Source organism: Orcinus orca, chromosome 6, assembly GCF_937001465.1.
Source record: "Orcinus orca chromosome 6, mOrcOrc1.1, whole genome shotgun sequence".
Lineage (NCBI taxonomy): Eukaryota > Metazoa > Chordata > Mammalia > Artiodactyla > Delphinidae > Orcinus > Orcinus orca.
Genome location: NC_064564.1, coordinates 105,115,235 through 105,259,413, shown reverse-complemented (window position 1 = coordinate 105,259,413; position 144,179 = coordinate 105,115,235).

Genomic DNA, 144,179 nt, shown 5'->3' with positions numbered 1-144,179 from the left:
TATAAAGTTGGCATTGATGGTTTTCTGGCACAGGAGGGAAATGTCATCATTTCTTTTCATCAGGGCACAGTTCCACCTCTAACCTTAAAAATTTGCATAGTGTGGTGTTCAAAGGCATTGGTTCTGATGTTCAGTGGTCTGCTTTGAGGCTCATGCTACTGTAGAAACTCAAGCAAGTTTTTTCACCTCTTTCTACTTCCGTTTCTTCATCTGTAAAATGAGACTATTATGATCTCTAACTCATAGTAGTAGTACATAATGATTAAATGAGATAATACATTGCATCATTTAGAACAGAGCCTGGCATCATCATCACCTAGTACCAAGGTCAATCAGTTACTCAGTAATGCTCAATAAATGCTATAGTTATTACTGAATAAATAATCAACCTATGTGGTTGGTGATGATGGTTTATCAGTCTTTCTCCTACAGCTGATACCCTACATCCAATTTCCTCTTTGACTGTGGGTATGGCTATGCCATGAATCTATGTCTAAACCATCATGGTATAAAATATAATGGCTTTGGCAGGACTGCAATGGAGATACCACAACAGGAATGACAGAATAGCTGGGCATCATGAGGAAGATCGTGCTGAGAAATCAGGTCCAGGGTGGTCAGAGACAGGTATCAGAACTCAGAGAAGCACCCGCCTTCCAAGAAAATCACTGGTTGTTTTCCTGGAGAAGGAGCATTCCATTTGACATTTGGTTCAGTTTGCTGTGAATGTCCCTGCTGTTTTGTTCTAATTGTGTCTAAGTCATTGGACTTTGTAATCTTGCAATTTTTATCCCCAAGCTACTGGTGCCCTACTGATTCTCTGTCACTTTCCACCAAACCAGCCTCCTATGTATAAAACCCTGAAGTCTACCTATAGAATGAACTTCATACTTTCCAAAGTTTCACGGACTACACTGATTGGAGCTTTATAACGACTGTTGGAGTCTAGGAAGAATATATATGGTCTTCCTTATAAGGAAGTAAACAACAGAAAGAGAAAATGGCTTGCTCCACTACGCAGTGAGTAGGAAGCACTGGCCACGCAATCCACGCTGCTCTGCCTGGCTGTGTGGGATTCTACCCCTGGCACTGTACTGCCCCTCTATCTGCCTAGAGATGGCAAATTCCAATAAACACGGGCCAACAAGACATACAAGAATATTACTCTCAAATCCAAAGCCTACCACTTGCATGGTGCTTCTTCTCAAAATGTTTAAATGGCTTTTCATTACACCTCATATAACACAGCACAATAATAGACTGTTAGTCTTACTTCAAAAGTTAGGCAACTATGGGAGAGAAGGAGGGTTTGGGAAATAGGGCCTACAGGATAGCTTAGAAAGATTGGGACTGTTTAGCTGGGAGAAGGGAAGGTGGATGAGTAACTTAATAATCTGCAAGGATTAAAGACCAGCTGTTATCCATTTCCACCCAGGATAGTAGGGAGGAAAATGCAGTAGTGAGAATTTAGTTACAGCATTATGAAGAACTTATTTTTTTTTCCTTTAGCTATAAGGTCTACTAGACACCAAAACATGATACTAAGCAAAATTATAGACTTTTCCCCTGGAAATATTCCAGAATAGGGTATCTATGCTTGCCAGTAGTTCCTAAGCACTACTTCTTAGACCATTAAGATCAACTTGCTTGGAGTATCTCTTACAAATACGGATTCCTGGGACACACCTCAGACCTCCAGAGTCACAGTCTCTGGGTAGAGGAACAGGATTTACATACTTTAACAAGGCCCCAGGTGAGTGTTGTGCACAGCCATATTTGAAAAACCCTTGTGTATGCAGAATCAGTAGAATTTAATACGGCAAGAAGGTACTGAGTGCCCACTTGGTGATCCTACCACTGCTGTTAGTCTCAGGGAGTAAAGATAATAAAAGAATGTAGTATAATTTTAGCCCTTGTGGAACTTTCAGTAAAATAATTAAAGACTAATGATGAATTAGGGCAACTGTTTTGTCTTTAATGTACTGTGATTTGGGGAAAGTTTCTTAACTCCTTTGGCCTGAGGTCCTAAACGGTTAAATCGAGGAGTTGAATAAAATGCTGTATAAGTTCCTGTGAATCTTTAAAATAATACAATGCAGAAGAAAACCTATTTTTCAAAAATAACTAAATGCTAATTAAAAAGAATGAGAAGGAACATCAAGAGGGAGACTAATTTCTGTGGGCAGTACTTACTAGAGAAGGCCTCAGGGAGAACAGGAGACAAACTTGCCACTGAAGGATGGGTGTGATAGAAATATAAGTTCATATGCATATGTGGAGAGGAGGCTCCATGTTTTCCAATACTACATGTACCAGGTACACACGTTACACCATTTAGTATCTATAAAGGCTTGTGTTTTGTTTTTAATTAATTAATTTATTTTTGACTGCGTTGGGTCTTCGTTGCTGCGCGTGGGCTTTCTCTAGTTGTGGTGAGCAGGGGCTACTCTTCGTTGCGGTGCGCAGGCCTCTCATTGCGGTGGCTTCTCCTGTTGCGGAGCACGGGCTCTAGGTGCACGGGCTTCAGTAGTTGTGGCACATGGGCTCAGTAGTTGTGGCTCACGGGCTGTAGAGCACAGCCTCAGTAGCTGTGGCACAGAGGCTTTGTTGCTCCGTGGCATGTGGGATCTTCTCAGACCAGGGACCAAATCTGTGTCCCCTGCATTGGCAGGCGGATTCTTAACCACTGCGCCACCAGGGAATTCCCTAAAGGCTTGTGTTTTGAAAGTAGGGACAATATTTAGAGATTTTTGCCATCACCTAAGTAGGTACTTTATAAATATTATTGAATAATCACTATTAACATTATTTTCCAAGTGGAATAAAAGAGCTTTCTCTGTCTTTCTCCAAAAAAAATTCTTATGTTTGCATGGCATGGGGATGGAAAAAAAGAAAGGAAGAAAAAGGGGAGGGCAGGAAAGGAAGGATGGAGGGAGAGAGGAAAGGAGGGAGGAAGGAGGAAGGAAGAGAAAGCAAGCTGTGAAGGTGGAAATTAGATGGAGAGTACAGGATACTGAAAACCTGAGTCTCGTTTGAGTAAGAGGATGAATGCTCAGTTGTTTTTCATGGTTGTTGTTAATATAATCGGGTTTACTGATTGATTGGGGAGCGACAAGGAGGTGGTGCACGCGGATTTCAATGATGCACTTTTTTAAAGGACATCTAAATTTAAAAATTGGAACATGTTACATATAAATATAGTAGCTTTAGATTTCCTAATCTGTTGAACATTTCCTTATTAAGTAGGGCTAAGAGCTCCTTAAACAAGATGGCTCTTGTTTGTTTTTGTTGTTTGTTTTCTGTTCATAGGAAGAGAGAGCTTTCTCAGCTTCTAAAGGGCTTGCGTCTCATGGATTTCTGTCTCAGATCCTCACAGCAAAACTTGATGAAGTGTCCACGTATTTATCTGTGCATGGATGACACAAATTCACAAGGCTCCCGATAGTTAAGAACTTGGATTTAAGTTCTAGTTAAACATAAATTCAAATCATTTCTCTGCCTAAAGAGCTGTGCGATTCTGAATAAAAGCTATTTGCCTTTCTGAGAGTTGTTTGCCTCATCTAGAAAATTGGGATGTCTCTGTGCAGACTCAGTGACACGATGTATATTTTACATTTCATTGATCAAGTATGTCTTGTGAGATGTGACTGTAAAGCAACTTACAATCCATTCTAGTACATAAGGTGCTTCTGTGCTCTCAGACAGGCACCTCATCTACTCTGGTCACCACAGAAAAAGTTTTAAGGTAACTAAATTATAAAACTCTGTCTCAGTTTAATAATTAGTATGCCCTGTCCCATACAATCCTCACAACCTGGAACTTGATATAAAACTAAAGCTTCTCCCCCACCCTTTCCTTCTAGGCATGCTTCAGTCTCACACCCTGTAGAGGCAAAAGGGTATGTCGACAGCATCTGCTTCATTCATTCCAAAGACCCTGGGATCTATGATCAGAGTAAGGGTTGGAGGGGAGGAAAGGGAGTCAGTAGGAAAGTTCCTCCTTGACTGACACTGGCTGGGGACGTAGCTTCAGTGCTCTTTGTGCCTGAAAGATGTTTCATGCTATCCATGTCCATCGAGGGTCCTTCTGGCACTACCACCCCCAACTCTTGAGTATCTATCACCTGAATTTTTGTGATGCGTCTCTATGCCAACCCACCTCTTGCTATTCAGCCCACTGTCTTCAGCCATATCGTGGTCCTCATGCCCATCCATGCAAACCTCTTAGACAATTCTAGATAACTCTAAACCAGTGTTCTTTATTGCATGGCTCATATCTGGTTTAGGGTAAAGGCCATACATACTTTGCTCTATCAAACAGGAAGGATAGTTATTTCTAAAACCACAATTGTCCCTGATCACTTTATCCAGGCTTTCGACTTTTATATTTCTCAGTCATAACTCAGACAGTAGGATGCAAGAGGAATATTCAATAAGCTCTTCAAATGGTTTCCCTAAAGTCCATGTCTTGATGTGATGTGAACAGGGACACCCTCCCCAATTGTACCCTTAAAGCATATGCAGTGCTCTTTCCAGAATTCCTTCTTCACTCTCCAATTGATTACTGTCTTGTACCCCTAATGAGAGATAAGGGTTGAAAAGGTGTCAGGTTATTATCCACTATTCTGACATGTTTGCTTCTTGGTCTAGAATCTCATTTTAGAATATGCCTCAGTCCAAATTTCCATTCTAACATTCTGTTACATATAGAAAGCTGCTAATATAGTACTTGGTCATGTTGTTCGGAAGGGCAGCATTCACTGTAGTGTTAGGAAGGGCAGCATTCACTGTAGTGTAGTTATAATAGCATCATATTATTCTTAGAGAAACACACACATATATGTGCAGTTTATGATGCCACATTTTAAGAGTGCCATTGGCAAACAAGTATTTCCAAGACAAAGTTCAGCAAGAGCAAAGTTCATAGTGATGTCAAGTGTATTTATTTTTTGACATGTCCTGGCAGTTATCTGCCAGACACCAGGGCATCAAGGGGGGAAAAATTCCTTTGAGATGAGGTCACACATTATGAAACAAACACAATGGCAGCCAAAGTTTACTATAAACAGTAATAATGGTTCATTTAAGACCCCTATGTTCAGCATGAGACTATTGACTGATTCATCCCTACTTTTTCTCTGTCAAAAACTATTCACGCTGTCTGTTTCATGCAGAAATTGTAGTAAAATTAAACTTGAATAGGAGAGCTTTCCTTCTTCCCCCCTTCCCTTCCTCCTTCCCTTCATTGCCTTCTTTCCTTCCTTCTATTTTCCTTCATCCACTCCCTCCTAAATCACTTAATGCAAAAGCCGTTAGGTGAGCTGTATCAAGGTTTGCATCCCTCAGAGAAGGTCAATGCCTAAGAGGCTCCTACTGGAGCCTGAATGGGTGAGGCTGTCCACTGAGAGGACCTGGGAACAGTGACACCTCACAACAATGAACATATCTGACACCCAGATCTTTGTCCACAAAATATTCTCCACTAAAAGGAACCAGGAATCCTGAGAGAAATTGCTGATTTCAGGGTTGTGGGGACTAAAGTTCAAGATACAGCTTGGTGCACCGGAAAGACGGTGAATACGAAGCATAATGTGGATGGGTAAAAAAGGCACAGAAACCAGCCGGAAGGACCTCCCACTGGAATGAGCTAGGCTTCCAATTCAGTTAGAAGTTGTGATGTATTATAACCCATTGAATAAAGTAGGGACCCATGAGTCCATTCTAATATACAGAAATAAACAAATGGGGAGAATAAAACACTTTTCCTTGTACTAGAATGCCACCTAATAAATGGAGAAGGAACAATGGTGAGAGAAAATCACCATTGGGTAACCATAGTAATTAATTTCTCCAATCAACATTAATGGTGCTGAAACTAGTGGGTGGGAGTTTGATAAGGGATAGAATATTCACCTAGTTTCAAAATAACTCCTCACATAATACTTATTAATTACAGAACTAACTGTACAGTGGAGAAACCTTGTAGACACAACCCTAATCAGGTGATCAAAGTTTACATCACCTGTAGGGGGACAAACTGAAACTGTGTACCACTTGATAGGATACAATGCAAAAAACACTGTCTCCAATTTTATGTTTTTGCCAGAAAATCTATAATCTAAACCTGACCATGAAGAAATGCCAAACATTCACATTGAATGACAGTCCACAAATTAACTGGCCTGTGATATTAGAAAGTGTCCAAGTCATTGAAGACTAGGACGGCTGAGGAACCGGTCCTGATTAAAGGATACAAAAAATGTATGACAATTAAATGTGACATGTGATTCTGGAATGGACCTTTTTGCTATAAAGGACATTTACGGAAATTAGAGATACTTGGAAAGGGTTTTTTAAATTAGGTGTTAGTAATACACCAGTATTAATTTCTTCATTTTGGAGGTTGTATTGCAGTGACGCTGGATAAAGTTCATGTTCATAGGACTTACTCACTGATGTTTTCAGGGTGATGGGACACTATGTTCACAATTCCCTCTCAAGTGCTGCAGGGAGCTAAAAAATAATCTTTCTACTATTGTTGCAAATTTCTGTAAGTTTGAAACTACTTCTTAAAAATGTTCTTAAATAGAGGGCAAGTTACACAGATACTTTCTCTAGTAATCTCAATTACAGATTGTCCCAAGTCAACTAGAGCATGGCTTGATAGCATCTAGTTACAGAATGGGGGCAGTTGAGAGCTGACTAGCTCTCCCAGACTGTGCATGTACACAAGCCCATTCTCATGTACAAGATACTTTGGTAATTTGCTTGATTTTATATGAATAAATATTAGTGAGCCATACCACACTGTATTGAGTGTACTGAGCATTTAATAAAGAGGAAAAAATCATTAAAGTTGCCTAATATGCATTGAAAATGAGGTTATGGTTACATCTCTAAATATTTTAAGTACTTTTTAATGGAAGAGTGGTTGCATTTATTTCTGCAGGCACAGAAGAGAAACCAACTGTTGGAAGATTAAGGTTCCAATTTTGATTTGAGAAGGAATAACCTTATGATGAATGCTGCTGAAGAAAGGCACTGCCTTGTGAGGTAGTGAGTTCCCCAAAGCTAGATCTGATCAAGCCAAGTCTGTGTGATGACCTGTTAAGGATGTGGCAGAGGAGGTAAATGATGTAGGGGGAAGGGTAAGTTGCCCGATATCTAAAATCTCAAACTGAAATACTTAACATCTATAATCCCTTGAGCAATGAAAGGTGGAATTAATTAGGTCAATCAGTAGCTCCTTGAGATTCTACTCAAGAAGGTGGAGTCTTAAATATGGATTTTTTTATTCTTACTCATGAATATATCAAAGATGTTCCTATTCTAAGGATAAGTAAGACTTTAAAATGTCCTTTTATCCCTCTGTTGGTTCAATAACCATCTCATGTTGATGGTCCTGGCTTCAAGTGGAAGAAAAAAAAAAAAACCTTCTATACTGCCAACAAAACAAAAATAATGAGATAATGGAAGAACACTGACTGATCGTCACTTCATAATTGAAAGATGGGCCTATTAAAGGGACACAGCAGGCCTGAAGGGATTGCGTGCTCATTTGCACAAATGCTAATTTTGATGTGTGGGTCTTCATATCCATAAGCATAATGTGGCTGGGCCAGCAGGATGAACGACGCATTCTTCCCTCAGGAGGCCTATGCCTCAGTCAATCAATGCCAGAAGGGCCATTTGCTGGGGCTGGGTGATGGGGTACTTATTCTCCCTTCTTGTTGTGCTCGGGGACAGAGCCAATCTGAATTGCTAGGATGCTGTGTATATAGGGCAACTATCTTCTCCATATTTCTCTAGATTTTGTACAGTGGTAGCTATGAAGCCTAGAGCAAATGACCTCTCTTCTCTAGCCTTAGTTTCCTCAGTTATAATATAAGGGATTTGGAACAGATAGACGAATGTCTCTGAGGCAACTCTGCGTGACAGGTAGTATGATATGAGAGACGGAACTTGGCCTTTTAAATCGGAGAGACCTGGATTCAAATTCTACCACAGCCGCTTGTGAGACCTTGAGCAAGTTTACTGAGCTCTCTTAGAACTACTTCCCTCAGCTGAAGATGATACGTCCTCTTCAGGGTATTGGGTATGTTAGCTGGCAACAGCCCTTGATGAATACTTGCTGCATGGCTGAATTTTATATATGTTAATTTACTATACACCAATATGTGCATAATCAAATAATCAAATATTTACATCTATGCACATAACCCCCCATGAAATCCAGAGAAGATAAAAAACATGGTCAAGTAATAAGGATGTGCTATGGATTTAGCTGAGTGAGAATCCTTTGCCCCAAGCTCACTCAGCCCCATTAACAGAAGGCTGGCACTCAGTAAGTGTTTGTCACATGAATAAATGAACAAAAAGAGCCCATGGCAACCCCCATCCTCCTAAGTGGAAATCCATAATTTTAATGCAAATTCTAGGAAAATAGAGTTTTCAACAAGGATACTAACCTGCCATCTGCTTTTTCTTCTTTTCCTTTTTCTTAGCTATATCAGGTTTGTTATGATAACTTAGTGGAAGGAATATTTCTCAAGGAATACTCTGAGTTCAGTTCCATCTAATCCCATACGGAAAGACCTGTGGGTCTCTGTGCAACCCTAAAATCGGTTTCTTATAAATCCACTAAAATAAATAACTCAGGGCCTGTCCTGAGTTATTGAGAATGAAAATGTAGTGGTAGAACACGAAAAAATATATATTTTATATTACTTCTCTCAAATTCTTTTGGAAAAGATAATGAACTATAATGGCAAGGAATATTCTAATTTTCTCAAGCAGGAAAAAAGAGAGTTGGATGAGTTGGAAAAAAATGGACTTAAAAAACAGTACCATACTTGATGTTTAAAAAAATCAAACAAAAGGCCACAAATTGAATGAAATAGCTTTTGTTAATGCTCAAACTTACAGGGCCAGTTAGAGCTCATTAAGAGGTGAGAGGAACTATGCAGATGAGATCAAGTTTGGTAATTGGCTGGTTCTGAATCCATTAGAAAGGTTATAGGGTTGTATGGGTGGGTTATGTTTTATAAAGGAATGATTAGAAGGATTTAATGGGCCAATGAGTTATGAGGCTGGGATTGGTTTGGTGATATAATGTCTAGTTTAGCATTAGTCTGCGGACAAGGTTATGTGGATAGGATTAAATTTGGAGAAGAGGTCAGCTATGATCATAATAGGTGGGTTATAGGGTTATAAAAAGTGTCCTGTGTTTGATGGCAATGAGAAAACGAGAATCTAATTAGACTTCACTTGCATCCTTAGCACTTCTAATACTCTAAGGCTTTTTTTTAAATTTAATTTTATTTATTTTTTTATACAGCAGGTCCTTATTAGTCATCCATTTTATAGACATCAGTGTATACATGTCAGTCCAAATCGCCCAATTCATCACACCACCATACCCACCCCCCACCCCTTTCCCCCCTTGGTGTCCATATGTTTGTTCTCTACATCTGTGTCTCAATTTCTGCCTTGCAAACCAGTTCATCTGTACCATTTTTCTAGGTTCCACATATAGGCATTAATATACAAGATTTGTTTTTCTCTTTCTGACTTACTTTCACTCTGTATGACAGTCTCTAGATCCATCCGCATCTCAACAAATGACCCAGCTTCGTTCCTGTTTATGGCTGAGTAATATTCCATCGTATACATGTACCACATCGTCTTTATCCATTCGTCTGCCTATGGACACTTAGGTTGCTTCCATGACCTGGCTATTGTAAATAGTGCTGCAATGAATATTAGGGTGCATGTGTCTTTTTGAATTATGGTTTTCTCTGGGTATATGCCCAGTAGTGGGATTGCTGGATCATATAGTAATTCTATTTGTAGTTTTTTAAGGAACTTCCATACTGTTCTCCATAGTGGCTGTATCAATTTACATTCCCAACAGTGCAAGAGGGTTCCCTTTTCTCCACACCCTCTCCAGCATTTGTTGTTTGTAGATTTTCTGATGATGCCCATTCTAACTGGTGTGAGGTGATACCTCATTGTACTTCTGATTTGCATTTCTCTAATAATTAGTGATGCTGAGCAGCTTTTCATGTGCTTCTTGGCCATCTGTATGTCTTCTTTGGAGAAACGTCTATTTAGGTCTTCTGCCCATTTTTGGATTGGGTGTTTTTTTAATATTGAGCTGCATGAGCTGTTTATATATTTTGGAGATTAATCCTTTGTCCGCTGATTCATTTGCAAATACTTTCTCCCATTCTGAGGGTTGTCTTTTCGTCTTGTTTATGGTTTCCTTTGCTGTGCAAAAGCTTTGAAGTTTCATTAGGTTCCATTTGTTTATTTTTGTTTTTATTTCCATTACACTAGGAGGTGGATCAGAAAAGATCTTGCTGTGATTTATGTCAAAGAGTGTTCTTCCTATGTTTTCCTGTAAGAGTTTTATACTGTCCAGTCTTACATTTAGGTCTCTAATCCATTTGAAGTTTATTTTTGTGTATGGTGTTAGGGAGTGTTCTAATTTCATTCTTTTACATGTAGCTGTCCAGTTTTCCCAGCACCACTTATTGAAGAGACTGTCTTTTCTCCATTGTATATCCTTTCCTCCTTTGTCATAGATTAGTTGACCATAGGTGTGTGGGTTTATCTCTGGGCTTTCTATCGTGTTCCATTGATCTATGTTTCTGTTTTTGTGCCAGTACCATATTGTCTTGATTACTGTAGCTTTGTAGTATAGTCTGAAGTCAAGGAGTCTGATTCCTCCAGCTCTGCTTTTTTCCCTCAACACTGCTTTGGCTATTCAGGGTCTTTTGTGTCTCCATACAAATTTTAAGATTTTTTGTTCTAGTTCCATAAAAAATGCCACTGGTAACTTCATAGGGATTGCATTGAATGTGTAGATTGCTTTGGGTAGTATAGTCATTTTCACGATATTGATTCTTCCAACCCAAGAACATGGTATATCTCTCCACCTGTTGGTATCACCTTTAATTTCCTTCATCAATGTCTTATAGTTTTCTGCATAGATGTCTTTTGTCTCCCTAGGTAGGTTTATTCCTAGGTATTTTATTCTTTTTGTTGCAATGGTAAATGGGAGTGTTTCCTTAATTTCTCTTTCAGATTTTTCATCATTAGTGTATAGGAATGCAAGAGATTTCTGTGCATTAATTTTGTATCCTGTAACTTTACCAAATTCATTGATTAGCTCTAGTAGTTTTCTGGTGGCATCTTTAGGATTCTCTATATATAGTATCGTGGCATCTGCAAACAGTGACAGTTTTACTTCTTCTTTTCCAATTTGTATTCCTTTTATTTCTTTTTCTTCTCTGATTGCTGTGGCTAGGACTTCCAAAACTATGTTGAATAATAGTGGTGAGAGTGGACATCCTTGTCTTGTTTCTGATCTTAGAGGAAATGCTTTCAGTTTTTCATCATTGAGAATGATGTTTGCTGTGGGTTTGTCATATATGGCCTTTATTATGTTGAGGTAAGTTCCCTCTATGCCCACTTTCTGGCGAGTTTTTTTTTATCATAAATGGGTGTTGAATTTTGTCAAAAGCTTTTTCTGCATCTATTGAGATGATCATATGGTTTTTATTCTTCAATTTGTTAATATGGTGTATCACATTGATTGATTTGCATATATTGAAGAATCCTTGCATCCCTGGGGTAAATCCCACTTGATCATGGTGTATGATCCTTTTAGTGTGTTGTTGGATTCTGTTTGCTAGTATTTTGTTGAGGATGTTTGCATCTATATTCATGATTGATATTGGTCTGTAATTTTCCTTTTTTGTAGTATCTTTGTCTGCTTTTGGTATCGGGGTGATGGTGGCCTCATAAAATGAGTTTGGGAATGTTCCTTACTCTGCAATTTTTTGGAAAAGTTTGAAAAGGATGGGTGGTAGCTCTTCTCTAAATGTTTGATAGAATTCACCTGTGAAGCCATCTGGTTCTGGACTTTTGTTTGTTGGAGATTTTTAATCACAGTTTCAATTTCATTACTTGTGATTGGTCTGTTCATATCTTCTATTTCTTCCTGGTTCAGTCTTGGAAGGTTATACCTTTCTAAGAATTTGTCCATTTCTTCCAGGTTGTCCATTTTATTGGCATAGAGTTGCTTGTAGTAGTCTCTTAGGATGCTTTGTATTTCTGTGGTGTCTGTTGTAACTTTTCCTTTTTCATTTCTAATTTTATTGATTTGAGTCCTCTCTCTCTTTTTCTTGATGAGTCTGGCTAATGGTTTATCAATTTTGTTTATCTTCTCAAAGGACCAGCTTTTAGTTTTATTGATCTTTGCTATTGTTTTCTTTGTTTCTATTTCATTTATTTCTGCTCTGATCTTTATGATTTCTTTCCTTCTGCTATCTTTGGGTTTTGTTTGTTCTTCTTCCTCTAGTTCCTTTAGGTGTAAGGTTAGATTGAGATTTTTCTTGTTTCTTGAGGTAGGCTTGTATAGCTATAAACTTTCCTCTTAGAACTGCTTTTGTTGCATCCCATAGGTTTTGGCTCGTCGTGTTTTCATTGTCATTTGTCTCTAGGTATTTTTTGATTTCCTCTTTGATTTCTTCAGTAATCTGTTTATTTAGTAACATATAGGTTAGCCTCCATGTGTTTGTGTTTTTTACGTTTTTTTCCCCTGTAATTCATTTCTAATCTCATAGCATTGTGGTCAGAAAAGATGCATGATATGATTTCAATTTTCTTAAATTTACTGAGGCTTGATTTGTGACCCAAGATGTGATCTATCCTAGAGAATGTTCCATGCACACTTGAGAAGAAAGTGTAATCTGCTATTTTTGGATGGAATGTCCTATAAATATCAATTAAATCTACCTGGTGTATTGTGTCACTGAATGCTTCTGTTTCCTTATTTATTTTCATTTTAGATGATCTGTCCATTGGTGTAAGTGAGGTGTTAAAGTCCCCCATTATTATTGTGTTACTGTTGATTTTCTCTTTTATAGCTGTTAGCAGTTGCCTTATGTACTGAGGTGCTCCTATGTTGGGTGCATGTATATTTATAATTGTTATACCTTCTTCTTCGATTGATCCCTTGATCATTATGTAGTGTCCTTCCTTGTCTCTTGTAACATTCTTTGTTTTGAAGTCTATTTTATGTGATATGAGTATTGCTACTCCAGCTTTCTTTTGATTTCCATTTGCATGGAATATCTTTTTCCATCCCCTCACTTTCTCTCTATATGTGTCCCTAGGTCTGAAGTGGGTCTCTTGTAGACAGCATAGAGATGGGTCTTCTTTTTGTATCCATTTAACAAGCCTGTGTCTTTTGGTTGGAGCATTTAATCCATTCACGTTTAAGGTAATTATCGATATGTATGTTCCTATGACCATTTTCTTAATTGTTTTGCATTTGTTTTTGTAGGTCCTTTTCTTCTCTTGTGTTTCCCACTTAGAGAAGTTCCTTTAGCATTTCTTGGAGAGCTGGTTTGGTGGTCCTGAGTTCTCCTAGCATTTGCTTGTCTGTAAAGCTTTTGATTTCTCCATCGAATCTGAATGAGATCCTTGCCAGGTAGAGTAATCTTGGTTGTAGGTTCATTCCTTTCATCACTTTAAGTATATCATACCACTCCCTTCTGGCTTGTAGAGTTTCTGCTGAGAAATCAGCTGTTAACCTTATGGGAGTTCCCTTGTATATTGTTTTTTGTTTTTCCCTTGCTGCTTTCAATAATTTTTCTTTGTCTTTAATTTTTGCCAGTTTGATTGCTATGTGTCTCAGCATGTTTCTCCTTGGGTTTATCCTGTATGGGACTCTCTGCGCTTTCTGGACTTGGGTGTCTATTTCCTTTCCCATGTTAGGGAATTTTTCAACTATTATCTCTTCAAATATTTTCTCAGTTCCTTTTTCTCTCTCCTCCTTCTGGGACCCCTACAATGTGAATGTTGTTGCATTTAATGTTGTCCCAGAAGTCTCTTAGGCTGTCTTCATTTCTTTTCATTCTTTTTTCTTTATTCTGTTCCACAGCAGTGAATTCCACCATTCTGTCTTCCAGGTCACTTAACCATTCTTCTGCCTGAGTTATTCTGCTATTGATTCCTTCTAGTGTAGTTTTCATTTCAGTTATTGTATTGTTCATCTCTGTTTGTTTTTTCTTTAATTCTTCTAGGTCTTTGTTAAACATTTCTTGCATCCTCTCGACCTTTGCCTCCATTCTTTTTCTGAGGTCCTGTATCATCTTCATTATCATTATTCTGAATTCTTTTTTCTGGAAGGTTGTCCATCTGCACTTCATTTAGTTGTTGCTCTGTGGGTTTATCTTGTTCCTTCACCAGTACATAGCTTTCTCCCTTTTCATCTTGTCTGTCTTTCTGTGAATGTGGTTTTTGTTCCACAGGCTGCAGGATTTTAGTCTCTAATGCTTTTATATGCAGAAACTGCTTTCCACAATGTATGTGAGATCTGGACCAGTAGCCCCCAATAGGTCAGCTATTAATCCAAGCCCTTAATTCCCAGCAGAGTTAAGGTCTTCATTGGTGTGTTACTGAGATATAAAGAAATGCACACTGGGGAAAGGGAAGGGCTGAGATAGTGTTATAAACTTTTCTCAAAACTGGGTTCAAGAGGAGGTGGCATTTGAGTAGAGACATGGATAGCTGAATCCACACTTGTTACAGAGACGGTAATGGAAGTTTTAAAAGGCAGTCTAGGAAGAAGTTGCATTCTGTGAAAACACTTGGGCATGATAAAGAGTCCAGTGTTTTCAAGGAACTCAGAGGTCCTGTGTGGTTTGTGTTGGGGAGAGTTGGGAATAAAAGAAGGAGGGCTATGTCAAGGTGTATTTGTGTGTGCCAAGGGAAGGTCTGGGGAAGAGAGGTGGGCAAGGGCTGGAGTTTGAAGGAAAAGTAGTGATAGACTGGGTTAATAAATGTGGACTCTATCCTTTGTGCCAGTTTGTCCCTAAATGCATTCCACAGCAAATAAATGTCATAAGTACACGAAATGATTTCTAAAAATGATTCTGTGGACTCAAATATGTTTGCTAATGTTACATTTTACATTCTCAGCCTCTATCTCTTCTATAGATGTTCTGTTCACTTTAGAATTTTAAATGTTCTGAGGAATCCTTCAGTTACAAAAATGTGATTCCTTACTCTACCATGTTTTAAGCTTTTTTGATCACAGATACCTTTTCACCTACTCCAACTTCAAATGGAATGGTTATTAATATCCTTTTGAACAAATGTTCTAAGGAAAACACTTTGGGAAATCACTGCTCTAGGAAAAGAGAAGCCCTTATAACAAAGACTAAGAAATAAGACACAAGCATACTCGCTTTTCTCATTTTACAAAGTAAATATAATGATACTGGAAGAATAAGTTACAGCAAAGAAAATGAAAAAAAATACTGATGTTGAAGTTTAACAGTCAGTTTGAATTATCTACCGCTAAGTAGGCATATGACCTTCAGAAAATTTATTATTCTCTGTGCATCTCAGTTTTCTTAAGTATATGATTAGGATAAAAAAAGGAATTTAAGACTATTGAATAAGATAATGCTTGTAATGATGAACACAGTGCCTTGCACATAATAAGAGCTTGATTGATGGTAATAGTTGCAATAATTCTAACTTTCCCCACTGTCTCAGGTACTCTGGCATTCTCAGTTCAGCCTCCTGTCTCTAAGTTCAAGTGAGGGAGCTCTTCCCCACATGATGTCCAAGGTTTCCCTTTAATCTGTTGTCATCTTTAGGGGTATTATAAGGAGACCTCTTTACAAGATAGACCAAGGCTACCAGAGTAAAGCTCATGGACTGGGTATCATTTTCCTTCTTGGCTTTTGGATAGTAAAGGTGACTGATGTTAATTGAAAAAGGTGTTCATATGGGAAGTCTAAATATCTAACTAGAAAAAGAAGCAGGTTTCTGAGTTGCAAACATCCTAGTTTCATAAGAGGGGAGCCACCAGCTGTCAAGGATGTGGAGCCAACAAAGATGTTAAGCACAAATCACAGACTTTCCAGACATTCCTGTGCCCACTTCTATGCTCATTTCTTTGTGGACAGCCATCCCAGCTGGGGGCTATTTTCTTAGTTCTGAACACCTCCCTGATATTCAGACTTTTAAAATATCCCTCTCTAGCCTCACCAGGCTTCTTGGCTATAACACTCTTAATTTAAAAAAACCTTATTTTTTCTTCTCAAAATTGCTCTTGGTGGAATATGAGAATGATGCTGGATATAAACTAAGTTCAAATAATTAGTAACAACTAAAGTGGTTTCCCTCTTCTTCCAGGGGTTGGCTGGGTTACACTAAAGGAAAAAAAAAAGAAGTCTGATCTGTGCTTCTTGGGGAGAGGGAAGGAGGGAGACCTGAATTCTGTCCTGGGTAAGTTCCCTGCTCATTTCCAATCCCCCATGACTTCTATGAAATAGTTAAGTTTCTTCATCAAAACAGGTTGAAAATTCAAATTCTTCCTCACTATTACTACTTTGGGTTCAATACTATAGAAACAGAAATGGATTACTCTCACTTTCCCTTTCTTCTTTCTTTTCTTCCTTCAAATCTTTGTTTTGTGTTTTTTTTTTTTTTTTTTACTTTTTCCTTTCTTGGATGCCCATTACTTTTCTCTCTGACACTCTCACAATACTTTATACACATCTCTGTATTTGGGTTTGGTGTGTTTGTTTGGGGTTTTTACCGTGGTTGTAATGATTCAATTTGTATTCTTCAAAATTTTAAGTTACTTCAAGGCATACTCTTTTTTTCTGCCTGCTCCTTTCCTGGCCCAATTCCCAAAGCTAAACAACTGTCCCAAAAAATGCCTGTTGGATGGATGTAAACATCAATGAAAGCATTTTCTAAAATCTCAGTAGTGAGCCTCAGTGTACCCATCTTTTAACAAGAGGGCTGAAGCACGTGATTGTTAGTGTCCATTCCAATAAAGACACTATGTGGTCTGTGCTTAAAAACAAACAAAAGCATTATAAATAATCTGTAGCTGAGCTAATTCAGTCACCTGTCCTTATTTCCTTGTGAATGAGAATCTAATCAATTTTTTTAAATGTTTGAAAACAAGACTTGGTTTGTATGCTGTGTATGAAGCTGGAGTGAATTTTGTTCATTGTGTTAGAAATCTGTGAAAACAAGGGGTTTGAATGAGGACAATGGACAGACCCTTAACTATGAAATCACAAATGGGTGGCGCCGTAATAATCAGGTGTATTTATAAATCAGAAACAACTTCCCCAGCAAGACTGTCTTCCCTCCCCTCCCACTGCATTATTCCTCCCTTCTGAAGCTGTCAGCTTGCGCCCGCATTGCTAATTAACTGCACCACTCAAAGCAGGTGAACGGCCCGAGGAAACAAGGAAACAACCCACAATTTTCCTTGTGATCATTTGTACTTCAGGTGTCTGGACCCTGGGACTCAGTCTGCTTGACGTGCCCCACCCACTTTCCACACTGAGCACATACCCACATGCTCACACCTCAGGCAGAAGGAGTGGCCTCTCCAGAGGGGAGAAAGAGTGGGAACCATCTGTGATGTTTGCAAGAGAGAAACCTTTAGACTGACGCAGGAGCTGGACTGAGTGGGAAAGAAGTAGATAGATATGCTGCAAAGCCTCCTAAGGAAACATCACCTTGGTATTCCCAACACAGAACACCTTCCCGTTAGAGGATATTTCCCCTTGGGAAGCATATGAATCCACCCCTCTTCTTCATCCTTACGAGCAAGGTGATTTTATCAGCCATCCACATTTCTCAGTGTCCAACACGATTCCTCCAGATTAAATCAGCATCATCTCTCACCCTAATTCCAGTAATAGCCTCCTTCTCCATTATGCAATCACAAATTTTGGTTTGGAGAAATCCAGTTCTAGTTTGGATTCCCCTATTTCACCACTGCTGCTTAGAACTTTAGCTTTTTTCCGTTAATCTTAATGATAGAATCCTAAATTCCTAATGGTTCCCAGTACTCTGCACAACCTTGCCTCTGCCCACCTTCCCAGCTCCCTCACATTACACTGTGCACCTCAGTCAGCGTGCACCAGTTCTCCACATAACCCAAGCTTTGTCATGCTTCAGGAAGGACCTCCACTCATGCTATTCCTTCTGCCTGAAACCTTCTTCTTCCAACTCTTTACCTGTCATCCTACTCATCCCACAGGCCCAAGCCTAAACATCACTTTATCATCAGTAACACTGACTCCACTGACAACCTGCACTCACCAATTTAAATGTCTCCCCAGTTATATTCCAACATGTCAGTCTTTATTTTTTTACTTTTTTCCATAGCATTGATTACAATTTGTAGTTACACACATATCAGCCTACATAACAACGTATGTCTCTTTTACTAGACCAATGGTTATCAACCAGAGGTGATTTTGCCCTCCAAGTGTCATTTGGTAATGTCTGAAGATACTGTTGGTTGTGAAACCTGGGAGGGGTGGAGGCATACTACAGGCATGTAGTGGGTAGAGGCCAGGGATGCTGCCAAACAACCTGCAATGCACAAGACAGCTCTCCGCAACAAAGGATTACCCAGTTCCAAATGGCAGGAGTTGAGACACCCTGCCATAGACTATAAGCTTCATGGCACAGGTAGAAACTATGCCTGTCTTAAACATTTCTGTTTCTCCAGGATCTAAAGTTTGTTTAACATAGATTGTGTTTAACGGATATTGATTAAATGAGTAGTTGGATGATGACATACACCATACTCCAAACACAGGCCATTCACTTGCTGATTAGTCACTTACTAAGCATCATGATATATGAGACCATGTGTTCCTCACTGGTAATATAATGGTAAATCTGAACAGCCTATGCTATCAGGAGCCTTAGAATCTAGAAGAGGAATAAGAAAGTAAATTGTAAGTTAAAACTGAGGGAAATTTTAATGCATCACACATTATAAGAAATTATTTTGTCAGTTGAATGGCATAAAGGATGTTTTTTTAAAAAAGGCACATGAGACTTTCGTTTACTCAATAAGTATTCATTGAAGACAGGATGGTAGGGATGTAGCAGTGAGTAAGACAGACAAGACTCCTGCCTTAATGGAATTTATATTCTAGATGGGAAGGCATACATTAAAAGGTATACAAAAAAAACAAGATCATTACAACTGAGCTATGTGTTATGAAAACAGCAAGTAAGAGGATGAGATAAAGCATAATGTGGAGTGTCCACTCTAGATAGAATGATCAGACAAATCCTCTCTGAGGTGGCATTTTATATGAAATTAGGGTATAATTGTGAGCTTCCGTAATTATGAGCTATTACGAAAAGTGGGCAGATACATAAAAAACTGTATAAAATCACTTTCCAAACAAATGAAACACAATATGCAATGTCTCAGATGTAGGAGAGACCTTGCATGTTAGAGGGACAGAGAAGAGGTCAGTGAGTCTAGAATCCAGTGAGATTCAGGAAAAATGGTAACCAAACAAAGCTGGAGAAACATAGAAGCAAATTATGAACATTCTCTAAGCCATGGTAAAATGTATGGATTTTTATTCTAAAAACAGTGGATGAATTTTCTAAATTTAAATTTATATTTTAAATCATCGCTCTGGCTGTTTCATGAAGAGAAATGGAAAAGAGTGGAACAGAAGCCTGTTAGTAAGCTGGGGCAGTGGTCCATGTGAGAGGTGAAGATGATGTCCATATGGTGGTAGAAGTCGAAAACAAGAGAAGTAAATGGACTTGAGAGGTTTTTCTGAGTTGTGATAGACAGGAGTTTGTGATAAGTTAAATTTGCAAGGTGAGGGAAAATGAAAACTCAAGATAATATCCAAGTTTGGCCAGAGGAATTGAGTGTAGGAAGTACTGTATTGTTTAAATAGGGAAGATTGAGGGAAAAAAAGATGCTTGTGTGTGTTGTTGGTGATGGCTAAGGACTGCAGGCTGGACACAGTACAACTGCAACGTTAAGCATGACAACAGCAATAGCTTACATAGCACTCAGTATACATCACACATCCTTGATGCATTTTACAGCCTTTGGGTGTTGTAATCTTCAGGACAATCCTGGGGGAGGGATGTGGCCCCTCTCCTCATTTGACAGAGGAGGAGATCAAAGTAAAGAGAGTCAACCTATCTCAGGTACAACAGCCAAGTACCATGGGAGTGGGTGTACAAACACGGCAGGCATATAGATGAATCTGTAATTCAGAGCAAAGCTCTAGCCTGAAGATGTCAAACTGTAAGCCACCACAGTTTAGATGGCCAGGAGATCTCATATCTCTGTACAAAGAGAACCTAAGCAGGGAAAAGAAAAGCCCTTCTGCTTTGGCAATTTGATTAAACAATGTAAAGAAAGATAGAAACAAATGAATAAGTCAGTCTTATTTCAATGGTAAATTTATATTCTGTACTAGTGAAACAAAATGGAAAATGTCTGAATTCTTAAGATTTTCAGGGCTTTAAACAGCAGGCTAAGAAACTCTGTTTTCTGTAGGTATTCTGGGCTATGTGAGAGGCTTTGTGGGGAAGAGAAGGCACCAGCATAAAGTGGTGCTTAGAGATAGCAAATCAGGCAGTAGAAAGCAGAACCGTTAAGAGTTAAGTAGCAAATAGAAGTTCTGAAATCATTTAAAAGGCAAGTGCAATACCAAATTTCCTCCCAGGGACAAGGAGTAAAAGAACAGAGTAAACAATACATGGTGTTAGCAAAGGGGGGGGCATCACGAGGGACCAATAAATTCATTTTAGCTGAACAGCCCAATTTCCCTGGGGATTCTGTCTCTCAAAATGATATTTCTCCTTCATGCCTCCAATGTGTCCCTTCTCTTTTACTTTCCTTGAAGATACGTGATTTAAGAGCTGTTGGGATCTTGTCAAAGGAAACATTCTCTGGGTTTCAGGTTCTCAACAAATGGAGCTTGGATGAGAAATTTCCATCTGGCATAGATACGATGTAGTGTGTATAAATCTCTGCACGTAGATTTGAAGATCTAAATTATGCACATCTAAAATCTTCAAACACTTAAAATCTATTCTTCAGTGTCTAAATAGTTGCTGCTAGCTCCTTTTTGTCCTGAATAACCCTTATGTGAAGCTACTCTGAAGAATGTGGAAAGAAAGGTAGCTAATATTTATGATTGCCTTCTATATTTCAGGCTTTGTGTTATAACTACAGCTACCTCCAATGGCAATTAAGTTGTTTATTTATCTAACACAATTGACTTCTCTACTTATGTGAATTTCTCATTAGACCACAAAGCTTGCACAATAGTCATATAGTTGAGAACATGAGCCCTATGGCCACATTTTTCTGGGTTTAAGTCCCAGCTTCCATCCTATATATAGGTGTAAAAATTTGCACAGGTAATTTAACCAATCTTGGCTTCCTTTCTTCATTAAAAAAATGGAAATATTAATAGAGCTCATGATGAGGATTAAGAGTTGATAGATGTAAGCTGCTCAGTAAATTGTCTATCATATTACATCAATAAATTATTTTATTGTATCTCTCATATATAATTGGAGATCAAAAATATTTGATGTTGGTATTGTTGGAAAATGGTACGCTCTAATGTGAGTTCCTTAAAAAAGTGACTTTGAAGGTTGTTTGATTTAAAGAGATTGAGAAATGTTGAGTGCAGTATGGCTGTATTGATGATCTAGCTCAGTACTGAAGGAGAAAAGTAGAGTTCAGAGGAAGACAAGAACCCAGGTCCCAAATGGTGTTTTGCAATGAAGCAATGTTCAATATATGACATTAATGAGTAGTAAGGGGTGCTTAGAAACCAGGAGTCTGGTCAAAGGGTCCATGCAGATACTGTGAGACTTCCACATTTATAACTAGGAACTTAAATATTGTTTTAAAAACATTTGAGCATTTTGGGGAGGAACGGGTCACTTATATAAGATACTAAAAGGAGTCCATAAATCAATAAAATGTACAGTTGGAGACTGTGAGACACAAAGGAGTGCTTTTTATAAGAGAGCATAAGAAAGATTTGTAATAGAAGCAAAAACAAGCTACAGAGTGGTGACATCACCTCAGAGACCATAAGGTGAGAAATAATAAACCAGCTTCAGAGAAGAAGTGTTGTCAGGGGAGAGTTGGTTTCAGAAACAAAAGAAGGTGAGGGAACATTCTCTGAGAATGTTTTCTGACATAAAGGAGACATTTATAATGGAGCTGAGGTTATAACTGGCACAGAAGTAAGAGTCAAGAGATATCAATATTTCAGAAAGCAGGAGGCACAGATTATTATAAACAAAAGTACATGGTAAGATATGTAACTGTATGTGTGTGGCAGGGGAAGAGTGGGTGAAAGGGCTTGAATTTTGATGGCAGGCAAGGATGTCCATGCTGAGAGCAAAACTGTGATGATTATCCTTTAGATTTCAGAACAAATGAATGGATATTCCAAGTGCTTTTGGAAGTAAAGAAGTGGCTTTCCAAGTCTCTAAAGAAATGAGAAGTGGATGTAACAAAAAAAAATGATTATACAAAATGATAAAGTGATGGTTCAAAGTCCCCTACATTAAAAGGGATATTCAGGATGGATGTAAGCACTTAATAGTTAGTTAAGAAATACAGTTTAAGGGATTAAAGTACCATTTCCAAAAGGATTAGGATGTTAGTTAAAGAGTGTGGACTTGGAAGTCAGCCTGCCTGGGTTCCAATCTTGATTTCATCACTTTGTAAGGTGTAGTCTTAGGTACGTTAACGTTGCCTCATGAAACTTCCATTTCCACATCTATAAAGTGGATATAGTAATAATACTAACAAAATAATTTTATTCTTGTAATTTGTTGAAAACAATCCTTGGCAAATAGTAAATGTAACAAAAGTATCTGTTAAAGTACACAAAAACACACACACGAAACAACTGCTTGACTTTGGACAAGTTATATTACCTTTCCAAGTCTCAGTTGTCAGATCTATGACATATAGAAAAAAATGTATATATATATATATATATATATATACCTCACCAAGTGTGATGATTAAATAAAAATTGAATGAGATAAACCAAGGAAAGCACATAGTACTATATCTTATACATAGTGGTCAGTGTTTTCTATTATTTGTTATTATAACTACTATCAATAGTGGTAATATAAATCTTTATAAAATCACAATATTTCTTTGAATTTAAGGTTTTTGGGCATCATGAAAAGCATAAGCTATCTAGAAGAAATCACTGAACAAAAACACATTTTTAATTTGTAGTATTTCATGTTTTTAATTTATTTTTAACTCTCTATTACTTGAATTGGTTTATAACATTAGGTAAGTTTCATGTATACAACATATGGTGACTTCTGTATACACTACAGCATGCTCACCACCAAAGGTTTAGTCTTCATGAGTAACCATACTGTTGACCCTCTTTACCTGTTTTGTCCTTCCCCCCAACCCCCTAGCAATGACTACTTTGTTTTCTGTATCTATGTGTTTGTTTTTTTAAGTTTGTTTTTTTGTTTGTTTTTAATATGCCATGTATGAGTGAAATCTATGATATTTGTCTTTCTGTGTCTGACTTATCTCACTTAGCATAATGTCTTCAAGGTCTATCCATGTTGTCACAAATAGCAAGATTCCATGTTTTTGTTTTTTTTGTGGCTGAGAAGTATTCCAGTGTGTGTGTGTGTGTGTGTGTGTGTGTGTGTGTGTGTGCGCGTGTATCACACCTTCTAGGAGCTGAATGAACATTTTTCCTAAGAAGGCATACAGAAGGCCAACAGACACATAAAAATATGTTCAACGTCACTAATTAGTAGGAAAATGCAAATCAAAACTGCAATGATATATCAACTCATGCCAATCAGAATGGCTATTATCAAAAAAACAAGGACTAACAAGTATTGGGAAAGATGTGGAGAAAAGGGAACCCTCATACATTGCTGATGGGACTGTAAGTTGGTGCAGCCACTATGCAAAATAGTATGGAGATTCCTCAAAAATTTAAGAATAGAACTACCATATGATCCAGCTATATTACTCACAATAGCCAAGATATAGAAACAACCTAAGTAGCCATAAAAACAGATGAACAGAGTATTTCATATTTTAATAAAATGAGCTGCTGCCTCAACTGATATTTTTCATAATAATCCACTGTCATTAACATCATAACTAAAATAAACACAGATAAACATATTAAACACGAAATAGATGATCATACACATATATTCTTTTTATCTGAAAGCTGGACTCTAAGAGAAAGAAATTCTATTTTCATTGGAGCAGGATATTTATGCAAACATTAGAAGGCTACTCAGGTGTGCAAATGGAGATGATAGAACCCAGTGAAAATAGATTTAATGTGCATTTTGTATTGTACCTAAAACATACCAACCAAAAGCAGAAGAAAGCCAGTATTTATTCGCCTCCTTTCTACATGGCACGCCCTGCTCTTCATCAAAATAACAGTCTTCATGTTTCAGCAGCTGTGAGTTCCTATGGGATATGCACTGTGTCTTGGCCACTCTTGTAGACTTACTGCCTATCAAAATTCTTAAAACATAGTGGTATTTAATAAATATTTAACAAACACAAGAATTCATAAAGAGATGAGCAGAAGTGTAAAGATAAGTGACTGCCTTCTCCATAGGAAATGCACAGCACAGGTGAAAATTTTGATAATCAATTCACATGTTGGTCACAGACTAATCTGTAATATTTTATAATTCTAAGGCTTTATGAAAACAACACTGTGTGGTTGTTTTAAATTCCCTGTTTCTTCAAAAAAGATGAGCTAATCACAGTTCTGGTATTATTTGTTACTTCTTTATTAGAAAATATTGGGACTTCCTTTTCCATCCATAAGACCAAATTCTCAAAACCCTTTTTTCTACCCCAAATGTAAATTTCAATTCCTCTACTATGTCTTGATGCATTTACAATGGTGACACTGTCCAGCTCATTCTCCCATTCTCTGATAGTTTTCTGTGTACCTCCTCTACTATCTTCTATTTGTTAATGATGGGTACTTTCTCCCCTCACCCATTTTGTTCATCTGTATAATACCAACGTTTGCCTTTCCATACTTCTGGGGTGTTAATTTTCAGATCCTACAAAAGTACTTAAAGTTTTCCCTAGTCTGCTTTTAGTCCATTTCCTTCATCTTAAAATAGGTTGTTAAAATTCAAGATGTCTTGTAACAACTCCTCCTGCAATTAAGAGACAGACGTGTGTCTGGATGTATTAGTAGGGGAAATAATTCTGGAAACAGCTGTAGTTCAGAAAGGAGTAATTTTGCTCTGTCCCTGGTATTGAATGTGATTTTCTATGGGTATGGCAAGGCATTAATTGCTTGTCCAAGAATCCAAACGGAATTTGATTCCTACAAACCACACAAACCAGTCAGGAATATATAACAGAAAAAAAAAATGAATGCATCCAAAGATTAAGAGTAGAGTATATGCCATTTTATAGCATTGAGATGTATGTGACAGTTTTATTCATTGTTTTTTTCCTCTATAATTGGATTTAGGTAATGCAACAGATACAATGTTTGATTTCCATCATTTGGGCTTTATAAGTATTAAATGTTCCCCTATTCATTAAGCTCCAAGTTTAGTTCCTGAGCTTTTAAGGCTTCCTTGTCAAATAAAGCATACATTCAAAGAGATTTTTCTTCTGGCGAAGGCATTTGTTGAGGACCTAATATGTGTACCAACTTATATATTGCTGGGAACACATATTTAAAAGTTACAATAAATGTCAATACTAATTTTTTAAAAAAACTTATACTTTTGTGGAGAAAGCACGGGACTACAAGATCCTTAACTCTACAACTACTTAGGCAAAGGTAAATAAAGGGATATGGAATTCTGAGTAAGGGACTAATCGGGTTCTGACTTGAGACACGGATGCAGACTATGAATGCGTCTATTTTAAAATTTATGCTAGTGCTGTGCCCAATGCTAGATAATTGTATCAGGATCTAGGGACAGGAGAAAGGCAGAATGGAGAGAAAGGTTTAAATCCAATTGAATGCACGGAATTTGTCTGCAAAAAGGCAGATATGGCATGTGGATGCTCCAGTGAGATCAAATGGCTTAAGGAATGTTGGATGACTGTTGCTGCCTTACCCATGGGTTCTTTCACTCTGAATTACTCTACTATGAAATACTCACCTGCTGGCTGCAGAGAGAGAATAAGTGAGAAAAGAGAAACATCTTTGCCTTGTCTGTACTTTGTGGAGAGGCTGTTGCACATAGGTCGGGCTTGTCTCCCCTCATTTATGTTAACAGGCTTTAAATCACTCTTTCAATTCACTGCCCTCGCACCATGGAGACCACAGTACTTTGTTCCTCCAGGACACCATAACCACAGAAAGCCCCCATGATATGTTACCATAGGTACATTTGTAAGGATTTGAATAAACTCTCATTCCCTCCAGCTATTTCACTAACCTTTAATTTCTAAATACACACACACACACACACACACACACACACACACACACACACACACACTCTCTCTCTCTCTCTCTCTCTCTCTACCAAACTAACAAAACCCAAAGTAACATTGCCAGGAATAGTCATTAAAATCAGAATGTGCTAATTAAGCAGTTACCAGTGTTAATATGGGAGGGGTGACCTCTGTGAACTTTACAATTAACATCTTCAACAAGGAGTTAGTCTGAGTATGTATTTTCTTTGGACTTTACAGTCTGACCTTTTCTTTTATCTTCTGGGCTAAGTTTTTATCGAAATGACCCTTCTCTGTAACTGAGAGTGAGTGCTCAAGTCAAAGAACCATATATCAGTAGTCCAAAGCACCTTTTTCAAATTCTGCCCCAGTGACTCTCAAGAAACATGATTTTGGCAAACTTGGCAGGGTAATTCCTGCTTGTACTCTACTATCCCTACATTGCAGGTGTTTAGCAACCCTAGCCCCCAGGCCCTAATTTCCTGTTAACTACTACAGGTTCATATAGAAATGGGCACCCCTACCCATTTCCATATGCACTCAGGAAAGCTTTAATATCCTAAATTTAAAACCATTGATAATCCCTACTTGCAGTGATTTATTCAAATTAACTAATAAGGTAAATTCCAGGAGAGTGGTTACAACCCAAGTACCCTGTATTCAATTCTTAAGCTGCCTTGGTTGCAAGGGAGTCAGTCACATATAGTGGGGGTAAGTTAAGAAAGGAAGGAAGTCAGTAGAAAGTACTGTCTGGATATTCAGATAGATGTTGTTATAAATTTTTTTCATTCATTAAATGTTCTACAGAATCTGTTCTACCTAGAATCAGGGTTATTGTGTTCCTTACTTTGGTTTTATGTATGTGAGGGAAAGAGCATGAAATCCAGAGACCTACTACAAACAACCAAGTGTTAATCAATTTGATAAACTGTTAGAGTGTACATCAAAAGCATAATATTAATCTCAGAAATAGGGGCTTTTCTGTTTTCTTTTATTTCAAATTCAAATCTCAGAAATTGACTAATACCTCTCCTAAGCTGTTCTTTCAAGCCAGTTGCCACCAGAAGTCATTGGAAAGAAAGAACTATTTCATAATGGATTTGAAAGGAGCTTATGCTATCAAGTTTTTAATAGACAGTTGTGCAGCCCTAGGCATGATCGGCACAACTGGTGGGTGCTCTCTGGAGATCCCCCAAGGATTCAATAAATGGAATAAATGGGCAATGGAGAATGAAGTGAATTGGAAAAGTGCCTGGTTGACTTCATAAATACTAGCAGGGAAAGATAGGGCAGGATTTATCTTCCAAAAATAAACCTGTTTTACTTGGACTACGCACACACATATGTGCATGCATTTGTGCCAACAAGTGCACACACACACTCACACCTTAATTTGTCTTTTGCTTTAAATCCATCAAGATTTCTTGTATTTTATTCTGACAGTAAGTCGAGCCACCTGGACTTCAAGTGTAGTTAAAGGAAACCCTACCTATCCAGAGCATAATTTGTCTCTATGTCTGTTGCTATAAGAAGCCATATCTCTGGGGTTTGAGAGTCACCCAGAGAGAGAGAAGACAGCCTTAGGGTTTCAGGCTAAAATTGCTTTTACTTAGAACTATTTATCAATGTGCTTACTTCACTTTCTTAGCGTTTTCCTTCTGTGGTTTACTTTTGTAATGTAAATACCTTCAAGCTACCCCTGAGAAAACAGAATGTCTGAATTGGATGCCTCCTCTGTTATCTTGGTGCTCTGAGTCTTTCAATTAGTATATAATTGGAATAACCAATATTTATTGAATAACTATTTGATGCTAAATACTTAAAAGATATGACCTTATTAAATTTTTATAACAGAACTGTGAGGTAAGGATTAGTAGTATCATTCTCAGTTTCTAGTTGAAAGAACTGAGGTCCACAGAAGTCAGTAATGATAATAAAGTCATAACAAAGGTAGAAACTGAGATTTGAACCCAGCTTTTCCTGGTTAAAAAGTATTCCAGGGCTTCCCTGGTGGCGCAGTGGTTGAGAGTCCACCTGCCGATGCAGGGGACATGGGTTCGTGCCCTGGTCCAGGAAGATCCCACATGCCACGGAGCGGCTGGGTCCATGAGCCATGGCCGCTGAGCCTGCGCGTCCGGAGCCTGCGCGTCCGGAGCCTGTGCTCCGCAACAGAAGAGGCCACAACAGTGAGAGGCCCGCGTACCGCAAAGAAAAAAAAAAAAGGTATTCCAGCTTTCTTAGAAATTAAATTCCAGAATTTAGGCAATTCATGTTTCTTCTTTTTAATATAATTTCCTAATAAGTCAAGAATGGTAAAATCATGTCATGCAGAATGCCTCTTTCTCTTTATAATCAAGTATAGTATATTCTCATGAGGTCTTAGAAGATTTCTCAATATGTCTTTCCAGGAAATCACCACCAATCAACTGGAGTGGATTCTCAAGATAAAATGTACTCTCTCAGTAATCATTAGGAAAATGCAAATTAAAACCACACTGAGATATTATCTTACACCTTTTAGAATGATGTTGGAGAAGCATGTCTGCAGCAATGGGAAACAAGGGTTTTTCCTCCCCTCCAAGGATCTTATGACTTAACCATCGTCCTCAGCAAAAGGCATTCTTCCAGGTTTCATATCAGATGAAGGCAAGGGGAGACACTGATAGAGAACTTATCTTGTTTGGGCACATTCCTTGTGATGAGGCTAAAGCTCAGTCATGCAGAAAGGGGAGGGAGGGGATAGGACTGAGGGCCTAAGATGGAGCTGAAAAAATGGAGTTAGTGTGGTTCAGCCACACACATGGCTATTATCAAAAAGACAAGAAATAAGTGTTGGTGAGGATGTGGAGAAAAGGGAACCCCTGTGCATTGTTGGTGGGAATATAAATTGATACAGCTTCTATGGGAAATGGTATGATGATTCCTGAAAAAAATTAAAAAGAGAACTACCATATGATACAACAATCCCACTTCTGGGTATATATCCAAAGGAAATAAAAACAAGATTTCAAAGAGATATGTGCACTCTCATGTTCGTTGCAGCATTATTCATAACAGCTAAAATATGGAAAAAATCTAAGTGTCAGCCAATGGATGAATGGATGAATGGATACAAAATCTAAGTGTCTGCCAATGGATGAATGGACGGACACACACACACACACACACACACACACACACACACACACACACACACACATACATACACAGAGGAATATTATTCAGCCATGAGAAAGAAGGAAATGTTGCCTTTTGTGTTTACCAGAGGCTAGAGGGTGGAGGAAATGGGAAGCTGTTGGCCAAAGGGTACAAACTTCCAGATATAAGGTGAATAAGTCCTAGAGATCTAATGTATAGCACAGTGATTATAGTTAATAATACTGTATTATATACTTGAAAGTTGTTGAGAGTAGATTTTAAATGTTCTTACCACATAAACAAAATGATAATTTATGAAAGAATGGAGGTGTTATCTAAGGCTACAGTGGCAATTATTTTGCAATACATAAGTGTATCAAATCAACAGGTTGTACCCCTTGAAATTATATAATGTTATACGTCAGTGATATCTTAATAAAGCTGGAAAATATTCAGAACCATGTGTAATGTATCAAGAACATAGTGGGTCCTCATTCAATTGCTCATTTCAGTCAATTTTGTAAAACTGACTGTTTGAAAAGATATTTTGTAGTAATTAGATATTTATGCAAACTTTTAAATCATGCCCTTTGATTATTAAATATCACATTTTTTTTTACATCTTTACTGGAGTATAATTGCTTTACAATGGTGTGTTAGTTTCTGCTTTATAACAAAGTGAATCAGCTATACATATACATATGTCCCCATATCTCCTCTCTCTTGCATCTCCCTTCCTCCCACGCTCCCTATCCCACCCCTCTACATGGTCACAAAGCACGGAGCTAATCTCCCTGTGCTATGCGGCTGCTTCTCACTAGCTATCTATTTTACATTTGGTAGTGTATATATGTCCATGCCACTCTCTCACTTTGTCACAGCTTACCCTTCCCCCTCCCCACATCCTCAAGTCCATTCTCTACTTAAATATCACATTTTTATCTGGGTCTAATCTAATTACATATGTCCTTAAAAGTAAAGAATATTTCCTGACAGTGGTAAGAGAGAGAGATGTGAAGATGGAAAGTGGTCAGAGAGATGCAACATTGTTGACTGTGAAGATCAAGAAAGGGCACCATGAACCAAGGAACATAGGTGACCTTGAAACAAATGCTTCCCTAGAGCAGCGGTCCCAACTTTTTGACACCAGGGGCCAGTTTTGTGGAAGACAATTTTTCCGTGGATGGGGGGCAGGGGAGGGGGGGGATGGCTCAGGTGGTGATGCGAGCGATGGGGAGCGATGGGGAGCGGCAAGTGCAGCTTCGCTTGTTCGCCTGCCGCTCACCTCGTGCTGTGCAGCCCAGTGCCTAACAGGCCTCGGACAGCTGCTGGTCCACTGTCCTGGGCTCGGGGACCCCTGCCCTAGAGCATCGAGAAAGGAATACTGCATAGCTAACACCTTGATTTTAACCCGGTGAGACTGTGTGTCAGACTTCTGACCTACAGAACCGTAAGATAATATATTTTTATTGTTTTAAGTCATCACGTTTGAGGTAATTTTTATGACAGTTATGCAAGTCTAATAAATATAACTAGTTCGACATTTGTACCAGTCAAGGTTTGTACTTGATTCCCCCAACCAGACCCTCCCTAGATGTCTTTGCCTTTACTTTTGATGGACATCACCTAGAGGACGAGATACACTCCACTTTCTGAAACAAATGTATCTGGAGAATGATCCTGCAGCCTGGGCTCCACAGTCTGGTGAGGCTGTGGTTCTAGTCTTGAGTTCAGGTGTTGAGCTTTCTACTTCACAGACATCCCATATGTCCATTCTTCCCATGGCCCGGAATGCAAGACTATACTTCTTAATTCATTCAACAAACATGTTTTTTACACCTACTGTGTACCATTTCTGTTCTGGTTACTGGGACCCAGTGATGAACAACATAGACAAACTCCCAACTCTCATGGAGTTTATACTTCAGAGCAAGAAACAGCAAACCACAGCCCATGGATCAAATCCAGTCCACTACCTGTTTTTATAAATAAAGCTTTCTTGGAACGCAGATGTGCCCATTCACTTGCATATCCTTAATGCTACTTTCATGCTATAACAGCAGAGTGGAGTAGTAACATCGGAGACTATGTAGCCCACAAAGGATATAATACATATGATCTGGCTCTTTACAGAAGAGGTTTGTTAACACTTGCTCTAGAGGAAAGACAAGGAATGAAACAAATATGCGCAAATATTAAGAAGTACAGGGTGCTCTGGAAGTGTCTTAGAGTGAGGGGATAACATTTAACTAATCTGAAATAATCCAAAACTAAAGGATGCATAAGAGTTAGCCAAATAGAGAAAGTGTGAGAAGTTAGGAGAAAGTGTCCCAGATAAAGGGAGATTATGTGTAAATGCCAGAAAGTGAGAAAGGAAATGGTACATTTGACATTAAGCTGGGAAAGGATAATATGTGGAAGAATGGTCCAATATGATGTCAACCCAAGTAACGTATTAGAGGCCATGTTAAGGATGTTCAATTCCATACAAAAGGCAAGGGGAAGTCAAGGATTAGGTTTTGTTTTGTTTTGTTTTGTTGCGGTACGAGGGCCTCTCACTGTTGTGGCCTCTCCCGTTGCGGAGCACAGGCTCCGGACGCGCAGGCTCAGCGGCCACAGCTCACGGGCCCAGCCGCTCCGTGGCATGTGGGATCTTCCCGGACCGGGACATGAACCCGCGTCCCCCGCATCGGCAGGCAGACTCTCAACCACTGTGCCACCAGGGAAGCCCCAAGGATTAGTTTTAAACTGGGTTTTTCCCTGCCTAGTGCTTAATTATTTCCTTGACTTGAAACTCAGCCCTGATCCCCAACTGCTTGGCTGTGTTTCCTGTATCTGTCTAGATCCTGCAAACTCCTCTTGATGTTTCTTCCTTCATAAGAATACTCTAGATAGGTTCTTGCTGACTGTCCAGCTGAAACTCATATCTTTCTTGTACCCAAAGCTGACTCATTCCTAGTATGGCCTCTTAACTGGCCATTCCCTGAATTACAGTTCATTGGACTGCCATGGCATTCCTCACTTTCATGAGTTCCCTGCCCTCATTCTGTTGGAGTCTAGTTCCCCTGATGTAATGGAAACAAACAAACCAACACAAACAAATAGACTGACAAGAGTTATCTTGGGGCTTCCCTGGTGGTGCAGTGGTTGAGAGTCCGCCTGCCGATGCAGGGGACACGGATTCGTGCCCTGGTCCAGGAAGATCCCACATGCCGCGGAGCGGCTGGGCCCATGAGCCACGGCCGCTGAGCCTGCGCATCCAGAGCCTGTGCTCCGCAACGGGAGAGGCCACAACAGTGAGAGGCCCGCGTACCGCAAAAAAAAAAAAAAAAAAAAAGTTCTCTTGACTTCAAGTCCTGGCTTCCTAACTTCATAGCTGTGTGATATTAAATAAGATGTGACATTAAATGGTTCCTAAGCTCCTTCATTTCTAAAATGGTCATAGAATTCTTACAAGGATTAAATGGAAAAGTATGCTGTGCTACATCAATTGCATCAATGGACCTCTTAAAGCTACTCCTGTATTCCACACTTCGCTGTCCCCTCCCACCCTGTGACTCTTTTGTCCAGCTCTGACTTGTGACTTGACCTTGTGATTTTCCTTGGTCAATAAAGAGGTAAAAAATGTGACACAAGCAGAGACTCCAAAATGTGCTTATGCGGTTCAGCTTCCTCTCTTACCTCGCAGGCTTCCCCAGGAGAACATGCCTGGGATAGTCTACTGGAGAAGGAAGCAGGTGGAACAGAGCTGAGTCCGTCCAGGGGTCCCAGCCAAGCCTCCAGACATGTGAGGAAGTCCTCCTAAGATCTGGAGAGTTGTCTAGCCAGCACTGTGCTGACCATAGACACTGTGTGAGCCCCATCAAGTCTAGTTCAGGACAGCAGAACCGACCAACTGGCTCTAGACTCACCAACAAAAAGTAATGTTTATTTTGTATGTCTCTGAAGGTTTGTGGCTGATTGTTTCACAACAGGTTCGTAACTGTTGCATATACAGCAACTAATTGACGCATACACTCGAAGTGAGATAACAGTGTGCTGAGCATATACTCTGTGTTCAATAAACGGTAGCTCCTCCCCGTACCACCGCCACCTGTGTGATGTAAATATCAGCAGGTGTCAATTCAGAACATGCTCTCATTATTACACTGGTTGGGGTGGAGCTTCACTTCTGCTGGGTTTCCAGACAGCATGCTTGCTGACACAGACACACTGCTGACAGCAGTCAATCCTGCTCTAGTCCAATGACCTGTGCACACGCACAGAAACACACACCCAAGTTAAATAAACGGAGGGTCTCACCATCTGCATTCTTAAATGAGTGTCTGCCTGTTGCAATATAAGGGCCTCTCACAGAAATCATCACTAAGTTGCATTTTCCGTTCTCTTTAGGTGCCCACAACAGCTCCCACATAGTCCTTTGCCCAGCAGAACTGAGCGAACTACATCATGTCAGGGTCAGCACAGCGTAGCTTCTGAAGTAGGTCTGGAGACGGTTTCCAAAGAGACATGTTATTAAAGAAACAATGCCTTTGTCTCAGCAGCAGGGCTAAGTGCTGTTCATTTCTAGATGCCTTCCTGGAACACAGGGGAGAGAGTGCAGCTGCATGTCATTCATGGAGTGGCTGAGACTGGATCGGGGGTAGCATTCAGAGGAAATGACCAGGCTCATTCAGGCCTGGCGACATGATGCAATTTTCTGTCCTTGACGAAAAGGAACTCAGTTTTCCTTCTTCATTGGCCCGCAGGGGCTCCAAACTTCAACATTCCTCTTTGTGTGAATTATAGCATCTGTTTCTCCTTCACCTGATCATCTAGGGTTTAAGCATTTTTTGATTTCTCCATAGAAATGTTTCCCTTGTTCCACGTTCCCTCTCTCACTCTGTTCCTTCTGATCAAGATAAGTACAGCCAAGTGGCTCAGACCACAGGCTCTGGGAAAAAAATTGCATCAGTTAGAATCCCGTTTTGAACATTTAATCTCTGTCCTTGGACAGTTCTCTTCTTCAAGACTCCTTTCATTATAATAATAGTACATGAAAAATAATAGTTACATTATAGGTATGGTTTATGAAACAAATGAAATAATCCACCATTAAGTATTTCACCTCAGGATTTGACAAAGAGCAAGCATTAATACTTGTTCCTATTCTCTCATTATCGTCATCAATTCTTTTTTTTGTATTATTATTCAGACTGAGACCTAGTATTCGTTCCTCTAAACAACTCTTCAATTCTTCACCTCTATCTGAATCTACCCTCTTAACCCTCCTATATAAATCATGCCAGAAGCATCTCAACTAGCCTCACCAGCTTTTCTCTCTTCTCTCTGATACTTTCCACTGGCACATCGCTTCTCCTAGGATAGCTCTCATCCTTTGTTACGTGACGTATTAATTTCCTAGGGCTGCCTTAGCAAAGTACCACAAACTGAGTGGCTTAAACAACATAAATTACTTTTCTCACAGTTCTGAAGGCTAGACGTATGAAATCAAGATATCAGCAGAGGGCTTCCCTGGTGGCACAGTGGTTGAGAGTCCGCCTGCCAATGCAGGGGACATGGGTTCGTGCCCCGGTCCGGGAGGATCCCGCGTGCCACGGAGCGGCTGGGCCCGTGAGCCATGGCCGCTGAGCCTGCGCGTCCCGAGCCTGTGCTCCGCAACGGGAGAAGCCACAACAGTGAGAGGCCCGAATACCAAAAAAAAAAAAAAAAAAAAAAGATATCATTAGAGCGTCCATGCTCCTCCTGAAACCTGTAGAGGAATCCTCCCAGTCCTCTTCCTAGCTTCTGGTGATTCCCATCATATTTGATGATCCTTGCCTTGCAGATGCATCATTCCAACCCCACATCATCACATGGTATTTTTGCAGTGTTGTCTTCTTATAAGGATATCAGACATATTGGATTAGGAACCCACCCTACCCCATTATGTCTTCATCTTCACTAATTACATCCACACTAATTATACTTCCATATAATGTCACATTCTGAGGTACCTGGGCTTAAGACTTGAACTTATCTTTTTTGGGGGGCGGGGAGGGGGACACAATTCAACCCATAAAACACGGCTCTTTAGGATTTCCTCCACTTACATCTCAGTCTCTGTCTCTCACCAGTCTCCACACTATCCGTTCTGGCCACACGAAACTTTTAAAAGTAAGTTGATTATACAGTGTCCTCTCTGCTGCCTTGAAGCCTTTCACAGGCTATAAGCTCTGGCCAGCACAGAGCTTATAGCCCTCCCCTAGCTTATGCCCAATGCCCTCCCCTAGTTTTTTCCTAGCTAAGGTTTACTTATTCTTAAGATCTCAAAGTTGTCATGACCTATTACGAGGAACCTCACTTCACACCCATTAGGATGGTTATTGTCAAAAAGAAGAAAGAAAGAAGAAACGGAAGAAAGGAAGGAAAGGAGGAAGGAAGATAATAACAAGTATTGGTGAGGATGTTGGCAAGAAGAAATTGGAACTCTTTTTCATTGCTGGTGGAGATGTCAAATGATGCATCCACTGTGGAAGACAGTAAAGCCAGTCCTCAAAAAACTTAAACACAGAATTACCTTATCATACAATGATTCCACTTTGGTTATATACACAAAAGAATTAAAAGCAGGGACTTAAACAGATATTTACATAACAATGTACATAGTAGCATTATTCTCAATAGCTAAAAGGGGGAAATAATACACAACTATCAGTGGACAAATGGACAAACAAAATGTCATATATATTATGATATATAGTATATATATATATAATGCAATATATATATATATATACACACAGCCACATATAGACATATATACATACACATACACACACTGGAATAGTATTCAGATTTAAAAGGAATGCAATTCTGATACATGCTACAACATGGATGAAACTTGAAGCATTATGCTAAGTAAGATAGATACAAAAGAACAAATCTTGTATGACTCCACTTACATGAGGTACTTAGAGTAGTCAAATTCATAGAGAAAGAGTGTGGAATAGAGGTTACCAGGAACTGGGTCAGGGGCGGACAGCATAAGGAGTAACTGTTTAATGGATACAGAGTTTCAGTTTGTAAGGATGAAAAGTTCTTTAGATGAATGGTGATGATGGTTGAGAACAATGCCAAGGCACTTAGTGCCACTAAATCACACACTTAAAATGGTTAAAATGGTAAGTTATATGATGTATATATTATACTACAAAAAAATACCCAAAAAAAAACCACAAGAGAATGTATTCTACCTATGCATCCAGTGGTATCTGCATAATTTATTTTTTTTAATTTAACCAACATAAAGATAATGCATCTGTATGCTGATCACTGATCTAAGCACTATGTAAATAAGAGCTCGTTTAATCTTAATACCTTATGATGTAAGTAATATTATTATACCTATTGGATGGATAAATACACTGAAACAGAGAGGCAAAGCAATTTTCCCAAGGTCAGCAGTCCGTAGGTGGCAGAGCAGGGTTAGAGACAAGCATTAGGGACTCAGGCTCTGGAGTCTGGACGCTAAACTCTCACAGCTCAGATCGTGTTCATCACCTCCATAATCAAGATGTTCAGGGGATCTAAGTTATGTGCACAGTACAGTCAATGCCACTTTATTTTTTAGGAGAGCTCTCAGATCAACCCCATCCTATAATCTATTCCTGTTACATGGCTGATTCCTATAATTTTCATATTTCTTACTGAAATGAAAGGATCTCTCACTAGTTTTGGAACATTTTCTGTCATTTCTTAGTTTTGTGTTTTTGTCCACAGAATTGGTCCTAGTTACCTTATTTCTCTGTACCAAATTACCATCTAACTTTTTGTACTATAAAACAGCCATTTGGCTTTTCTCAAGACTTTGGGGTCAGAAACCTGGAAAGGCTTGGTTGGGCAGCTTGTCTCTGATCCACACGGGATCCATGTGGGACACGGCTGGACAGTACTCTTCCAAAATGATGGCTTCTGATTGCACTTGTCTGGAACCTCAGAGCTTCTTGGCATTTCTCTCTGTTTCTGTCTCTCCATATGTCATCTCAACATTCTAATATAAGGTAACTTTACTGGTTTGGGCTACTCACAACAAGGGAGTCTCAGGGATGTCATACCTTTTACACAGTGACTGGCTTCTAAGAAGCAGAAAGAAGTCACCTAAACAGTTAAAGTCCCCCCCCCTAAGAACAGCATAGCATCATTTCCGCCGGATTCTAGTTGTCAAAACAATCACCCATATTCAAGCAGGTAAAGAGATAGGCTCCCTCTCTTGTTGGAATCATTGCAAAGTCATATTGCAGAAGAGCATGTGGAACGGGAGATATCATTGTGACCATCTTTGTAAAATGAAAATCTTTGTTATCTTTATCTAGCTGGAATCAGATAGATAGTTTTTTTTTTAAATTTATGGATTCGACAATACTCTATCACAGTCAATCATGTAAGTAGCAGAAGCTCAATTTTAACTAATGATTAAAAATAGTATGTACTGTTTCAGGTACTGAAGTACAGAATGGGCAGGGACAGCTTTTTGCTTATTTCAAGTATAAGTCCAGAAAGTCAGATACCCTTCGTACTCTTTCCTTCTGTTACCTAAATTTTTCTCTCTGTACTAGCTTCCGTATTTCACCAGAATGGGAAAGAAGCATAAGACTATTAGAAATATATTACTGAATTTTAAGGAGAGATTCCAGAGATGGAGATGAATATCTGAGTATCATCTACATAGAAACAGATAATTATTGACGATGTGGAAATGAGTGAGTTCTTTAAAGAAGGTAACAGGGCTAAAGAGAAGAAAAGGAGGAGCCAGATCAAAGTGAGAACTTAACTTTCAGGATACAACGTTTGTTTTGTGGTGTGGGTGTGTGTGTGAGTGTGTATATATCTGGTCAGGGAAAGATTTAATAAGCCCTTTACCAGAGTAACTAGTAATTACTGGCAGTTGCTAGTGGTAATATTAGAGTAAAAACAACCCCTGCCTTACCTGTGTCAAAGTAAAGCTGTAACCCTAAGAAAGGAATGAGGTAACTAACACATTGTTTGGTGGGAAAAGATTTTGGAGTTGGACTTAGGGGACATCTCTCTAGCTCTCCATCTTCCACAAGTGGGAAAGGTGGTCGGGGACAAGCTTTCTAACTCCTTTGGGTTATCTCTTAAAGATATAAAATGAGGGCTTCCCTGGTGGTGCAGTGGTTGAGAGTCCACCTGCCGATGCAGGGGATGTGGGTTCGTACCCCGGTCCGGGAAGATCCCACATGCCGCGGAGCGGCTGGGCCCGTGAGCCATGGCCGCTGAGCCTGCGCATATGGAGCCTGTGCTCCGCAACTGGAGAGGCCACAACAGTGAGAGGTCCGTGTACCGCAAAAACAAAGCCAAAAACAAACAAAAAGATATAAAATGAGGAGATTGAACTATATGGATGTCAGAGGCTCTCCTAATTCTAAAAGTCTGTGCATTATAAAAATGCTTTTGCCAAGTATACAAAATATTACAGAAAACAAGATTTTATGAGTTTTAAAGGTTGATTTATTCAGAGTGTCTGTCTACATGGATCAATTTCATCATATAAATGTCAACCACTCCATTTTTAGTTTAGTTTTAGTACTGTACTTCCACCAGGTCCACAAGGCCACAGCCAAGTGGAAACCACGTTAAGTATCATGGAGGGGGAAACTACAGATGAACCCTACTCATGCAGCTGCAGTGGTCATGACAAGATTTGGGTTAATAAAAGGTTTGTAAATGTAGTTGCTGTTTAATTGCATTAAAAACACGTGCTTTTTCAAAGATTCCCAGGGTGACTCTTTTCATAAATAGCAAGCACCTTTTGTGATATGAATTCTAATGGCTTAATTAACTTTTTGCAAACTCAGATTTTGATTTTTCCAGCATTCTTAACACTCAGCCTACCTTTATTGCATAGTCAAATATTTCTATTTTATTTCTTCCATAGGATAATTTGATATGCAGGTTGATACCTGACAAATAGATCAGCCAGACATATTTTGTCAAGTGGAACCTTTACTTCAGTTCTCTAAATTGATGTTCAAATTCATTAGTTAATTGCCTCAATATCTGCTGGACTTTGACAGCCAGGCTGTTTTCTACTTCTTTTCACTGCTTCTTTCTAGTCAGTCATTTAATCAGCTTCTGCCTGGTTTACTTATACTTTCATAATTTCCTTTCTTTTAGCTAAATTCATATGTGCATATTTTGCTGATTTAAAATGAAATTAATTCTTGTTATAAGATATTTTAAAGTTACCGCTGTGTATAAAGTAAAATACAAATTATTTTATGCTCTCACTCCTCAAGCCCCTTAGACAGTCACTGTTCAGTTTGGCATATAGTCTTTCAAACTTTGTCTGTGTTTTAAAATGCAATATATTATATTAATTTTTATACATAACCACATTATTTTCCAATATTATATAGCATCCCATTGAATGATTTTCAAATCATTTATTAAATTAATAACCCAATTTTAGTTATATTGCCTGTTTTCATTTTTTTCTCATTTCAGACAATGTTGTATTGAACATACTTAACCAGTGATCTCTCCAGATACTTAGGATAGTTTCCTAGAATTAAAATTCTTGATTTAAATAATATGCATACTTAGTGTTAATCTGTATTGCTTTATTTTCCTCTAGGGAATTACACTCAGGAAAAGAAAGAAGTGTATGAGGATGTTTGTTTGACCACATCCTTGATAAACACCTGGGCTTATGAATCTTTTGATAAATGTCTTTCTCTTTCTCTCTCTCTCTTTATTTTTAGCATGGCTAAACCTATTTTCATATTTCTGTGGTTATTTATAGGGTACTCTTGATGAATATATAATGCCTTTAGGTTTTCTCATCCTGGTACATTCTACCTTCCACACATAACACAATTAAAAAATAATTCAAAGCCATTGGGGTCAAATCTTTTGAAGGCAACTCATAATGAAAAAAAAAAAAAAAAAAATCAAGTTCAGTGCCCTAGGTCTCACATTTGAGACTCTCTTGCAATGGGTCCTACTCATTTTTCCAAACTTACTTCCTGCTCTTTTTCACTATTCCAGCTTTAAGGCTCTTCCTCATCTTTAACACACACTGTGCATATCACTACCATTTGACATTCAGTTGTTTATCCTTCAAAGGCTTATTTCTCCCATAAGGCTCTCCTGACTATCTCCAGCCCAAGAGGAATTCCTCCAGCACTTCCTCTCATAGCACTTAAAGCTGACACCATTCTCTTTAGGACCCAATTTAGTAGCACCTGCCATTTCTCCTCTTGCTTCCAAAAGCAAACAGTTCCCTCAGGGCCAGGATGACATTTTATTCATTTGCATATTCTTTCAATTCATATAATGGAGTTTAGAACACTTTAAGGACTCAATAAACATTTGTTGAATGGTTTACCCATTTCTAATCCTTTGCTTTCACCTACTCCCTCAAAAGTTAACTCCTTGTCACTTCAGGTTTGAGCTAGTTGGTAGGTAGTATTTTCAGATGCCTTTGTACTTCTCTCTGTTTCTCTTTCCTCTTCTAATTCACTGCATGCTCTCAGATCACAAAAGTGATCATGGAACATGAGACTGAACAAAACAAACAAGTGACTAAATGAATGAATGAATATTTACCTGTCTGACCACCATAATTATTTGGGGAATGGGTACATGAACCAAAAATAGTCTTGCGCCCCTGGGACTCTTCTGCCTGGAAATATTATCTTTCCTTGGTTGTCATGGTACCAGAAGAATGCAAATCAGGGTGTCAGTAGCACTCTCCAGGGCTCCATGGATGGAACCCACTTAATAATATAGAAGAGTCAATAAATAGAGAAAAAAAGGTGTGAGAACAAGCATATTGGACAAATTATTTGAGCCCTAGATCAGAACATGCTTGCTCTCTTTCCTCTGTACTTTCATTTATGGGAATCTCAGAACTGGCTTAATATGTTTGAATTCCTCTTCAACATGTAGAGCTATTTCTAATAAGAAACATTATTCCTTTATACTTCTTTGCCTGTGGCCAATCTGAAACTTTACCTTTGGCTTTTTTTTTCTTAATTTACCAATTTCTAAAACCTAGGTTAAGATCTCCCACCCATTATGAAATCTTCCTCAAGCTTGCCCACTCACTGTTTCTCTGAATGCTTGGGAAAGAGGACAGGGTTCTGTGAAGCACTGTGCACTTGATTGGGAGACTGGAATGGAAGGCAGAATAAAAAAACAAGAATAGTTTAAGGAATGTCAAAAAAAAAGAAGACAAATGGTTACAAAAATTATAGCACATTTGTTCTTAGGCTATTATCTACATATTTAACAATGATGAACACTATATAATAAAGAAATGCTCTTGAGATGTTTAGCAAAGCAGAGCACAGTGTTGCAGGTATATCATAATTACAATGTAAAATAATGGGTATTAACTTAAAACTGGCAAAAAAGGTAGAAAAATAATTTACTGGTTTTAGTGTGTGGGATTACGGGTGAGTTTTTTCCTGTAAATATTTACATTACTTTTACAACTTAAATAAATAAAATGTTTTTCCCTCTATTTTCCCAATTTTCTACTGTGTGTGTGTGTGTGTGTGTGTGTGTGTGTGTGTGTGTGTGTGTGTGTGTGTTTATGTGTCAGGTAAAGGTCCAAGGCAGAAGGTGTGGACCCACTACTTATTGTAGCATCTTAGTAAGATTGTGTCATCTTTGGTTTCAACTTCACCATCTGTAAAATGATGGTGAATGAAACTGATCCAGGGTTCCAAATGCAAAAGCCTACTTTTTGGGACTTCCCTGGTGGTCCAGTGGTTAGGACTCTGAGCTTTCACTGCCAAGGGCACAGGGTTCAATCCCTGGTCGGGGAACTAAGATCCCACAAGCCGTGCGGTGTGGGCAAAAAACAAACTAACAAAAAGAAAACAAAGCCCAATAAACAAAAACAAAAAGCAAAAAAATACCTACCTCAGAGAATTACCATGAGGTTTTTTGCTTTTTTTGTTTGTTTGGTTTTTTAAGCCTACTTTTCTTAATCTAAGCACATTGTGTGTATCAAAGTGTTTGCTTACTAAACTGTCAGGGCTATTCCTTGCTTTCCCAAACTATAAGTCTACTCCCATGTTCTTGATACACATGAATCACTCATGCTACCCTCTGCCTTTTTATAGAGAAACATATTTCTGCCTCAAGGATATAAGCAGGGCAAATGTGTTCAATTCTGGATACTTAGACCAGGCTTCAGTGTTGAGGAGGTGATATAGAATAGTTACAGTAAACTGGACTACAGTACAGACTGCAGTAAACTGGAGCATCTGGCTTTGGCTTAAAGGAGAAAGCAACTGCTCGTCTTCAGATGACAACTGCCAAGCCAGAATGTTGGCTCAGAGGTGTTTAATCTTCCAGTTTCATTGGAGAAACCATGAAAATCTGGATTTTTTTGTTTGTTTTTTAGATGTTATGTATTAACTCAAATTACAATAAAACAACCTTTACAAGTCATATAAAACCCATTTTGGGGATAAATTGACTCCTTGAGCCATGAATTTGCAATCTCTTGGCTAGATAAGATGTAAAGGTTCTTTTAGTTCTGTGACTGATTAGAAATTAATTGGTCTTTATTTCCATGGTTTGGTTTTATTACCCAACATCCCTTGCATCTCCCTTTGTAAAAATCCCATATTTTATTTGGAAATGGACATCTTTCCTCCATTCTGAGTCTAAATGTTCCATTGAAGTTTGAGTCCATCTGTAACTCTAAGGGTGGCTTAGGGGAATCAAATACTGTAATTCAATAGCAAAATTGTTTCAGGTATAGACACATGGCCCAAGCCAAGCCAATGAGAGACAAAGGGACTCAATTCTGGGACATTTTAAAATGTTATTAAGAAAGGAGATCCTCTTTTCTCTGCTGGACAGGGACTAAGAAAGCAGTAGTCCTGAAAGATACTGGAAGCAATATTGGAACCATGGGGCAACAAAACTAAGAGAACAGAGTCAAAATAGAGGAAACAGAGACAACACACTTGGGAGGGAAATAATGGATCTTCATTATGTTATTTGTGCTCCTATATCCAGCATGTCTGAAGCTGGTAACTTTGGATTTTCTATCATGGATCCATTAAATCTTTTTAACCTAAGCTAATTTGCATCTGAGTTTCTATTAATGGCAACAGAAACTCCAAGCTGCTACACAGAGGGAATTGAGGTGAGATGGGAAAACTTCCTTAGTCCTGAATTTCTTCACTGCTTACACTCAAAATAAATAAATAAATAAATAAAAGACCATAATAACAACACTCTTTCTCCACCCTCCAGGATGCTGGATGTCTTTACTGAAGCATGGCTAGGCATAATGTCACCATGTCCCAGCACCATTTCCAGAGGTTACTCTTTTGAATAAACATTGTCAGCACCTTCTTTTTGTACAGTGGAAAATGGAATGTTATTTTTCTTTCATCCCTGTTGCCATATTCCCCTGCGGAACCCTTTCAATTTAGTGAAGTAGAGAGGGACCTGGCAGTTTGCATCTACTCTTATGAATGTGGTGCTTGAAATACCAGAGTCAATGACATGAGAAGCAGGGCTTCATTACTCCTCAGCTCACCCGGACTCAGGCTTCCCAGGACCCAGTGATAGTTTGCTGCCAGAAAGATAGATCTGAATTTCAATGTGTCAAGTCTCTCTGGCTGAACGTTCCATGTTTCAGGCTGCAAATGGCTTTTAGAAATCTTTTGAACAACCCAGTGACTCAGCTCTCTACCCTCTACCACTGCCTAACACTAAATTGGATATAGTTATTTCCAAGTTGTAATAAATGAAGGAACAGGTGGTCTAAGGAACAGCACAAGTCTGCAATGACAAAACATCCAATAAATAAGTACCTTTCAACAAGACCATTCACTTTAGATGAGGCAACATGGAGAAGGTGAGGAACAGAGCATCTGGCCTCTGAAAGCCAGGTTTAAGCCTCTGCTCTACCCTTTCCTGAATAAGTAAAGTTGACAACACTGCCAAACCTTTTTCCAGACTCATAAAGGCTGATATGATCCTCACCAAATGAGAATGAGAATGATGCCTACCTTCACAAAACTGTGATCTATATATTCATTACATTGGGAGCTATGTAATTCATTACATTTCATTACATTGGTAGCCAGTGTAATTGGGAGCTACATTACATTCACAGCCATTTTGTAATGAAGAATTAGGACTAAGAAAGGGAAAATTTATTCATTCATTCAACAAGTATTTAAGATGGACCTTAACAGCTAAAAAAAAAAAAGTAGCATCTGCAGTCAGAATATCTAGATTCATATTCTTTTCCTAATCATTATTAACTATATGACCTAGGGTTTAATTTCTCGTGCCTTCCCTTTCTTTTCTATAAGAGGATCTACCTCACAGGCTTACAGTGAGAGTTTATGAAATTAAAATTATTACATTTTCAGGACTGTGGCAGTCACATAGTGAGCATCTAACCAGTTTGTATTATTACTGTTACTGATATTGTTATTGTTTAGTCACCTGTACTTTGTAATGTCTCAGACATAGTGCTCAAGAAAAGAGCGTAGAATGTGACCGCTTTGAGCTGAGGTTCTGAATTTTATCTTTTCACTCTCTAGCTCTGGGTCTTTGGGCAAATCATTTCACCTCACTATGTCTTGGTTTTCTCACTTCTAAAATTGGAATAGTAATAGCACACTGTTTATAGGGAAGATATGAAGACTACAAAAGAGGTATTTCATGTGAATCACTTAGTAGAACACCTAATATGCAATACATCATACTCAGTTATTCTTACTATTCTTGCCATTATTAATGGCTTTTTCAAAGTCATATAGGAAATCAGAGGCATAAATGGGGAGTTTGTTCATATCACTACTTGTGATACTTTGTCTTGACTCCAAACCCCACATTGTTGCCATTACACCATACTGTTTCTCTTTCAAGAAGATGAACAGCAGAGCAAAGCCAAAGGCAAGTTTAGATTTATTCTACTGTCATTTCAAACATAGTGCAGGGTGCCATATCTCTTTGAAATGTATGTATGTTTTAAAAGAAACAAAAAATAGCTATAATAAACACCAACTGCTTACAAAGTAAATTGTGCTAACCCCTCTGCTCCCCATTTGCAAACATATTTGGATTACATCTGGAACAAAATCATTAGTGGCAGGAAGACAGATGTTCTTCAAAGTTCGGGTGTGCATGTAGACATCAAATATTGATATTGATGTTATTTACTCATTTGATTCTTTACTATTTTCCAAAAAGATGGATTCTGAGCTTTTTCAAGATTCATTTCTTCTTTCTTTGGTTCCCAAGGTGACAAATCAAAGTTTACCCCAGGAACTTGCAAAGTATATCACGGTGGAAGAAATCTGTCAGACGTGGAATAATATTAATAACTAGTATTGTGTAGTTGTCAATCAGCATAGTCTTTTCTCAGAAATAATTTAAGGATCTTCCTCAAACCAAAGCAGTATGTATACAGTGATGGAAGAATAATGCACACTGCTATTAACAGATTGAGGAATATAGTGCATTTTACTCTAGATTTTAATTTTAAATATAATTCATTAAAGTAAAATGAGAATCTCATTGGGTTCATTTTGAAGACATATACTTAAGGGAGAGAATACATGCAATACGATAGTCTATTAAAAAAGCGCATAATGTTCCATGGATGACACAAACAAACAGGACATTTTATGAGGGTGGGAATAGAAGATACGAGGCAATGTCCTTGAGCTATATTTGTTGAAACTGCTGTAAAATCCCATATTTATTTAATGGAATACACAGGAATTTGTTTTACCCAGAGATAGTTAATTACTGAAAGTGAAAAAGGCTTTCTTCTCAGCAGGAACATAATAGTTATATTTCTTGGTAGAGCCCATTCTCAGAATGCAATATAAATTTATCTGTGGACACTAATCAATATGTTCTCCATGTCTTCTCTGCTTTTCTAGAGAAGTGGATTCAAACTCATATAATAAAATGCTTTGAAAGCCAGGGAGGAAAGAATAGGAGTAATGTCCAGTAGAGTAGCTGTTATACACTGAATGTTTACATCACCATAAAATTTATATGTTGAAATCCTAACCTCCAATGTGATAATGATACCGAGCAAGGCCCTGTGGGGATCCTGGGCACAAAAGCCTTTCTGTGTCCCCCATTTCTTGATTACAGGAAATAGGCTTCACTAGGTCACCATGACCTTCCCTGAGTTCCAATGGGCAGATTCAAGCAATTGTTAATTAGGGAAGGGAGGGGATGTGAGGCAAGTCATTTTTAAAATTATGCATTATATGTTTTCTTTTGTACATTTACCCGTGCTGTCACTGCATTTGGAGTACATTTTCCACTCCTTTCTTTATTTAATGTGTGCCAATCTCAAAGTTCCAGCCTAAACTGCACTCTATTTATAAAGCTTTCTCTAAATTTCCCACTAGAGTTAGAATTTCCTTTATCTTTGCTCTCAAAGCACTTTATCTATTCTTATATTTTTTAAGATTTAGCAAGTTAGATATGAATTTTTTGCTTACATGCTTACTTTCAAATTCATCTTGTGGACTAAGAATGTCACCTGCCATATCAGGAGACAAAGGATGTTGTGGCCATCAAGCTTTCAGCCACTGCAGCCACCCCCACCTGTGTACCCTGAGGGGATTCAGGATGGAGAAAAACATACTGGCCCTAGATAGTTAAGGTGCATATCAAAGGGATGATTTCACTGAGCCCAGACTCTTGTATCTTCTCATACATAGAAAAGCACTAAATTCATTAACTTGAGATGTCTGGTTTTCTTTAATTAACAGTAATCTTTTGATGTTCCGACTACCTGGTCTTTGTTGCAAAAACTCCTATATGTCCTGGCTCCTCCCTTACCTCTTCAAAGCAGTCCCTCAGAGCTGAGAGGCTGTGTCTTCCAGGCTTAAGTTCTCAGTTTGTCCACTGAATAAAGCATAATTCTTAACTTTTAGGTTGTGCAATTTTTTTTCAGTTGACAATCTGTAACTTCCCCCAAGAAGAGAGCCCATGATTTATTCATCTTGCTCAACATGGCACACAAATAGATATTCAACAAAACCTTACTGGGAGAAAGAATACATGTTATTTGTTTCTATATGTTAAGCCTCTTACATCACCTAGCCTAGTGCCTAACATGTAACAGGAGCTAAGTGAATGTTAGGTAAATATTGATATTTGAATGTTGACCAAAAAAAGTCAATTTTATTGTTTCACAAACTTTATGATTAGGGAAAGCCCTTTTTTTTTTTTTTTGCAGTACGCGGGCCTCTCAATGTTGTGGCCTCTCCCGTTGCAGAGCACAGGCTCCAGACACACAGGCTCAGCGGCCATGACTCACGGGCCCAGCCGCTCCGCGGCATGTGGGATCTTCCCGGACGGGGGCCGAACCCGCGTCCCCTGCATCGGCAGGCGGACTCTCAACCACTGCGCCACCAGGGAAGCCCAAGGGAAAGCCATTTTTTGTTTTTCATGATTCAGTTCACAAAACTAGCCCTTTCGGATTTTCTGTCTTTGACCTTCTCATATCTACTTCCAATAGACTTTTTATTCCCCAGAAATATTTGTAACTCAAAGAAAATAATGCCCCAGGGTGACTAATTGTGTATAAATGAGAAGAACCCAATATGGTCTTTCTCACCCCCAATCTAGTGCCAAGTGCTTTCTCCTGTAGCCCATTTTACTCAAAACACAAAATAATTGTATTAACTGGGGGCTTGGGGGAAGGGGTGATTTTTTTAAATTATTTAAAAGAAATGTTAATTTGCTATTAAATCTCTTGTTGAAAGACTAATAGCTTAATGAACACATTAAACATGTGCAAATTAGGTTTTTTTGGAATGCATTACTTAGTTTCAGATTGAGAGGGGTGATGTATCATCGTCATCTCTGCAGGAATTAATGAGGCATTAGGCCATCTCCTGTCATGGAGGCCAGACTTATGAACAATCTGCCTATTTGCACATGTGAACCTTGTCCCGTTCTCTCTCTCCACCCACCGCATACATCTTTTCTGGGCCTCCTGCTTCTGCAGCCTGAACTTTGGTACTTGAAATACAAACGTTGGTTCACTATCAGTTCGGAAGTGAAAAGTAGTCTGTTGCCAGTGACAAATGTTGTTTACTGTTACTAGAAAAGAGGGTGGAACAATGAGTGCATATATTAACATCACAGGGGATGGGTTTGGTAGTCATTCAATTGCCATCTTGCCCTGTGAAGACACATAACCTCTCTCCATTTCCCTCAATCACCCACGCACTCTCAGACATCTACATTAAAATAAAGAGCCCAAGGCAAGGCAAGCTATCTTAACTATCATAAGTGGCAAGGTGTTCTCAACTCAACAGCTTTTGTCACCAGCTCTCAATCTTTCCTCATCACAAGCACAGCTTTCTCTGCCTGCATCTTTTGATATATTTGCTCTATCCTGCAGTTCCCAAATCAGCAGTTCCAAACCTCCATGAACGTGCAGCATCTAAAAGCCATCAGTTTAATTCCATGACATAAACTATCTCTTACCTGCATTTATTTTTATAATTAGCAGGTATGACATTTAATTCTGTTTCAAGAATCTTTGATAAATTTAAAAAAAAATAATTTATTTGTTTTTATTTTTGGCTGTGTTGGGTCTTCGCTGCTGCTCACGGGCTTTCTCTAGTTGCATCAAGTGGGGGTTACTCTTCCTTGTGGTGCGCGGGCTTCTCATTGTCATGGCTTCTCTTGTTGCAGAGCATGGGCTCTAGAGTGTAGGCTCAGTAGCTGTGGCGCACAGGCTTAGTTGCTCCGCGCAATGCGGGATCTTCCCGGGCCAGGGATCGAACCCGTGTCCCCTGCATTGGCAGGCGGATTCTTAACCACTGTGCCATCAGGGAAGCCCAAGAATCTTTGGTAAATTTTCAGTGTACTTTGAGATAATTGAAGATGGCATGGCCTAATCGAAAATCAGGGATGGAGAGACTACATACAGACATTAGATTAGGTCTAGAAATAACATGCATGCAGGACATGGAAACATTAGAACAATGTTAAGTAATTTTTTTTACACTTTAAAAAGTGTAACAGAGCATAACACTTTTCCCTACTTGCTCAGCTCAAATACAAAACTTCAGGCCCTAATCTATCTACGTCTCTCACAGCCACCAATTTTCCCCTTTGTCTTCCAAGCCCATTTCAATTCATGATTCCCAATTAATGCATGTTGACTCTTCTTTTTCTACATAACCCCCATTCCAGCAATTCCCTCTCAGGCAACTTTGGGTCATTTAACTACAGATTTAGTATAAGTCCATTCTATGTACTGTTTCCTAAAAGTAGATTCAGGACAAGTGCATTCATATCCATTATCAATGATACAGTTAATATTAAGATGAGGAATCTCACGCTCTTCATCCAAGTGATGGCTTTTTGGGTGGGGTGCAGGGGATAGATACGTACATCATTAGTTAACATTCTTTCGGCTACAGAATAAGCAACAGAAACGGACTCTGCCCAGTTCCTTAGAATAAAAGGGGGGTAATTTATTAGAAGGAAAGTAGGATAGTTCATAAAAGGGAAGACAGAGTTAAACAATCAGGCCTTAGAAGTTAGGAGTCAGGCGACCTCCCAGGAGCCAGCCATGATAGCTCCTGAATCTTAGGACACTGCCAATACTATGACTACATTTCAGAGTTTGCCTAGAACCTGTGTCTTGAGAATTTTACTTGCATATGAGTCATCCCAGGACATATATCTCCATCATGATCCATAAGCTGTGGCCAGGGAAGTAGGATTACTTAGTACAACCTAAGCTTCTGGGGCCTAGTCCCCCTATGTTGAGAAGGATGCCAGAGTAAAGTATGAGTAGGACATTCTATTAAATGCATTCCCATCTGGGAATCATGTAAGGAATGCTTCCTTTCAGTGGCATTCATATAAGGCCCATACTTCAGCTGCCTACTCCCACCCCCAAACACACACACACTTCTTCCCACCATCATGGCCATGTTTTCTTCACTACCACATTTAATGTATAAGAATAGCAGTGCCCAAAGGAAGAAAGTTTCTTTTTCTGTAACTGGGAGGAAAAAAGAGTTGATCTGACTGGAAAGTCCAGTTTCTTACTGAGTTATTCCCCCTTTCTCCAGTTAATATAAAGAAAAGAGAACTCCCCATTTAATATAAAAAAGAGAAACCCTTAAGTATATCAGATAATTTTCAAGGTGTGGGCTAAGGTCTTACAACTATATGAGACTGAAGATCAACAGAGATTCTTTTAGAGCAGCGGTCCCCAACCTTTTAGGCACCAGGGACTGGTTTCATGGAAGACAATTTTTCCACGGGGGGCGGGGGGGGGGGGGCGGCGGGGTTGGGGGGATGATTTGGGCAGTAATGCGAGCAATGTGGGGGATGGTTCAGGTGGTAATGCAAGCGATGGGGAGCGGCAGATGAAGCTTCGCTCGCTTGGGCGCCGCTCACCTCCTGCTGCGCGCTCCCGGGGGTTGGGGACCCCTGCTTTCGACTATCCTTTTAGAATATCAGCTCTTCTGGAAGCGATCAGAAAAGTATCTCTGTCTAAACGGTGACTATTGCTGATAGAATGATAAAATGACAATATCTAAATATCAGTCCCCCATATTTCTTTAATGTATCGTAGTGCTTCTCCTTCAATTATAAAAGTATATATACTCGATGCATGGATGTTTAAGAGACCCAAATGCACAAAATATAAAACCATTTACTCATGGCCCTCTCTGTTCACACACTGGCACTGCTACTATGTTCTTCATACTTTGGGTACTGTTTTGTAATTTTTATTATTATTATCATCATTATTATTACTTAATATGTTGTGGACTCCATACAATGATAATAATATTCTTCTAAGACATTTACTATTATTATTATTATTGTTAATATTACACAAGTGGTGTATATTAATCACAGAGTGATTAGAACATACAAAGAAGTGAAAAGTAAAGTCACCGAGAATCCTACCACCCAGTTACAATTTCTTTAAAAGCAGCGTGGTATCCATTCTTTCAGGTTTATTAGAAAATGACTGTAATTGCAGACCATTCCACTACATGAATGTATTTTAATCTATTTTTAAAATTCACTCTCATTGAGTATTTAGCTTATTTTTAATTTTCTTATCAGTAACACCACTGCAATTATCTGCTTTATGAATATTCTGTATGTATTCTTTTTCTAAGAATTTCTTCTAGTTAAATTCCTGAAAAATGGAATTGTTTGTTCATGACACATGCATTTTTAGGCTGCCTCTGGTAGGAGCCCTCATATTTGTTTTCCAAGTTCTTTCAGATTTATTATATCATTTGATTCTCTCAATTGTGCTGTGAGGGCAGCAAGTGAGATATCGTTATCCTCCTTCACAAGTGGGAAGACTGAGATTCAGAGAGCTCTGCTCAGATCGTACTACCCTTCGGTGGCAAAGCCTGGCATCTGTTCTAGGTCCTTTGTCTCCAATTCATATTTAAACACAGACGTGCTGTTGATGGAGTAAGGATACATTTCTAATCCTAAAAGGAAAACATGGCATAATAAGATGGCTGTGTTTATCGTCTACTTATTCTGCACTCTGTTCGATGATTTCAGATGCATGATCTCATATAATCCTCACGATAAATTTGTACAATTGTTATATTGTCTCCTTCACAGGTTACAGGAGAGAGAATAAGTGTGGTTAAGTAACTCCTTCCAAGACACAGAGAGAAGAGTTGGAGGGAGGATTTCGAATCCAATTGTGAAATCCATGCTTTTCCCTATGCCCCATGCTATGGTCCTTAATGGCAAGATTCCAACCAAAATAGATTTCCTTCAGTCAAAGCCAATGTCTGAATGAGCCTTGCTACCACTAAATTTGAGAGGAGAGAGAGAGAGGTGTAAAGAGTCAGGAATACTTTTTTGGGGGGGCGGGGTCAGACACAGAATCAGTCAAGGTTAAAGAGGCAAACTCTAAACACAAGATCCTCCAACTGTTTGCCTCAGAGAGCAAGAGAAAAGGAAAGAGAACTGGGGAGCAAATACCGGAGGCACAGGAAGTGTTGTGCTTGTGCTGTGTTTAGCAGCCAGCTTCCAACAGGGTTGGTGGGGTGCGGGGGTCATTTGTATTGCTTACGCAACTCCCTGGCGTAAATACTCCCACACAAAGGCTGATTTCAATCTACCCACTGATCTTGTAACACCAGGAAGGGTGATTTTGTTAAACTTTCATGATTGAAACTCAACTGGGTCTTAGAGGTACAATTCTAGGAATATGATATTCATTGCAATAAAATTAACAAACAATTCTTGAACCTTTACTTCATATCAGGAGGTAGCTAAGCATTAGGATTATAAAGTAAAACCAGACAGGGCCCTGACCTAAAAAACCTCTCAGGCTAGTACTGAGAAAGACATGTAAACAAGTTAATGCAATATATGAGTAATAACAGAAGCATATCCTAGGAACAGTGATGCTATATTAGCATATTAAAGTGATCAGCTCCACTCCAGTAGGCCATCTGATTCTCCTGCACTTTTCATTTATAAATTCTGCCCCTTTTTGACAATCCACAATCCACAGCAATCAAGAAAAATACTGTAAATAATTTTCAGTGAATAAGTGCTCTACACATTCAAAGATGACGTATCTCAAGTGTTAGGTTTTCCTCTGTCTCCCCACGTCTACGGACAAACATGCAACATAATGACATTCTCAGTGGCTCTTCTAACTGCATTAAGTTTGTAGATGAAGATTGGAACTATTTTCAGAAACTTAAAAAAATTACCAAGGGAGGCACTTTCATCATTTATTCATATGCAGGCTCTTTATTTTTTATTTATTAATGAAGTTTAGAAAATGGTTCTTGTAGAGCATCAAGTGGCTTTCTTATAAAAATAAAATATGACTAATCCAGGCTCTAATGGTTCTGCCTCAACCTAATGTTCAACTTAGGAATAAACAGTTCTTCTCCTAAGAGTCACAAAATGTAATGACCATTTCTGTGCTTCTGCTACCAATAGACTAAGCAAAGGCAACGACATAAGTTTATAGGACAAAGATAATTAGTCAGAGTCCTAAGTATTTCATTTATTTGAAAAAAATCACTGGGTATGTTTCTCATTCATTAAGGCTATTCAACAAAGGTAACAATTTCATAGGAATGTTTTAGAAAGACGTCAAGCACTGGGGGTTGAGGGGTTGGGTTGAAATAGGTCATTGTTTCCCAAACTATATTCTGGAAACTGGAAAAAAATTAAGAGCTGAAGCATAGAAAAGTAGAATATTAGTCAAATAAATTTAGGAAACACCATATTCTGTAACTCCCTCTTAGAGATTCACAAAATATTTAAATGTGACAAAGGATCTGAAAAGTTCTACAGTTAAGAAAATAGTTTAACTTTAACTCAATTTCCCAAGCGTAGTTTCAGGAACTTTTTAAAAAGAGGGCACTATTAATTTATGATATATCCCTGCATCACACAAAGCACCAAGTTTGGACAACTGTCAGCTAGAATATTAAGGTTTATTCTAACACTAATGCTCTGTCTTTGTCAATTTCGCATCCTAGTAGGACAGTGGCTTGACCAAGTTAATTTCACCTATAACCAGAGCTAATTAAAGAGACTGTCCAGCCTTTCTCCTCTTTTTACCTAGTTAGCTCAGCTGTTTAGATTACAATGCAACCATCACTTCTTCAGAGAAACAATTTTTATTGACCCTTTATAAGTTTTTCAGGATAGTTATTCATTTATATTATCTGATGAACGTATTTGTCTCACTTGTATGCTGAAAACATCATGAGGAAATAGTTTATTTTTGCAGAAAGTTGCACTTACCATGGTTACTATGATGCCTGTCACATAGTGGTTGCTTAATAAGTGTCTGTCAAATGTTTAAAGTATAAAGACCCTCCTAGAAGTCTAAAGATCCTTTTCCTAAGAATGTATAAATTCAACCTTGTGCAAAAGATTTTGTTACTGACTTAGATGAAGGCTTTAAAGATGTGTTTATCATTTTAGTAATTGGCACAAAGTTTGGAAAATGGGTATGGAATGATCAATGAGGGAATGAAACGGGTCTCATCAGGCTGAGGCCAATAGGCTGAATCCCTAAATCTGGCCTTTAATAGGGATAAATGGTTGGCATGCAGAAAACTCCCACTGGATAATTACAGTATGGGGAAGACATGGCTTAACAGCATGAGACATTTTCTTATAAATCAAAGCGTTCACACACACACATTTCACTTGCTAGTTCAACAGGCATCACGAGTGAGATGCTGATACTGCTGATGCAAATGTATGTTGCTTTAGATTTATAACATCAAGATTTGGGAATATGGGGTTACAGCATAAGGCTTTGGAGTAAAGGTTCTTGAGGCAGATTTTCAGGCTTTGAATCTTAGTTCTGTTACTCAGCAGCTGCATAACTCTGGGAAAGTGACTCAATCTTTCTGTGCCTTGGTTTTCTCATCTGTAAAATGAGCACTTACTTCAAAGTTGCTGTGAAGAAGGTAAGAGTTAATAGTCAACGTGCTAGATCAGTTAGCTCTCAATAAATGATAGCAATTTTGCAAGCCATAATAGTAAGATTAGTATTATTACTATTACAGTGATTCGTTTTGAATTTTGCACAAGAAGTTTCAATCATAGGGGGGATGAGAAGGCATTACAATATATTTGCCAGCACTGTGCACTATGGGGTCAAGTAGACATGGATTGGAATTCCATATACTCTTCTACTAGTTGTATGAGCTTACACAGGTTACTTAAACTGCCTCTGCCTTTACTTCCTTATCTACTCTGGGTAACTGAAAGAAGTGAATGAGCGGCACCTGAAAATCACTCAGTTTGGTGCCCACAGTAAGTGCCCAAATATACAGTGAGTGAAAATTTTAGAGAAAAACAAGATGGTTGAGTAAGAGAAGCCAAGCAAGAATTCTAAGACAAGACAGACTCAAGACAATGTGCTCAGGGTTTTAAAATATTTGAGGGGCTCAAATTAAAAGAAGGCTAGAAGGTTGAGTTTCACCAAGTAGATATAGGCTACAGGGAGATACAGTTTAAGATGAGTATAAAAATAAAAGAATAGGGCTTCCCTGGTGGCGCAGTGATTGAGAGTCCGCCTGACGATGCAGGGGACACAGGTTCGTGCCCCGGTGTGGGAAGATCCCACATGCCGCGGAGCGGCCGGGCCCGTGAGCCATGGCCGCTGAGCCTGCGCGTCCGGAGCCTGTGCTCCGCAACGGGAGAGGTTGCAACAGTGAGAGGCCTGCGTACTGCAAAAAAATAAATAAATAAATAAAATAAAAGAATATATGAGCAGTCATAGCTGTTCAAAAATGGGATGGGAAGCCTAGAAAAGTAGTAAGCTCTTCACTCCAGGGGTCATTTAAGCTTATTCTGCACAACAATGTGTAGGAGTCGAACTAAATATTTTAAAGCTCCCTCCAACCCTGTGAGTATAGTTTATAACATCCCATTAATAGTCACATGTAAATGTGCCTTTGGGCAGAGATGTGCTGACTTGTCTTAATGTGAGAAGACAGAAGCATGGGAAAGGAAGACCAGGGAAGCTGATTCTGTTGCCTTAAAAACAAGTTTCCACTTCACCATTTGTCACTCTTAAATACCTGTGCAGTAGAATTTGTTTTCATAATTAAAAAAAAAAATTATTTATTTTATTTTTGGCTGTGTTGGGTCTTCACTGCTGCATGCAGGCTTTCTCTAGTTGTGGCGAGCGGGCGCTACTCTTTGTTCTGGTGCACGGGCTTCTCGCTGCAGTGGCTTCTCTTGTTGCGGAGCACAGGCTCTAGGCACGCGGGCTTCAGTAGTTGTGGCGCGCAGGCTCAGTAGTTGTGGCTCGCAGGCTGTAGAGCGCAGGCTCAGTAGTTGTGGTGCATGGGCCTAATTGCTCCACAGCATGCAGGATCTTCCCAGACCAGGGCTCAAACCCGTGTCGCCTGCATTGGCAGGTGGATTCTTAACCACTGTACCACCAGGGAAGCCCCAGCAGTAGAATTTCTTAACATCCCCACATATAATGCAGATGTTCTGACTCATTAGTGGGTTGGAATACTGACACTGATTCATTGCCACATGAGCTAATGCAATAGAGCATCTTCCATTCTGAAAGCCTGCAAATCGCATCAAAATGCCACACTCTTAAGGCAAGAGGGGGCAGCTATGCTTTAAATCACCTTTTAATTTGTTAGGAAGATTTCCTTGATACTGAGGCAAAGGCAGGGAAAACCAAGGAAACAAAATGCAAATGTCAGGCCAGGATTTTCCCTTCACACAGAGTGAAAGACTTAGCCTTCAAAAGAAGACAGAAATCAGTGGGCGGACACTTGTAATGCTCTGCACGGAGTTGGCTGAATCATAATAAGAAGCAAAATATAATAGCAAAATAATAGCAATATTGGTTGTTTTCTTAAGGTGTACCAGGCCCCATGCTAAGCATTTCATCTGCACTTAGTTCATCTGCACCCAGTTCCTTCTCAAATCCTCTTCCTCTCCACCAAAATGCATTCCACCTGACCTATTCTAAATTACTCTCTCCTCTCCAGACCCTCCCAAAGCACTATGTATGTATATATACTGTATGTGTGTGTATATATATATATACATATATATATATACACACACATACAGTATATATACATATATATGTGTATATATGCATACATATATGTATATCGATATATATATATATATATCGATATACATATATATTTCACTGTTATGGCATTTAGGTTTGCTTTGAGTTAGTTAGTTGGGACCCCAGCTCCTGTAGTACTTTCTGCCACAACCAAATGACAAATGTTTATGTATTCCTCTGTGTAGCTCCTGCAGGCCAAGTATATAGAAATGGTACTAGTGCATAGAAAAGTACATAGAAATACTAGTTACTATTATGTTATATACATAGTAGCTAATATTTATTGAGGGATTAACACGTGTCAGATCCTGTTCTAAGCAATTTTCACGCACTAATTCATTTAACACTACAAGAAACCAATGCAGTAGGGATAATTATCATTCCCGTTACATAGAACGTTTAAGTACCTTAGACACTTAATTACATAAACATGTCTTTTCTTATTCTTGTGAACTGCTACGATTTTACTCTGTTTGCTCACCTCTTGCCTTCCGCCTCTTCTATACCATTGTTTGCAAGGCTCCTATAATTAAAAAAGCTGATGTTACATCAGCCCATTCCCCTGGTGGTCTCATTTCCTGCAGGAAAGAGTCCAGACCCCTTCGTTTATCAATGCAGCTCTTCCTAATTTGGCCTCAGTCTTTCTTGCATCTGTATTTTCCTCTCTCCCTCATTTACTCTATGCCCTAAATCACTTGGAAAGACCACATCTCTGAGTCAGTTCTAATTGTGTTCCTCATCCTAAAATGTCCTTTCCTGAGCTTGCCTGCTGAAAAAAAAGTGAATATTCCATTGCAGCCCTGATCACGCCAAAGGAAACTACCATCATCTCCTGCCTGGATTAAAACAGTCTCTTGCCTGATGTTTCTACTTTTCCTCTAGACCCTGCTCTCCCCAAAGGGCTCCCAACACAACCCAAGAGAATTTTTTTTAAAGTCAAATCTTGTCACTGCCCAGCTCAGACTCTATAACTGTCTTTTCATCATACTCAGAATAACATATAAACCCCTTACGTTTCGTCTGAGATCCTACATGTTCTGGGTAATGCCGTCTGTTTGAACTCTTCTTCCACAGCCTCTTTTTGTTCCTTCACTCCAGCCATGCTGGCCTTCTTTCTGTCTTAAGACCATGGGCTCATTCACTGCTCACCCATCATTGCCTTAGTAGACTTGTACTTATTCCCTGTGATATTGCAATTAGTAGTAAGAAATATTGGTCTCTGTCCCCAAAGAAGCTCAGAGCATAGAAGAACAGAGCATAGAGCTCAGAAAACCCTTTGAATTTCCTAAGTGATAAGAGCATTAAAGGTGTTTTTTTGTTAAGTTAATAAGGTAACTTTTAGAAAGCCCATAAGGATGCAGGCTGGTTGCCAGTGGAGCCAACCTGTGATTAGTGTTGGAACTTTCAGTCCCACTCCCCAACTTGTGGGGAGGTTGGAGGGGTTGAAGGTTGAAATAATCTCCAATGGCCAATGAGTTAATCAATCATGCCAAGGTAATGAATCCTCCATAAAAAAGCAAACAAACAAAAAAACAAAACCAAAAGAGCTGGCTTTGGAGAGCTTCCCGGTGGTTGGTGAACACATGGAAATTTGGGGAGAGGGGTGTGCCTGGAGAGGGCATGGAAGTTTCGATCCCTTTCCCCAGCCCTTGCCCTATACAACTCATCTATCTGGACATTCCTGAGTTATATTCTTTTAAAATAAACTGCTAATCTAGTGAGTAAAGTATTTCTCTGAGTTCTGTGAGCCACTCCAGCAAATTAACCAAACCTGAGAAGGGGGTCGTGGGAAACTCTGATTTATAGCCAGTTGGTCAGAAGTACAGTTAACAACAAGAATTTGCTACTGGAATATGAAATTCAAGCTGGAGGCTGTTGGGACTTCCGATCTATAGCTGGTTGGTTAGTCAAAGCACAAGTGAGAAACGAGGCTTGCTACTGGGGGCTGAAGTGGGGGTGAGGGGGACAGTTTTGTATGACTGAGCCCTTTACCTGTGGGATCTGATGCTATCTTTGGGAAACATCAGAATTGAGTTGAATTGTAGGACACCCAGCTGGTGTCTGAACATTACATGTAGGGGTAGGGAACCCCTCTCCCATGTTGGAATTGGTACCAGAAAGCCTTTTTTCCCCTACCTGGATTCTCAGATGGGTCTTTCTCAGACTTCATTTACATCTCTGCTCATAATGTCACCTTTTCAGACAGACCTTCCTTGGCCTCCTTATTTTGAGTGTGCCTTTTGCTCTTGCATACAATCACTAATTCTTTACCTTATCGTTTTTTCATAGCATTTCTGACCCATGAAATCACAGTGTGTATTAATCTGTGTACTTCTTTATAGACTCCCCACTAAAAAAAAACTCTATAAAGACTATATAGACTATAAAGACTCTTTATAGTCTCCCCACTAAAAAAAAAACAAAAAAACTAAGCTCCATTAGGTTCAGGGATGTGGAATATTTTGCAATTTGTTTCTTCCTAGCGAACAGTGCTAGACACACAGAAAAAATATTTGTTAAAAGAATGAAAGCTGTTCTGTGGCATTTTCCCCTTCATCCTAAGAAATATTACGTGTTCTTTATCACTTTTTTCCCCCTCAGTGTATAGGGTTGGCTAACATACTCCTCACTTCAAAACAAATGTTTATGATTTGTCCTTACAAGGACCCACTCTTGTTTTATTTATTTTATTCCCTTGTATCCCCATTTCCTTCTCCATATTATAGGCAATTAGTTTAATGTGTTTAACCTACTACCCTTTTGTTTCTGCAAGTTTTTGTTTATTGTTACTTTGTGGTTAATATATTTTTAATGTATGTAAATGAAAACTTATGTTTCTCCTTCTGGTTCTTCTATATTCCAAACCCACCCATGTTGCTGCTGTACAACTAGGATGCTGTGTCACATGACCTTTGGGTACCCTGAGATGTGCAGCTGCCACATTTTACCTGCCTAGTGCTCCAGAGAGAGGGTCCTACACTCCTTCCACCCAACCCTGCAATGAACACCCTCTTAGTCTTCCCTTTATAAACACGAATGAAAATTCCTTTTGAACATATACCCAGAGAAGGCCTGCAGAACAAGACTATCCCCAAACTTAACTTGACTATTAGGTATAACTTGGAATATTCTTGGGCAAGAATGCCTTACCCATTTATTTTACAGCCAACAGTGCATGATTGCATCGTATCCTCATAACCCTCTCAACATTGGCCATTATTGAGATTTTCCATTTTTTTTCAATGCACTTTCTACATTACGGCACATACAGCACACTGTACTTCATGTTATCAAGTCACCATTTCTGTCATTCTTTTTAGCCTGTGCTTCCTAAGGATGGAATTACACAATTGTTTTTGTATTCCAGTCTAGTCAAGTGCCTATTACAAAATACAAACTTGATAAAAACATGTTGAATAAAAAATAAGCTATGTTCCATCACTTCACTCCAGTTTCATTTAGAATATTCATTAACTTTAAAAATTCTATGTGTCAACTGCTATATTAGGTGATACAGACATATTTGCTCTAGTTCTTTGAAGAAGTATTTTCATTCCAGTTACATATGAGGAAACTGAGGCTGGGAAAGTTTAAGTAACTTACCTGAGGCTTTTCAAGGGAAGTGTATCAAACATAGGGTCTGCACCTCAGTCTCAGTGACTCCAAAGTCAAAGCCCGCCCTCCCATTTTCTACTTATTCCAGTTGACTCTTGTGGTAATGAGATAAATGAATTAAATGAAACTTGCTTCTATATTGTTATATGATGGGTACCCCATCCCTCCCCCACAAGTAACATGATATTGTAACGATGCCATAAACCACAGCTCATTAACTCTATAAGACAATGTGATTCCACATTCAGGACATATTTAAAGTCACTTGCAATGATCTTTGGCATTTGGGAGTATATATATGTATATATATATATTCTTTTTTCTGGAGGGTTCTTTTCTTCGGGGATATCAACTCAACTAGCTATTCATCTAGACACAAAATCCTTGCTTATCTACAAGACATTAGAGGATGTGTGAAATACCCGGGAGAAATGTATTAAATCCACGTGTAAGTGTTAATTTCTTGCTTTGTGCTGGACACTGGGCTAAATTCTGACCCACGATGAACAGGCCAAACATAGTCTGTTACTTCGTCACTGGCTGAAGAATATGTGCACGCAGGAAAGATGAAGACACAGCGAGTAGAGAAGAAGCATCAGGACAAAATGTGAAAATGTTATAGAGGTGCCTTAAACAGAGCCCTGTGGCAAGGGATAATTTTGGAAGGAAATGATTGAGTTAAATAGGACCTAGGCAAGGGTGGAGGGAGATGGAGGGGTGTGTTCCACGAGGAGGGAACAGGAGGTAAAAGACTAGAGGGGAAACGACATCTTGCATATTCAAGGAAACGAGAGAAGTTGAACATGGCTAGGGTATTGATTGCAAGGGGGAGGGTAAGCTATTGGAGTTAAAAGCTATTGGAGTTAAAAAAAAAAAAACAATTAGCCAGTTGGCCAGGGGGGCCAGTTTATGTAGGCCCACTATAAGGTGCCTGGAGTTTGTACATGAGGGCAATGGAGAGCCACTGGATGGTTAGCAAAGCAGAGGGAGGACCTGATCAGATTTGTATTTTGGAAGATTCTCCAGGCTGCAGAAAGATCAGATTATAGAGATGAGATTAAGGATGGGAGTTGACAGTAAAGATAAAAAGACCACTTGGGAGGTATCTGCTGTGATCAGGTGAGTAATAATGACAGTGTAACAAAAACATAGATACTAAAGGTGGAGATAACTGTACAAGTTCAAATATTTTGAAAGTAGGATAAGCCTAGGGACTGACTGAATGTGGGAGCAGGGAATCAAGGATGACACCTAGGTCTCACTGTCACTCCCCTGATAAACCCGTCTCGGTGACCAGCATACTGCAGCAAGCACTTCATCTGACTAATTTCTAGAAGAACAAAGAAGAGCATGAACCTAGGACTGGAAAGGTGACAACATTAAATTTTCTTGTATCCCAGCTTTTAACTTCTTATTGCACTCGAGTCCATAATGCCTGAATTTCTTAGTGTTTGTTCCTGGTTCCCATTCCCTTCCACCTCAAACCAACAGAGCAAATGGTGAGTGACTGTGATCAGCCCACAGTGAGAATGCCTTAGCAAGACAGAGTCATGAGCAAGAGTCTCCACGTTCTTGGTCTTGGATCTCTCCATGGGGGGGCTTCCACTAGTACCACCTTCTGATCTCTCTCTCAGCCCATCTCACTCTCCCGACAGAAGGAGGAATGGATAATCTCAATAGTGAATTTGAACGGAGAAACAGTATGTATGGCTGAGACACGCTCTCCATTTCATAGCTTCTGTGCTACTTTCCAACATCTCCAAAATGCCACATGTGGCTTCTCCAGACCAGATAGCTCAGATTAGCTCACAACTTCTTGAAACAAGGGCCTTTTTCAAAGCTTATTTCTAAATATTTATTTATTTATTTGGCTGCACCGGGTCTTACTTGCGGCACACAGGAACTTTAGTTGCGGCATGTAGAGTCTTAGTTGGGGCACACGTGCGGGGAATCTAGTTCCCCAACCAGGGATCTAATCCAGGCCCCGGGTATTGGGAGCGTGGAGTCTTACCCACTGGACCACGAGGAAAAGTCCCCAAAGCTTATTTCTAAACATGTCATTACCCCTGTACCATTTTACCCTTTTCTGTGTTTTCCCTCTTTCCACTTACACCATCTTTCAAACTTCTCCTTTCTTTCTCCCTTTTCCATTTGTCTCCCTCACCACTGTCTCACTTGTTTCTCCTTTATCTTGGAGGTCTAATTCCTCTTTCAAAAGACATCAATTTTTTGTGATTAGTTAACAAAACTGTCTTGTTCTTCAACTCTCTCTCTCCTGTTCTCAGAAGAGATGAGAACAATTTCATATCTATTAATTAAACATGTCTCACTCTGTCATTCTAAATTACTTTGGCACCAGTGTTAATTTCTGAATAACTATTTAGTTTTGTAAATATGCTTAACAAATATCATCCAAACATTTAATGCCTTCCTTCATTTGCCAATTACACATCTTTTGTAGGTAATTGTTATTGCCTCCATATTTAAATCTTCTAACCCTGCCCTGTAGCCAAATCAGCCTGTAGGGAATCCAAGATTTTCTGGAATGTTTCCTGGAATGTCCTCCCATCTTTGGGTTATTGTACACCTTCACTACTTACAGAAAGGAACTCAAAACACACTTTTTCCAAGAAACTGCCCTTGATCAACACTGCCCTAATCATTTTTATCCTGCATTGCTCCATACATACACATTCTACACAAACATTTCACTAAACATCTCAGACTTTTACTAAAAATTCCCTTAATCCTGAAATCATAAAATTGTGGATTTTCCTCCTAGAAGACTTGCATCAGGAGTCTTTAAACTTAAAATCTGAGCCACAGGTGATGCAGGAATGATTATCTCTCTCCACAGTTCAGAGAAGTAAACATGTGTTTGCTTTGATCAAGCCTACATTGGTTTTACTTCATATTATGCTCTTTGCTTTAGTGGGTCTGTGTTGAGTGTTTACTATCCCAAGAGCAGCATTTAGGAGCCATTAGTTATCACAATTCCCTTTGGTCCCATCATAAGAAATGGTGCAGAATAGTAATGAAATATAAGAAGCCATTTTGCATTTGTATCTTGTTAAATTATAACCATTTTACTTTTCTTCCAGGAATGATTTCTGTTCCCATTAGTATCTATTCTTCCACAGGTACCATGTTTGTTTTTTATTTTGCACCTTCTGATACAACTTATTTGGCATTCTGTACTCAGTAAGTGATCAATAAGTGCTTGTTAACTAAATTGGCAGGAAATTGAGTCTTTGGCATCTGCCCTTGCAAAGGAGAAACATTCCTAGCCCAGAAAGTGTGAAAATAAGTCCACAGAGAGGGGCTATTTGGAACCTTGACAAGTCACATGTTGACATACTGCCTCAAAGTCCTGGGCCCTGTGCTTAGGGAATAAGAGAGAAGATGATCCAACCTCTGATCAAGGACAAATGGTTGCAGGGAATCCCAGAGCAGCAGACAGAAGAGAGGTGATGTGAGACAGGAGTTTGATCTCCCAGGAAATATTAGACATTGGAAGGTACCTTCACTGTCTGGGCACATTAACTCTGTCCAGAGCCACCACCCTGGGGAATTCAAATGTGAGAAGATAAAAACATCAGAGCAACAGCTACCATACATGACTATTTCTATCGTGAGTCGCTAGGGCTCTCAAACTCATCATTTGTAATTAAAGTAGGAACTGATGGAAGCTTTCATCATTAGAATTTCTACTACCCTATGATATAATCCCTTAAGCCTTAGATGACAGGATACGAAAAAAAATCCTGAGTTTTCAGACCACTTGTCTTGCATAGCCTACAAATAGTCACTTAGCATTACCTTCCACCACTCTATTATATGTGCCAAACACTCTGCTCACGGCTTTTCTTCTGCTAGATGAGCCCCTCACCACTCCATTTCTCATTTTTTAAGATCTACCTTAAAACAAACAAAACAAACAAAAACAAACAAACAGAATAACTCTCTTCTTTGAGGCCAGGCAGCAGAATATAAAGATTTCCAGTGTGAACCTAAGAGACAGACTTCTGGGATTCATAGCCCAGCTGCCTGACTCACTAACAGTATAACTTCAGGCAAGTTACTTAGCCTCTCTTGGCCTCAGTTTTCCAGAGTCAGGATATCATGTGGATACTAATTTATCCACCTCAGGATGTTGTGAGAAATAAATGATTATGTATGTATGTCTATATGCGTATATATGTCTGCTTATGTACATACAATAAGTATAATAATATATATTTACAATGTTATAATTATTATATATATATTAATAACTATATATATATATACATGACAGTGCCTGACAATAAATGCAATGCTATTGTCATGGCCCTTTAATTTCTTATTCCTTTTAATTTTTTTTTTAAGATTTTTTTGATGTGGATCATTTTTTAAAGTCTTTATTGCATTCGTTACAATATTGCTTCTGTTTTACGTTTTGATTTTTTGGCTGCGAGGCACGTGGGATCTTAGCTCCCCTACCAGGGATCAAATCTCTTTTTTTTTTAATTTTGGCTGCACTGGGTCTTCGTTGCTGCGCACAGGCTTTCTCTAGTTGCAGCGAGCAGGGGCTACTCTTTGTTGCTGTGAGCGGGCTTCTCATTGCAGTGGCTTCTCTTGTTGTGGAGCATGGGCTCTAGGCGCACAGGCTTCAGTAGTTGTGGCTCACGGGCTTAGTTGCTCCGTAGTACGTGGGTTCTTCCCGGACCAGGGATCAAACTCGTGTCCCTGCATTAGCAGGCAGATTCTTAACCACTGTGCCACCAGAGAAGTCCCTCCTTTGAATTTCCATAGTTTCTTCTCTTTCTCTTTCTCTCTTCTCCTCCCCCCTCTATCTCTTTCTCTCTCTCATGTTCATCTCTTCTCACATGCATTATACTGAAGTGTAGCCCGGAATTCTGTGGAACTAATAAGTATCACCCAAGTAGCATTAGTATTAAAACCTCACTCTCAAAATGGGTCCTCAAAGCGGTGCCTCACATGTGCACACAGAGAAGTGCAGGAGATGCACTCACCCCCGTGTGTTACCTTCCATGGTTTTTCTTTCCTGCTCAGACTCTCAAGTTGCCTCTACCTTTACCTACACTAGAAGAAGCCCTCCTTTCTGCTGCTATTTTCCACCAATGGAGTGCAGATGTTCTTGCCAAGGGTAGTGTCTCCACGTGCTCCCAAACCTACCAATCCTTGTGCTGCTGAGAGAAGGTTGGTTCTATATGACAATGACTGGAGAACAGATACTGAAAGACAGGGATGGGAGGAGAGAGCCTTTCTTCTCAAGTTCTGCAACAAATTTTGGCTTCTTTTGCTGTCTTAGTCTGTTCAGGCAGTTATAATAAAATACCACAGATCGGGTGGCTTATAAATTACAGAATTTTTTTTTGTAGATCTGGAGGCTGGAAGTTCAACCTGAGGGTGCCCTCCTTAGGGTCACAGAATTCTCACTGTATCCTCACATAGCGGAAGGGGCTAGAGAGCTCCGTGGAGTCTCTTTTATAAGAGCACTAATTTCATTCGCAAGGGCTCCACTTTCATGACTTAAACACTTCCCAAAAGCCCCATCTCCTAATACCATCTCACTGGACATTAGGATTTCAACAAATGCATTTGGGGGTGGGGCACAAATATTTCTAGCACCTGGTATCCGAAACATTAATGCTTTGTGCTCAGGGTAGCAAAAATTCTGGGGACACCCATATTTCCATCAAGTTCCAAGTTTTTAATTTTTTTTCCATGGATCTCATCAGCTCCTTTTCACTTGAATTTTTCTTTCTCCCCTCCTAACTACAAAATAAGAGATCTCAGACGTGTAGCTAGAGACATGTGTGGTGTGTGTTTATATAAATGCTGATCATTTATTATCAACATCATATATAGTTTTGAATATAGAATATAAGGAAATAAAAATAGCACTGAAAAATGCAAAACATCATTTAACTCTAAGGAACGTGTCAAGAGTAATAATATTTCAAGGGTTTTATGTATGCATCTATACATAAAGCTCACATCAGCACAATGAGTTATAGTTTCAAAGCAACACATACTAAGTTATGATCTTCATCACAAACTTGGGAAATAAGCTATTTTTATATTATTTGCTCTTTTGTGAGAAAACTGGTGATTACAATTCCTCATGGAAACCCCTCATAGTGGCCAAGTCTCCAAAACTGTTAAGTAGAAGGGCTAGGAGTTGAACTTGTTATTTGATCTGAAGTCTAAAATTTACTATCAAACATACTAGCTCCCAAGATAGCAATGGCTCTCATTCTTGTAACACTCAAATAATTTCCCATCTGTTTTATAATTTTATTTGTAACTCATAAAACTTGAATTTACATGATACGATCTTGACATAGAATTACATTCAAAGAAATATATATAGTGCAGCAATAATAGATAATTATACAATTTAAAAGATTTACTGGAGGACCTCAAAGAAGATCAAAGAATGTTCTTTCTTCCAGGATATATAGGTCTTATCTTTCTTACCCCATTTTCTTCCATTATTTTACCCCTACCTTGTGTAAATTTTAGCTCACTCCTACCCAAATTCGTCATAATACCAGGAGTAATACAAGGATTAATATCATAAAGTGGGCTGATGAAGACAAAATTCACCTTAAGGGTTGAAATATGTTAAGTAAAATGAATAGAGAAAGATATTTTTCTTTTGGAGTTAGGGAAAAGAAAATGATAAGCATTTGCAATTTAATCTCTTATTTAGGCTCCATCAGATGCCCCAACAACTTTGTTATGAGACAAGTGTGTCTGGCATTATTACTGCTTTGTTTTACAGAAGAGGAAACCAAGTCTTGAATATAATAAGTGGAGGATGTCCTCCTACTGCAAAAATATAAAGACATGAGTATATGCAAATATAGATTTGCAGACACACACCCCATTACACTTCATTTCCCTGCCTGATCCTTCAGCATTTGCCTTTGATGCTCAATCAGTTAAAGTCCAGAACACGGAGAGGAGGAAGCAGATCCTTTGCTTATTTGTCTACCTTGTGATGTACATGGAGTCCTGAAATTATAGCTTCATCTTATGACTATGCCAGCCCCCAATCTTTGGTATTAATCAAAGGCTGATTAAATGAGACTGCGGTAGATGGAGAGGGACAACTACGCTCAGGTCATAGCCCCAGAACTGCAACCCCAGAGGTGGGACTCTGCTCTACAATTTATGTACAGAGAGATGAGGATAATCAGAGGAGAAACAATAAATGCAAAATACCCTAGGACTCCCTCCAGCTGCCATCAGGAGCGCCAAGAGGTTGCTTTCAGATAGCAGAAGATGCTGCAACCTTCTGCTCATATATACTTCCTAGAACTACTTTGAGCTGGTAACACCTTCCCCAACTCCCACTATGCTACAGTCACACTGGCCTCCTTTCTGTAACTTGAGTATGTTTTCTCAAGGCATTTGCACTAACTCTCCCCTCTGCTTGGAATCTTTTCCTCCTAGAACTTTATACAACATCCTTATCATCATTTAGGTTTTTTTCTTTTTAATACTAATTCCTCTTAGAGATCTTGCTCTGCACTTTAACTAAAGGACTGTTAGACTGAGCCCTCGAATAAGCAGATGCCAAGACAGAATTAAACATGCAAGAAATTTATCAAGGGATATGCTTGTGAGAAAAAATGGGGAAGCACCCTCCCAGGAAAAGCTGGAAGAGCTATCACAGGAACGCAGTTCTGACTCTGAATGAAGGAGAGAGGGAAGGAAAGAAGGTTGGGTAAAAGCCTCTTAAGGTGCTGAATTCTAAAGGAAGTTTGGAATGGCCATAGGGGAGTCCTTGGGCCAAAGTTGTGTGTTAGAGGATTCAAACATCTCCCAATTCTTAGCATCCTTGCCAAGTTCAGTCAGTGACTGGGAGTAGGCTCAGGGAAGCATGGCCTCAGTGCAAATGCAGTGATGGATGTTAGAGGTAGCAATGACACACATCTGGAGATATGAGTGGTGCTTTCTCATGGATGCCATATACCTCTTCCTTGCATTTTCCATCTTCATCCTATTCTATTTTAATTTCTTCCTTGCACTGCATGTAATTTTATTTTTATTATTATTTTTTAACATCTTTATTGGAGTATAATTGCTTTACAATGGTGTGTTAAGTTTCTGCTTTATAACAAAGAGAATTAGCTATACATATACATATATCCCCATATCTCCTCCCTCTTGCGTTTCTCTCCCACCCTCCCTATCCCACCCCTCTAGGTGGTCACAAAGCACCCAGCTGATCTCCCTGTGAATTTTTATTATTTTTAAAATAATTTTTATTGGAGTATGGCTGACTTACAATGTTGTGTTACTTTCTGGTGTATAGCAAAGTGAATCAGTTATACATATACATATGTCCACTCTTTTTTTAGATTCTTTTCCCATATAGGTCATTACAGAGTATTGAGTAGAGTTTCCTGTGCTATACCGTAGGTCCTTATTAGTTATCTATTTTATACACAGTAGTATGTATATGTCAATCCCAGTCTCCCAATTTATCCCCCCCATTCTCCCCTGGTAACCATAAGTTTGTTTTCTGCATCTGTGTGTAATTTTATTATTTATTCTTTTATCATTTGTCTCCCTCAATAGGCTGAAAATTCCATGAAAGCAGGAACACTGTTTATCTTCATGCCCAAAATTATGTATCCGGTACATAGTAGGCAGTCAGTAAATTTAATTGACTTTTAATGGCTGAGTTGATAATTGATAAATAGATCAGTGAACCCATAACCATAAAATATGCTTCTAACTGACTTTCTATGAGTTCTATCTAGAAATCCTCTCTCACCTATTATGACATTGCAGTCTCATCCCTTAACAGCTACATTTGTGCCTTTTTACCCACCTCTGATCCAATGCAAATTCTACAACTCTTTAATTAGCCTTGTTCATATGTTATAGCTAAGCTCAAACCTGAACTGATACCATCCAATGAAGCTAGCCAGCCTAGTGATAAACTTTGGAAGAATTGTAACATTTATAAAATGCTTACTTCTAAATGAATTGCATCATAGATCACTCCTTCTTGGTACTTAAGTGTGAAGTGGATACTTTCTAGCTCAGTTAATGATCCAATTCTTTCATTTTGTCCTGAGATTTCACATCCATCCAAACCTTTCTGGCTATTTAAAAGATTGACATTACTCACAATTTAGACATTAACGGGGTACTCTTTGTCTCTGTAGATTTCTAAGCCATTTTGGCTGTGCAGAAATTCTATATCACTTATACTTCTTTTTCTCCAGTTGCTACTAATGATTTCTTTCCTACAGGATAAAAGCTTTATGAAGTAAGAGATTGGGGCTAGCTCTAAGTTCTACACTTACAGGATGCTGAGTTGGTGTAAAGTGAATATTAATAATCCCAAATATACACTGTGCAACTACTACTTGCAAAGCTTTGAATTTCCATCGAAATCTATCTTCTTCTGTTATATTAGACGTTGGCAACTCTCCTTATGTTGTCACTGAGATGATTCATTTTGGGTTTTGAGACTTACTCTTAAAAAGTATACTTGAAGCAATTTCATTTCCCACTGTTTGACTTATTTATAGACATTTATTTATTTATTTTAAAAACATAATGAGATCAATAAAATAGTGATTATCAGTGGCCCTTGTATTTGCTGCAGCCATATAATTTCTTCCCCAAAGACAAAATCAGCCATGTCACTCCCTTCAATGACTTTCAATTGCCTCTGCCCTTAGAATAAATCTCGAACCCACTATATGGCTTCATCTTATAGCTCCCTTCTACCCTCTGAGCTGGTTTATCTTAATTTATTTCACAGCACACAACTGATGTATCCCACACTGAATTTCTATTTCATCTCTAGCCCTTCCTTCTTGGAATTTCCCCCAGCGCCACTCTCATCTCCAGTCTGGTTTGCTCTTGTCAATGCTTCCAGTTTCAGCTTAGAAGTCACCCCCTCAGGAACTCTCTCTGATCTCCCCTCCACCTGGCTATGCTATGTGCCTTTCTGCTGGGCTCCCATATCAAACTTTACTTTTCCATCACTGGATATGACACACTGAGTTACAATTAATTGAGTGTATTGCACAAAAGGTTAGGAATCACATCTGCTGTTACGCTCTTGAGTGCCTGATGCTAAGCAAAAGTTGATGAAGAAAGGAGAGGGGGAAGGAAGCAAGAAGGAAGGGTTAAAATCAAGACAACAGGCCCCAAATGGAGTCGTTCATGCCAGGCCGCACGTCACCAAACCGAGACTTAATTTAGTTACAGCTTCAGCTCCCCCAGAAGCGGAATCTTAAACCAATCAGGAATCACCTTATCAGCACCAGTGAGGTCATCTCCCTGAGAGACCCCTGCCATCCACCAAAGGAAACTAACTTTGCAACAACCAACCCGCTTTTTTGCCTAGTATAACTTCATCCCCCCTCATTTCTGTCTATAAAATACTTTCGTTCTGTACAGCTCCTAGGAGCTCCTTTCCATCTGTTAGATTGGACGCTGCCTGATTCGAATTGATTTTTGAGCAAATAAACTCTTAAGAATTTAAATACGCGTTAGTTTTCCTTTCAACACTTCTGGTGACAGAAGAGGGAACCTAAGGAGGTCCCAACAGCTCCCGGAAGCAACAAGCAACAAAGCACAGATACCTCTGGGCTCCTGGAACTCCCGGCTTCCCGGCTGCTTCCCCGCTGCCTCTGGACGTGGTGGGTTAGCTCCTCTCGGGTCCGGACCCCAGGGCCACAGCTTTTCCCTCACGAGCTTTCCGCCTTTCTTGGAGTGTTGCGTTTCCGGGACTGAGGCCGGAAACCAGACAGACTGGGTCCGACCTAAAAAACGGACCGGGTGCGAAGTTGGAGTGGTTCCGACTTAAAAACTGGACCGTGTTTGGGGTGGGACTGGGTCAGGGGTCGGATCTGGGACTGAAAACTGCACTGGGGCTGGGTTCAGATGGAGTCTGATTTAAGCTGGATGGGTCCAGTGTGAGGTCTTGGTGATTAAAATTTTGTTTTAAGGCTGAACAAGTAGGTTAACTTTACCAAAGATAATCTTGAATTTCAGTGACCACAGTGAAAAAAAAATTAAGCATCCTAGACAAGCTTATCCACTTACAAGGTGCCCTAGAGGAAAAGGGGTCTCAGCCAGGCACTCCCCATAGAGGGTAGAAGAAAAATTATGTTACCTCCTCTACGGTTTCTGGTGACCAGGATGAGACCCACTGGGACACCCCACTCACTCCAGAGCCTGCACACGACATCCTGGGAAAACTGGCAGAAGCTGGCAAAGGGTGAGAATTCCTACCTGTCAGCTCTCCCAGATCTCTATCTGTGGTGCCTGGTTGAGAGAAGAAGTCGTTTCATGCTGTCCCTTCCTTTCCAAATTTAAAATGGCAGGGAAAATATGGTAGGAATTAGATCTCTGAATTGTGACTTGTGAACCTGCTTTCACGCACCCACTGGCTGTCTCTCCTTTCTCTCCCAATGATGGCTATTGCCTCCTTATTTGTCTCGTTTTGTGTCCTGAGAACTTGACTTGGCAATTGTCAGATTGGAGGGGACCCTAAAATTTGGCCGGACAGAAATGTGGGTTGCTCTCCATTTGTGGCTAGGCTGCCACCTCTCAGGGAATTATCTATGCCTGTTTTTCTTTTGGTTATCTTTCAGAGCAGCTCTGGATCTTGGGAGGGTAGTATCTTTTGTATACCATCTCTGTGGATGCCTTTTGTGTCCATGGGGTTGTTGCATCCTGCCAGGAATATTTACTGTTTGTCCCAGGTGAAACGTGACAAGATATTTAAAAGGATTTTTCTTCTTTTTTTAAAAGTAGCTCTAGGGTCATAAGTTGGACAAATTGAAAGCTGATATTCAGAGCCTAATAGTAATTTTTTTTGCAGGCCTTCTCTCCTAAGCTAGAATGAAACTCTGTACCCAGAGGGAAAGAACATTCTGAAGCCTTTGTGAAAGGATTTACTAAATCATTCCAAAGGTGCATAGCTCTAAATCTAGAACATAAGGATCTTTTGATTTCCATCTTAGTTGAAGATCTCCTTCCTGATATAAAGAAGCAAACTGGAGATAATATAGTTGGTCGGATGTGTCAGCATCTTGATATTCTGGTTGCAAACCCAATTCCTTGTGGAATTGAAAACAACTGTCTTTGTCTTAAAAATCGAGTTTTTACAAGAACAGAGATGTGGCTCTGGAAACAATTCAAAGTCCACCTATCCTTTCTACCAATCCCCAAACCTCCTCTATTCATCTCAAAAGGCTTGCAGATATTGTGAAAGATCTGGACTTAGGGAACAAAAGTCCTTCTTGTTAACACTTGCATTCTTTCTAGGTGCCGTTAAAGGTGTAAGTATCCTACCTGGTCTTCTCCAGGAACCAACGTAATTCTTATCAGTAACAGCAAAAATAAAAATGAAAAGGAAAGGCTATTTTGAAAACTAGGCCTGTGAAAGATCTTAAAAGTTTCCAGCTAAGCTTATATTCCACCTGCCAGAAACACAATTTGGATCCAACTGTTCTTTTATAAACTACTGAGTTTTGCTTTATTGTACCTGTCTTGTGGCTAAAATTTTATAACACAAGTTATAGGATCTCTGTCGACATCTGTTTGTATGTTTATATATATGTATGTACATTATAAATGTGATTTTTTTTCTACCTCTACATGGTATTGCCAAAATTAATTTGTAAAGAGCTCTATTTAATTGGCTTAAAGACAAACAAGCATTATATAAATCAAGTATAGTGCCGGAAATATAAAAACTAACCCAAATGTTTTTCAAGTTCACATGATCTAGGACAATCTTCGGTAAACAAAAGCTAGTTTAAGTTTGTTGGTTTAATTAAAACGGGTATGTCTCTAGAGTTATCAGTATCAAATATACTACTTTTATTTTACCTAGGTTTACTAAAAGTCAAATAAGCTCATGTTATCTCTGTTACAGAATTTGTAACTTAAGATGATGGTTAGTTGTTTAATGTCTTGTAAAATGTTCATGACTAATTGAAACATAATTGTTAAGAACAAGTGAATTAAATAGATGTAAGATAAAAAGTTTACAAATAAACTTTTCAGCAATAATTACGCTATATGTTATGTCTACTTAAAAATAGATTACAGGGCTTCGCTGGTGGCACAGTGGTTGGGAATCCACCTGCCAGTGCAGGGGACACGGGTTTGAGCTCTTGTCCAGGAAGATCCCACATGCCGCGGAACAAGTAAGCCCATGCGTCACCACTACTGAGCCTGCGCTCTAGAGCCCGTGAGCCACAACTACTGAAGCCTGCGCACCTAGAGCCCGTGCTCCACAGCAAGAGAAGCCACCGCAATAAGAAGCCCGCGCACTTCAACAAAGAGTAGTCCCTGCTCGCCGCAACTAGAGAAAGCCCGCACGCAGCAGCAAAGACCCGATGCAGCCAAAAATAAATAAATAAAATAAATAAATTTATTTTAAAAAATATATTACAGAATGTTTTTGGTAACCTGAAACCTTAAAATTATACTGAAATAAGTGACCAGTGGGTCAGAAGCACACATAACAACCTGGATTTGCAACTGACATACGATATGGAGGGCAGTCTTGTGGAGCTTAGCCCTTACTCTATGGAATCTGATGCTATCTCCAAGTAGATAGTGTCAGAATAGAATTAAATTGTAGGACACCCAGCTGGTGTTGGAGAATTGCTTGGTGACATAGAGGGAAAAATCCACACTTTGGAATTGGAGTCAGAATATTACGAGTTATTAGAAATTAATGACAATTATAGGGAAACTATACTTGCCCTTATGGGGTTGCAGTAGAGAAAAACTACCTCATACTCACCTAAATCACCCCTTATTGTCCCTTAATGCACCCAAAAGAAAGGTCAAGCACTGCAGAGTAAGAGAAAGCCAAGTCAAGCAGTGTGTCTAACTCCCGATGAGTGCAGGGATGCAGGGCCAACTAAAGTCACAGGGACATTTCTTATATTCTTTCCATCCAACCACTCTTTTAAGACAGCTTCAGGTACCAATCAAATCCACCAACCACAAGAGCACTGGACTGTGATTCAGGAATCTCATACTAGCTTTGCATCTTTGGGCTTCTCTTTGCATCACCTCTTTGGGTCTTGATTTTAATCAAAATCAGATGACGAGGGCCTCCCTGGTGGTGCAGTGGTTGAGAGTCCGCCTGCCGTTGCAGGGGACGCGGGTTTGTGCCCCGGTCCGGGAGGATCCCACATGCCGCGGAGGGGCTGGGCCCGTGAGCCATGGCCGCTGAGCCTGCGTGTCCGGAGCCTGTGCTCCGCAACAGGAGAGGCCACAGCAGTGAGAGGCCTGCGTACCGCAAAAAAAAAAAAAAAAAAAAAAAAAAAAAAAAAATCAGATGATGAGTTTAACGAGACACTGTCTATAGTCTCTTCTGTCTCTGACATGCTGTTGCCTTAGGTTTCCAATGGCCCATCTACCCTGGGTAAGGGCATCTGTGTCCCTCTATAGCTGACTGCCCCCTCCTCCTCTGCCCACATCCCCCAGGACAGTACATCATCTTGTACCCCCAAAGTGGTATCAGGCAGCCAGCCAATCTCATTTACCCACAACTATTTCCGTCATCAGGACCCAGTATATGCAATGGCAATTTACCACACGTCGTTAATATGTTTGTTATATTTTGTTGATGGAACATGAAAGTTCATCAGCAAGCCCGCACACAGGGAAAGCATATTGAAATGAGCATTATGGATCTGTCAGGCTGGAGTTTACGGCCTTTTCTCAGTACTACAGCGTAAGTAAAACAAGCCCTGATTGAGTCAGCAGCCTCCTGGGTCCTCATTTGCCAAAGTGTGGGGATTTTAATGCTAAGTTTATCTGCCTGCATTAGGCAGGTGGGGGGAGGGTAAGGCTGCTGGGCATATTGTTTTGGCTTAGGGGTATTGTAGACCAGCCTGCGAGTTCCACAGACACCAGGAGGGAAACTTTCAGTGGGTTTGGCCTCTTACCTTCCTATGGTCTAATAGATTTTGGAGATGTAGTGCCCTGGAGTTTTAAAACTTAGTTTGTAAACCCTCCTTTTAAAACCAATGCATTGAAATGCAATGGAAAAGAAAGAGGAAGAAAGAAATATTCACTGAGCAATGGCACTGAAAAAAGCAATAAAGAAAAAAGGGAGAGAGTGATTCATTAAAATCCCAGATACTGAAGCATCATGGATGCAAATATCCTTACAACTTTTCTCCTTTGCAGGCAACTTCCAGGAAGGGTTCAGGCTACCTCACCAGGGAATTGCATTCTCCGAATAGAACTTTGTAGACGCCGATGCTGTCTAAAGGGATTTCAAAAGATTTCTAAGTCCAAATTAATGCACTGGGAAATGAATTTTGGAAACAAGATTTCCGTTTCTTCTCTTCGGCAAAGCATAGGAGGCATGAGATGAGGGGAGCACATTTCTAGCTATGGGAAGAGATCTGCTTCTCTGACATGTGAAGGGTCAGAAATTTTCCAGGAGGCAGTTCAAAGAGGTTGCCCCGACTCAGGCTCAGGTGTTTTTAGTATTAACAGATAGTTATCTCCTGGCAGCAAAGTCAATAACTACCTTTTTTTCTTCCTCAGCAGGAAGGCTTAGCCATTGCTTTTTCCTTGAGCAGGTACTTGGTATTCTAGGAGTCACAATCTATTTCTCATTCCAGCAGCCTGCAGCTGTGGATCACCTGACTAATGCTGGGGCCATTCCACATTCCAGAGGCATGCAGCTCTTGTTATTTGGCATTCCAGAGGCATTCCGAAGCTGCAGGTCATTCATTATGCCAAGGTTAGTGCGTTGGCCTGCAGAGCCAACAGCCTTATTCTGTTCTGGTTGGGACTGGAAACTGTAAGGAAGCTGTAACTCCTCTGGTGTCAGAAGGATGGAGATGGAGAGAAAGAGAGAGGAAATAAAAACTGCAAAGAATTCTCAAGTAGTTCTTAGATACTATGACGGGGACAATATGTTGTACACATAAGGTCAAAGATGGGAATGTTTTGAGACGAGAAGGAAAATACAAATCAGATAATAAACATGTTGCTCTGACTTTCTTAATTAGATGAGAAGCAAGATATAACATAGCTATAAGGCATACCAGCTCTAGAGTCAGTCAAAATTGGGTTCAAATACTGGCTCTGCTCCTTATTGCTTGTATGATTTTGAGTGATTTACTTACCCTCTTTAAATATCAGTTCATCAACTGTAAAATGGGGACAATAAGATAACCTGCCATTTTAAGATTAGATAACACCCTTAATATTGTTCAGCATAGTCTATGCCTCAAAAAAAATACTCTATAGATTTATTATTGTGATGCTGATGTTGGTGATGATGATGATAATGCTGATTGGGAGATTCTTGAATGGCAAAGATGAAGATAATGATGACTTTTTTTAATATATTATTGATACCCATTCCCTCTTTTCCCATATCTTCTACTGTATGCCAGGCACTGTATTAGGTACAAAAATTTTCTGGCTAAGTCTGGACAGATTAAGATTGGACTGTACCTATGCGAACACAGATTCAATTTAATAGGCTCTCAGTGAATAGCCACTGTGTGTAGTGCCCTTTCCTAATCCCTGCAGTTAACACAAAGGTCAAGGCGACTTTGTTTTTGCCACTAAGGAAATTATGACACATATTTAGATAACCATGGATGCTGAGGAAGGGAAAAAAATACATATAAATCTCCATTCCATGGAACTTAGAGAATGATCAGACAAGACTGTTGTTCTTAACATGAATGTAGACTGGACATTTCTTGGGCCCAGCAGTCTCTGACATGATGATAATGCTGGCAAGACATTGGCAAGATATCTGTACCATCCTCAGCATTACATCTTCCTAAAATCCAGCAGGACAGGTAGTTGAAGCCTGATAAGGAAGAACATTAATTTTTACGCTAGGTGTATGAACTTTATTCTGCAAGCAAGGAATGAAGAGAAAAAGAAAAGAAAATATTTTGGTTTGCTTTACTTTTTGTTATTTTTGTTCCTACAGAGGGATGCCATAATATGCCCTTATGGATCTCCCCAATGAACTGACAAATATTGGAGCAGAATATACAGTATAGCATATCAAGAGCATCGACCCAGGACAAAAAGTTTGTGATTTATGTTTTATGGGGCAAAGGAGGCAAGCCAGACTCAGGGCAGGGTGTAGTGTTAGGAGACAGTGGCATGATGACAGGGAATCTGCATGTAACCTGCTTTTCTGTTGGGAGCCAAGACCTTTGGGACATGCTACCCACAGGGAAGCCCTAAATATGCCTCAGCCAGGAAGCTCAAACAGGCGGGAGAAGCATGCATGACGTGGCTGTGGAGTCTGCAGAGCCTACTTCAGAGGATCAGAGAGTAGGGCCTATGAATGCACTGGGGTGCTTGTTTAAAGTGTTCCATAATCCTCACCAGGAGCAGATCTTCCTGGAGCAATTCTCAGTGGCCTCTAAGAAATAAAGATCAGAGTTTCTATCATATGGTTCTCAAGAGAAACAGCAAATCAAGTTGAAAAGGGATTCTTAGAGAACATCTTGTGATTCTTCTAAACATTTGTTGACGCTCTCCTGATTTTAAAAGCTGGGAACAGAGGCTTCAGGGAAAAACACAAGTTTCCAGCCAGGGCAGACCCATGCTTGGTGGGTCTGTAGCTTATAAAATTTGGAGGCCCCTCTTAGGAAAAGAATACAGAAATAACTAGTAAAAACTTAGACACAAAAGTAAATCTTTGGTTAAAATTAGAAAAGAAGTCATAACAAATTACAATGCTAATCTGCTGACAATGCTGTTGCTACCATATATTTCACAAAAGCCAGAAAAACAACATGATTTTTTTTTAACCTGCATACCAGATCTCTATAATATTGTCTACATTTTATCTGTATACTTTTGATATTTTCGTATGATGTTGTTTTTATATTATTTTCTATAAAGAGATTAGAAAGTTAATTCAGTTTTCTCCAGTGCTATTTTTTTCTTTTTTCTTTTTTTTTTTTTTTTTTTTTTTTTTTTGCGGTACGCGGGCCTCTCACTGCTGTGGCCTCTCCCGTTGCGGAGCATAGGCGCCGGACGCGCAGGCTCAGCGGCCATGGCTCACGGGCCCAGCCGCTCCGCGGCATGTGGGATCTTCCCGGACCGGGGCACGAACCCGCGTCCCCCGCATCGGCAGGCGGACTCTCAACCACTGCGCCACCAGGGAAGCCCTATTTTTTTCTTAATTGGCACTTTGAAAAAGTCCATTCATTTTCACAACTCATTACTGGAAATTTGTATGTTAATATTTAGCACTGATGTCATTTTGGGAAAACTAGTATCACATTTCTTTAACATATGAGCACTATAATTTCAGAGAATTTCAAGTTTTCTTGCGCAGTGATGTATCTTAAATACTGTTTGCATTGATAATACTCATTAACCAGTTTATGAGCGAGGTCCATATTGGATTGGTATATTACGACTTTTACGCTAACTTTGTTGATGACTGTAGTTCATGTCAAATCAGCGAGAACTGAGTGAGACCACACAATAATTTGATTGGACCACAGGCAATTCTAACCCATGAAAGAAATGGATGAAGGCACGGTCCAACAGAATTAAGAAGTTAATTCCGACAGAGTGCAGTATGCAAGCTGGACAGCAATGGGTAATGAGACTAGAAACATATCTTGCAGCCAGGAAGGTAGGTGTGGAAAAAGTATTAAGTATTGGCAAGCGGCTGGAGACATATCATCATACTTCTAAAGTTTGGAAACAGGCACCTGTTGATTTACTACTAAACTTACAAAAAAACAATGAAGTGCCACACAAGACCACCAATACTAGAAGCAGACAAATGACCATTTGAATCTTAGCTCCGCCCCTTACTAATCTGTGAAATCCTGCTAACAGTAACTCAAGTAGCCACAGAAGAGATGACAAACTACACAAAAACATACCCCACTGAACTTCACACATTATACACCCAATTAAAATTCCCTTCATGTGGGTGCCAGAAGGCCCACACCGCTGGACACAAAGTTATGTTTAATGAGGGGAGAGTCAAAGTAAAAAGAGATGGTGGTCTTGACCAGTTATATAATGGAATGTTTTCCTTTTGAAAAATCTGAAGAAAAAAACAAACAAACACATGATCACTTTGCTAAGGCAACTCCCGGGGGGCCTGAAACTTAAACTTCATTTGTTTCCTAGTATATCTGCCTCTGCTCCCTGCTGTTTCCAAGGAGCTCACATTCTAGTTAGAGAAGACAGACAATAAGCTCATGCACAAAATAATAGACTATTTTAGACAGTCATTGTTCAATGAGGAAAGTAAAATAATACATACAAGTCAGAGTTACTGTAGGCAGGGGAAGAAGCATCCATTAGAGGGAGAGGAAAGAGAAGACCTAGCTGAGGAAGCCAGCTTCGAGCTGAGATCTACATCGGGAGAAGTCCAAACTTCAGTCCGCAGATTGGAGCATGAGGAACAGGATGGGGGAGTGACTAGTCCAAGCTCCCGCAGCAAATCACTGGCAGAGCTAGGACTATAGCTGAGACAAACAGCCACAACTCAGGGAATTTATGTAAGGTTTCACTTTAAATATTCTTGACATGTGGAAACTAAGATAGCCCTTACTGCTTACAGCCTTCACTAAATTCCAGATAAAAGGAGTTGATTTTTTTTTTAATCTCCAGAAAATCCAAAAGCTGAGCAGTCAATTTAATAGGCAAATAGCCATTTCACTACTTTAAGATAATCACAATGATCAGAAAAACTCGTTACAGGACCATAAAATCATTAAAAATATACAGCTATAAAAGCTCTGAAAGATCAGTCAGGCAAGTATTCTCTAGATTATTTTGATTACATGTCTCTATCAGAATATACAAATCAATCAATTAGCCAATAAACTAATAAAAAGACATATGTAGAGAGGGAGGATACACATAGGATAGACTTATGTATGTATTTACTTGCTATTTATATTATGTGCATTCCAAAAAGATACACAAAGCATACAGGTTTTAAAAGATGCACTAGAAATAAATGAAAGTAAAAGTTCCAGAATTTTCTTTCCTCACCCCAGTGGATCACTGTGCATACACTTTGAGGAAGCTTTGTCTCTCTTTGACGACAACTGATCTAGTCTATTGCTTTCAGCTTAAGCCCACAGAAACTGAGGCCAGAGATGAGAAATCAGAAAGCACTACTCATGACCCAATATAATAAGAGAGCCAAAGTGCCTTAAAATAAACTCAGTTTCACATAGATATGCAGAGTATTATAAACTACCCCACTTGTTAAAATTATAATTTTTTGTATGCTTTCACTTAGTCTTTGCAAGCCCTCTTCTTATTTCCTAGAGACTGATGCTTTACTTCTGATCTCCTCTCAACAGTGAGCAATGCAGGATTAGCAAACCTCTGTCACCAGACCCCAGCAAAGAGTAAACTCCCTAAAGTCCAGAGGCTCAACCTGAATGCAATCCATTTCCCTCAAGGATTCCCAGCACAGACACGGGCTCCCAGCCTGCTTAGGAATGCGGCACTGCACTTCTCAATAGCATTTTATGACACATTTCTCAAATCAAATTTAAAAGCATAACTGAGTGGAATTAAATTAATGCCGTCTGGTAATGTCAGCAGCACCAGAGCTGCAACAGGCTGGCTTAACTTTTAAACCTTCTGGAGCTTCATGATACGTATTCAGTCTGAATCTGTGTACACTGTGTGTGTGTGTGTGTGTGTGTGTGTGTGTGGTTTAGTGGTCTTTGAGAACATAAAAGTACATAGTTACATATACTTAATGAAAACACATGCCCCATGACCTTGATGTTTTTGAATTGACATTGGTATTTCCCTTCATGTCCTACAGAGTACGTTTAGCTTCATTGTATCATTCGATCGTCATAATCACCCTATGAGGAAAGCATTCATGTTTTTGTCTCTTTCCTTTATTATTATTCTTTTTTACTTGAAACCAAGTGCCGTGTATCCAAATTCAGCATTCTTTCCACTTGCTAAGTTTAATAACAATGAAAACACCACCAGTCTTTTCAAGATTCCCTTAACCTCTGTTGCTAAATCTAATATTCCATTTGTAATTTTCATCTTAATTGACTCAAGAGCAACATTTTACTCAGTTATCACATCCTCATTGTCGAAGCATGTTTTCTTCACTTAATTTTAAGATACATACCCTTTATTTTTGTTCCTACATCACTTAACATTTAATTTTTTCCCTGGGATCTTTTTATTTCTCTTTTCTAAACGTTAGATGTCCCAGGGCTCCTTTTTTTCCTCTGTTTAAACTCACCCTTTTTGTGATCTTATCCAGTCCATGGCTTTAAATGCCGTTTTACAATAATGACTTCTAAATATACATCTTCGGCCAAGATGTCTCTCCTAGCTGCAAATCGCTATATTTAATACAAGTTATCTCGACTTGGATATGTAACAGATGTTGATGCAAATAATCAATAAACAATCTATAAAGGGAATAGAAAAGAGTTTTATCTGAGCCAGACTGAGGACTATATCCCAGGAGACATAGATTCAAAAAGCACTTGAATTGTTTTTTTCCAGACTACAAAATGCGAGAGGTTTATAAAGGCAAAAACTGAAAAATTCCATAAATTGTTTATTAAGAATTATAATTTGAGCTGGCAAGAAGTAAGGGTACTTGTTAAGCAAGGACTGGCTGGGAACAGAAATGGTTGCATAGTTACAAGGGGAGACCTTGATACCGGAAGGTTGCAGCTGGCAGCTGCTAGCAAAAATACCATTTTGAGAATGGTTGGTGGTGTCCTTGAGTTTGATATAGTTCAGGAAATTCAAGTTCTCAGTGATGCAGGAATGTGTCTGAAACCACATCCAGAAGGGCCACTGGGCTCCATTTTGGATGCCTGAACCACAGTTACTCCATTTTGATTTTTAAATGCATTCTTTTCTTTGATGGTTAAATAGGATGTGCAATGCATGTCTGATAGACCACAAAACAAGCTGTCCTATTTGTCATAAAATTCAAGCCAAATCAAGTATAATCCAGGATGACTTCCCCATACCTTAGATCGTGAAAATTTCTTCCATCACAGGCATAGCAAATAAACCAATATCCCAATCGTAACTCCACCAGACCTGTTCCCCAAAATCTTACTCATATTTGAGTAGTACAGACTCCATCCTGTTAGCTGCTCCGTCCCAGTGACATGACAATATGGAGGACAGCTTAGCATACAAACTGTGCTACCCTTGAGCCCTCTCTTGTGTACTCCACACCTCATTTGTCAGCAAATCCTGGTCACTCTACCTTCAAAGTATGCCTAGAACCTGACCACTCCTCACCTATGCACTGCTCCCACCCTACCTCAAGATACCATCATCTTTTGACACAGAATCCAGAAAATTCCTTCCAAAAGGTGAGTCAGACCATATCACTTCAATGGATGCCCATGAAGCAAAGTCCTTACAGTGACTTACAGGGTCTTATTCCATCTTCTCTTTGAACTCTAGTATTACTTCCAATAATTCAGCCACATTGTTATTGTTAGTGTTATTCTAGAAACACACTAACACATTCTCACCTCAGGACATTTGAATGTGTTGCCTTATTTTTTTTTTTAACCTAGAAAATGAATCCCCATAAATCTTTTGTTGTCATTGATATTGATACATCACTGTTGATATAGTACAAACAACTTTCGAACACCATGACATCTATTTTTTATTCATGTATTCATATCTACCCGCTCCCTACCAGATGATAAGCTCCATTAGGGCAGGCAATTTCTAAGCCTTGTGTCCCCAGTTCTTGCAACAGTGTCTAGCATGTAGAAAGACTTATCCTTGATTTTGATGGTGTGAATGAAGAGTTCACTCTCATGTCATGAATTGTAGTTTCCAAAGTCTTTTCACATGCATTATCCTGTGTTGATTCTCAAAGCAATCCCAGGAAATAAACAAGGTTAGACATTTTCCTATTTAAAAAATGAGGTAACTGAGACTCAGTCAATTAAGTGATTTGGCCAAACTCACTCAAGTACTAGAGGAAGAAGCCAGAATTAAACTCCCAATTTCCATGTTCCTAGGGTGCTCCTCTTTCACTGTCTAATGATCTCTGTCACAGGGAGTGTGAGGGCACGTGACAATATGGAGTAAAGGTTGGCATACAAACTGCTATCTGACTATTTGGGTTCAGTTTGTGGTTCTACCTATTCCTTCACTCGTTATTTAAGTTTCTGTTTTGCCTTCTTTCCAAGGGTTATAATCATACGATCTTCCACAGTGGGTCATAATGTGTTAAATGAGTTAACTCAGGTGAGACTGTAAGTACAAAGTAAACATTGAAAAACATGTAATTACTGGTATATGAAATTGGTGCAAGAGAAATATGAGTTAGGAGATAACCACACAGAGTCATGTGGAGATACAACCCACGTGAATTTGGAAACTCCACACTATTTGAAGGAATACATGGATATTAGAAGCTTGGACTTCTATTCCTGATTGTTGAAACAGCATGCGATAAGAAAAACTTTAAACTTAATGCCGAGCTGCAGAATTCATACTGGGAGTGCCGAGGGAATCCAAGAGTCCAGTGCACCTCACAAAAGTCCAGAGAAGCATCCTGAACCATGTGGTGTTTGACATGACTTAAATCTTACGGATCCTGACAGTTCTGCCAATATCTAACACCATGCCTGCATGTAGCTGGCATGTATAAATGTTTGCTGAATGAAAATAAAAATTTGGGTAAAGGAAAACTAAGGATGATGAGAGAGAGCACAGTGCATAGAGAAAAGGTGGGAAAGTAGTGGGTACAGAAAGTATATTAGTTACCTAGTTCTACATAACTAATTGCCCCTAAACTTAGCAGCTTAAAACAACTAACATTTATTATCTCTGGAGGATAGCTGAGGTGACAGATGACTTTCAATAAATATTTATTTCAGAACTAGTTACAGATATCATGCCAATACTTAAGAGAAGTGGTTGTCTTTATTCATTAGAATAATAATATGCCAGGCAGTTTAGAAATATTTATGTATGTTATCTAAATTTATCATTACAACAATTCTATGACATAACTGTCACTCGTCTTGTTAATTCATTCATTAATTAGTTTATTTATTAAGCAAACTATTAATCCTCTACAACATGCCAGACTCTGTGAATTCAGAAGCAAACAAATAGATAAAAATCCCTGCCTTCGGGCTTCCCTGGTGGCGCAGTGGCTGAGAGTCCGCTTGCCGATGCAGGGGACACAGATTCGTGCCCCGGTCCGGGAAGATCCCACATGCCGCGGAGCGGCTGGGCCCGTGAGCCATGGCCGCTGAGCCTGCGCGTCCAGAGCCTGTGCTCCGCAACGGGAGAGGCCACAACAGTGAGAGGCCCGTGTACGGAAGAAAAAAAAAAAAAAAAAAAAATCCCTGCCTTCATGGAGCTTATATCAAAGAAGGGAAAGCCAGACAATAAATATAGATGAATATACAGTAAAATGCATAGTATGTCAGAGGGTGATGTGTGCTGTCAGGAAAACAAAGCAGGGAAGGAGAAAGGAGACACCCCAAACACAGAGAAATTAAGTAATTGCCCAGCATTGCACAGCCAGCAAGGGGGCGGAAACAATGTACCATTTTGAGTTTGAACCCACAGGGTGTGCTAGTAACCACAGACTATATCACGATAACAAGAACTTCAGAGATTCCTTAGGGCACTTTTTCACGTAAGATCCCCCATGCAAGTAGTTAGAGAAAATCCTAACTCAAATGGGAAATTGTTTTACATACCAGGAAGCCTGGAGTTTCCAGTCCTGGAATGCCAGACACTATCTTCCCTCTGGGAAAAAGGCAGCTGCAATTTTAGCTTGCCATCCAGATACTCCAACACCCAATAGAAGAAACTGAACTTCTTCTTGGCCAAGAAACCTTTCCCAGAAAGCTTGAGAAGACATCCCCTTATTATCCAAAGGAGGATCACATGATCCCCACCAAGCACATTCCTGACAAGGCAATGAGTGCTCTCGGTATTCTGGATTTATTCCTGGAGTCGGACAGAGTTATCCTCCCCTGTGTTATGCAAGGGAGCAGTGGTGATTTGAAGAAAATCCGTCAACAGGAAATGTAGGGAGTAGGAAATTGCCAGCATTTGCCATTGATATGGTCCAAGCCTTATTCATGGTCCACTGATCAAGAGTGGACACACAGAAGAAATTTTAGAAGTAGTTATTGATTTGAATTCGAGTGAGAAATAGAAAAAAAAAAAACATAAGGGAAAGAGAAGAGGGGGGGAAAGGAGGTGGGAGAAGTAGAAGAATTCTGGTCCTAATATAAAGGAGAGATAATGCACAACACTCTGAATTGAGAATGAAAAGACTCGATTCCCCATCATTGCACAGCCATTCAATAGCTGTTCGACTTGGGCTAATCACTTAACCGCTCTGGGACTCAGTTTCATGAACAGCAACTCTAGTCTAATAATGCTTGTTAGTCACATTTCGTGATCAGCAGAAGATTTAATAAGATGTCTGTGTTCAGTGAGAAGAAAGCGATACGTGACATTCCAGTTCAAAGTGGGTTTGGTCTTCATTTACAGATATAGAGTGAATTGGAGTGTGTCTACAAGACAAAGATAATTGAGTTAGTCAAGCAGATGATTCAAAGAGGGCAACGCACATACACAGACACGTGCATTGGTGCATGCATGCACTCACAGTCACACACACACCCCTATAATCCTTTCTCACTAAAAAAATATTGTTGTTTATTGTTCTTTGAGCAGTTGTTGTTTGCTAGGCACTAGCTAAATAATGTATGAGCATTGTCTCATTTAATTTCCCAACAACTCATGAGTTAGATGCTACTGTATAATAGTTTTCTGTTTGAATTATATGGAATAGATTTTTCAGATTTCCACTTCATTTTGCATATATGCACTTTCTCTTCGCCGTGAAACAGATCTCATTTCAATGAATGACTATGGTCTTCAGGTTGTTTCTCCTAAATTTAAGCACAGTCCTGCAGTCATTTTCCTTGCACCAATGAACCATTCCGTAGTGCTTTGAGCTGATCAGATCAAAACTGTTCAGGAAAATTTAGCACCAGCCGGTTCCTAAATGCTGAGTTGGCTCTGGTTCTTTCTTGACCATCCTACTTTTGCTCATCCAGTCTCAACACTGAATTCGGTGCCCATCCATCATTTGTAACATGTCCCTCTCAGCAATTCCTCAACAGAAACCTTGACTGAGAAGTATCATTGACAATAGCAAACTAGCATTACATGTTGGATTCCTCTTCAATACACTTACTCAGATGATATGAATATCTGACACGAGACAGGAAAACAAGGTCAGAAAGAGATTCAGAGAGAATGAGTGATTTGGCAGGTTTCCTGTGAGAACTCCAGGGGAAGGACCAGGGCTAGGCCAAGGGCACTGGGTACAGAGTCAGGAGAGGTGAAAACTACTGTGGCTCTGCCAGTACCATGCTGCGTGACTCTGGGCAATTATTTTTAAATCTCCCAGCATCAATTTTCCCATCTGTAAAAATGGAGGGAGAGAACTAAGCTGAGATTGGAAAGCACCTGGCCTGCGGGCCTCTAGTAGACATCGAGAATCAATCATGGTACTTTTCCCACTGAGCCTATGATGGGTTCCCGTGTTCTTCTCAGCACACACTCCACGTACACTAAAGCAACTAGAGCTTGCATATCATTTAGAATATATCTGTCATTCCTGGTTGAAATAATCTCTAACATCCATTTTGGATCTCATATTTTAGGAATATATTGCTGCTGTGGAAAGAATCATGAACTTGGGATCAGATAACCAGGTTTAAATCCTGGTTCTGACATTTATTACTTCTGTGACCTTAAGCAAATCAATTCATATCTTTGATCTGTGTTTTTTTTTTTTTAATCTGCAAAATGGGAATAAAATATCAACAGCCTATTGTTGAAGTGAAGATCAAATAAGATATATGAGAAGGCACCCAAAGCATATAGCATATCCTAGGATATTGTAGACATCCAATCAGCCATTAAAATTAATATTTTAAAGGTGGCATCTGGTGAGGCAAATGCATATGTGATGAGATTGCTAAGAATGCTGGAAGCCAAGAGGAAAGTGAAGGAGGAAAAGAGGGTCATTCCTTCTTGGATATTACAGCTGTTCCCTTTTTCTACCACTGCTGCTGACGGATCCTACAGTCCTGACCTAATTATCAGCAGCCTACCGTATTGCATGTCCTTGACTCCATCAAGAGGCTAGGTCTTCCTCTTTGGCCCTGATATCGGGCTCACAAATCAATTTCTCAATGACACGTCTAGAAACCGCCAGTATCTGTCTGATCCCTTTCTGCTTTGTTCCCACCCCCCATACACCCCCTCCCCACACTCAAAGGGATGGTATCTCCTCAGTATCTTAATGCAATCCTTGGGCTTGGCTCATCTATGTTCAGTCTTAATTGTGTGTGTTGGAGGGAAGGGTAGTTTGAGGTCAGAGGATGGTGCTAGGAGCTTCTTTCCTTCCACATCACCAGTACAACCCTAGGTGTTCAGCGTCTTGGTCTCTGTTTCCAAAGTTTGTAAGTATCCTGCTGTTGGAAGACAGTTGTCCATGCAGGATAATTATGCTGGGGGTGTTAAAATATCAGGGCATAAGCTGCAGTCCACTGGTCATTTGACAATGATGCCAGATTTATCGAAGGCAATTACAGGTCCTCCTGTAGAGCTCCTCACTGCAGGGGAAGTGTAGGCTCACTACTAGAACACAGCTGGGACGGTCTTTAGCCTGCCCACCTCCCTGCCCTGGTGGCAGGAGCTCTGTGCTCGGGCAAAACAGGGAAATCTTTTTTTAGATGACATTACCTGAGTGTTCCTCATCTCTCCTCTTGCCCCTAAGAGTCTATAGAATCTTATCTAGTCTTGGGTGATTGTGTATGTGTGTGGGAGGACCCATTATGCATGCATGTATCTTATTTTTAGGTCTGAATCAGTTTATGCCTTTGTATTCTATAACTGTTGTGTCACCCAAAGCATGAGTGGGGGGCTTCCCTGGTGGCGCAGTGGTTGAGAGTCTGCCTGCTGATGCAGGGGACGCGGGTTCGTGCCCCGGTCCAGGAGGATCCCACATGCCGCGGAGCGGCTGGGCCCGTGAGCCATGGCCGCTGAGCCTGCGCGTCCGGAGCCCGTGCTCCGCAGCGGGAGGGGCCACAGCGGTGAGAGGCCCGCGCACCCCCCCCCAAAAAAAAGCATGAGTGGGATTATGTCGAGGAGTGTATGCTGGGTAAAAGACTGGTTCAAGGTCCAAGGGAAGAAATTTGATAAGTTCCTGGGTAGGTAAAAAGCATATTAATTAATGCTTTAAAATATTTTCCAGTCATCATTTTACCTAGAACAGGTTTTACTCTAGGATAATCAATGACATAGTAATTACTCTATAAATCATAAACGTATTCCAAGCAGGACAGATATTGTTTAATGAACTTGGGCAGCCAAAGGTGGGCATGGAGATAAGTCTAGGAGTAGGGGGCTAAGAAGAGCTAAGTTACCTTGCAAAATAGAATAAATGTGATTTGGAGGTTCCTGAAGGCATCTGGGAGGAATGGAGTCTGGAGAAGATGTGGATGAGGGAAGAAGTGACATGGGAAGAAGTGGTGAGAGGCTTGCACGCATTGTCGGATGAAGCAGCCACGAATAATCCCCAGTTGAGCAGCAAAGAGGCTTTTACAACCAAGAGCATCGAATACTCATCTTGTTATTATTGGTTTGCATTATTGTGACACAAAACTCCCTTTAGGGCCCAAAGTTTTCAATAAATATTCTGTACTTAAAAGTGGATATATGTGAATGGTGTGGGGTGTGTATGTGTGTGTGTGTGTGTGTGTGTGTATGTGTGTAAATGAAAGAAGGCTAAAGATGAATGTCCACACAGCTCCAAGCAGTCTCCGGGTATGGAGCACCATGCATGTGATGCTGAGATGACTCATAAAGGGGGAAGTCATGAGTTCAAACTATAAATGAAGTCCTGCTCAGAAACCTGCAAAAATGCCATGAGAGATTCTGACTTCCAAAAGGCACAAAATTTGGGACCCAAACCAGTCTTACATATATCTCAAGGATCAGGAAGGCTCAGTGAATATTTGGGTTTGACACTTCGCAGATCAAATGCCTTCTTCCCTATGGACCCTTCTTCCAATACCATCCAAGAAAAATTAACTACTTCTTGAGGCTCTTACATAACTTTGCCTCTACAGAACCTGTGATTACGGATTTTGCTGTTTGTCCCTGTCTCTCACATTAATCTGTTCCTCAATGCTATGCCTATTTGTTAATATTTCTTTAGAACTTTATTATTCCTATGTTCTGTGCAATGAGTTAAAACTGCTTAAAATGCTTTTCTTTTACTTCCTAATAAAAGGTTACATACCTCTGCATTGGTTCAGGACTGGGAAAATAAGTCAATCTAACCGGAATGATAGGGACTTCCCTGGTGGTCCAGTGGTAAAGAATCCGCCTTCCAATGCAGGGGACGCGGGTTAGATCCCTGGTCAGGGAACTAAGATCCCACATGTCACGGGGCAACTAAGCCTGTATGCCACAGCTAGAGAGAGAAAACCTGCACACCACAACTACAGAGAAGCCCGAGCACTGCAACAAAAGATCCCGCATGCCTCAACTAAGACCCGACACAGCCAGAAAAAGAAATAATGATAATAATAACCAGAATGATAGAAACTGTGACAGTGTGTGAAGAAATCTCCAAAGTCTGGAGAAAAAAGTGAAAGACTAACGAAAAAGAGGGAAGCCTCAAAGAGGAACTTGGCGATTTTACTAGCAGGAAGCCAGGCTCTTCATAACAGCTCTTTGCACCCAAATGGTAGCATCTTCCCTTCCCTCTTTTCTACCTCTTTCCTCCTCCTATCCCATCTTATTGGAACTTGGACAAAAGCTAAAGACTCCATCCCCAGCAGCTTGGTGTTAGGTGAGATCCACTTTTATGATGATGTAGTCAGGGTGGGGTCCAGTGTGGCAGAGACAATGCTTAAGTGAAAGCATCTCTCCTCAATGACTTTGTCTAATAAACTATGGTCAAGGTCAAGTACACTTCAGGCCATTTATAGGCTCAATAGTTCCATGTTGAAAATAACTGCTAAGATTTAAATAACCAACTTTCAAACTTTTGGAATAAACTCTATTGATACTTAGGCTGCAGCTTTTCAGAAATACAGCTGGACTTGTTAAATTGCCCCTCACTCCTGTTACCAAACCCTAGGGAGTTTCCACACCACAATCAGTATTCATTGGACGTAATTTTACCATCTTCATTCTCAGGAATGTTTATGGAACACTCTGTGGCCTGCCCTATTCTAATTTGGCCACAGGAAGATGTTCAAATTGATTGTTCAAAATCAATTTAAGGGACCACTAGTCATCCAGAGGCTAATTGTTGTTATTATCTTATTATTCATCATAATCCCAATAACACAAGAATAATGCAAAATTGAAAAGGTAAATCCAATTTGCTATGCAGTCATCAGAAAAGATTGTAGCGATTTCTAAACACAGCCCTTGGGAAGCAGTTTCCGTGCTCTTTGCTCCACTCAGGTTGGCAAATGTCTACTAGGCTCTTCCTGTGTATAAGGCCCTAAATTTGCTACTGAGATGGGGACCTTGTGGCAGGGGTGGGGATGGGGATGGTGGGTTGTGGGAGGATACAGCAGGAAAAAGCATATGGTCCCCGATTTAACAGAGCTCTCTGTCCAAAAAGGTAATGTGCTTATTCACTGTTATGTAAAAGAAATGGATACGTACAAACAACTCACTAATCATTATGGTGCACAGTGTAGGGAATAATTACTGTAGTTTCCTTTTTCAGAGATCTAGGACTTCACATAAGAGGTGATTTTAAAGCAAGGTCTTGAATGATACCTTGTATTTATTGTTCCAATAAAGAAAAGAGAAAGAACTCTTGGCCAAGGAAATTGTATGAGGAAAGGCACAGAAAAACACAGGTGATTTTGGGGAGTGGTGGTTCTCCTGTTTGGTCTAGCAAAGAAAGAGTAGACCAGAAGGAGATGGGATGGGGAGAATTTACAGTTGGAAATGAGACTAAAAGGGAGGGAGTATTGCTGTGGGGCTGGATGGGCCAGGATGGCAGGATCAGCAACTTGGGTTTTATCTTCAGAACAGAAAGGAAAACGTGGAGCCCTTAAAGCAGGGGAAGTATTAATTAAAGTAGGGGTCTCAGATCTGAATTCAGGCTGAGAACTCACATGCCAATTACAAGAGCTGGTTTAGAGGTGGAGGAGCCTGGAAGCAAAAAAAGTGACTAGATTTGAGTCATTGCAAAAATGTGGATGATTTGATGGAATTGAATCTGTGCTGTTATCCATGTTGCCATGAATATTCTTTTACATGGTTCCACACAGTGGAATATCATATAGTAGCAAAAAATGAATGAATTATAGGTATACTCAGTGATTTAGGTGAATTTTAAACATAACGTATTGAACCAAAATAAAAGCAAGTTTCAGAAGACAACCTATAATACAATACCATTTATTGAAAGCTCAAAAATAAGCTAAATAATAAGTTTAGTGTATGTACACATATAGTTAATCTGTATTTTAAAAATAAAAGAAAATCGGGCTTCCCTGGTGGCACAGTGGTTGAGAGTCCGCCTGCCGATGCAGGGGACACGGGTTCGTGCCCCGGTCCGGGAAGATCCCACATGCCGCGGAGTGGCTGGGCCCGTGAGCCATGGCCGCTAAGCCTGCGCGTCCAGAGCCTGTGCTCCGCAGGGGGAGAGGCCACAGTGGTGAGAGGCCCGCGTACCGCAAAAAAAAAAAAAAAAAGAGCAAACACAGAAGTCACTGATTCAGCCAAGCCAGCTGGAGTTCACGGATAAGGTCCAATCCTGGTGCCCAAGAGCATGGACTCCAGCCAGACAGCCTAGTTCACAGGTGGGACTCACAATTTCCTGCTCAATCTCTACCTAACTGGCACAGGTGTTAAATGAAATAATGTAAATCCAAGTCCCACAGTGTCACTGGAACACGGTAAGTGTTTACTATATTATAGGTAACAGAGAGAAACTATGGATGTTTGGACTCACAGAAGATCCCAGACTTTGGAAAATATCATTATTTTTAAGCCCACTTGCTTGGGGGAAAATGGGGGAGGGCTTGAAGCCCAAACTGTAGATTTGCTTGTTTAGGACTTATCCTGCCCTTCCTGGCTCCTATGTGGTAAAACCACTGGTTGAACGCTCATCAAATCCTTACTCCTGGGTGAAGCTGTTGAAGGCAGGGGCAAATAGAGGCCAGAATTGAAAGGTTTCACCAAGGAGAACACAGTTAGAGCTGGAATAACCAACTGGAAAGGCTTCTCTCAATCCTGAAGTATGACTGCTGCTTTTTGTTGTTGCAGTTGTTTAGTTAATCTTTTCCAGTTGAAATACCTCCTAGGGCTTGGTGGATGAACACTTCAAAGTGTCTGAGGGGAGATTATGTTTCCACTTAACTCTACTGATTAGCTTTGATTCCACGTTAAGCGAGTTAGGGTAAATTATTGCTAGTGGGAATCTTATTACCTGGGTTCATATTCAGTGTATCCTGAAAGGATCAGGACACTTGGAGAATCTGGGTAATAGAAATAATACTGGTCAGAGAGGGAAAGTCTTAGATTCTGGTCCCTCCTGTTGAATGCTCTTGTCATGTAGCCTTGACTCCTTCTACAAGGAGTCAGGAAGTCAGAGAAGCATTGTCATAAATACAATCCTCTAGACTGTGATAATTACTGCAATGAGTTATTGCAGTGCAGTAAGATCTAATAAAAGGGAGGAATTAACTAAGATTGGAGAGAGTGAAAGACTTCATGGACAAAGTGGCTTCTAAGCTGGGATGCAGAGGAAGGATGGCTCTGAAGATGTTCAGACCATTGACAGCCTTGGGAATGAAGCCAACAATTTTGAATTCTATCCTCCAAGGCAGGGAGGCAACATACTGCCTGGGAAAGAACAACTGAGCACGTCAGGAAACCTAGAATCTTGATTATCTCTGTGCCCTTGGGTAAGCCATTTATATTCTCTGATTTGTGTAGGAAGAATGAGAAAGTCTAAGGCAACTCTGGTTGACTCCAAGTCTTTTGAAAGGTTATGTTTTATATGTACAAATGTGTTTGTGCTCTTGGGATAGGTAGCTAGTCTTTCCTTCAAGCCATAAATCATCCCTTTAATTGTCAATCAGCTGTCCATCAAGGCCAGAAGGATGCTCTTGCCTGTCAGATCTCTATTTCATCCCTGGGTAATTGGCTCCTAAGTGTTCTGATATATTGGTGGCTATGAGCCTGCTAGTAACTTCCAGGAAGGGAAGAGGTGTGCAAGTCAAGCAAAGCGGCACGTTCAGAAAATAAAAGGAGGAACAAAAATATTTCTCCTTCCCTAGCTCTGTGGTGCCATCAAACGTGACGCGTCTTGGGAGGCAGCGCTGGGTGAGGGCACGCGCATTTTAAGGTGTCACAACCGGGCAGTACGCACATAAGCAAGTATCTGATTGCGCTCCGAAAGCAGAAAGGCACCTACAAAACCCTGAAAAGACAGTGTGGTGTAGGAAAAATAAATGGTCTTGGGGTCAGAAGATCTGCATTTGAGGCCCAGGTCTGCTCCAACACCATGTGTGACTCTGATAAATGACTTGTCTTCATGGAGATTCTGCTACTTATAAAATGGTCATAACCATGTTTATGAGGCAGAATTTCTAGGAAGAGTCAATGAGGTAATATACGTGAAGATGCTAGATAAGCAACTGGCATATAGAAAGGAATCAGTAGAGTTGAAAAACAGTAGTTGGTTTGAATTTTGTGAATATAAGGAACAAAGACTGAATTTAAGGCACGCTGCTGAGGTAAATGATAGATTTCAAGAGTAACTGTAAGTGAGCTGAAGTCTTAATGTTGTACCACAATAGGAGACTCTCATGGAAATTTGAGTATAAGGTGGTTCTTTGGATTTTAGAGCAAGAATCTGTGGTCCCTCCCTCCAAAACACATGATTGCTGCAGGTTTTTCACCTACTTCCTTATTCTCTTCTTCAGACTTCTCTGCACCCATAGCTTCTACCTGCTAGATTCTATTTACTGAACTCTATGCCTCGATAATGGCCTCTCGTGGCTGGTCTCTTTGCTTCCAATTATACCTTCGATTCATGTATTCATTCACTTACTCAACCAATATTCAACACATATTTATCATGTCACACTGTCTGCCACACTGGTGATACAGTGTTGTCATAGGCAGACAATAATCCCATCCCATGGAGACTCTGCACTCTAGTTAGGAGAGGCAGAGAGTAAAAACCCTATTAGAACAGAAGATGATCCAAACGATGGAGAAAAATCAAGCAGGGATGGGGGATGAAAAGTTACCTGGGTGGTAGCGGGTCCTTGACGTTTTTAACAGTGTTCAGAGCAAGTCTCACGGAGAAGATGACATGTGATCAAAGACCTTTAGGAGGCAAGGTAATGAGTGAATCATGCAGACACCTGCAAGAACATTATAAAGAAAAGGGTGAGCATAGAGACTGTTACATGGGAGTAGGTATTGGGCATATCAAGGAAAAAAGGAGGCTGAGTGATTGCTACGAGATGAACAGGGAAGGCAGTGGTAGAAGGGAATAAAGTTAAAAAGGTAAGGCAGAGACCCTAGCTGTATAGGGCTGTGCAGACTAAAAAAAGTTGGTTTACTTTGAGTGGGATGGAAAGCTATTGAACAGAGAAGTGATGTTCTGGCTGCTATGCTGCAAACAGATCTATATGAGACAAGGGCAAAAGACCGTGGAATAATTCCAATGAGAGAAGTTGATGGCTGCAATGAAGGTAGTAGCAGAAAAGGAGATAAGTGGGCGATTTGGAGTCTGTTTTGAAGTAAGAACTGCCAGCTTTTGGTGATGAATTGGCTGTGGGATGATAGAGGGAGAAAAATCAAGGTTTCAACTGCCTAGTTTAATCTGAATTCCCAGTACACATTTCCAAGAGTGGGGGTTAGATTCCCTGAGTAGAGCTTTTCCTACCACGTTCTCTCACACGCCACTGGCTAGTACATGAATTGGCCACTCCATCCAGAGCCACAGTAGCAGCCGAGCATGGGGGTGGGCTGTGTGAGCCACTTCCATGCTGGAAGTCAAGGGGATGCCCTTTCAGCAGGCGGTGTGGACAGAGATAGATTTCCATAGAAAGATCAGGAAGCACACCTTTAGAATGGAATGAACTGTCATCATTATTGGTATGCCTCGTTACTAACTTATACCTTCTTATCTGCCTTATTTTGCAGATTGGGGTATGATAATTACAGAGGTTATATAATGAACTCAAGTTTAAGTAGCTATGTCAAGATTTAAATAAGACTGGAGCCCAAGCCCTCGGCCTCTTTATGCTTTCTTTCTTCACTACACTCCAATGTTCATTCTTAACGCTGGATTTTTTCCCTGTTATGTTTACTACGTAAATCACAAAATCGTCAAGTGAGAGCTTCTGTTCTTGACACTGTCACAGGGCAAATGCATGGTACAGTGTAGTAGTTTTGAGTGTGGCTCTCGTGCCACCCTGCTAGGGTTCAGACCAAAGATCTTATTAATTATGTGTTCTTGGGCAAGTTGCTTCATTGCTCTGAGCTCTTAGTTTGGGATTAATATCTGTACACATTTCACAGGGCTGTTGTTTAAAATAAACAAGATAATGCATGTGAAATTCTCAACACAGTATCCATGCATGTATTAAGTTCTAAAACTTTATTGGTACTATTTAGAAACAGCAGTAGTAGTCATATCCATATCTTGGATGGGTGGATGAATAGACATGCAAATGTATGTGGGAATATCCTATGATATCTTTTTATAAAAAGCTACTTCCTTTGATGAGGATTTCTTGTTCTTTTATTTGCTTTGGCAGCTTGGTTAAAAGGGTGGGGATTCCAGTTTTAAACTATATTCCCCCGAGTTATCTGAACAGAACGGTTGAAGCGGAGAAAATGGCTAATAATGTTAAGAACAGAGTCCATCTACAGAAATGACTCCAGCTGCAAGATCATCCGCCTCGTAAATTATTTACGCTATTGTTGATCTAGAATCCACCGCTACAATTTCAAACTTAATTTACTCTAATTACCCCCACTTAATAAGATAACTTGTCAGTTATCACCACTCTCATAATCTCCCACATTTCCAACTCTTTTTAGCCTAAATTATACTCTTCTAAGCTTGTTTTTAATGTACTGCAAAAAAAAAAAAAAATCCTTGGAAGTATAATTAACTTTTTCATTCAAAATCCTAATTTCCTCTCCAGCTCTGTTGCTGCAGTATTTAAACTATTTATTATGCAGACTTGCAGAACTTAAACTATGAATTACGTACAAATCTCTGGATGCAAGCTCTGTCCTAATCATGGCATCTCAGTGCCTTTCTAGTTCAAGGTAAGCAGAATGTGGGCAAAATGGATGTTGAACATTACAAATGGGCTTATATTTGAGACTAGGCTTTTTAAGCGTGATGTCAGTTATTATTTTTTAACTCATCTTTAAATCTATAAATTCTTTTTAAAAATTAATTAATTTATTTTATTTATTTTTGGCCGCGTTGGGTCTTCGTTGCTGCGTGCAGGCTTTCTCTAGTTGTGGTGAGCGGGGGCTACTCTTCATTGCAGTGCACGGGCTTTTCATTGCGGTGGCTTCTCTTGATGCAGAGCATGGGCTCTAGGCACGCAGGCTTCAGTAATTCTGGCACACGGGCTTAGTTTCTCCGCTGCATGTGGGATCTTCCCGGACCAGGGATCGAACCCGTGTCCCCTGCATTGGCAGGCGGATTCTTAACTACTGTGCCACCAGGGAAGTCCCCAAATCTATAAATTCTTAACTCTTTTAAAATCTGTTTTACTTGTTTCAAATAATGGGGATTTTGATGTAGCTGTTTTTATGTAAGTGTAATAAGTATCTATAGTTTTTCATTCATTCATTCATTTACCCACTCATTCATTTCTTCATTCATCAAATATTCACTGAGGAACAACTTAGTGTCAATGGAACTAGACATAAAATTGGAAAAGTAAATGCAATGTGCTCAGTCTTACCTCTCTAGGAGCTTATACTTCAGGATAAGATACAGATATTTAGACAACTACAATACAACTTGATAAATGCTATGCTGAAGGGAAACAAAGAAATGCGGGAAGAAAAAGGAAGGGCATTTAAATAGACTGAGGATGATGGGGACAGGGAAAGTGTCCTAGAGAATTTGATGTTAAAATTAAGAATGAGCTGTAGGGGGCTTCTCTGGTGGCGCAGTGGTTGAGAGTCCGCCTGCCGATGCAGGGGACGCGGGTTCGTGCCCCGGTCCGGGAAGATCCCACATACCGTGGAGCAGCTGGGCCCGTGAGCCATGGCCACTGAGCCTGCGCGTCCAGAGCCTGTGCTCCGCAACGGGAGAGGCCACAACAGTGAGAGGCCCGCGTACCGCAAAAAAAAAAAAAAAAAAAAAAAAAAAGAATGAGCTATAGGAACCAGTTGGGCAAATGAGGGGGAAAACCATTTATTTCTGTGTATGTGGAAGAGTGGGCAGGACTGAAGAGGGCAGAAGGTAAGGATGTGTACAGCTAGAAGGTCAGATAGATCATGGCATATTCAAGGTTTGGAATAAAGAAAGTATGGCTAAAATGTAGAGATTGAGGAGAGGCAAGAAATGGGGCCATGAAGAAAGCAACTGATAGCCATATGTTTATATCTCTTACATACTAAAATATTCACTTAATCCAACCCATCTTTCTAGAGGCAATATGGTAAAAGATCACTAGATTGAATGCTAGAATCTGGAATTAGAAATTTCTCAATTATACGTGACACACATATAATCAAGAAGACATATGTGTGTATATCCAGCAGCAGAAAGCTTGAAAAAAAATACCACTGAATTGTCAGTGTATCTTACACAAGTTAAGTAATGTCTCTGAGTTTCAGTTTCCTCATCTGTTTAAAAGTGAAGGTGGGACTTCCCTGGCAGTCCAGTGGTGAAGACTCTGCTTTCACTGCAGGGGGCACAGTTTCCATCCCTGGTCCGGGAACTAAAATCCCGCAGATCCCGCATGCCGTGCGGCCAAAAAAAAAAAAAGAAAAAACAAGGAAAGGTAATGGCACTAATGGTAGAAGATAACAATGAACAAAGCTATTAACTTTTGGTCTTAAAGTTCAAATGAGACGTCCAACTCCCCCAAATGCATGTTCATTGTCATCTTGTACCATCTTCTACCAATTTGCCTCTGAAGTGGAGGAAGGCAAAGCATAGAATGAATAATAGATTATCCTTACTATGTTTAAACATGCTCAAAGCACTGTTCTGAAAGGTTTACATCTATCAGATCACTTAAACTTTAAACAAACTATGAGGCAGGCACTATTATTCTCGGCATTTTACAGAGAAATGGACACATGGAGAGTTTTAGGCAATTTGCCTAAAATTAGAGGTGTATCTGTAATTTGAACCCAGTCTGTCTGGGATTGCAGTACCCCTATGTAACCACCACAGAATACAGCTCATGGAGCAGAAATAAATATACAAAAGACAGGACCTCATGGTCTATAATGAACGGACAGTAATTGCATTTTTTTCCAGCTCTACTGAGACATAGTTGGCACATACAATTGTGTAAGTTTAAGGTGTACAGTGTGATGACTTGATACATTAACATATTGCAAAATGATTACCACAATAGAATTAGTTAACATCTCCATCGCCTCACAGAACTACTATTTTTTAATGGTAAGGACATTAAAGATCTACCCTCTTAGCAACTTCCAAGTATATAATAGAGTATTATTAATTCTAATCACCATGCTATACTTTAGATTCCCCAGAACTTACTCACCTTATAACTGGACCATTGTATAACTTTGACCAACATCTCCCCATTTCCCCCACCTCCCCGCCCCTGACAGCCACTATTCTACTCTGTTTCTATGAGTTTGGCTTATTTTTTAGATTTCACATGTAAGTGAGAACATATAGTATTTGTCTTTCTTTGTGTGACTTATTTCTCTTAGCATAATGCCCTCAAGGTCCATCCATATTGTCACAAATGGCAGAATTTCCCGATTTGCCACTGGGAATCACATACAGAGAGCCAGCTACAGGGGGTGGGGGAGTGTGGGTGAGGTGTGCAGAGAGCTGAGGGTGACCTTGGACCATTAGGGGGGAATTCCACGAGTGAGGTATCCCCAGTGGCCTGTGGACAGTCTTGAGGAGTCCACAGAATGCAATTGGTAGGATCCATGTCCCGGAGTCTTATTTTCCACTCTCCCAGCCTCTCCCTGCCTCACGCTCATGCAGTTCACAACTCAGCGCAGGCATCCCCTACTTTTCTAAAGTTTGCCTTACACCACCTTACTTAGTGGCCACCTACATTAGTACCTGTGTTTGCTAACTGAAAGAAATCGTCAAAGAATTTTCACCTTTACAAAAAAAAAAGTTGAACAACGTGGAGGACACTGACCCTCTGAACAGCTGAAAATCTGCATATAACATATAGTCAGTCCTAGAAACGCAGTTTGTCGTATCTGAGGATACAACCAATGGTAGTATTTACTGATAAAAAACATTTACCTATAAGTGGTCCTATGCAGTTCAAGCCCATATTGTTCAAGGGTCCACTGTATTTACAACGTATTTGATGAGTATAGGGTAGGATGTATGCAGGCTATATGCAAATATTACCCTGTATATGAGGGACCTGAGCATCTGTGGATTTGGGTATCCATCCGAGGGAGTTCTAGAATCAATCCCTGTGAGGATACCGAGGGCCCACTGTAATTGATTTTTAATTTTACACCATTTTGGCTTACAAAGATTTCCATAGGAACACTCTCCTTTCACACAGCAGGGCAATCCTGTACTCTGGCTGGATCGAGGGGGAAAAATGGGCCTTTTTGGCAATGTTCCACCACAGCCGGGGAAGCCCCTGTTCACTCACACACTCCCACTTTCCCCTGTGGGAGAAATCACAGGCCAAAATGGTCTTCCCTGACACTGAGCTGTGTGCCTTGGGGAAAGGGGGAAGTGAATAAAGCCAAATTGTTTCTCTTACCTTCTCCAATGCATCCCAAATCAGGTTTTTGGCTTAAGTGGTGTGTTGGAACTTCTCCGCTGGAAAACTGGATTCCATAAAGGCTCTCTCATTTGTGGGTGATTATCTAAGTCAGTGACCTCCAGGGGCTCCAGGACTACAGTCGAGAGGGACTGGAGCCTGTCCGTGGGCCATTGCAGGATCCATAGTCTGGCCTAGGTCTGTATGTCCGGTCACCTGACTCACAGGTGGGCCAGAGTTTTTCCGGGTTCCTTGGCGTGTGGTGCTGGATCCCACAGCTCCCACAAAGGCAACAACTGTTGTTGTTGAGGGGTGGCCAGGGCTAGGACATCTTATTCAGCCATGGTGCTGACATCACTCCCAGTGATTGCATTTTCACGTGGTTCTTCATGATCTCAGAAAATAGAGCCCCACTTGATCTTAACGGTGCAGGAACCTACTGTATGACACAGAGAAAAGGTTTATGAATATTTTTTGAAAGGAAGGATACACGAAGATACAAAAGCTAGGAGTACCCCAGTGAAGTAGGAAACCAGCTCAACTGGAAGTCCTGTGATTTGTGCCCCGATTTAAACTACTTAGTGATTTATCCTATGGGGGCTTTGGAAAGTTACTTCCTTTGTCTAGAAACTTAGTTTGCAACACTGAAAAACAAATAGGTTCTTAGAACTAACCACTCAGGCACGTTTCAGGGTGGGTATTTTACTCTCAAATCTTAGAATGACTAGTTTAACTATGCAGGTATGTTCTTTCCTTTTAAAAGTGATAATCTTGAGATATAACTTGATATTGAAGAAAGCATTTCTTGGCAACTTGCCTAATAACATTGACGGCAATTAAAACGAAAGTATTTTTTTTCTTGAAATCACATTTAATTGCACCAGCTGTGGAGTTCATTTGTTTACTCAAGTTCGCCCAGTTGGAGTTAATATCTCTTTCCTTTATACTCCTATTGCACTTTCTCAGTCCCTTTGTTATAACATTTATAACATTCTGGCTAATATTAAGACTGTTTGTGTACATGCCCGTCTCTCCCATTGAATTAGAGCCTCCTAAAGGCAGGGACTGCTTTTATCATCTCTCTCTCCCACTGTGCCTAGCTTCATGCCCAGCACGTCATAAGGGACTCAGTGAATATTTATTGACTCAAATGAACTTACATTTCTGAAACGACTCAATTTAAATAACTGTCTTTCTGTTAACATATTCGTTACAATAGCAGAAATCAGCTTGCATTTTATAAAAGCTTTGTTACTGAATTTACTTTTATTAGTTGTTAAAATTTTTATTAAAAATTAGAACAAAATTTCAAAATGAAGTTAAAAGGCAACGGCCATAATTAGATTAATCTACAGCAGCAGTGGTAACAATAAAAATGGTTATACAGTAAAATGCATAAGAAACATGTATATGGATCTCTTAGGTTTACTCATGGCTAAAAGTAAATGGTATTATAATATCTTCACATGGGTCCACAGGATTGCAAACTGATCAGTTTCTACAATGGGACAGGTTATATTAGTTACATGTCATATTCTGGAAAGAAACACATATGTAAAAATGAGAAGACATGATTTCTGGTCTCTGTTTCACCTTTTACTTGCTGAGTGATTATGAGCAAGCAAGTCAACCTATTCAACCAGCTTCTTGACCAGTAAATATTAATGGTAACATCTATCCTGTATGATTACATGGTAGTTAAGAGTACACAATTTAAAATTTGATTCTAAGGGTGCAAATTCCTAGTTCCACCACTAATTAGACATGCCTTTGCAATTAGACTATTCATTTTGAGACTTCAGAGTAAAATATAATCCTATATAAAATGTCAATAATAATAGTGCCTTTCCAAAGAGTTAGTGTAAAGTCTAAACATGATAATTTTTATATAATGTCTACCAAGTAATAAGCATTCCACAAATGTTAATTATTAAAAAAAATGTATGCCTTTATATTACTGGATCATGATGGAGATCAAATAAGATAACTGACATCGTGAATCTTAAAAGTTATAAACATTTTAAAGAATGTAAAGAAAAGGGATGATTGTTAATGACATATATACATGCAGTAAGTAATTCATCACTTTTTTTTTTCCTCTTAAAAGATGGGTCTCTTTCTCTTTCAAGAATGGGTTGGAAATGTTCATAATGATATACATAACTTTGGGAAAGAGAAAGATGCTTCAAGATTTAAATAACAATATAATGATGATACAAATATGAATATTTAACAGTAATAAATTTGATTAATGTCTCATGAGTAGGCAAAGATGAGATCACAGGTACTCTGTTTCCAGAAATGGTCTAGTTTCCATCATGCCTCACTGATGTCAAACTAAGCCTTGAGAGGATTCTCAAAAAATGGTTTCTTGAACATGCTACTGTGCTGAGCAGAGCTGGGACAAGCAGATACGCAGGATCTAAAGAGTTTTGTCAAACCTCGGCTTCTGTTGAAATCCTAATGAAACGGAATATGAAGAACAGCTTTTGCCTTCAATCAAAAGAAAGCCTAGAGATTAGTGGGGAATCCTGGTAAACGGTTGACCTGTCAAAACCTGTGATCCTTCAGAGAAGAAGGTTCACATGGCTTACAGTAGGCATGTCATATCTCCTGACATTCATGGGCAGGAGGAGTTGAAGTGGAAAGACAGGAGACCACGGAGTAGAGGGGCTGTACCCTACTGCCTCATTAGGGCATGGACTACCAGCTGCACCTCCTATCTCTCATGAGACTTATGTACTCAAGGTTTTTCTGGAAGCTTGACTGAAAAGTTTTGACTTTGCCCCAGGTAGCAGTCAAAGGACCATAACAAGACACCCAATGGGGCTTGCAGATAGATAGAGGAATAACAGAGAACAAAATAGAGAGTTGAAGGAGAAAGAGATCACTCTAAACAACTAAAACATCACTAAAGTGTATATATATTCTTTTAAGATTGTAATCGACAATCTTTTAAGATTGTAAACCATTTACAATCTTATTGAAATATATAAAATAAAACCTGCCAGATTTTATTGGATGGGACAATTTAATACTATAAAGGTTCACTTTTCCAGTAATCAATAAAAAAAAAAAAAGAGGAGAGGAAGAGATATGAGAGAGGGAGGAAGGCAGGGAAGGAGAGAGAGAGAAAGAAAGAGAGAAAGAGATCATGTAGAAAATAAATATCTCAAAGCACAAAGATAATATATGAGGTAATGAAGATAAAGGATGCAGTTATAAGTGACAAATAAAAAATACAGGAGTACACATATAATAGAAGTCTCAAAAGGACAAAAACAAATGGTTAGAGTAGGAAACAACTTAAAAATAATAGAAAAAAGTTGGAAAACCATTACCATGTAGGATTTATTCTTTGACTATAAGGTTCATTTGAACATATCAACCTAATTCTCTACATCACCATATTAAGGGGGAAAATTAGTTGACTCTATCAAAAAATTGTAAAAAGGCATTTAATAAACTTAAAACCAATTCTTAAGAAAATATAGTTAAATAAGAACTGAAGAAACATTTTTAATACAATAAAAATCAGGAAACTGGAAGAAATGACTGATGTCTACATTAGTATTCAAAAATGTCTTAGATATTCTAGCAAATGTTTAAAAGCAGGAGGATTAAATAATTTTTGTTAAGTATTTGAAGAGATTTAAAACCATCTTTTTTGAAAATAAGGTTATATATAGAGAGAACCTGGTATCTCTGGTAGAAGACTCAAAAATAATAAAAGAATTTGGTTGGTGGCTGGATATAAAATAAATGTACAAAATAAACACATTCTCTCTATTCTAGCAAAAGATAGTTGAAAAAAGAAATAGAGAAGTAATCAAAGTAAACACAAAATTTTAAATTTTAAAAATAAATTTAACATTAAAGAACCAGAGTACAATCTTATACAATCCTATACAATATTATTGAAAAATACAAAATAAAACCTGCTGAAGAGATTTAATACCATAAAGAGTCAACTTTCCAGTAATTAATATAAAAATTGCATCAATTCCAATTCGACTAACCACATATAAGTTTAATCTATCTAAATTTATATCTATCCACTCTTTGCTGGGGAAAGAAGATAACTCATTAAAATCATCTTTAAGTTCATATAAAGTCCTAAATAATATCCAAGAAAAAGTGTCAAAAGTAGGACAGTGAAGATTGACTTGCCTTACTGATATTTGAATATGCTATAACAGCCCTGTATTCAACTCAGTAGTATTGGTATAAGAATATAAAATATATCAGTATATGAGGAGGCTCATACTAGCTTAACTATTCTAGCACGTTATCCAGCCACATTAGTTTTGCTATTTTTCAGACAGAACATGCCAAGTGCACTGCTATTTAAGGGTCTTTACATTTGCTGTTTCCTCTGCTTCAAATGCTCTGTTATTAGATATACACATAATTGCTCTGTAGCATCATTCAGGTTTCTGTTCAAGTGCCATTTTATAAAGAAAGAAATCTTTGGGCCTTCTATCAAAAAGAGCACCATTCTTCACTATCTTCTGCCTTGCCTTATTACCTTCAAACATTGATTGGTTGATTGCCTGGTTGATTGATTGATTGATTGCCTGGTTGATTGATTGATTGATTGATTTAGTTAGTTAGTTATTTTCTATTCTCCTCTGCTAGAATATAAACTGCAGGAAAATGAGGACTTTGTTTTGTTCCATGCTGTAACTCCAGTACTTGGAAAATTGCATGGCAGAAAGTATACATTCAGAATCCAGAAAGAGGTCACAATATTTACATGAGAATTTAAAATGTAATAAAAGCAGCATTTCAATGTGGGGGAAAGGATGATTAAACTAAATAGAGCTGGCACAACTGGCTACCCATCTGGGAGAAAATTATGTTGGAGCTTGTCTCACATTATAGTAAAAATAAATTCCAGATGGTTTAGAAGCTTAAATACAAAAATAAAAGATTAAATAAACATAACAAAAGTATCACAAAACATTCTAAGCATATGAGTAACTTTCAAAACCAAAAAGGAAAGAGATGAGATTAAAAGAAAAATTTATCTGTATAAAAATTGGACTATACATATTCTAAATATATATAATTATATATATAATAAGTAAATTATATATAAAGTATATATATATGAAGTAGCCAATGGACTAGGAAAATATAAAATATTTACCAACCTAATGACAGAAAAAAAAGTTTGACATAATTTAACTATTGCAAATTTAAAGAAAAAACCTAAAAAAATTGTAAACACTCATAAGTACTAAATCTAGATAGCTAATGAAAATATAAAAAGATATTCATATTTCCTGTGGTCAAGAAAATAAAATTTCCACATATAATGAGTACACCTTTATATCTATATTGGCAAAACTTAATGAGTGATAATATCTTTTTCTAGTAGAGATGCAGGATAAAAATGCTTTTATTTGTTGTTTATATAAATTTGCATTGCTACAGGACCACGGTAGAGCAATTTAACAATATCTATTATAGTTTAATATATTCATACTCTATGTATTAGTCAGCTTTTCTTGCAGTAACAAAGAACTCTTAACTCACAGTTACTTAGACAACAAACACATATTTGCTAGGTCTATGGATCACCTGTAGCTCTGCTGGATTTGGTTGGAGTTTTCTCTTTTGCGGAACCAGGCTCAAGAAGCAACTGCGATTGAGGGTCTGTTCTCATAATATAGAGAAAAACTCAAGAAAGTATCCAGAATTTATCCCTTAAAGTCACATCATTGCAAGTCCAAAGTTGGTGAGGTGGAAAAGTGCACTTAAACCTAAGGTGTGGTGAGGAAGAGAGTGAATATTTGCTGAGCAATGAGAAAATCTACCACACTGTTCAACTCAGCATTTTGACTCCAGTGAATCTGTCCTTTGGAAATTAAATATGAACGTCCTTCTATGTGAAAGGCAGAATAACTCCCCTGCCCCAAGATGTCCACATCCTAATGCCTGGAACCTGTGACTATGTTACCTAACATGGTGTAAGGAAATTTGCAGATGTGCTTAAATTGAGGTTTTTGAGATGGGGAGATTATCCTGGATTATCTGTGTGGGCCCAGTGAACCCACAAGTGTCCTTATAGAAGGCAGGCAGGAGGATCAGAATTAGTAACAGGAGATGTGATGGTGGAAGCAAGAGGCTGGAGTGATGTGAGGAAGGGCTATGAACCAAGGAATGGATGCAGATTTTAACAAATGAAAAAGACAAGGGAATGGTTTCTCTCCTACAGCCCCAGCAGAAACTGCCATTCCGTTTAGGGCCTCTAATCTGTCGAATCATAAGAGAAAAAAAAAAAAAATTAAGCCTCTAAGTTTTTGGTAAATTGTTACTTGCAATAGGAAACCAATTTTTTCTCTCTCTGTCTCTGTCTCTGTCTCTCTCTCTCTCTCTATATATATATATACACAGACACACACACACACACATATACACATAATACACACATATATGTATATAGCACACACACTGTTCTTATTTCAACATTGTTGATAATGTTAAAAATTAGAAACAAACAAATTTCATTCATTATTGGAGAGGGTGAACATCACCCCACACTATAGAATATGCCCAAATCTTAGAATATTATCTAGCAATTTAAGTACAAATTATAACATTTGACTTGGAAAATATTCTGAGTGGTATTGTTGAAAAGAACCAGGATGTTAAAAACGTATATATTATGATTCTATTTTATAATCAATGAGTGGTAGTTTTTTTTTAACAATTATAATTATTTACATTACTTTGTATTTCTGCATTTTTTTCTTTTGGTGTGCATGTGTGTGTAAGCATGCATTTTTTTCTGACATATATGTGTATATATATATTTATATGATGAATATCACAAATAATACATAATAATACACATCAAATTGTTGCCATGGTTATGTAGTTGAGGGGTACACTGATGAAGAGTTGATTTGTGGGAAAAGAAGAGAGGAGGAGCACATAGAAAACTATACTTTAAAAACACTATATGAGCTGGACCTTCAAGATGGTTGAGGAGTAAGACGTAGAGATCACCTTCTCCCCCACAAATATATCAAAAATATATCTACATGTGGAATAACTCCCACAGAACACCTACTGAATGCTGGCAGAAGACCTCAGACTTCCCAAAAGGCAAGAAACTCCCCACGTACCTGGGTAGGGAAAAAGGAAGAAGGAAAAACAGAGACAAAGAATAGGGACGGGACCTGCACCTCTGGGAGGGAGCTGTGAAGGAGGAAAGGTTTCCACACATTACAAAGCCCCTTCACTGGTGGAGATGGGGGTGGTGGGTGGGGGGGACGCTTCGGAGGCACGGAGGAGAGCGCAGCAACATGGGTTCAGAGGGCAAAGCGGAGAGATTCCCGCACAGAGGATAGGTGCCCACCAGCACTCACCAGCCTGAGAGGCTTCTCTGCTCACCCACCAGGATGGGTGTGGGCTGGGAGTTGAGGCTCTGGCTTCAGAGGTCAGACCCCAGGGAGAGGAAGGGGGCTAGTGCACCACAGCTAGCTGGGAGGGAGTCCGGGAAAAAGTCTGGAACTGCCTAAGAGGCAAGAGACCATTGTTTGGGGGTGTGCGAGGAGAGGGGATTCAGAACACCGCCTAACTGAGCTCCAGAGACGGGCATGAGCCGCGGCTATCAGCATGGACCCCAGAGGCGGGCATGAAATGCTAAGGCTGCTGCTGCAGCCACCAAGAAGCCTGTGTACAACCACAGGTCACTGTCCACACCTCCTCTCCAGGGAGGCTGTGCAGCCCGCAACTGCCAGGGTCCCGTGATCCAGGGACAACTTCCCCGGGAGAACACAAGGCACACATAAGGCTGTTGCAACGTCATGCAGGCCTCTGTCACCACAGGTTTTCCCCGCATTCTATACCCCTCCCTCCCGGTGGCCTGAGTGAGCCAGAGCCCCCTAATCAGCCATTCCTTTAACACTCTCATGTCTGGGTGGGGAACAGACGCCCTCAGGTGACCTACACACAGAGGTGGGGCTAAATCCAAAGCTGAACCCCAGGAGCTGTGAGAACAAAGAAGAGAAAGGGAAATCTCTCCCAGCAGCCTCAGGAGCAGCAGATTAAATCTCCACAATCAATTTGATGTACCCTGAATCTGGGGAATACCGGAATAGACAACGAATCATCCCAAATTGAGGAGGTGGACTTTGGCAGCAACTGTAGACTTGGGGTTTGCTTTCTGTGTCTAATTTGCTTCTAGTTTATGTTCATCATAGTTTAGTATTCAGAGCTTATTATCATTGGTAGATTTGTTTATTGATTTGGTTGCTCCCTTCCTTTTTAAATATATATATATATATATATATATAAAATATTTTAAAAAAGAGATAAAGGATATATATATATATCTTTTTTCTCTTTCTGTGGGTGTGTATGTGTATACCTCTTTGTGTGATTCTGTCTGTATAGCTTTGCTTTTATCATTTGTCCTAGGGTTCTCTCTGTCCGTTTCTTGTTTTTGTTTCTTCTTTTTTTTAGTATAGTTTTTAGCACTTGTTATGATTGGTGGATTTGTTTTTTGGTTTGGTTGTTCTCTTCTTTCTTTCTTTTTTTTAAAATGACTTTAAAATTTTTTTCATTTTTAATAATATTTTTTAATTTTCATTTTAATAACTTTTAAATTTTATTTTATTTTTCTTTCTTTCTTTTTTTTCTCCCTTTCTCCTGAGCCGTGTGGCTGACAGGGTTTTGGTGCTCTGGCCAGGTGTCAGGCCTGAGCCTCTGAGGTGGGAGAGCTGAGTGAAGGACATTGGTGCACCAGAGACCTACCGGCCGCACATAATATCAAACAGCGAAAGGTCTCCCAGAGATCTCCATCTCAACGCTAAGACCCAGCTCTACTCAATGACCAGCAAGCTACAGTGCTGGACACGCTATGCCAAACAACTAGCAAGACAGGAACACAACGCAACCATTAGCAGAGAGGTGGCCTAAAATCATAATAAGGTCACAGACACCCCAAAACACACCACCAGACGCAGTCATGCCCATCAGAGAGACAAGATCCAGCTTCATCATCAGAACACAGACACCAGTCCCCTCCACCAGGAAGCCTACACAACCCACTGAACCAACCTTACCCACTGGGGGCAGACACCAAAAACAACAGGAACTACGAACCTGCAGCCTGCGAAAAGGAGACCCCAAACACAGTAAGTTAAGCAAAATGAGAAGACGGAGAAATATGCAACAGATGAAGGAGCAAAGTAAAAACCCACCAGACCAAACAAATGAAGAGGAAATAGGCAGTCTACCTGAAAAAGAATTCAGAGGAATGATAGTAAAGATGATCCAAAATCTTGGAAATAGAATGGAGAAAATACAAGAAACGTTTAACAAGGAACTAGAAGAACTAAAGAGCAAACAAACAATGATGAACAACAAAATGAATGAAATTAAAAGTTCTCTAGAAGGGATCAATAGCAGAATAACTGAGGCAGAGAATGGGAAAATGACCTGTAAGATAAAATAGTGGAAATAACTACCGCAGAGCAGAATAAAGAAAAAAGAATGAAAAGACTTGAGGACAGTCTCAGAGACCTCTGGGACAACATTAAATGTACCAACTTTCAAATTATAGGGGTCCCAGAAGAAGAAGAAGAAAAAAGGGACTGAAGAAATATTTGAAGAGATTATAGTTGAAAACTTCCCTAATATGGGAAAGGAAATAGTCAATAAATCCAGGAAGCGCAGAGAGTCCCATACATGATAAATCCAAGGAGAAACATGCCAGGACACATATTAATCAAAAATTAAATACAAAGAAAAAATATTGAAAGCAGCAAGGGAAAAGCAATAAATAACATACAAGGGAATCCCCATAAGGTTAACAGCTGATCTTTCAGCAGAAACTCTGCAAGCCAGAAGGGAGTGGCAGGACGTATTTAAAGTGATGAAAGGGAAAAACCTACAACCAAGATTATTCTACCCAGCAAGGATCTCATTCAGATTTGATGGAGAAATTAAAACCTTTACAGACAAGCAAAAGCTAAGAGAATTCAGTACCACCAAACCAGCTTTACAAAAAATGCTAAAGGAACTTCCGGAGGCAGGAAACACAAGAGAAGGAAAAGACTTATAATAACAAACCCAAAACAATTAAGAAAATGGTAATAGGAACATACATAGCAATAATTACCTTAAATGTAAATGGATTAAATGCTCCAACGAAAAGACACAGACTGGCTCAATGGATACAAAAAAAGACCCATATATATGCTGTCTACAAGAGACCCACTTCAGACCAGGGATACATACAGACTGAAAGTGAGGGGATGGAAAAAGATATTCCATGCAAATGGAAATCAAAAGAAAGCTGGAGTAGCAATTCTCATATCAGACAAAATAGACTTTAAAATAAAGACTACTAAAAGAGAAAAAGAAGGATACTACATAATGATCAAGGGATCAATCCAAGAAGAAGATATAACAATTGTAAATATTTATACACCCAACACAGGAGCAACTCAATACATAAGGCAAATGCTAACAGCCATAAAAGGGGAAATCGACGGTAACACAATCATAGTAGGGGACTTTGATACCCCACTTTCACCAGTGGACAATATAAATAGGGAAACACAAGCTTTAAATGACACATTAAACAAGTTGGACTTAATTGATATTTATAGGACATTCCATCCAAAACCAACAGAATACACTTTCTTCTCAAGTGCTCATAGAACATCCTCCAGGATAGATCATATCTTGGGTCACAAATCAAAACTTGGTAAATTTAAGAAAATTGAAATTTTATCAAGTATCTTTTCTGACCACAATGCTATGAGACTAGATATCAATTACAGGAAAAAATCTGTGAAAACTACAAACACATGGAGGCTAAACAATACACTACTAAATAACTAAGAGATCACTGAAGAAATCAAAGAGGAAATCAAAAAATACCTAGAAACAAATGACAATGAAAACACCATGACCCAAATCCTATGGGATGCAGCAAAAGCAGTTTTAAGAGGGAAGTTTATAGCAATACAATCCTACCTCAAGAAACAAGGAAAATTTCAAATAAACAACCTAGCCTTACACCAAAAGCAATTAGAGAAAGAAGAAGAACAACAAAAAATCCAAAGTTAGCAGAAGGAGAGAAATCATAAAGATCAGGTCAGAAATAAATGAAAAAGAAATGAAGGAAACGATAGCAAAGATCAATAAAACTAAAAGCTGGTTCTTTGAGCAGATAAACAAAATTGATAAACCATTAGCCAGACTCATCAAGAAAAAAAGGGAGAAGACTCAAATCAATAGAATTAGAAATGAAAAAGAAGTAACAAATGACACTGCAGAAATACAAAGGATCATGAGAGATTACTACAAGCAACTCTATGCCAATAAAATGGACAACCTGGAAGAAATGGACAAAGTCTTAGAAAAGCACAACCTTCCAAGACTGAATCAGGAAGAAACAGAAAATATAAATAGACCAATCACAAGCACTGAAATTGAGACTGTGATTAAATATCTTCCAGCAAACAAAAGCCCAGGACCAGATGGTTTCACAGACCAATTCTATCAATCATTTAGAGAAGAGCTAATACCTATCGTCTGAACCTCTTCCAAATATATAGCAGAGGGAGGAACACTCCCAAACTAATTCTATGAGGCCACCATCACCTGGATACCAAAACCAGACAAAGATGTCACAAAAAAAGAAACTACAGGCCAATATCACTGATCAACATAGATGCAAAAATCCTCAACATAACACTAGCAAACAGAATCCAAAAGCACATTAAAAAGATCATACACCATGATCAAGTGGGGTTTATCCCTGAAATGCAAGGATTCTTCAATATATGCAAATAAATCAATGTGATAAACCATACTAACAAACTGAAGCAGAAAAACCATGTGATCATCTCAACAGATGCAGAACAAGGTTCAGCAAAAGTCAACACCCATTTATGACAAAAACCCTCCAGAAAGTAGGCATAGAGGGAACTTACCTCAACATAATAAAGGCCATATATGACAAACCCACAGCAAACATCGTTCTCAAGGTGTAAAACTGAAACCATTTCCACCAAGATCAGGAACAAGACAAAGTTGCCCACTCTCACCAGTATTATTCAACATAGTTTTGGAAGTTTTAGCCACAGCAATCAGAGAATAAAAAGAAATAAAAGGGATACAAATCGGAAAAGAAGTAAAATTGTCACTGTTTGCAGATGACATGATAGTATACATAGAGAATCCTAAAGTTGCCTCCAGAAAACTTCTAGAGCTAATAAATGAATTTGGTAATGTAGCAGGATACAAAATGAATGCACAGCCATCTCTTGCCTTCCTATACACTAATGATGAAAAATCTGAAAGAGAAATTAAGGAAACACTCTCACTTACCTTTGAAACATAAAGAATAAAATACCTAGGAATAAACCTACCTTAGGAGACAAAAGACCTGTATGGAGGAAACTATAAGACACTGATGAAAGAAATTAAAGATGATACAAACAGATGGAGAAATATACCATGTTCTTGGATTGGAAGAATCAACACTGTGAAAATGACTATACTACCCAAAGCAATCTATAGATTCAATGCAATCCCTGTCAAACTACCACTGGCATTTTTCACCGAACTAGAACAAAAAATTTCACAATATGTATGAAAACAGAAAAGACCTTGAATAGAAAAGCAATCTTGAGAAAGAAAAATGGAGCTGGAGTAATCAGTCTCCCTGACTTCAGACTATACTACAAAGCTACATTAATCAAGACAGTATTGTAGTGGCACAAAAACAGAAATATTGATCAATGGAACAGGACAGAAAGCCCAGAGAAAAACCCATGCACATATGGTCACCTTATCTTTGGTAAAGGAGGCAAGAATATACAATGGAGAAAAGAGAGCCTCTTCAGTAAGTGGTGCTTGGAAAACTAGACAGATACATGTAAAAGAATGAAATAAGAAGAGTCCCTAACACCGTTCACAAAAATAAACTCAAAATGGAAAGACCGTTCACAAAAATAAACTCAAAATGGAAAGACCTAAATGTAAGGTGAGACACTATAAAATTCTTAGAGGAAAACATAGGCAGAACACTCTATGACATAAATCACAGCAAGATCCTTTTTGGCCCACCTCTTAGAGACACGGAAATAAAAACAAAAATAAACAAATGGGACCTAATGAAACTTAAACAGTTTTGCACAGCAAAGGAAACCATAAACAAGACAAAAAGACAACCCACAGAATGGGAGAAAATATTTGCCAATGAAGTAACTGACAAAGGATTAATCTCCAAACTATACAAGCAGTTCATGCAGCTCAATATAAAAGAAAAAAAACAACCCAATCCAAAAATGGGCAGAAGACCTAAATAGACATTTCTCCAAAGAATATATACAGATTGCCAACAAACACATGAAAGGATGCTCAACATCACTAATCTTTAGAGAAATGTAAATCAAAACTACAATGAGGTATCACCTCATACTGGTCAGAATGGCCATCATTAATGGCCATTAAATGCTGGAGAGGGTGTGGAGAAAAAGGAACCCTCTTGCACTGTTGGTGGGAATGTAAATTGATACAGACACTATAGAGAACAGTATGGAGGTTCCTTAAAAAACTAAAAATAGAACTACCGTATGGCCCAGCAATCCAACTACTGGGCATACACCCTGAGAAAACCATAATTCAGAAAGAGTCATATACCTCAATGTTCATTGCAGCTCTATTTACAATAGCCAGGACATGGAAACAACCTAAGTGTCCATTGACACATGAATGGATAAAGATGTGGCACATATATACAATGCAATGATACTCAGCCATAAAAAAAAACAAAACGAAATTGAATTATTTGTAGTGAGGTGGATGGACCTAGAGACTGTCATACAGAGTGAAGTAAGGCAGAAAGAGAAAAACAAATACCGTATGCTAACACATATATACGGAATCTAAAAAAAAAAAGGTTCTAAAGAACCGAGAGGACAGGAGTAAAGACACAGATGTAGAGAATGGACTTGAGGACATGGGAGGGGGGAAGGGTAAGCTGGGACAAAGTGAGAGAGTGGCATGGACACATATACACTACCCAACGTAAAATAGATAGCTAGTGGGAAGCAGCTGCATAGCACAGGGAGATCAGCTCAGTGCTTTGTGACCACCTAGAGGGGTGGGATAGGGAGGGTGGGAGGGAGGGAGACACAAGAGGGAGGAGATATGGGGATATATGTATATGAATAGCTGATTCACTTTGTTATACAGCAGAAACTAACACACCATTGTAAAACACTTATAGTTCAATAAAGATGTTAAAAAAACACTATATGATATTCTGATAATGTTAAATTTATATGTTGTATTTACTTATAATTCTATATGTATTAAAAATTAGAGGGCAAAGAATTATAAACATGTGTGATGCCCTGTAGGACTGCCTAGAATTTATTTTTAAGTTGTGAAATAAAATAGAGATCCAGGTTGATGTAAATAATATGAGTTTACTTGTTAGAAATTAACAAACATATATGTTATATTATTCCATTTATATAACATTCTCAAAATGACAAAATTTTAAAGATAGGTAACAGATTTGTGATTGGCAGGCATTAGAGACAGGGATAGGGAAGGAAAAGAGGGTGGGTGTAAGTATAGAAGGGTAGTTGAGGGAACTTTGTAGTGATGTAACAGTCTGTGTCTTGATAATGGTGGTGATTACATGAATCTATGCATGTGGTAAAACTGCATAGAACTGTACACACATGCACACAAATATACACAAACACATACACACACACACACACACACACGAGTGTATGTAAAGGTGGTAAAAACTGCATCAAGTCAGTGGACTATACCACTCTAAGTTTCCTGGTTTTGATATTGTACTATAGTTATGTAACGTCATTATATTGAGAAACCAGATGGAGGGTACACTGCACCACTCTGTACTATTGTTGTGACATCTGTGAATCTATAATTATTTCACAATAATACATTTTTTAAAAGTAGCGAACGAAACTCTTAAATGTGTGCAAATTCTTGCACAGATCACTGTGAGCCAAGAGAAATATGATACATAGCACATGGTTACCTATGGTTACCTCAGTAAGGTAGAATTTGAAGGAGAAATGTTAGCTAACTGGTTATACATGTTTACACTTGTAACAATGACACATTACTTTTTTAATATGAAAGAGAGTGAATAAAGACATTTTGAATACAAAATTAAACTTTTGATTAAAAATTTGAAATAATCAAGTGAGCACAAATTTTTCTTATGTTGTTTCTTTTTGTGTGTTTTATTGCTTTGTTTGTTTAACTAAAATGTAGTTGACTTACAATATATTTGTTTCAGGTGTACAACATAGTGATTTGATATTTTTACAGATTATACTTTGTTTAAAATTATTAAAAATATTTGCTATATTTTCTATGCTGTATATTGCATCGTTGTATCTTATTTATTTTATAACTAGCAGTTTGTACTTCTTAATCCCCTTACCCTATCTTGCTCCTCTTCCCACCCTTCTCCCCACTGGTAACCACTAATATGTTCTCTGTGTCTGTGAGTCTCTTTCTGTTTTGTTATATTAATTAATTTGTTTTACTTTTTAGATTCTACATATAAGTGCAAACATATGGTATTTGTCTTTCTCTGTCTGATTTATTTCACTAAGCATAATAGTACTCTCCAAGCCCACTTATGTGGTTGCAAAGGAAATTAGGTTCATATCTTGGCTATTGTAAATAATGCTGCTATAAACATTGGGGTACATATATCTTTCCGAACTAGTGTTTCCGTTTTCTTCCAGTATATACCCAGAAGGGGAATTGCTGGATTGAATGGTAGTTCTCTTTTTAGTTTTTGAGGAACCTCCATGCTGTGTTTCTGTATTGGCTGCACCAATTTACAATTCCACCAACAGTATACTGCGGCTCCCTTTTTTCCACATACTTGTCAGCATTTGTTATTTGTAGACACTTTGATGATAGCCATTTTGACAGGTGTGAAGTGATATCTCATTTCGGTTTTAATGTGCATTTCTCTGGTGATTAACAACGTTCAGCATTTTTTAATGTACCTGTTGGCCATCTGTATATTTCATTTGAAAAAATGTCTGTTCAGGTCTTCTGCCCATTTTTTAAATTGGGTTCTCTGTGTGTTTATTTTTTTATTGGGTGTTATGAGCTGTTTATATATTCTGGATATTAACCCTTTATTGGTCTTATCACTTGCAAATGTTTTCTCCCATTCAGTAGGTTGCCTTTTTGTTTTGTCAATGGTTTTCTTTGCCGTGCAAAAGTTTTCAAGTTTAATTAGGTCCCATTTGTTTACTTTTGCTTTAATTTCTTTTGCCTTAGAAGATAGATCCAAAAAAAAATATTGCTACAATTTATGTAAAAGAGTATTCTGCCTATGATCTCTTCTAGGAGTTTTATGGTTTCAGGTCTTATATTTAGGGCCTTAATCCATTTTGAGTTTATTTTTATATATTGTGAGGCTATGTTCTAATCTAATTGTTTTACATGTAGGTGTCCAGTTTTCCTAGCACCACTTATTGAAAAGACTGTCTTTTCTTCATTGTCTATTCTTTTTGCCTCCTTTGTCTTAGATTAATTGAATGTATGTGTATGGATTTACTTCTGGGCTCTCTATTCTGTTTCATTGATCTATGTGTCTGTTTTTGTGCAAGTATCATGCTATTTTGATCACTATAGTCTGAAGTCAAGTAGCATGATATCTCCAGCTTTGTTCTTTTTCCTCAAGATTGCTTTGGCAGTTCAGGATCTTTTGTGGTTCCATATAAATTTTAGGATTATTTGTTCTAGTTCAGTAAAAGACGCCAGTACGGATTGCACAGGTCTTGACCTGATCACTTCTCTTCCCTTCCTACCTGATTCCAAGTGGATCTTTCTTACAGCTTTGTTTGTACAGGAGTCTTTCTGCAAGTCTCCAGTTAGTTTTTAGCAATTGTGCCACACATGTATTTTTGGTATGTCTGTGGGGGGGGGGTGAGTTCTGTGTCCTCATACTTCACCATCTTGGTTCCTCTCAGAAACTTCTTTACTTTTGTTTTTTAAATAGCTCTATTGAGGTATAATTGACATGCAAAAACTGCATAAATTTAATGTATACAATTTGACGGGTTTGAACATATGAATACATCCATGAAACCATCACCATGATGGACATAATCAAGATATCCATTACTTCCAAAGCTTCCAACTGCCCCCTTTTTTTATTGTAAGAATACCTAACTTGACATCTACCCTTTTAACAAAATTTTAAGTGCACAACACAGTACTGTTAATTATAGGCTAGGTAAACTGGACAGTTACATGTAAAACAATTAGATTAGAACATTGCCTCATGCTTTATAAAAATAAACTCACAATGGATTACAGGCCTAAATGTAAAACCTGAAACCATAAAACTCCTAGAAGAGATCATAGGCAGAATACTCTTTTATATAGATTGTAGCAGTAGTTTTTGTTAATTATGCTGTACAGCAGATCTCTGGAACTTACTCACCTTGCATGACTGAAAGTTTATACCCATTGGACAACATTTCCCGCTCCTTTCTCCCCCCAGCCTCTGGAAACCACCATTCTACTCTATACTTTTATGAGTCTGACTATTTTAAATACTTCACATAAGTGGAGTCATGCAGTATTTGTCCTTCTGTGACTGGCTTATTTCACTCAGCATAATTTCACAACTGAATACATAGTAAAATTATTTAATTTCACAAGTATGTTTTGGATGTGCACTAGCATCGTGGCAAGGGGTGGTGACGCATGGGGTGCATGAGTCAGCAGTCACTTCTGTTCTGCTCCTTGAGTTAATCATTCCTCTATTGTTATGTATGAAATTTGTTCATGAGTTTTCTTTGTGAATAAGGTTGTGGTAAGCATCTTAGTACAAAAAAAAATTTCTCTAAATTTAAGATTATCTCAGGATATAGTCCCAGAAGTAAAATGATTGGGTCAAAGGGAAAATAAGAATTTTTAAGACCTTCGATGCCTATTGCCAAACAAAATGAGATGAACAAGTTTACAAGTCCATTCTGAAAGGCTGCCAAACTTCTAGGACACAATCAATCATTGTGACCTTGGTGCAAAATATATTCAATAAAAAAGGCTGGCGACAACAAACAGACATTTTTTTCCCCTCTAATATAAGCTTGCCCTATAGATGAGACCCAAGCAAAGCTATCTTGTCAACAAAAGGGGAGGAAATTTAATATTTATTTACTTGGGGTTTACTGTGTGTCAAATACTACTTTACATTTGCCTTTTCATTTATCACACATATGAGCCTCAACAAATCAATACTTGACTGATAAACTTTTGCATAAATAAAAGGCTCTAGTTTATATAGTGCTTTCATTTGCATGATTTCATTTATGACTAACAAATCTTGTCAATCTAAGAGTGTGTTTTCATTTGTCTGTTTTTCCCTCGAGTTCTCGTTGAATAAACTTGTGAATGCTTTTTCAGAATAATATTTAAAAAAAACTTTAAAATGTGATTTATATTTTAAAAAGGAAAGAAGTAAAGAAAGTCAGTGAACATGTTTTAAGGGAACTTTATGAAAGCATTTGAAGCTTTTGAAAGGCAATTTCCCCTCCTCCTCAACAATTTCCAACAAAAGCGCAATGTACTTCTCCTTCATGTTTGTGTCCCTTTAATTTTATGGGACCTTAGCTTGCCTTCTTCTCTGATACACCAATGAAAGGGAAATACAGACAATAGAACTGTACTGATCTGAAATGTTCCCAGCTCTTCCTCTTTTCCCACCTCCTCCTCACAAGTAGATATCCATCCCAGAAATACCATTCTTTCTGACGATAGAATTCCATTATTGCAGTTAATACTGGCAGCTATTCTATACGGACAAATGTGTAAAATAAAACAATTCTTTGATTTAAAAGATCCATTCAAAGAACACAGATTTAAAAGAAAAAGAAGAAAGAAAGAAAACTGCATCTTAAGGATAAATAGCAGTCAACTTCTGTCCAGGGCAGTAGCAGTCAAATGTAAATGAAGATCATTCAATTAAATCATTGAAATGCTTCTCCAGGAGGTACAAATCATGTCAGTGGGTTGCTCAGGCTGTGAGGTTGTTGAACACAAGAGAATGAAAATCTCGTTAGTAGCCAGGTAAATGGTGCTATGGAGATAGAAGGTATATAATGATAACAGCAATAATTACACCTCCCTACTTGGTATAAAATACACCACTTTGCTGGCTTTAAAGTGCATCCACAAACACAATCTCATTTCAGGCTCACAAAAACCCTCTGTGGTAGGCAAGTCAATTATTACCAAGCCATCTCCCAGATGACCAAACTCTGAGAGGAGTTTGCTTTCAAAAAATGACCCAGTTAATTAGTATTGGATCAGAATTTGGTCTAGATTTTGCCAATCCAAACTCACATTTTTTATCTTTCCCACAGCACCATTAAAAAAAAATTATTTTTTGAAGGAGGATACTATTTATGTAGATCTCCATTATCCAGGAACTATTCACCGTGATCTTTGCTGAATCAGGGAAAATGCAACAGAAGATACAGAGAAGAGATGGAGGATTAGAGATGAACATATGTCCTTCTTATTTTCAAAACATGGAAATAAAATGCGTTTGACAAAATATAGACTGATTGTTTGGACACCCATCCAAAGCACAATTCTAGAGTAAGCAGTTAATGGAAAGGTTGAGAGGTTCCTGAGAGACCTGGAATGCCTTGTCCATTTTGCTATCTTTAGTTATCTGGGGCTGGGCTTGGTGATGATTAAAGGAAAGCAATGGTCCCCAGAGATGAGTACAGTTCACTGGGTTTGGGCAGTGTCTTGGAGGTCCAAAAAGGGCCTTAGTCTCTTAGCTTTCTTAGAGTCTTCATTAATGTCCTCTAGTAATTATTTCCATGAAGAAATAAAATACACTTGCTCTGTAAACAGCTTTAGAAGAAGTCTCTAGCACACAGACCCTCCAAATTAATTGCCACCTTCCATATAGAAATTTTGGAGCTGCCACTGTGCTAAACAAACCTGCTTTCCTCCTATATTAAGTTTACTAGGCCAGAGAAAATCAGTAGATAAGATGTGTGTGGACTTGAGCAAGACATTTGTCAAATGTCTCTCCCTACATCCATGTGGAAAAGGCTAGTATAATTAGAGGAACTAGTGACCGGCTGAATGATTTTACCCAAATGAATTCATGTGACTCGAGTGAAATTTCTAGTTGTGTGCCTTAGCAGGGAAGAGGGAGTGAATTCATTTCTCTCTTTTCAATCTCAACCTCAAAATGGTGATAATGATTTTAATAGATCATTTTTGGGTTTTGTTTATTTGTTTGTTTTAGTCTGACACCGAAAGACCTAGTTTTTTTGGTAGGCATATGATGTAGGCTGGCCAGTTAAAAGAACTTGGACTCTCAGGATGCTGGAATTAGTGAGAACCTAGACCGTGTACTAAAGTCTGCTCTATATTACTGGCTAGCCCCTTGATCCAGCCAAGTCAGGAATTATTCTCTAGTTTACAGAAAGAAACTGGGGGACAGAGTTCTTTACACCGATTCAAGGTCAAATATTTAAAGTTCCTGATAATGGATTCATATCCCTTGACATTTTGTTTTCCAAGCTCTTCCTTCATGGTCAAGTTTCTATAGGCACAGTAGGTACAGTGTCTAAGGCCTATGATACTTTCAGGGGATTGTAAAAAAGTTTTGATTTTGGTTTATTTTAAAATCAGAAGAAAAAATAAATATAATAATAATAATAATGAATCTGTAATAATGAATTCAGCCCAGATTTCATCCACCTTTATACCAATGTAGTCATAAAACACATTTAAAAATATTTTTTAATGGAGCATTTTTTTCCCATAATGGCAAGAGTGCCTAGACTCCACACAAGGCATGACACAGCCCTATCTCCCTGGCAGTTCTGTTTCGCCTGCTTCCTCTACACCGTGCAAGGTAGAAGAGGAAGCAGATATCTGATGGGTGTGGGTGGGCATCAGAGACAGACTGGAGCAGCGAGGGTGCGCAGTGGCTAACTCACGCTGTGTGTTTAGTTTGCTAAAACTTCTGTTGTCTCAGTGTCCTGATGAATGCAATGGAGGAATTTCTATTCCCTGATTTCCGCATAGGCACACGTGGGGCTTTCATGAATTTACTGTGAAAATGATCAGTAACGTCTCATTTCTGTTGAGGCTTCCGCAGCCACAGTAGATGAACTTTTCTCTTTTCAATATCCAGGAAGTCTAAATGTATCACCAATAGCAATGACAACTGACATTTTGTAATACCTTGTAATTGAAAATTACAGGCTTTCAATTCCAATAAACATTTGTTCAAACCCTAGTCCCACCCTCTTCCAGCTGATTCACAGACTAGATTATCTCTCTCTTTATGTCAGTGAACTTAAAATCTACCAAATTTCTTTTTTTCTAATATGGAAGGAAAGGCCCCCAAAGGCAAAAGAAGTTACTTAAGCTCCCTGGGCTTTGGTGTCCTCAGCTATGAATGAGACCCAGAATAACCAACCACCTCAGAGTAAGGACACATGAACAGTTACTCTGGTGTTTACTGTCTTTATTTGTACCCCCATATTACAGATGAGGAAACAGGTCCACACAGCAGAAATAAATTAATCAAGGTTATATTCAAAGAGAAGCAGGGTTTAAATTTCATTGCAGAACCAATTCTCTGGCTTTTCTTTGTGACCAAAGCCAAGTTCTCAGAGTAGGATTCAAAGTCACTGAAATGACAAAGGCTTCTTTGAAGACAGGACCACGAGCAGGGACATCAAAAGATTTCAAGTTGCTGTGAGGAGGTAAGGATTAATAGCAGCTTAAGAGAAATGTTCTGCTACTTCCAGTTCCATTCTTATCTCTGCCATTACTCCTCAGCAGCCAACAGTCACCTGAAATTTGCAGTGCACGTTGTTTCTGTCTCTGGTAACATCCTAGGGATTTCAGACTTGAGATTTAGTTCCACTGGGACTTTCCAGGGAGACCAGGAGACCACGATCATTTCTTTTTTGTTTGTTTCTCTCTCTTTTTTTTCTTTGTTAGTTGAAGTATAGTTGATGTACAATACAATATAAATTACAGGTATAAAATATAGTGATTCACAATTTTTAAAGGTTATACTCCATTTATAGTTATTATGAAATATTGGCTATATTCCCTGTGTTGTACAATATATACTTGTAGCTTATTTTATGCATAGTAGTTTATACCTGTTATATTGCCCCTCACCCCTTCTCTCCTCACTGATAAGCACTAGTCTGTTCTCTACATCTGTGAGTCTGTTTCTTCTTTGTTATATTTGCTAGTTTGTTGTATTTTTTAGATTCCACATATAAGTGATAATGATCATTTTCTTTTAATGCAAGTATCTCTCATTTACCATTGTTACTAAAAAATCCATGGTGTTCAGAATTATAGTTTTTTAGAGCACAGGAGAATTCAGATAGTTTTGATGTACTACTAATAATTATAATATTAATAAAAATAATACTCAACCTTGACCTGTCTATAGTACTATACTGTTCATAAAATGCTTTTATTTTTTATTTATTTTCAAAAATTAATTAATTTTTTGGCTGCATTGGGTCTTCATTGCGGTGCACGGACTTCTCATTGCAGTGGCTTCCCTTGTTGCGGAGCACAGGCTCTAGGCACGTGGGCTTCAATAGTTGTGACACGCGGGCTCAGTAGTTGTGGCGCACAGGCTTAGTTGCTTCACGGCATGTGGGATCTTCCCGGACCAGGGCTTGAACTCGTGTCCCCTGCATTGGCAGACGGATTCTTAACCACTGTGCCACTAGGAAAGTCCCTATAAAATGCTTTTAAATGAATTCTCATTCAGTCTTCACAGTAATGTTATAAAATAGGCGGGAGAGGTATTATGATCCCCAGTTTACAGATGAGAAAGTTGAGGCTCAGAAAAGTGAATTGATTGCCTAATGTCATATATCCCTATGCTGAGTCTTATATTGAGGACTTCTGGTTCCATGTCCTTTGTAATAGTATGGTACATTTCCAAACAATTCTCCAGCCATTTCCCCAAATAATTCACAAACAGATGCCCACATTTTTCAGACTTGACATCTGGGAGAACACAGGTGGACCATGATCTCCACGTCTACACTCACAATTAACTTAACCAATGTTGAATAGTAACTTTCTCTATGTAGAATGAATTATGAGATTCTGCTGGGAAAAAAAAAAAAAAATAGGGATGGTCAAAACCTCGATATTGCCCCAGAGGACTTGACAATCTAGTGGAGGAGGTAGATGTACCGCCAGCTAATCACAAGTAAAGAGATACTCAAATAAGAGCGATAGCAAATGCATATAGAAAGCACTACAATGAAGAAAGGAAGAAAAATGACCTCCTCTTGGGAGACTGGTGAAAGATTTATAAAGGAACAACACTTTCTGGCTCAAGGATAAGAAAAATGTTGGTGGTGAAAGAAAGAAGAAAGAGAACAGACTGAAAGAACTGCAATTCAGCAAATGTATGCAAGTAGCTAATATGTTTGCAGATTAGCAAATATAGCTCCCATTTCATGCGTGGGACAACATAGGCACAGAAGGGTTTGATCAGCTTTCCTAAAGGTGTAGCCCCTGGAAACACGAGAAGTAATTCGATTTTCAATCTAACGTTCTTCCCACAACTGTGCTTAGGTCCTCAAAAGCCTGACCTGTCCTCATTCAGGGCTCACCTACTGAATTTCCAGATGTCTCCTCAACTCTTTCTCAAAGGATATTGTCTTCCCTCAGGAGGGAGACAGCAGCTCACATTTCTTTGCAGCCAGTATCCACTTCCCATTTTAAAGCATCTGTTCACATTAGGGAGGGAAAGGAATCTGTACCTACTTCTGTTTGCTCCTACTTTTCCCTATTACCAAGATCCCACAGAGCAAATGGCCTTGTTATGTGGTAGCAATAGGCAATAAAAGTACCTGTGTGTGGCACTTAGAGTAGTTACAACTAAAAAACTCCAAGTAGTTGTTAAAATATTCATCAAGCTTAACAATGCCTCCTTTCATCACTGGGTCTGCCTGTGGGTAAGAACACCAGACTGGAGGTAAGGAGACTTGGGTTCTGGCCACAACTGTGCAATGTCACCTTCGCCAAGCACTTCTCTACTGATCGCTGGTGCCCCTCTTTTAAAAAAGAAAAAAAATGATGGACCGAAGTCCCTGGGCTTTTACATTTGGGTTAATTTTCTAGAGAAAGGGATTATAAAGGGCATCAGTATAAAACTTTGGTTATACTTCAGATATCCTTGGTAGGCTCAGAATAAATGATCATTCTCCTCAAAAGAAAAGTCATTTTACGTTTTTGTCCCAATGCCCTTTGAGGAAAAACGCCAGGGTTTGGGGAACAGAGACAAAGAAAGCTGTGTTTGAGGTATTTTGTCCTCATCAAAGTTAAGTCCAAAAATTCATTCATGTATCTTCTCTCTCTCTCTCTCTCCCCTCCTCCCTCTCTTCCTTCCTCATTGATTATGAGGCTATTGTAACATAGTGAACAATAATTTTGGGTGCTGAAGACACAGGATTTCACCCAGCACTTGCCGTACTTCCATAAGGCTTTGCTTGAACTGCACCTCTTTCTGAGACTTGATTTTCTTATCAATAAAATGGGATTAATAATACTTACTTATAGAATTGTTGGGTAGGTTAAATAGGATGAAGTATTTAAAGAACTAACATAGTGCCTGGCAAAAAAGAGTCCAATAAAATCTACCATGAGAAAATCTGGTTAAACGGCTTCCCATTTCTAATTTTGGAAGCAATCAGGAGAGTAACTAAAAGTGCAGCCAGGCAGACCAGGCTTCACATCCTGGCTGTGGCATCTACTTAACAGCTCTACACCTGAATGCCCTCATCTGTAATATGTAGATCACTCTTTCCAGTGGGGCAGTTGTGAGTGTAAAATGACGTAATACCCATATAAACACTTTGTATACAGCCACATTCACGGTAAATTCTTGATCAATGTTAGACATTATCTTTATCATTGATTATTCATTCATGAGCTTATTTACACTCTCCATCATCAATAATTCTGTCCTACAAATACCTCCTGAACACCCACGAGGTGATAGGCTCTGTGCTGTGTGCTGGACACACAACAATAAACATGTTTCATTTGCTTCCCCAGATAAGCTTATAGATTAGAGACAAACAACGAGACCAAAAACCATATAGATATTTCCAATGCAGTATACTATAGTATGCACAAGATGCTATGGAATCTCAGAGGAAAATCTCCAATTTGGGTGGGGAGTATGTTCAGAGATGATTTCATCACGGGGATGATGAATAGTTTGAGTCAAGAAGGATTAACAGCTATGAGGAGGTCAAAGGAGGCTAAGAAAAGGTGTGTGTTCTAGGAAGGTGAATATCACGAAACAGTGATTCTCAAATTTTGTGTCCCTTTAGGATCACCTGGGGAGCTTTGAAAGCCACCAGTGCCTGGGCTCCTTCCCACACCTATTAAAATAAAATTCCTGGGGGTAGGATGTGAGCATCAGTTTTTCTAAACTCCCCAGGTGATTTCATTGTGCAGCCAGGTAGGGAATCATTGGCATAAAGTATGGCAGCCTTATTAGTGTGTGGATGGAAAATGTACTGATCTGGAAAAAGCAGGGGCCAGTGAGGATGGACCTAAATAACAGGACAATGAGACTTGACTTATACATGGTGACCGGACACTGGGGAACTTAAGAGGGGAGAACGGAATGAACAGGATCTCTTCAAACACAGCTCAGAATTTCATTCCAGGGGAAGCAAAAATTTTAGAAAAAAGTGATGCAAATCTTAAGAATGTATATAATGTATAGATTAGTCCTAGAAGAGTGTTCTCTGGATATGCTTTAATAACGTGTAGAGATTATTAATATACTGATGCCTAGGGCTGTCCTCAGACATCCAGAAAGAGTTTTGGGGATATGGGACTTCGGCATTTGCACTTTTATTAAGTTCTCCTAAAAGACTGAGGACACCTGCCAAAGGACTTGAGTAACTATCTTACTAAGGATATTCAGTCATTGAGGCAACAACAATTCATGACCTGTGTGTGGATCAGGCCAGGGCAGTAACAGGGTCAGTTCTTGGACAGAAGGCTGCTTGGTCTCCCAGCCTCCTCATTTAGGGCATTTCTCTCTTTTGGTCAATTTCTCTCCTCAACCTTCAACCTACAGTGCCTACAACTCCACCCGTCTTTATTTCTATTAGAATCAGCATCCCCATAAAAAACTGTAATGTGCCACTGACTCTTTACTGAGATGGAAATCACTGTCTCTGAATCTGGAACAAACTCTAACTGTGGAATGGAAGGGTTTGTCTGCTGTGAAAAGAGATGTAAGACTCTGCAAGTTCTGAATGTGAGGGGGAGACCTCCGCTGGCTGCCGGTGAGGGGGAGACCTCCGCTGGCTGCCGGTGAGGGTGATCACGGGCTGCACTGATGCATAAAAGCAGACCCCTATCATAGCACCACCAGGCAGATCAAGGACAGAGCAGCTCATTAAGCAGTAGCTGAGGCAGCTAAGGCCCATTGTGACATGGGCACATCTGACCTGATACTTCTTAGGGGGAAGCAGGGAGAGAGATGATCTATCTTGACCCTAATGAAGACATGCCGACAAGAAGGGGACAGGCAGCTACCCCAAACCTCCAGCTCCCAGCATCTTTGAGGAATCAGACTTCTATATGCAGGCAGATAGCTGCATTCATATGACTCAACAGTGACACCCAGTGACTCTCTCTGTCAATCCCAGGCGCCTGTTCCCAGAGGATCTTGGAGGGAATTCATTTCAGCTTCCATTACCTAACACTGAAGCACCAGCAGCAATCACATCAAATTCAGTCCCTGCATAAGACAAACATAATAATAAATCCCAGTTTGCATTAACATAATCATCTAACTGTTGAAGCATATTTCTCTCCCCTGTTGGGCCATGTCTGATGTCAAACATAATAGCACCATGCAGTATTGTACTTGTTTGACTTTGGAATCACATGGAAGTGATTCTCTCATTTATATCCTCTGTCCAAATTTCAAGGGCCCTTATTTTCTGTCATTTTGAAGCACACACATCTACACACACACAATTATGTGCACACACACACACACACGCATTTGGGTTCATGGAAACTTTAATAAAGGAAATAAGACCCTGGGAGATAACATATCCACATCATTGTATATTGAGCCGCATGAATCTGGAGATGAGAGATGAACAATTTGTGGTGTAATCAGCAGGAAGTGACCAGCACAGCGCTGGGATTCCAAACTATGGCATACGAATAGTAAGTGGAACTGGGGACATTTAGCTTAGGAAACAAAACTGCATGGAGTAGAGAGAAGAGTAGGGATGATGTCCTTCCCTACTGAATGAAAAGCATTTTAAAAAAGATATTATACTGGTTTCATTTGGTCCCAAAGGGTAAAAATAGAACTAATGAGTGGAAGTTTTGGGGAAACTGCTTTCAGCTCAACATAAGGAAACACTTTATAACATTTGGATCCACAGGGAAATGAAAGAATTTCAGGAGGCAGAGAATTTCACGTCATCAAAAACATAGCTCAGATATATCTGTTAGGATAATTCCAGTTGAAAAAACACAATCAAGAGGGGAATGGATACAGAAAATGACTGGAGCAACTTTAATAAGTAAAAGGACAGAGATATAGGCAGTCAAGAGTGCAGGGATATAATTGGGAATAGGATATGGGGGCTGATTGAACTCTTTTCTCCAACTATCACTATTTTTTCTAATTAAAGTGTTTCCTTCTTCACTCTCATCAGATCAGCATTTTTTGTTTCTCATGCTACAAAGTGAGTAGAAGATGCTTGCTCCTTCTACCTATGTTCTTATATCTGCCACATGCAAAAAGGTATTTCCCCACCCCGACCTTATTTCCCTTTCCCTCCATTGTTTCTTTCTCAAGGAAGGCCCAGCTAGGATCAGGCTTGGACTCTTGGTGCAGGGAGGAGAGAATTGCATTGTACAAGTTACCCTCTCAGGTAGTGGCTGGGGCAGGTAAATTATAATTTTCCAGGGCACTGAAAGATCCATGGTCAAGAGGATTAGAAGGGACAGATAACCTGAGAGAGGGAACGGATATAGAGAAAGGCCATGAGACTTCTATTTTCCCTTCAAATATTAGATCTGCTGATGTTCTGATTAATTCTAAATCATGTTGACGATACCGCTCAGTTTAACGATTCTCGTTATTCTCTGGGGTGCCTTATCTTATTCTGCCAATGAATTATAGATGATGGAAAGAGAAAGTGTAAAGAGGAAAATGAAATGACAGGAAAAAAATGGCAACAGAAAGACCAGGGAATATGGAAGGGTTAGTCTGGGGTTCTGATTCCATTGTTGGCTACCATCCAATGAACCAAAGTAAAAATCAAAAATTGGGAGGCTTCAGGTACTGAGCCAAGCCGGTAGAGCCATCAGATCTATCTTAACTAGTGGATGAGGTCAAGCACCTGGATTCTCTAGTAAGTAACTAAGCAGGGTGCCAGGGCTCAACGAATCCATGGAGGAAGGGCTCGCCATACCTGGGTGGAGAACTGGATCTGTGTGGCAGGCAAACTGAAATTCAAGACCAAGCAGGAATGTAAACCTAAAACTGAGACATACAGCCAATCCTAAATCTGAGTGACCACAGAGATAGTTCCAACTCCTGGGGGCAGCCCAGTAGTTTTAGAAATACAAAGATATGGAGATGTGCTTCAGAGGTATATCTGAAATAAAATCCCAGTTTAATCCCTTATCACAGGGGTCCCCAACCCCCAGGCTGCGGACCGCTACCGGTCCATGGCCTGTTAGGAACTGGGCTGCAGAGCAGGAGGTTGAGTGGTGGGCGAGCGAGCGATGCTTCATCTGCCGCTGCCCGTCACTCCCCATCGCTCCCATTACCACCTGAAGCATCTCACCCATCGCTTGCATTACCGCCTGACCCACCCCTCCCACTCCCCTGGTCCCTGGAAAAATTGGTTTCTATGAAACGGGTCCCTGGTACTAAAAAGGTTGAGGACCACTGCCTTATCAGTTCTACAAATTGAGGCAAGTTATTTCCCTTTCCTGAGCTTCAGTTTTATTTGTAAAAGGGGGATATCTGTTTTAACCTGACAGGACCAGATTGATCTGAGGATTAGAAGAGATATTAAATGTAAAGCACGTAACACCCTGCCCGGCACATTGTAGATGTTCTTTGATCTTTGATAATAACCATCAATTTAAGTGAGAATTGGGCAGGGAATGGTCAATGGAACCCTCTTCAATAACATGCCTGTGCATTTGTGAAAACGGTGGATATCCAAATTTTGTGACTTAGCTGGTAAAGCTGGTTTGACAAATTAAAATGTCTTGATATTGATACTTCGACAATATTAAGGAATACAGTGGCTTGTGTATCAGACATATATGCATTTCTCCTTCTCATATGCTCTTACTCCATCATTTTTCTCTGGTCTTTGCTATAGCAACCAGCTGTACTCAAGTGTAGGCTAACAGTACTTGATCTCAGCTGTACTGTGTAGCTCTTATTTTTTCTCCCAAGGCTCTTCTGCCTCAGTTACATGAATCCCATGGAGAAGCCTGATCAGCCATTCTGACGCCTGCACAAAGCGGCAGGGTTAACACTTCCTGCGGTAACCCTGGACCAACGGGGCAGGAGCTCGTGGGTACATATTCCCCCTTTCAGGTCTCAGATATTTCAGAGGCACATTCCATACAGTTCCTCAGAACATTACCAGCAGGTTTGAACTCCAGTTTCCCCTAATAGTAACCAGCTCAATAAAAATCAATCCAAGCCAGCTTTGTATTGGGTACTTTCCCTCCTTCTCTGTTTCTCAGTTCCCTAACTCTCCAATCCTATTGTCCCCCCACCTCGACTTTCCCCTGTTTAATTTTTCTAGACCCTGTGCTCATATACCATAGTATCAAATAATCCAAAGTAAACTACCTCCACAAAAGCCCTTGTCTCAGGCTCTGCTTTTTGGGGGGAATGCAAGTTACATCAGACCAAGGGCAGTAGCAAGAATTTCACAATTTTAGCACAAAAGAGTTGGGTAAGACTTCAGGGATAATCTAGTCGATTCTGACGTTTTATGGATGGGTGTGCAGAAAACTGAGTCAGTAACTTCTTCAAAGTCACACATCTAGGCAGCTGAGTGCAAATGAGAAGTCAAAATGTGAAAGGAGAACCTCGGGGGATGGGAGACAAAGTCGCCTGGGTGATGAGAGAGAAGAAAGAGCAAGCCATTAAAACATCTTAGCACAGTGGGAATGACATGTATTGAATCTACCCTGTTAGCAGAGCAAGCGCAGTACCCACCCTGGTGAATGCCAGGCTCCCTTGCTGACGCTTGATGAAGGTTCCGTCCAGCAGCAGAGCAGCAGAGGCAAGGATGGGGTGATGGTGCCGCTTGCTGCTTTCCCCCCACTGCTCTCCAGTGTGTGACACAGAGTTGGTGCTAAATGAATGTTTGTGGAATAATTAGCAAATTAGTGAGGTCAGACCTCTTACGGGTTCCCATCATGAATGTACACACACCTAGCATTGCTGTGTGCATTGGATATCTAGCTAAATATGAGTGTACATCTTTGTTTCCCTTCTTTCTAAATTATTTTGTGTCTGTACTACATTAAAAAATAGTTTTAGGTGTGCATGTCATACTGTGTGTAGCCATCCTTGTGTTCCTGTATATACCTCCATTTCTGGTTACTCAAATCTTTGACAATCTGGTTACTCAAAATCACGTCTCTACACATTGCTAACTCCTTACCGTTCTTATACAGAGGATTTGGAGCTCTTTTCATGCTTATTTGTGTAAACATGCTTATATTTTTCTAGTCTCACGTATTTTTGATTGTATCAATGCTGCTTTTCACAAGTTGCAAATTCTGAAAATAACTTCTTTTATTCATTTAGAGAAAAACAAAAATAGAAACAAACAAACAGAAGCAACCTACTAAGTACCATGTACCAGGCCTGGTGCTGTTTATTATAGCTAAACCGGTGAAGACAGGGCTGCTCGGGTTTGGAGAGATCAAAGGCTATTGTGGCAGCCATTTGTCTTCATACTTGTCCACTGTCTCTGGGGAGCGAACACCTTGACTTATGAGGGCAGGCATTACCCTGGATTGATGTTCATCCTGAGTACTTCCAGGAATAGTGCTGGTCAAGTGTTTCTTAGTGACAAAGTGCTATGCTTTATCTCATTGAGAAAAAGTCTAGCATTGAATTTAAAATTCTTCTGGTTAAAAGTACACATAACTTCCTTCTTTGGTAGCCTTTATTCGCTATAGTATGGGACTTGGCACACAACATCCAGGATCTTTTCTTATAGCTCTTACCACCTTTTAAATTATCTGGCCAATGTTTTATCTTTACTGTGAGCTACAGGAACATGGGGAACATGTCTGTTTCTTTCAGGACTATCCCCTTACCACTTGGCAGGAGACCTAAGATGTTTGTTTTGGGCTCTATGAGTCTGTTCTATTGAGTTCCTGATCAAATGAATGTGAGTCTACTTCTCAATGGTAGACTCACTATAGGTAATGTAAATATATATTGCTTATCACAAACAGTGAAGGAATGATTTATGGTACTGACCAACGCTTTTCTAACTGAGGGGCTCTGAATATGACTTTGAGGTTACCACCATTTGCAAAAAAGAGATAAGAACCTTATGTCCTCTTCAAACTGTCAGCTTCATTTTTATCTACAGAGAAACTGGGGTCTTGGTAATATGTTGTTGAAGAAATAAAAGTAATAGGTTATAAAGAAAATCTTGAAAAAAGGCTAGCTCCAGTAGCCTCATTCCATATGGAAAACCAAGCCTGGGTGGCACACAGTAACTTGCCCAAGAACTCACTGCTCACCAGTGGAAAGCTAGGTCTCAAACCAAGATCCTCTGTTTTCTGGGGTTCTTTGGATAATAACTTGCTATTCTTTCTAGCCAATTTCTAGTTTCCTTGGCCACTTAATATTCAATGCAAAAAGCCTATTATATTAATTATATTAGTCTAGGACTCTTGGTATAATTATGTACTCATTTATTTTTCACTCACTTTTTCCTGTTTCTATTTTAACAATTTCATTCCAGACGGACCGTTTATTGTAAGCAACATTAAATCCTTACTGGATGCAGCCTGAGACACAGATAATAACTCAGATATAAATGTATTCTACTCACTTAACTGTTCTGTACACAAAGGTTCCTGATTTTCCTTCATTTATATACTTTTAATTGTTCTCTCTCCTTTTTTCCAATCTCTCAATCTTTACCTGTTGACAGCCATGAGGAATCTCAAAGTTGCTCTTGCCAAGTGCCATTCTAAGGACTAACAGAAGTATTCCCACAAAACAGAATCAAACTGAGCAGAAACTAGTGACAAGACCACATTGTTTCCTAAGTTAATAGGGAAATTGAAGAACAAAGTCACTGGGAGGATTGCCCATGCTGAAGGTCTGTGGAACAGTTGTGTTCCCAAAGAGGTAAATGACACAAAACAGCAAGTATTTCTTGAGTGTACAATGTACTAAGCATTAAGAGGAACACTGTATATGGCATCTCATTGGATCTTCACATGAGGTAGGTAATATCATGACTCTTGTTTTACAGGTGAGGAAAACGAGGCTCAAAAAGTCACAAGGCGGGTCTTCCCTGGTGGCACAGTGGTTGAGAGTCCGCCTGCCGATGTAGGGGACACGGGTTCGTGCCCCGGTCCGGGAAGATCCCACATGCCGTGGAGCGGCTGGGCCCGTGAGCCATTGCCGCTGAGGCTGCGCGTCCGGAGCCTGTGCTCCGCAACGGGAGAGGCCACAACAGTGAGAGGCCACAACAGTGAGAGGCCCGAGTACCGCAAAAAAAAAAAAAAAAAAAAAAAAAAAAAAGTCACAAGGCTAATAAGGGGCAGGACTACAATTGGAATCCAAGATTTTCTGATTCTAAAACCCATGCTCAGAAGAGGCTGATTCTGAGGACGCTGGTTCATTAGCAGCACAGAATCCAAAATGTGGCTAAAGCTTTGGTTAAAACTCTTAAACGAGAGAAAAAAGGAGGGAAGCTTGGATGAAGCTGCTGTGCACACTCCCAGCAGCCTTGTACTAAAATCTTCACAGCCCACCTGTGAAGAGAAGACTATGCTTCTTGTGGGACAGATAAGGAAGCTTTGGCTTTGGATCTGCCCACAGTCACCTGGCTAGGAGGTGTTATGGTCGGGACCGGAAGCAAGATTGGAGTTCAGCTCCACCACCATAGCTTTTTGTGCTCAACTGTATTTGACACACTTGTCAATTACAGCATTAATTATCATTGTCCTAGAAACTGGTTGCCCTTGCCTCCTTTCATCTCCTTCAAGACACTCCTTCAAATGATGCTTACTAAGCAGTTGCTCTGTACCAAAAATTGGGCTGAGCATTTTCATGGACACTGAGAAGAAGCAAATGTGATTTCTCTTCTAGAGCCTGTGTAGCCTAAGTAAAGGAGATACAGTATAAAAATATAGATAATAGGGCTTCCCTGGTGGCGCAGTGGTTGAGAGTCCACCTGCCGATGCAGGGGACACGGGTTCATGCCCCGGTCTGGGAGGATCTCACATGCCGCGGAGCGGCTGGGCCCGTGAGCCATGGCCGCTGAGCCTGCGCGTCCGGAGCCTGTGCTCCGCAACGGGAGAGGCCACAACAGCGAGAGGCCCGCGTACCGCAAAAAAAAAAAAATAAAAATAAAATATATATATATGTATATTTATATATATAGGTAATAGTAAAACTCATGTTGACGATGGTGATAATACTGTTTATTATGTGTCAGACACTCTTATGAGATTTAACATGCGTTATCTCATTTAATCTTTACTGCAGACAGTTGTTGATGTCCACCTGGTATTTCTTTGCCCCATCTAAGTTCATCTGCAATTGACGTGGATAACTTTGATGATGCTTAGAGCATCCTCTCTCAAGTGCCTGCATCTCTCTGCTTTTCGCCTGCCTTTATCTAAAGGCAGGACTTTTCACAGGCAGCAGCTAGAGCATCCAGGAAACCAGGGGAGTTAATGCACCCAGGGGCAATCCTTAAGCAATGAGTGTTGAGGGTGAGTAGATGAATAGCCCAGCTTCTCCACCCCCTCATAGGACAACTCAGGCACATTCTACAAAGTTACTCAAGAGGTTCCAGTAGTCCACATGGTAACTTAATCATTTATGAAAACCTTGTTTCTCTCCTCCCTATCTCACTTCCCCAATCCTCCTGCCAGTTCTTCCAGTATTGCTTCCCAAATGAATGATCTTCTCCCAAGCCACTCTTTCAGTATCTGTGTTGAGGGATAGAAGTGGTTCTAGAAAATACCCCTCAGGATGGTATTTTGGAATTGGAACCATCACTGGTCAGATAAAAACAAGGGGCTGATTGCTGCTTTTTAGGGTAATGAAAACCGATGCCATGGTGTAGCACCACAATTACCAAGACTCGCCTGTGGTGAACTGAAATGAGATACAGATAGAAGACTGGGATGCAAGTTCTAGCACTTAAAAGATATGAGGACAATGGTAATCATAGGGATGACGGAACTGGGTATATTTTGGTAAATGACCTAGAGGTCTTGAGGAATAAAAAAAATGTAGGTTTAGTTTAATCACTATCAGCTCAGGGTCTCCTGTGGAAGCCAGAAAATCACCATGGCAGTATTTCTAATCTAGAAGAGGCTGATTCATTATCAACACAAAACTTGGGCTGGTGATTTTCTCAAAAATCCAAACTCTCTTTAAAAAAAAGAGTAATAAGGAAGGAAGCTAATGTGACTTGCGCATCTCCAGCAGCCAGAGGGCACAGGCCATCATGAAAATCAGGCACAATATTACATATATAGCTACTCTAAGGAACTACAAAGGAGACAGGATATTTAGTCCCATTAGGTCTTGTATATTAATTAAATGCTTTGATAAAGAGAGGAATTCAAAGACTCGGAAATGGGATATCTGGGCAAATGCTCCTGAGTAAGTGAAGTCTCTAGATCCATGCACTCTCCAGATTGGAAAAAATAGCTTTATTGTCCTTGCAAAAGAAAAGTAGACTCTCATTGCCTAGAGATCATTCAAAGGTATCACCTAAAATAATTACCTCTAAGAATAATGATCTTCCTCAAAATTTTTTTTCCTGTGTCCTCTCATTGTCTCTTCAAGAGTGGCTGGAGTCATATTTAGCATAGCCTACGTGGCATATGGGAGTAGATAGCCTTTTAAAGACCCAAAAGAATAGTAGAACCTGGCTGATGCGTACTCAGAGAATGTGGAGGGAAAACTTGGGCGTGAATCTTGAACGTGGTATATAAGCCTGGGTCAGGGAACGTTGCTGTTTGCTGATATGGGCACTTTCCCAGGACTTGGGATTTAACATCATAGAAAAGACACTTATACATTCTATATCACACTATAAGGATGGATCATTGAAGCTTAGATACAATCATAGGTTATGGTAAATAAGGTGGATATGCCAGAGCTGCCTTAGCAAAATACTGAGAAAAAAGTTAGAAAGTCCACGTAAGTGAACATATTAGCAAGGATATAGTAAGGTGAGAACAGAAAACCTGCCAAATAAACTACCAAATGTTACCAAGGAGAGCCCAGGGAATACTCCCTGTAAGAAAAAAATAAGAAATGTGCTAAGGGGAATGGTGTGTTAGCATCATTGATGTGCTCTATTTACTTACTTATTAATTTATTTATGGTTGGCTGTACTCTGCTGGTCAGTGTTGACTAGGATACTATCATGGAACTAGGATCCATGGTCTCAGTAATTGACAGAAGTTTAATACAGAAGACACGAAGTTTCAGCACCACCAGACACAAAGTAGTCTTATCATAATTAGAAGGGAGGCCAAATTGACATTCAGAGGATTTTAACCTCGTTGGATTTGTGGAAATGGCTAGTAAATCATGATGTCTCTAGGACTGATATAAATGGAAAACTCACAAACATATTTCTTGATTATATAACCAAAACCTTTTAAGTCATTGGAAAGCTCCATCAGGTGCTGCAATGGGAAGTCATGATCACTTATTCAGTTTCTGGTCTAAGGCTAAAAAGAGAAGAGAAGATAGAATCATCTTGATAAGGAAACCTGTAACACTCTGCAAACAGATGCAATAAACAGTCCACCATTTTTCCTTCAAAGGAACTTATAACCAGCACTGTGCTGGAGCTGGCTTGCACTAACCATCAAGAGCGAATTATTCATGTCTCCTCCTAATTCTGTGTTCAGTGACATGATGACAATTACTTTGATTAGCCACGAGTGGGCTTTTACACCATGGAAATTGGCAAATGCTCTAATCAAGGTTTTATTTTTTTTAATTTTTGTTTTTTCCCTTAAAAATCAGAATATTAAACATTTAACAGGCTACCACTGCCTATGACAATATACTAGAGTAACTGTACTATTTGGGGATAGTCTTTGGGAATAAAGACTATCCAGATTTTTCTAGAGATGTTGGTTACAGGTTATGAGTTGACATTGATACCAAGGGATCTAAGATGCCCACTTTTAAAATCAGGGCATATGATGGATAGGTAGTAAATAGAATCCTGGCTCAAGCCTACCTCATAATCGCTCCATTTGGTACACAGATCCACCCTGCAGTAATGAAATAAAAACACATATCTATAAAGTCTTGTACTATATCTAAAAAGCTTTTGCACAGTGAAGGAAAGCACCAGCAAAGCAAATAAACAAAAAACAAAAAAACAGTCTACTGAATGGGAAAAGATACTTGCAAATGATATATCTGATAAGGTGTTGATATTCAAAATATATAAAGAATTCATACAACTGAATTAAAAAAAAAACACCAAACAACCTAATTAGAAAATGGGGAGAGGATCTGAATCGACATTTTTCCAAGGAAGACAAATAGATGGCCAACAGGCACATGAAGAGGTGGCCAACAGGCACATGAAGAGGTGCTCAACACCACTAATCATCAGAGAAATGCAAATCAAAACCACAATGAGATACCACTTCACACCTGTCAGAATGGCTATTATCAAAAAGACAAGAAACAACAAGTATTGCTGAGGATGTAGAGAAAAGGGAACACTTATGCACTGTTGGTGAGAATGTAAACTGGTGCAGGTATTGTGGATAACAGTATGGAGGTTCCTCAAAATACTAAAAATAGAACTACTGTATGATCCAGCAATCCCATTTCTGGGTCTTTACCCAAAGAAAACAAACATACTGATTTGAACAGACATATGTATCCGTATGTTCACTGCAGCACTGTTTATAATAGCCAAGATATGGAAGCAACCTAAGTAGCCATTAATAGATGAATGGAGAAAGAAGATATCTCACACACACACATGCACACCCCCCCCCACACACACACTGGAATATTACTCAGCCATAAAAAGGAATGGAATCTTACTATGTGTGGCAACACGGATGGACTTGGAGGGTATTATCCTAAGTGAAATAGGTCAGAGAAAAACAAGTACCATATGATTTTACTTAAATGTGGAATCTAAAAAATAAAACAAACAAACAAAACAAAACAGAAACAGACTCACAGATACAGAGAACATACTGGTGATTGCCAGAGGGGAGGGAAAGTGGGGGGACAGACGAAATAGGTAAAGGGGATTAAGAAGTACAAACTTCCAGCTATAAAATAAATGTCATGGGGATGCAATGGGGATGTAAATGGATGTAAGACATCCATTGTGATGGATGCTATCTGGTCTTAATGCAGCGATCATTTCATAATGTCTAAAAATATCGAATCATTATGTTGTGCACTTGCAACTAATATAATATATATTAATTATAATTCAGTAAAATTGTTTTCAAATGTCCATGTAGCATTGCTTATAATAGCGGAAAACTGAAACGTATAAATTTTTCAATGGGTGATTGGATAAAGCAATTTTGTACTATTCATGCAATGGGATATCATTCAAAACTAAACTTTTGATGCAGGCAAAGATATGGATGAATCTCAAAAACATTATGTTGAGTAAAAGAAGACAGATTCACAAAAATGCATAGCTTATGATTCCATTCAAATGAATTTGTAGAACTGGCGAAACTAAGCTATGGTAAAGGAAGTCAAATAAGCGGTTCTCTGGGGAGAGGGGTAGATCTACTAAAAAGGAGCATGAGATAACTTTCTGAGGATATGAAAATATCTTGATTTGAGTACTGGGGTTACACAGGAGTATACATTTCCAAAAACTCATCAAATTGTATACTCAAAATATGTGCATTCTATCTAAATTTACCTCAGTTAACTTTTGTTTATTGAGTGCTTCCAATGTGTCTTTCATTATTCTAAGCACTTATATAAATCATGCCGCTTGTCTCTCAGAGGAATCTTAAAGGTATTCTTTGTCATTTTACAGAAGAAGCTGAAGCACTAGAAAATTAGTCAAGGTCGGAAAGCAAAGACATGGTACAGCTGAGAGTCAGTTCCAGGCAGTCTGAAACCAGAGCAAAGACTCTTAATGTCTATGTTGTAATCAAGCTCTCCCCGAAGTCTACAGCCTTAAATATTGACACTCACGGTCATTACCTGTCATTTCTGAAAAGTTGCCATCATGTAATGTTTTCTTGGAATGGTAACAAACACTAAAAGATGTCTGAAATGAATGGTGGGGAAAGATATTGCAAGTTTAAATGGTGACAGGAGGCTCCAAATAGCATCCTTGAACTGCAGGCTGGGAGGCTGGCTGTCAAGAACCATCAAGGGGAGAAAGCTGCTCTGTGTGAGGCTGATCAGACAGCACCTAGAATACGGTAAACAGTTCTGGGCATCTCAACACGAGAGAGCTGTCAAGAAATTGGAAGAGATTCAAAGAGCATCAGGGAGCATGATTAAAGGACGGGAGGGATTGATTTATGAGAAAAGATTAAAAGAACCAAATACTGCCTGCATAGATGGAGCATAACTAAGGAGGGACATACTAACAACATAAATATTTGAAGGGCATACACACAGAAGGAGAAAGATTGTTAATGTTGCCCCATGGAGGTATAAATAGAAATTAGAGGATGGAACACAGAAATGAAAATGTTGCCCAAATATTAGGAAACATGTGCTGAAAATGAGGTCAATTAGACTTTGAAGGAGCTTCCCAGAAGACAAGCAGAAATCCAGTTGCCCAAGCCATTGACAATCAGTCCTGACACAGAATAACAACATCCTAATACTTTTGGGTCTAGAAGCAGAAAAATGTGATTTTATGGAGGAATTCCTCCCCATCAGGGATGCTCAGTTTCAGAGAAGGTTTACAGATCTTGCAGGTGTTAAGGTAAAAAGCCAGGAGTCATTCCAGTTTTTAAAACTTCAAATCATATATCATCTTCATGAATGGATAGATATGAACAAGTCTTGCATTGGGCAATTTGAACATAGTGTCACTACATTTTTTGTCAGAGAAGAGCTGGGGTGGATCAGTGTATGACTTGCCCAAGAGAATACACACCTGACCCAAGACAATAACTACTGTGAGGAATGTGTGTTGGCTCATACACTCTTGGATTATGAAATTGCAAGCTCTCATATAATTTTACATCTACTTTGATTTACCGTTTATTCATAATTCACTTGTTTATTAAATATAAATACATATATATATATATTTGCATTAGACATTGCACTGAGAATATAGCAGCTGTGGACAAATCAAAGTCCCTCAGAGAGCTTATACTTTAGTTTGGGGAAAAAGATAATGGAAAAATTTAAGGAAATGACCAGTAGCAATAGGTGCAATTAAGAAAGAGAAAACAGATTGAGGAGATTGAGATGATAAGCTGCAGACTGGGAGAAAATATTTGCAAAAGATGCATCTGATAAAGAGCTATTACCCAAAAAACAAAAAGAAGTCTTAAAACTCAACAAGAAAACAATCTGATTAACAAAGGAGCCACAGACCTTAATAGACATCTCACCAAAGAAGATATACACATGGCAAATAAGCATATGGATAGATGTTCCACATCACATATCATCAAGGAAATGATAGTGAGATACCATTACACACATATCAGAATGGCCAAAATCTGGAACACTGACAACACCAAATGCTGGCAAGGACGTGGAGCAATGGGAACTCTCATTCATGGCTGGTGGGGATGCAAAGTGGGACAATTGCTTTTCGAGACAGTTTGGCGATTTCTTACAAAACTAAACATACACTTAACGTACAATATAGCAATCATGCTCCTTGGAATTTACTCAAAGGAGTTGAAAATTTATGTTCATATAAACAGCTGCACGTAGGTGTTTACAGCAGCTTTTTTCATAATTGCCCAAACTTGGAAGCAACCAAGAAACCCCTCAGTAGGTGAATGGATAAATAAACTGTGGCACATCCAATGGAATGTTACCAGGTGCTAAAAAGCAATGAGTTATTAAGCCATGAAAAGACATGGTGGAAACTTAAATGAGTATTACTGAGTGAAAGAAGCCAATCTGAAATGGCTTCATGGTGTATAACTTCAATTATAAAACATTCTAGAGGGCTTCCCTGGTGGCGCAGTGGTTGAGAGTCCGCCTGCCGATGCAGGCGACACGGGTTCGTGCCCCGGTCCGGGAAGATCCCACATGCCGCGGAGCAGCTGGGCCCGTGAGCCATGGCTGCTGAGCCTGCGTGTCCGGAGCCTGTGCTTCGCAACGGGAGAGGCCACAACAGTGAGAGGCCCGCGTACAGCAAAAACAAACAAACAAACAAACAAAAAAAAAGACATTCTAGAAATGGCAAAATTATGGAGGCAGCAAAAAGATCAGTGGTTGCCAGGGGCTGGGTGGGTGCAGAGAAGGAGGAATGAATAGGCAAAGCACAGAAGATTTGTAGGGAAGTGTGATACTATAATGATGGATACATGTTATATATTTGTATAAACCCAGAGAAACTACAACACTGAGAATCGACTGTAATGTCAACTATGGACTTTGGGTAATTATGACATGTCAATGTAGGTTCATCAGTTGTAACAAATGTACCACTCTGGTGGGGGATGTTAATAATGGCTGAGGCTATGCCTGTATGGGGGCAGGGAGTCATGTGGAAAATCTGTACCTTCCTCTTAATTTTGCTGAGAACCTAAAACTGCTCTAAAAAATATTCTTACACACACACACACACACACACACACACACACACACACACACAGAATGAGGATGGGGATTGTGATTGGAAAGTTTACATCTGGAGGTCTGCGAAGGCCATATTAGGAAAGGAATATCTGAGCAGAGACATGATTGAAGCAAGGGAGTGAGCTCCATAAAAATCTGGGAAAGTACATATCAGGCAGAGGACAGAGCAAGGACAATTTCCAGGGATGGGATGTATTGGTCTGTCTATCTGAGCGACCAGAGTCAAGAGTTCACTGTAGCTGGGTTGGAATGAGGGAGTATAAGTGTTGAAATAGGGGATATAGTCAGGGGACAGATTCTAAAAGGTATTATTGTGATTGTGAGCTCTTTTTACTCTGACTGAAGTCAGAAGGTATTATAAGATTTTGAGCAGAGAAGGAACATGATCTCTCTTACATTTTAAAAGAATTCTTCTGAGTATGGTGTATAATACAGTCTGTAGGTAAGGATGAAAGCAAAAAGACCAGTTAATGGGCTACTGCTATTATCCAGGCGAGTGGTAATGATAACTTGCACCAGGGTGGCAGCAGTGGAGGTAGGGAGAAATTATCAGATTTTGAGGGTATAACCAACAGGATCAGCCAATGAGTAGGGATGTGAGATAAAGAGATGCATCATTTTATAACGTATCATGATCCATTGCAACAATTTTCCTTGTTTTCTTTTCTAGATCACAAATCCCTTAAAAAAATATTAATCACTATATTTATAGCACTTAGAAATGCCTGGAATAAGAATCACCATTTGGGATTAAGGCTGCCTCAAACAGAATCTCAACTCTGCAATTTATTTGCTGTCTGACCTTAAATAGTAGTATACTAGTGCCTCTACTTTTTTCATCTGTAAAATGAAGAATTCCCTGAACACAGGGTTTACAAGTCTGGGGCAAGTGGACATGAACAAGAGTCTGGGCTTTGTGCCACTCTGATTTCATCCAGAACAGTTCTACTTTTATCAGTCTATATATTTATTATCTATGTAAGGTTTCATCAGGAAAAAAGGGGTTTTATGGGTAAAATATGAATGAGAAAGTGCTGGATTAAGTAACACCTACAGTCTCTTCTAATGTAATGACCATTGTGTCACTTAATAAAAGCTTATGGAACCCCTGATGAGCCAGGCACAATTTTGGGTGCTTCAAACACAATATTGAATCCAACAGGCAGAGTCTCTGCCCTAACAGGGCCCACAGGCTAGGATGTGTTCTTACTTAGGAGGGCCATGGAACCCTAGAGAGTTACATATTTTTTCAGAGAGCCACTGGACACTTTGATATTATATATAATATTTTGTAAAACTGTATGTATGTTGGATTTTCTTAGAGCATGTGCTGTTTTCATTAGCATATTTTTTGTAAAAAACTAAAGCAAAAAACAAAAACACTTTTTATTGAAATATAATGAATCCAATTCTTAAAACAGGCTTTGATCTCCACAATTAAGAATCACTACACATAATGATTAAAATCTCTCCCAGTTTACTTATTCTATGTTTCTATTGTTTCTTCTGCAATTTTGCTAAGACAGAGAATCTACTTGTAAATAGAAATATGTACTGCTATTTCCTTTATGTTTATAAACATGAATTGCCACAAAAATATTTTTTAAAGTGCAGGCAAACTACACTACAGATTAGTCCGAATACAAGAAAGCACCCTACACTTCTGCCATCTACACAGGCAAATTGATAAAAAACATAAAGTAGGATGTGACATATATCAGAAAAATGTTCATTCAATTTTGTGTTTTTTCCCTAATATTGATTTCCTTTTAACAAATATGTTTGTTTAAAAATCATCGACTAGGGAGAGGAATCTGGCTGGGAGGAGGGTGTGTTTAAGAACAAGCAACATTTAAAAGTGTTCAGGGCCACTGCCCATTGGAAATCAATCAGAAGTGAAATATAAAGCATTTGTACCATTATAATGGAAGTTGGTGGGAAACAGGATTCCATTTATGCAATTCTGATTTATAGGCAACTTTTTAATTTTCTTTTTTATTATACAAAGGCCTGAGGTCTAGTCCCAGAACTACCACAAATTAGCTTTGTGAAAGAAAACAACTCAGTAATTCTAAGCATTAGTTTCCCTCATCTGTAGAACCAGACTTGAAGCTCCAATATCATCAGAAGTATATCTACATTTTCTGAAACCACACTTCTAATACCTAGCACATAATAGAAACACTATAACTC